The following is a 128,442-nucleotide window of genomic DNA, read 5'->3' on the forward strand; positions in this document are numbered from 1 at the left end:
CAGTAATGTACAGTTATTAATGTAGAGATTTTACATGTTTTATTATATTTATTTCTAAATACTTGATTTTCATGCAATTACAAATGTGTCTTTTTTATGGATTTATAAGGCATGATTTAATAAGTTGGTGCATGAAATAAAATAATCCAAGGTTGTAAACAGTGTTTTGACTGTTGACAAAATTTTAATATACCTGATATTAAGATCTGATTCAAGTCACAGGCATATATTATATATATACATACACATAACAAATATATTATACATATTATTATAATGTACAACATACATAAAATATATATTATATACAGTATTATATTATGTTGTACACCTGAAACTAATACAACCTTCTATGTTAATTATCCCTCTTCAAACCCCTCTTCAATTATCATCCCTCTATACAGAGGCAGGTATAACTGAAATATAATGTTATATTAGTTTCAGGTGTACAACATAGTGATTCGATATTTGTATACACTGTGAAATAATCACCACGATAAATCTAATTACCATCCATCATCATACAAAATTACAAAATTTTTTTCTTGTAATAAGAATTTTTAAGATTTATTCTCTTAATAACTTTCAAATATGCAATAAAATATTATTGACCATTGTCACCATGTTGTACATTACATCTCCATGATTTATTTATTTTATAACTGGAAGTTTGTACTTCTTGACTCCCATCACTAATTCCACCCACTCCTCAACATTCCTCCCCTCTAAAACCAATCTGTTTTTTATTTCTCTAAATTTTAGTTTGTTGAGTTTTTTAGATTCCACATACAAGTAAAATCATGGTATTTGTCTTTCTCTGTCTGACTTATTTCACCCAGTATAATGCCTTCAAGGTCCACCCATATTGTCGTAAATGTCAATATTCCATTCTTTTTTATGGCTGAGTAGTATTCCACCGTGAATTTATGCTACATCTTCTTTAGCCATTCATCCACTGATGGACATTTAGATTGTTTCTGTATCTTGGTCATTGTAAATAATGCTTCAGTGAACATAAGCGTGTGTATATCATTTCAAATCAGCGTTTTCATTTTCTTGAGGCAAGTTCCCAGAAATGGACTTGCTGGATCAGGTAGTAGCTCTATGTTTAATTTTTGGAGGAACCTCCAAACCGTTTTCCATTGTCGCTGTACAAATTTACATTCCCACCATCAGTACATGAGGGTTCATTTTTCTCCACATTCTCACCAACACTTGTTATTTCTTATCTTTTAAATAATAGCCGTTCTAACAGGTGTGATGTGATATCTCATTGTGGTTTTGATTTAAATTTCCCTGATGATGAGTGATGTTGAGCCTGTGCCTGTTCATGTGCCTGTTAGCTATATGTCTTCTTTGGAAAAATAGGTATTCAGATGCTCTGTCCATTTTTAAATTCGATTATTTGGGTTTTTGCTATTGAGTTGTATAAGTTCTTCATGTATTTTGGATATTAACCCCTTCTTGGGAAAATAATTTTCAAATGTTTTCTCCCATTCAGTAGGTTTCCTTTTCATTTTGTTGATGATTTTCTTTGCTGTGTAGAATCTTTTTAGTTTAATGTAGTCCCATTTGTTTATTTTTACTTTTGTTGGCATTGCTTTTGGGGTCAAATCCAAAGGTATGTTGCCAAGACCAATGTCAAAGAGCTAACTGCTTATGTTTTCTTCTAGGAGTTTTATGGTTTCAGGTCTTATATTTAAGCATTTAATCCATTTGAGTTAATTTTTGTGTATAATGTAACATGAAGGTCTAGTTTCATTCCTTTGCATGTAGCTGCCCAGTTTTTCCCAACACCATTTATTAAAGAGACTGTCCTTTCCTAATTATATATTCTTGGATACTTTGTCATAAATTGACCATATATGTGTGAATTTACTTCTGGGTTCTCTGTTCTGTTCTATTGATCTATGTGTCTATTTTTATGCTAATTCCACACTATTTTGATTATTATAGCTATGTAATATAGTTTGAAATCTTGGGGTGTGATGCCTCCAGCTTTGTTATTTCTCAAAATTGCTTTGGTTATTTGGAGTCTTTGGGGTTCCATACAAATTTTAGGATTATTTGTTCTATTTCTGTAAAGAATGCTATCAGAGTTTTGATAGGGATTGTCTTGAATCTATAGGTAATATGGGTAATATGGACACTTTAGTAATATTAATTCTTCCAATTCATGAGCACAGAATATCTTTCTATTTATTGGTGTCTCCTTCAATTTCTTTCATCATTGACTACAGTTTTCAGTATATAAGTCTTTCACCTTGTGGGTTAAATTTATTCCTAGGTATTTTATTCTTTTTGATGTAATTGTAAATGAGATTATTATCTTAATTTCTCTTTCTAACTATAGTTGATGTATGGAAAGGCAACTTATTTTTGTACATCGATTTTGTACCCTACCACTTTATTGGATTTGTTTATTTAAACAATTTTTTGGTGAAGTCCTTAGGGTTTTCTACATATAAAACCATATTGTCCACAAATAGTGATCGTTTTACTACTTCCTTTCCAAGTTGGATGTCTTATTTCTTTGTCTTGTCTAATTGCTATGTCTAGGATTTCCAGTACTGTGTTGAATAAAAGTGGTGAGAGTGGGCATCTTTGTCTTGTTCCTGACATTAGATGAAAAGCTTCCAGGTTTTCACCATTAAGTATAACGTTAACTGTGGGCTTGTCATATATGGTCTTTGTTATGTTGAGGTACATTCCCTCTATAACTAGTTTTGAGAATTTTTATTATAAATGGATGTTGAATTTTGTCAAATGCTTTTTCTATATCTACTGAGATAATCATATGACTTTTATCCTTCATTTTGTTGACATGGTGTATCACATTCATTGGTTGATTTGTGGATGTTGAATCATTCTTGCATTCTTGGAATAAATCTCACTTGGTCATGGCTTATGAGCCTGTTAATGTATTGTTGAATTTGGTTTGCTAATATTTTCTTGAGGATTTCTGCATCTGTGTTCATTGGAGATGTTGGCCTGTAATTATTTTCCTTCCTTTCCTTTCCTTTCCTTTCCTTTCCTTTCCTTTCCTTTCCTTTCCTCCTTTCTCTCCCTCCCTCCCTCCCTCCCTCCCTCCCTCCCTCCCTCCCTTCCTTCCTCTTTTCATCCCTCCCTCCCTCTCCACCTTCCTTCCTTCTTTCCTTTCCTTATGATCCTTTATATTTTTGTGATATCGATTGTAACTTCTCCTCATTCATGTCTGATTTTATTTATTTGGGCCCTTTCTCCCCACCTCTCTCTCTTTCTCCTTTAGTGAGTCTAGCTAAAGGTTTGCCAACTTTGTTTATCTTTTCAAGGAACCAACTCTTAGTTATGTTGATCTTTTCCATTGTCATTTTAGTTTCCATTTCATTTATTTCCGCTCTGACCTTTATTATTTCTTTCCTTCTACTAACTTTGGGTTTCATTTGTTCTTCTTTTTTTAGTTTCTTTGGGTGTAAAGTTAGATTGCTTATTTGAGATTTTCTGGTTTCTTGAGGTCTGTATCACTATGGACTTCCCTCTTAGAACTACTTTTTCTATATCATAGAATATGGTATGTTGTATTTCCATTTTCATTTGTCGCAGGTATCCTTTGATTTCTCCTTTCATTTCTTTACTGACACATTGGCTGTTCAGGAGCATGTTGTTTAATCTCCACATATTTGTGATTTTTCCAGTTTTCTTCTTGTAATTGATTTCTAGTTTCATACTATTGGGGTTGGAAAAGATGCCCGATATGATTTCAATCTTCTTTAATTTATTGAGACTTGTTTTGTGGCCTAACATATGATCTATTTTAGAGAATGTTCCATGTGCACTTGAGAATAATGTGCATCTACTGCTTTGGATAGGATGTTCTGTGTATACCTATTAAGTCCATCTTACCTAATGTGTCATTTAATGCTGTTATTTCCTTATTGATTTTCTGTCTGGATGATCTATCCATTGATGTAAGTAGTGTACTAAAGTCCCCTACTATTGTTTTGCTATCAGTTTTTCCCTGTTAATATTTCCTTTACATATTTAGGTGCTTCTGTGTTGGGTGCATTAATGTTTACAGATGTTATACCTTGTTGGGTTGAATTCTTTATGTAATGCCCATCTTTGCCTTTAATTACAGAATTTATTTTAAAGTCTATTTTACCTGATATAAGTAAGGTTTCAGCCTTTTGTTTGTTTTCATTTGCATGAAACATCTTTTTCTAGCACTTTCAGTTTCTGTGTAATTTTACATCTGAAGTGAGTCTCTTTTAGGCAGCATATTAATGGACCTGGGTTTTGTTTTTTGTTTTTTGTTTTTAAATCCATGCAGCCACTCTATGTCTTTTGATTGGAGAATTTAGTTCATTTACATTTAAAGTAATTATTAATAAGTATATACTTATTCCCATTTTATTAATTGGTTTCTGGCTGTTTTGTAGTTTCTCTTTGTTCCTTTATTCTTCTCTTGCTCTTTTCCCTTGTTGTTTGGTGACTTTCTTTAGCTTTATGATTAGATTCCTTTCTCATCTTTTGTGTATCTGCTATAGGTTTTTGTTTTGTGGTTACCATGAGTCTCACATATAATGGCCTTATATATAACAGTCTATTTTAAATTGATAGCCAGCTGAGTTTGAGCACATTCTAAAACTCTACATTTTTACTTCCACCCTTCTGTTTTATGTTTTTGATGTCACATTTTACATCTTTTTATTTTTGTGTATCCCTTAACTAATTATTGTGGGTATAGTTTTTATTGATTGATTGATTGATTGATTGATTGCAAGCATGTGCATGAGCAGCAGCACCAGGAGTGGAGGGAGAGGGAGGGAGAGAATTCCAAGCAGGCTCCACAGCCAGTGCAGAGCCCAACACAGGGCTGATCTCATGACTGTGAGATCATGACCTGGGCCAAAATCCAGAATCAGATGCTTAACAGACTGAGCACCCAGGTGCCCCTAATTTTGTCTTTTAACCTTCACACTAGCTTTGTGATTAATCCATTATCTTTACTGTATATTTATCTTTACCAGTGATATTTTTACTTTCATACACTTCTTGTTACTAATTAGTGTCCTTTCTTTTTGGCATATGTAAGTTCCTTTAACATTTCTCATAAGGCTGGTTTAGTGATGATGAACTTCTTTAGCTTCTGTTTGTCTGGAAAATTCTTTTTCTCTTTCAATTCTAAATGATAACCTTTCCAGGTAGAGTATTTTGGTTGGAAGTTTTTCATTTCAGCATTTTGAATATATTATGCTAACTTCCTTCTTCCTGCAACATGTCTGCTGAAAACTCTACTGATAGTCTTATGGGAGTTCCCTTGTATGTAATAAGTTGCTTTTCTCTCACTGCTTTTAAGATTCTCTCATTATCTTTATCTTTATCTCTTGACATTTTAGTTATATATGTGTCTTGGTGTACGGATCTCTTTGAGTTCATCTTTTTTGGAACCCTCTGGGATTCCTGGATCTGGATGTATGTTTCCTTCTTCAGTTTAGGGAATTTTTCAGCCATTATTTATTCAAATAAGTTTTCTTCTCCCTTCTCTCTCTCTCTTCTCCTTCTGAGTCTCCTATAATGTGAATGTTATCCTGCTTGATGTTGTATTTTAGGTCCCTTAAGCTATCTTTACTTTTTAAAATTCTTTTTTCCTCTTTTTGCTGCTCTGTTTGTGTGAGTTCCACTGCCCTGTCTTCCAGATCAGTGATCCTTTATTCTGTTTCATCTAGTCTGCTGTTGAACTCCTGTTGTGCATTTTCAGCTCAGTTATTGTTTCCAGTTCTGTGGCTTCTGTTTGGTACTTTCTTAGATTTTATTTATTTGTTTTTGTTGAAGTTCTCACTGTGTTCATTCATTTTTCTCCTGAGTATCGTTTTGTGACCATTACTTTGAACTTACTCTCTTGGGTAAGTTACTTATCTCCATTTTATTAATTTTTTTTTCTAAATTTTATCTTGTTCCTTCATTTGGAAAAAAAACTCCTCTGTTTCCTCAACTTGCTCAACTTTATGTGTTTGTTTCTAGATCTTAGGTGAAATAGCTACCTCTCCCAGTCTTGAAGAAATGACTTTGTGACTTTGTGTAGGAGATGAACCTTTATCATTCAACTGTGCCCTAGTTCTTGATTTTCTCTCATACCTTTTTGATTGTCCAAGCAGCCTGACTTATTCTTGCTTGGTCCCATTTGGTGAGGGTGTGCCAAGAATTTTCAGTGTTTCAAAGGGAGGAATCTCAGTCGACACCTAGTTTCAGGCTGATTGGCAGCAGCTTTTAAATTATGCCAATTTTTACAGTCCTATGAGACAACAGTTATAAACCCTGCTGGCTTCTAAACTAGTTGATCTGTAGGTGTCCCTTGTGTGACAGATGTGAAAATTAGGGCTCCAGATGAGTTTATAAGCTCCATTCTGGAAGTTAACAGTGAACTGTAGTAAGGCCAAGGGAGAACACAGAGGTGGTGCCCCATGGCCTACATTCTCTGAGAGCTCCTTCATAGCCTCTAGATGTGTGGCAAAACTCTAGGATGGGTAGATAGGCCTTTTTCACAGGAAGACTGGGATGTGTTTCAGTCTTCTGTAGAGTGCCCTAGGGATAGTAGCCTACCCGCACTGTCTCTCTAATTGTTTCAGTCCCACTGGGGCCTAGAAACACAAGCCCTACACCCCCTCCCCACAACCAACTACCAGAACCAGGCAATTAAGGGGAATCCCCTGTGTCAACTGGTTTGTTGGCATACCGGCCAGCTTTCATGAGACAGAAGGAGAGCACAGGGCCTGGGTGCATCCATTAGCTTTGGCAGGCGTGCAGGTGAGTGGAGGGCTGAAACACATGCCTGTCAACTTTGGAGGGGCAGCTAAAGAGACAAATTATATCTTCTAAGTTTCACCTTCTAATTGTTTGTTGTTGGTATATAAAAATATACTTGGTATTTGTATATGACTTTGTATCAAATTGTTTTGCTAAATTCACTTACCTCTAGTAAAATGCAGAGTGGAGAGGTTGATGGCAGACATGCTTATCGCTATTAAATATAATACTGCTCTAGGTTTTTAGTAGAAATACTATCAAATTAATAAAATTCCCTTTTATTCCTAGTTTTCCAAGAGTTTTGAGCCATGAATGAGTGTTGAATTTTATCAAATGCTTTTTCTGCATCTAATAAGGGGATAATATGGTTTTCTCCTTTGTTGTGTTATTATGGTGAATTACATTGATTGATGTTCATATGTAAACCCAAGCTTGCCTTCCTGGGATAAACCCAGTGTGGTCATGATGTTTATTCTTTTTACTTATCATTGGAAGAAATTTGCTAATATTTTGTTTAGGATATTGTGTCCTTGTTCATGAAAGAGATTGGCCTGATATTTTCCTTAGTTGTGATATCCTCATAAGGTTTTGGTGTCAAGGTGATGCAGGCCTCATAGAAGTTTGGAAGTGTTTCATCTTTTTATATTTTTGGAGCGATTTTGAAAGATTGATGCCATTTCATAATCATTAAGAAATGTTTGCAAGAATTCAGTGGTAAAGCTTTCTGGGATTAGAAGGATTTTGTGCATAGGTTTTTAATTACAAATTCAATTTCTTTCATAGAAAACAGAACAGTTCAGAATTTTTCTTGTGACAGTGTCATTAAGCTTTTCAATGAATTTATCCATTTTATCTAAATTTTTGTGTAAGTTTTGGCCAAAAGTTGTTTTTAATATCATCTGATTATCTTTTTATGCCTGAAAGTAGTAATATCTCTTTTTTCATTACTAGTATTTGTTATTTAGGCCTTCTTCCTGTTTTTTTCTTGATCAGTCTTGCTAGGGCTTTATCAATCTCATTCATCTTTTAAAGAACCAACTTTTGGTTTGTTGGTTTTGTTTTCTATCTAATTGATTTCTGGTGTTTGAGATACTTGCCTAGATCTCTAGTTTTTATCCCCCACCCCCTCAAAATATGTATTTAGGCTAGAAATTTCCCCCTAGGTATAACTTACTTGCATCTTACAAGTTTTAATGTTATATTTTTATCTTCATTCACTTAAAAATACTTTATATTTTCAATTGTGGTTTCTCTTTTGATCCATTAGTTATTTAGACATTTCACTGTACAAATTTTGAATATCTAGTGATGTTCTTGTTATCTTTTTGTCATTTGAGTCTAACTTACTTCTACTGACCAAAAATGTGATTCTGTTCCTTTAACATTTATTGAGACTTGTTTTATGATCTAAAATACGGTCGATTTTGCCAAATATTTCATGTAATTAGAAAAAATATGTGATCTGAAGTTGAGTGCAGCGTTCTACATTACATATATGATTAAGTCAAGTTTATATCATATAGCTCAAATATTCTTTATTGTTACTAAATTTTTGTTTGCATATTGCCTTGTGGATTTGTCTATTTCAACATTTAATGCTAGAAGGTTTTGCTTCATATATTTTTAGTTTCACACAAATTTAGGATCATTATAACTTCCTATCGAACTGACCATCTTATACAATGGCTCTTGTAATCTCTATTAATACTTTTGGCCTTAACGTTTACTTTCTGTTATTAGTATAGCCACTATACCAGTTTTCTGTTATTTAGTGTTTGCATGATATTTTTCCATGTCTTTACTTTCAACTTTTCTATATCTTTTTACTTAAAATGAATCTCTTAAGAAGTAGATATTTAGGGGCACCTGGGTGACTCAGTTGGTTGAGCGTCTGACTTTGGCTCGGGTATGATCTCACGGCTCATGAGTTCGAGCCTTGCATCAGGTGATGTGCTGACAGCTCAGAGACTGGAGCCTGCTTCGGATTCTGTGTCTCCCTCTCTCTCTACCCCCCACCCCCCGACAGCTTGTGCTCTGCCTCTCTCTCTCTAAAAAAAAATAAACATTAAAAAAAAGAAGTATATATTTAGATTTTTGTTTTGGTATTCAGTGTGAAAATCTTTGTCTTTTAATTGCAGTATTTAGTTCATTTACATTTAATGTAATTACTGATATAGTTGGGTTTAAGTTTACCATCTTCCTCTTTGCTTGTTACATGTTCTGTCCCTTCTTTGGCCCTTTTGTCTTGTTTTACTTTTGGATTTACCAAGTATTTTTAAAAATTTTAATTCCAATATAGTTAACATACAATGTTATATTAGTTTCAGGTGTACAATATAGTGATTCAACAGTTCTATACATCACCCAGTGCTTATCACAACAAATGCATTCCTTAATCTCCATCACCTATTTAACTCATCCCCCCACCTACCTCCCCTCTGGTAACCATCAGTTCTCTATAGTTAAGATTCTGTTTCTTGGTTTTCCTCTCTCTTTCTCTCCTTTTTTTTCCTTTACTCGTTTGTTTTGTTTCTTAAATTTCACATATGAATGAAATAATTTGTCTCTCTCTGACTTATTTCATTTAGCATTATACTGTCTAGCTCCATCCATGTTGTTGCAAATGACAAACTTTCATTCTTCTTTATGGCTGAATAACATCCCATTGTATAGATATCATATCTTCCTTATGCATTCATCTATTGGTGGACACTTGGGCTGCTTCCATAATTTGACTGTTTTAAATAATGCTGTTATAAACATATGGGTGCATATATCTTTTTGAATGAGGGTTTTTGTATTTTGAGGGTGAATACTCAATAGTGCAATTACTGGATCATAGGGAAGTTCTATTTTTAACATTTTGAGGAACCTCCATACCATTTTGCACAGTGGCTGCACCAGTTTGTATTCCTACCAACAGTGCAAGGGTGTTCATCTTCTCCATATCCTTGCCAACACTTGCTGTTTCTTGGGTTTTTTATTTTAGCCATTCTGATGGGTGTGAGGTGATATCTTATTGCAGTTGTGATTTGCATTTCCCTGATGATGAGTGATATTAGCATCTTTTCATGTGTCTGTTGGTTATCCCAATGACTTCTTTGGAGAAATGTCCATTCATGTCTTTTTGCCATTTTTAATTGGATTATTTGTTTTTGGGGTGTTGAGTTGTATCAGTTATTTATATATTTTGGATACTAACCCTTTATTGGATATGTCATTTACAAATATCTTCTTCTATTCAGTAGGTTGCCTTTCAGTTTTGTTGACTGTTTCCTTTGTTGTGTAGAAGCTTTTTGTTTTGATGTAGTCTCAATAGTTTATTATTGCTTTTATTTCCCTTGCTTTAGGAGACATATCTAGAAAAACGTTCTAAGGCCAATGTCAGAGGCACTATTGCCTGTTCTCTCTTCTCGGATTTTTATGGTTTCAGTCTTACCCTTAGGTCTTTAATCCATTTCGAGTTTATTTTTGTGTATGGTGTAAGAAAGTGGTCCAGTTTTATTCTTTTGCATGTCGCTGACCAGTTTTCCCAACACCATTTATCGAAGAGAGTGTCTTTTTCCTATTGGATTTTCTTTCCTGTTTTTTTGATGATTAAGTGATCATATAATTGTAGGGTTTTTTCTGGGTTTTCTATCCTGTTCGCCACAATCAGGTGGGATTCATTCCTTGTATACAAAGGTGGCTCAATATTTGTAAATCAATCAACATGGTACATTACATCAGTTAGAGAAATAATAAAAACCATATGATCTTTTCAATAGATGCAGAAAAAGCATTTGACAAAGTACAACATCCAATCATGATAAAAGCCCTCAACAAAGGCCACATATGAAAAACCCACAGTGAACATTATATTCAATGGGGAAAAATTGAGAGCTTTCCCCTTAAGGTCAAGAAAAAGATAAGGATGTCCATTCTTGCCACTTTTATTCAACATAGTACTGGATTCACCAAGTATTTTTTTTTTTTACCCAGTATTTTTTAATTATTCCATTTCCCCATCTATTAGCTTATTAGATATGCATTCTTTTATGATTTCGCTAGAGATTACAAAATTAATTCTCACTCATTAGAATATAATATAATATAAATTTGTACTTGTACCATTACCTCGACAATGTGGAGACCTTATAACTTTTTAGCTCCATTTATGCTTCCATCTGTTGTGCTTAGTATTTTTTTTTTTAACATTTATTTATTTTTGAGACAGAGAGAGAGCATGAACAGGGGAGGGTCAGAGAAAGAGGGAGACACAGAATCTGAAACAGGCTCCAGGCTCTGAGCTGTCAGCACAGAGCCCGACGCGGGGCTCGAACCCACAGACCGCGAGATCATGACCTGAGTCGAAGTCGGTCGCCCAACTGACTGAGCCACCCAGGCGCCCCTGTGCTTAGTATTTTTTATTTTAAATATATTTTAAACCCCATAAGACATTATTTTTAAATACTCTAAATATTAATTTAATTTTGCCCACATATTTACTCTTCTGGTAGTTTTTATTCCTGTGTTGCCTTGCTTTCATTTGGGATCAGTTTCCTGCTGCCTGGAGAATTCTCTTTGGTATTACTTTTAGTGTGCTCTGCTGTGGTAAATTCTCTCAGTTTTCATCTGAAAATATCATTATTTTTTGCCTCCATCTTTAGAAGATATTTTAATTGTGGTCTATAGAAATCTATATATAGAATTCTAGATTGGCAATCGTTTACTTTTAGTGCTTTGAAGGTGGCATTGCATTGTCTTCTAGCTTCCATCATTTCTTTTTTTTTTTTTTCCTATCATTTCTTTTTAAAAGTCAGTGTAGGGTCTTAGGATTATCACTTTCAAAGTTTGTATCTTTTTCTTCTCTGGCCATTTAAAAACATTTTTTTAATTTTTTAAAATTTATTTTTGAGAGAGAGAGAGAGAGAGAGAGCATGAGCCAGGGAGGGGCAGAGAGAGAGACAGAGACACAGAATCCGAAGCAGGATCCAGGCTCCAGGCTCCAGGCTCCAGGCTCCGGGCTGTCAGCACAGAGCCCAACGTGGGGCTCAAACTCATGAGCTGTGAGATCATGACCTGAGCCGAAATCAGACGCCCGGCCGACTGAGCCACCCAGGCGCCATTTCTCTGGCCATCTTTATTATTTCTTCTTTGCTTTTCAGCAGTGTTTTCCTATAAAGTTCCTGGGTGTGGCTCCGTTTATATTTACCCTGTATGGGATTTGAAGGCCATCTTGAATTTGTTGCTTGATGTTTATTTGTCAGTTTTGGAAAGTTTTCATTCAGTACCTTAAAATATTACTTATGTGCCTCTCACTCCTTTGCTTCTGAGTCTCCATTTACATGAATGTTAGAACTTTTCGCTATGTCTTATATATGTCTTGCACTTTTTTTTTTTTTGTATACTTCAGTATAGATATTTTTCTGTGGTCCCATCTTTCATTTCCCTGATCTTCTTTTCTGTTGTGTTTAATAGATTGCTAACCTTTCTAGAGAATCCTCAGTTTCACAAATTTCATTTTTTAGTTCTAATATTTCCATTTGATTCTTTTCTACCGGTTCAAAATCCTCTTCTTGTCCTCTCCTGAACATATTAATCATGGTTATCTTAAAATCTATAGTTGTTATTAGTAAGAGTGTTGATCTAAGCTTCTCGGTTGTAGTAGTAAGCGGAAACCCCACCCACATTATTAAAGAATCGCAGGGAATCTGGATTCTCATGCGAAATCTCTTGGCTTTTACATGTTGGCCACTGATTTAAATACCCAACCCCCTCCACCGGGGAGGCCAATTAAAACATTTATTCAGGCTGTATCCGGCCAGTCTGTTACTTCTCACCTAGACCATGCGAAAATCGGAAGTGGGCTATCTCACGGTGGCCCCATATCCCCGCTTACGTGTTTAGAAAAGATCCCCTGGGCTGAGGAGACAGAGAGGGAGAGAGCTGGAGGGGAAACAACACAAGTATGACTGTTAATGTGTCTCAGATAGAGGGATTTTAGAAGGTCCTGGGGAGCAGACAGAAACTCTGAATGGTTTTATAGATCTGAGAACAGAGGAGATGTGTGGCCCACTCCTGTGGTGAAGGTGGTGGTGAAATGGGTATAGAAGCAGCAGTTCCAGAGTCGAAGCGTACAGCTTATGCCAAACACAGCCTGTAGAGGTCTCCACATGGGACAGGGACATGACTGAGAGAGCCCCCGGTCATAAGGAGCCAGGTAGAGGAAGGCAGGATGTCTTAGCAAAGACTTGGATGAAACTTTGACCTCACCCACTCACCACTCTCCTCCTTGTCCACTGCTCCTTAGCCGCTCTGGCCTCTACACCCTTTAAATATGGCAGCCATGTCAGGGTCTAGCCATCTCTTGGGAATATTCTTCCTTCAGATATCCACATGGCCCTTTATGTCAATTTATTCAGGTGTTTGTGCACCTTCACCTCCTCGGTGAGTGTTCAGACAGGCCTGACCAACCTCCTTGAGCTCGCGCTCACGTCCATCTCCTCACTTTCTATGCCCATTTCCCTGCTTTACTCTTCACTTGATCTCAGCCAAAAGGCCGAGAAGCGATCCCCTGCTTTACTCTTATCTTTAGTGATTATTAGTCCTCATTATCTGAGGGTTCCATAATTGTGAATCCACCTGCTCGCTAAAATTTATTTGTAGCCCCAGGTCAACCCCCACAGTGGTTCCAAAGTCATTTGTGGACATGCAAAGAGGAGTGAAACAGTTGAATCACTTACTGCACATTCCCAGCTGAGGTTGAACAGGGAGACACTGCCTTCTGGTTTCAGCTATCATACTATTAACAAGTATCCTTTTCATGGTCTGCTTAGTGCCACTTTTTTTGTTGTTGCATTTTTGTACTTTTTGTTGATGATTTCACTATTTAAAATGGCTCCCAGGCAGTGCTGACATGTCAGCCAGTGTCCCTAAGCACAAGAAGGCTGTGACATGTCTTGTCAAGAAAACACGTGTGTTAGAGAAGCATTGTTCAGGCATGAGTTAATAGTGCTGTTGTGTACAAGTTCATTGTTAATTAATTAACAATATATATTAACTAAGAGGCCGTTAAACCAAAATATACATATAGCAAAGTTATATGTTGAGCAGTTGACAGAAAATGTTATGACCAAAGGCTCGTAGGACCTTGCTTAAGTCTGTATGTCTCCTACAAACAATGTTCAGTATTTGCGAATTCAGCAACTTTATAGAACATAACCGCCATGAATAAGAGAATCTACTGTATCTGGTATTGTGTATTATATATTTGTTTATTATCTGTCTGTTCCACTAGAAGGTAAGTCCAAGAGGGAAGAGGCTTTGTCTAACCTGTTTGGGGCTGTGATTAGAATAAGGCACATGGGAGGCATTCAGGAAACTTGTGAAATGAGTGAGCAATGGCATATCAAGCCTGCACGATAATTGTTTTTAATTTCAGTGCTGAGAAGGAGTTTAGGAAAGGGTTTGGAAAGGAGACCACTGAGAAAAATATTTGCTTGTTTAAGATGAGTTGAATCATGCAGATATCTGTGGCAAGAGTCTGGGACCAGCACATGCAAAGGTCCCGAGGCAGGAGCCCTTTGCTTGCCTGATGTTTTCAGAAGGTGGCAGGGAGGCCAGCATGTCTGGGGAGGAGAGGCTGGGGGAGAGGGGTAGGAAATGAGAATGGTAACCAGACAGAATTTATTCACCTCTCCACCCCCTGCACTAAGAATTGTGTACAGAACATAGTAGGTGTTCAGGAAAAATGTGTTGAACGTTCACATGTGACACGTTAATGCCAAAGCAGGGAATGGTAGAGAAAATCCTGAATAGACAAATTAAGTTTCCTCCTATCCCAGCAGAGTGGAGGGCTTGGAATAGATATTAGATAGAGTTGTTAAACTGTCACCAGTCAAATGGGGATTGTGACCTCACATAGCCATGAGGTGAGCTACGATTCAGCCTGCTGCCCAGGGCCGGCCTGGGTTTCATGGGTGACTTCACAATGGCCAGCGTGGTGCCCTGCCCACCGCCACAGTCCCAGTCCACCATGCTAACCACCCTGTGGCTGCTGCTCAGCTTTGCTGTCCCCTTGCCAGGGTTCTATGTCTCCTTCAGCTGTCCCAACGAGAAACAATGCCAAAGAGCCCTCCTCTCGGACAATGACGTCTTCTTGCCCTGCAACTCTTCTGGGTCACAGTGGTACTTCTTCCTGCAAGACGGGACCAGCTGGTCCCACACACTCTCCAGTGCTTCCAACATAGAAATCATACCTGACAGCGGCATTCTCATTCGGAGTCCGTTGCCCTCCCAGACGGGTTTCTACCACTGCCAGGACAAGGACGGCCTCCAAGTGGTACAGTATGAGATTGACTTCCAGGATGTCAGCACCCTGCACATAACACACAAGGGACTGGGTCAGAAGCCCCTGCGGAACGAGAGCCTGAGTCTGGGTGGCAAAGGGATCATCTTCACCCGCTGGGAGCCCTGGCAGGACTGTAACCGCTGTGGGGGGCTGGGCGAGCGGAAACGCCTGGGGTACTGCTACATCGAGGAGCCCCTGCAGGAACCCATGCCCTGCTGGCTGTATCTGGGAGGTAGGAAGGTGTGGTCCAGCCGCATGCGGCCCGAGATGCAGGTGGACGCCTGCCACGTCCCGTGCACGGCACTGATGTCGGATTACGTCCCCTTTGACAACTTTGAGATCACTGAGGAGTCGGGATCCGTGTGGCTCACCTGCCCCCTGGGATCTGTCTACAGGTGATGGAGACAGGCACCAGCCCTGCCCTTGGCTCCTAGCCAGGGTCCCCCAGGCTGGGAGCCTTCATGATGAATTCCTGCAGAGGGGAGGGGGCCCACATGGTCAGCTTGCTCTCTGCTGGCCTCTTCAGATGTGCCTTTGGTAAGAGCCCCCTGGCGCCCACACACAATTGAGTCACACAGGTAGAACAGGACCGCTGACCCTTCGGGAGGGCTTGGCCGATTCTGTGGCCGCTCCTGTGGTCGGCCATGCTGTGGATGTGGCACTCATCAGACACCCCTGTGGAAGCCCCCAGCCTGGGGGTGGGGGTGGGGGGTGGACAGCCTGGGGTGGTCAGGGCTGGGATGGGAGAAGCCCACGTGACTAATGAGGCTATGCCGGGGGAAGCTCAGAACACTGTGGGACCCTGAGACCTCTGCTCATTGGGGAGGATCAGAGAGCCCCGAGGAGAGGAGGCTGCCCCGGGAGGGTACCCATCAGGGTCTGCCTCGCAGAACGCACACTCATGTTCTTGTATTCCTGCCTGGAGCCCCTGGGAAATCTCCCCTTGGCCTGTCTTCCCTAAGCCGCCCGCGCTGATGACCCCAGTGAGAAGAATTACAACCACTCACAGCCCTGCACTTTGGCCATGGGCTGCATCCCAGCCCCAGAGCCAGAGCCGTGGGCCCCAGAGGGGCCATTTACAGATGAGGAAGCTGCAGCTCTCAGAAGGCACAGTCCTTGCCCGGGGGGGTATCCACGGTGGCCCTAAATCCTGCAAGCTTGGCTGTAGAGTCCCTGTGCCCTCCAGCCCCGCGTGCCAGGGATGGCCCCTCCCTTGAAAGGTGGGGGCCCCAGCAACCCCTTGGGGCCTCTGTAGCCACAGGCTCTGTCAGTGTGAACCCTGCCACCTCCATCTGGTTTGCTTTCCCTTGTTCCAGCTGTGACCTCTGACCTCTTCTCCTTCTCACCCTGTCTCCATGGTGTCCCTTCCTCCTTTTCCCCTCCTCCTTTAAGTATAAAAGTAACAGCTACTCCCTACAACCCTCTCCCGCCACCCAGTTCAGAAGTGCAGGAAAGGGCACAGGAGCCTCTCCTCTTACCTGGACTGGGCCACCCACTCCACGCCGCTTGCCAGACAAGGGGTTCCTGGCTGCCAGTCACTGGGGACCTGAGATAAGAATCAAGGGAGGTCCCCAGAGGCTTTAGGAGTTGCCGGGTCTCAAGGGAGCCGAGTAGAGTGGCATTTCCTGTGAGGTTTACATCTTGGCCTCTGGATTCATCCAGACCTGGGCTCCAATCCCAGCTCTGCCGCTTTTCCAGCTGTGTGACTTTGGGCCTGTGGTGTCGCTCTGGGCCTCAGTCTCCCTGTCTGTAGAATGCGGGTTGCATTCATTTCCTAAGGCTGTCACAACACAGTACCACACACTGGGTGGCTTACAACAATGTAAATGTATTCTCTTGCAGTTCTGGAGGCCAGAAGTCCAAAGCCAAGGCGTCACCAGGGCCACGTGCCCTATGAGATGCTGGGTGGAATCTGTCCTGCCTCTGCCTAGCTCCTGGGAGTGGCAGGCAATCCTTGGCCTTCCTTGGCTTGTTGCTGCAGCCCCCCGCACCCCCCCCCATCTGTCCCTGTCATCACTCGGCATTTTCCCTGTGTGTTTGGGTCTGTGTCTCTTCTCCCTTTCTTTTTTTAAAATTTATTTAATGTTTATTTTTGAGAGAGAGAGACAGAGCGTGAGTGGGGGAGAGACAGAGAGAGAGGGGGACGCAGAATCCGAAGCAGGCTCCAGGCTGTCAGTCGGCAGAGAGCCCAACGCAGGGCCCGAACTCATGAACTGCAAGATCATGACCTGAGCCAAAGTCGGACGCTTACCCCACTGAGCCACCCAGGCGCCCCTCTTCTCCCTTTCTCAAAAGGACACAGGTTGTATTGCATTTAGGGTCCAGGGATTTACTCCAGTCTGACCTCGTCTTCACTAATTACATCTGCAACACCCCAATTTCCAAAGAAGGTCACGTCCTGAGGTTTAGAACACGAATTTGGGGAGGACACGATCCAACTCAGTGCAGAGGTCTTGGTGGGCCCGGCCTCTCGGGCTCATTGTGATGTCTACGGGGCAACTGCCTGTCCAGACGCAAAGCCCCACCCTCTAGTGGGTGTTCGTTTTCGCTTGCATGATGACTGGCCCTGTCAATGCCGTCTGTTGGGTCTCCTTTCTGTTCCTCGGTCACGACGGGCTGAGAAGTTGCCAGCACTGAAAGGAGATGAGGGAGCCAGCCCTGTGTGCCGAGGCACAGCCCTCCAGGCAGAGGGAACAGCCAGGGCAATGGCCCTGAGGCAGGAAGGTGCATGCTGGAGGACCACCTAGGAGGCCAATGTGGCTGGGGCAGCCTAAGTGAGAGACAGAGTGGGGAAAATGAGGCCCGGCCAGGAAAGCGGGGGGGGGGGGGGGGGGGGGGGGGGGGCAGTGGGGGGTGCGTTCTTGCTGATTCCTCCAAGTAACCCTCAGAGGCAGGTATAGTCACACCCCCCGGTTTTCAGATGAGCAATGGGAGGCTTGAAGAGCTAGAGGCATTTTCCTGTCGCAGATTGAGTGGGGGTGGGGCTCTGAGCTCCCCGACACCCGTCGCCACCTTCCCCTGCTCTGTAGCACTCTTGGAGGGCATGCCCTGTGCGCTGTTCCCCAGGGAGGAGGGCGCCGCTGTCCCCATCTCCTCTCAGACACCAGTCCCCCACGTACCCCCCGGGGCCACAGCAGCTGACCTTGTCCTCCTTTGCAGGCCCATCCTCTGGGAAGCCGACAACATCCCCCTGACCTGGCAGAACCAGCTCTCCAGCCAGGACTTGGACACCATTCTGGAACCTTCCAACGGCGGCAAGCAACTGCGGGTCTTCCAGCCGGCCATTTACAAGTGCTTCGTGCAGCAGGAGCTCATGGCCCGGTTCAACCCCGTGCCCTTTCCAGGCACGGCGGAAACTCTCAGGGAAGAGGAAGGCGGGCCACACCGGGGGAAAGGGAAGACCCAGGAGGGGAAGGCCAGCTCCATCCTCAAGGGGCTCAAGTTGCTGCTGCTGCTGCTGCTGGGCATGGTCCTGGGCCTGCTGGGGGTGCTGCTCAAGATCTTCCACCCTTCCCAGGGCAAAAGCAGTGACCAGGTGCTGCTGGTGAAATGAAGCAAGCCCTCTGTGCCCAGGACACTTGGCCTCCTGTGTCTCCGTCACTTTAACTGTCCTTCCCAAGGCACTTCCGGGGCGGGGGGTGGCGGAGGCGGTGCCCGCAGGTGCAGAACAGGCCCATGGCCGCAGCGAAGGCTGATGAGCTCTTCCCTGTTCCAGGTCCTGCTCTGTTAACCCCTTAGCAATCCCCGTCCCGCAGATGAGGAAACTGAGGCAACTACTGTCCAGTAATTGGAAGGTGGGGGGTGGGGGCGCTCCAGTTTGAGCTCAGGTTGCCTGGCTCAAGTCTTGTGTTCTTCACGGGGAGGACGGGAGAGATGGAACTCACCATTTTCAGGGCGAGTCTCTGGGAGTTGGTAAACTGTAGCCACCTTAGGCAGCTTATTGCATTCCCCCGAGGACAAGGGCTGAGACAGGATGGGAGGGGGTGGCGGGGGGGGGGTCACACCCCGACCTGCAGATCCGCACTGGGCTCTGCCTTTCCTTGGTCGTCCTTGCCCCGCACTCCCTCAGATGTGCTGAGGGCTTTCAGGCTTAGCCATATCTGTCCGAGGCAGAGGGTGTTCCCAGGGTCGTAGCCCCGGGCCGCCGGACCTGTGTCACCCCTCCTGGCTCTTGCAGTGGAGAGAGAGCCCCAAGAAGGAGAGACAGACCCGTTCTACCAGGACAAGGCGCCAGGCCTGGCCCAGCTGACCCACGGGAGTCACCAAGCCTAGTTGTTCCCAGAAATTATATACACTGTTCTGCAGAGTGCAAGAGTGAGAAATAAAATATTAAGGCCTCGTAAAACTCGTTGCCCTGATATCCCACTGGACAGATCTGAAACTTCTAGAACAGAGCTTCTGCCCCTGAGCAGAGGGCAGAGCTCACTCCTCGCTTACCAGACACTGTTGCCAAAACACTTAAGGCTTCACACGGTGCCCACAGACGCAAAGGTTCCTGCAGAATCGGGAGGACATTCGTGGAGAACTAAACAGGGTCCGTTGGGAAACGGAGGCAGAGAATAATGATGACAGTAATGGCAAATATTTGTGAACTTCCTGGCATGATCAGAACTCACACCCTTCATGAACTTTATGTCCTCACAGCCACCCATGAGGCTGGGGTTCCTCCGAACCTTGTTTTGAAATAGTTTTTTAACGTTTATTTATTTTTGAGAGACAGAGAGAGACCGAGTTCGAGCAGGGGAGGGGCAGAGAGAGAGGGAGACCCAGAATCCGAGGCAGGCTCCAGGCCCCGAGCTGTCAGCACAGAGCCCCACACGGGGCTCGAACCCACGAACCGTGAGAGCATGACCTGAGCCGAAGTCGGACGCTTAACCCACGGAGCCACCCAGGCGCCTCCAAACCTCATTTTGTAGTTGAAGACATCAAGGCACAGAGGGCTCAAGCACCCTGCCTGAGGTCACACAGCAAACTTGAGATGGGGCCAGCAACGGGAGAGTGAAGGAAGACCTTGGGGCCCTCCTACCAGCTCCCCAGAACCCCCGGTTTCCTGCACCCGCGGCAGCACATAGCGCGGTAGCCGGGGGTGGAACAGCCAACGCCAAGCACAGGCTGCCCCCAGGCCTGAGGACCACAGTCCACAGCCAAGGCAGTCCGCGTCCCCCGGCGGCAGGCAGACACTAAGGTGACCCCCGTGATTTTCACCTCCTGGTGTCCACGCTTTGTGGGGTTCCCCTTCCCGTCCAGTGTGGATGGCACCGGTGACTTGCTTCTAACCACATTCATATTCATATTCTTACTGTTAAGGGGTCAGAATGTCACCCCTGGATGAGGTTACATTGTATGAGACTCTGTCTTAGCCTCCCGGATGCAGAGAGAGGCTCGCTGGCCGGATGAGGTCAGCAGCCATGGCGCGGAAGCCCGCTTGGTGCGAACCGTGAGCGGCCTCTAGGAGCCACAAGTAGTCTTTAGGACCTGAGGTGACAGCCCGGGCCTCAGTCACACGGTCCCCAGGAAATAAACTCTGCCAACAATTTGAGTAAGGCCGGAGGCAGGTTCTTCCGTCGAGCATCCTGATGAGAACACAGCCTGACCGACACTTGGACTGAGCAGAGGACCCCAGGGAGCCGCATCCAGACTCCTGACCCCTGGACACTGGGCTATCATGCACGTGTGTGGTTTTAAGCCACTTCGTGTACTGCCATTTGTTACGCAGCGGTAGGCAACAAACGCCCCCCCCCCCCATAAACCCCGGTCCCCCTGAGGTCCCCTGCAGCTTCAGCGGTGACGCAGACAGTTGCCTCCCCTCAGGAGCCAGGCCGGCAGCTGGGCAGCTGGTGCCCCCGGGAGCAATCCTTACCCAAGAGGGATGGCAGTGGGAGCCACAAGTCCGGGGCGCATCCAACACCTTCCCTCAGGCTCTTCAGTAACACCGACCTTCAGGTGGGCACAGCGGCAACCGGCCCATCTACGCCCGTTCATCAGGTGGGCCCCTCTCGGGCCTTGCTCTCCCTCACTTCCGCATCCCCAGATTAGATTTGGCAAGTATTTTCTCAGCCACATGTTCCCCTCTTGTCTCCTGGGACATGGATGTTAGACCTGCTGCTGTCCCACGGGTCCCTGAGGCTGTTGATTCCCCACCGCCCCCCCCCCCACATCGTCTCGTCTCTTCAGGTCGGAGAACGTCTGTTGATCAAGTTTGCTGTCACCTCCCTGGGTCCTCTCTGCTGGGTTCTTCCGTCCGTCCAGTGAGCCTTTTCCTTTGGCTAAAGTATTTTTTGGTTCTCAAATTTCCATCTAGTTGTTCAGACCTCCTAGCTCCTTGCTGATACTTTCTTTTTAACAAGAATTTCTTTTTTAATGTTTGCTTTTGAGAGAGAGACAGAGCATGAGCAGGGGAGGGGCAGAGAGAGAGAGGGAGACAGAGAATTGAAGCAGGCTCCGGACTCCAAGCTGTCAGTACAGAGCCCGACGTGGGGCTCGAACCCACGAACGATGAGATCATGGCAGAAGTAATCCAAGTCACTTCTAAGCTAGAGCACTTAATTCCAGAGCAAAATACTCTGGAGTCCTCTTTCGTCTGTGCAGAACCCATAGCCCTTGAGATGGAGGGTGTTCTGCCAGCCCGGGTCGAGGTATGAGCAGAGTTCCAGCTGACCCACAATACACATGGCACATAAGTTAGAAATAAACTTTTGTTATTATAAGCCGTAAGGCTTGGGGGATGTTTGTTACCACAGCATAAGCAGCCTATCCTGACTGACACACTCTCCTTCCAAAACACTTGTCACTTCTGCGATTTTTCACTTGCTTTTGTTGCCGTTGGGCTAATATTTTTCTTTACCCACTGAACTGAGAGCTCCATGAGGTCAGGGATATTTTTTGTTGTTGTTTCCCCACTGTATCTCCTACTCCTGAAACAGCTGGAACATAGCAAGAGTGTCAATTGACTGAAGGAAGAAATCAATGAGCCATAATCCTAGGAGGTCAGTATAATTATCGCTATTTTACAGGGATGAAATGGAAGCTCAGAATGGTTGCATTGGTTGCTCAATGACACATGGCAGGAAAATGGCAGCGATTGGATCAGAACCTAGGTCTCCGTTCAAAACTTGTTCTGAGTACTGTGTACTTTCCTGGACAGGAAGGCCTTGGGGTGCTAGGTGTTAAACTACCTTCTCAAGGGTTTTCAGCCCTACCTCCAATATCTCTGCATTGGTGACATTGAAGGACAAAAGGCTTGGGGCGCCTGGGTGGCTCAGTCGGTTGGGCGGCCGACTTCAGCTCAGGTCATGATCTCGCGGTCTGTGAGTTCGAGCCCCGCGTCGGGCTCTGTGCTGACCCCTCAGAGCCTGGAGCCTGTTTCAGATTCTGTGTCTCCCTCTCTCTCTGCCCCTCCCCTGTTCATGCTCTGTCTCTCTCTGTCTCAAAAATAAATAAACGTTAAAAAAAAATTAAAAAAAAAAAAAGGACAAAAGGCTTGGGAATCTATGGACCACTGGTCATCTCTGGAATGAGCCACAGCTGGCCAGACAAGGCAGGGAGATGCAAAGTGAGGGGGTGTTTGTCAGCTGTCTGCCCTTCGTTTTACCTCTTTTTAAAACAACTTCCCTTAGTTGAGTGCTTAGTCTCTGCCAGGCACTGTGCCAAAAGCTTTAGGATCATGAGCTCACAGCATCCTCACGACCATCCCAAGTGATTTTTTTCCCCACAGGAGGAAACTGAGGGCTAGAAAGGTAAATCTACTTGCCTACGGGTACACACTTAGTGTATCAATTACGGCTGCAAAATAAAAACATCCGCCCAAATCAGGGATTTAAAATAGTAAGAGTCTATGATTGCTTACAAGTCTAGCGACCAGCTGGGTAGTTCGGGTCTCAGCTGGGATTATTCGTGCTTCTCTGATCAACAGCGGCCTGGGGTTGGCCCTCCAGTCGTGGCTGAGGAGCCTTACGTGTGCAGGAGTCGGCCGTCCAGGCTGGACCAGGTGCCGACAGTGGGCTGGGGCAGCTGGGCTCTCCACGTGGTCTCATCCTCCAGCAGGCAGAGAGCCAGGCTTGTCCACAAGGCGGTGGGAAGGGTCCAAGAAAGTAGACAGAAGCTGCAGGGCCTTTTGAGGCCCAAGCTCAGAGGTAGCATTTGACCAGGGACTTGGGCAGAGTGGCCTTGGCTTGCCATCCATGTGCCTTGAAGGTTAGGCTTGGGGAAGACCCCAGGGCGAGGCTGGATTAAATAAGATCTGTTATCTACTGCTGCAGGAGAAACCATTCAAAATGCAGCGGTTTGATACGATTATTTCTTTACCTCTCCATTCTGTAGGTCGGTAACAGGCTGGGCTCAGCTGGGTAGTTCTTCTGGTCTACCGGGAGCTAGATGGCTCTGCTTCAGGGGCTGGGTGGCAGTTGGCTGGGGAGCCTTCGGTCTCCTACCCGCAGCAGGCTAGCCTGGACACGTTCACGAGGTCATGGCAAGGCTGCAGGAGAGCGAGCGGAAGCTGCACAGGCTAAGCTTAGAAGTAGCACAGCATCCCTTTCTCTGTGTTTTATTGGCCACGGCAAGTTACAAGGTCAGCCCAGATTGTAAGCGTGAGAAAATAGACTCCATCTTTTGATGGGAAGAGGAGCAAAGTCACACTGGCAGAATGCATACAGGGAGGAGTGATGGGCTGCATCCTTTCTGTAATCGCTTTACGTAGGCAGCAAGGAACACGGCTGGGCTTCTAACCCAGGAGGAGGAAACTAACTCTTCCCAGCTGTATCGCTCGTGTTCCTTTCCTTAGCTTCCGCACCACCCCATGTGTTTCCCCTCTGTGTTGTTTGAGCCTCCAATAGCCTTCTGTATCAGTCAGAACACCTTTGGCTGCAAGTACCAGAAATCCAGGCAAAGTGGTTCAAGCTCAGAAGGAGTGTGTTGGCTCTTGGAGTGGTGAAGTCCAAGAGCAGTTCTGCTTCAGGCACAGTTAGATCCAGGTGCTCAAACAGTGTCCTCCCACGTTGTCTTCACTCCACTGTTTTCTGCACTGCCTTAATCCTCAGGCAGATGCTTCCCAAGAGATGAGGGCAGCTCCAGGATTACATCGCAGTGGAAGGAGAGCATACCTCTCACAACGACAGAAACAACGGCAGAGAGCTCACTGTGTGCCAGGCACTGTTCTAAGCACTGGGCAGGTGGTAACTTATTTAGTCCTCACACCCCATGAGGTTATCATCATCTCCAGTTTACAGATGAGGGAACTGAGGCACAGAGATTAAGATCCATGTCTAAGGGTTCACAGGTAATGAGTGGCCAGGCCGGGAGCTGAACCCAACGAGGCTGCTCCAGAGTCCTTGCTCTTAACCACTTCACAGAAAAGTAGTCATAATAGCAAGCCTTATTCAGAGAAGATACTCTGTGCCTGACATTGTTGGGAGCACCAGGACATAACGGTAATAATATCCATTGAACCATTTAAACCTTCCAGCAACCCTATGGGGTAGCACTGCTATTACGTCCATTTTGCAGATGGGGAAGGTGAGGCACTGATAGGGTGAATAAGCCTGAGGTCACGGGTGGGGCAGCGAGGAACTGAATCCAGACAGTGGAGTCCAGAGGCCGTATCTGCTGTCCCCAGCGTCCCTCTTCTGAGCCAGGGGTGAGGTCAGCCTCTGAGAACTTTAGGAAGGGAGGTGGAGGGGGGCCCCAGGACAGCCCAGTCTTTCCCCTCACCGTGTCTGTGTCTCCCTGCTCTCCCCTCCACCCACAGCCTGGCACAGCCTTCCCAGAACCCGCTTGTGAACAGACTGACCTAATGCAGGCTGGGCCAGAGGGCTGAGTCCTGGCAAACGGGCAGTGGCCGGGCCTGAGTCACCGGGCAGGGCTTGCCAGGGCCCGGAGTGGCGGCGTGAGCCTGTGCCAAAGAGGGCATGGGCTGAGAGGGACGACACCTGGTGCCACCGGGCAGCCGCAGTTCCTTCTGAGCCCGTGACCTTGACACCAGCTAGATCTCTGCAAAACAGTCTTTGCCCACCGCCCCGACGGGGAGCCTGGGCAAGACGCCAAGTCATTTTTTAATGCATTTATGAGAAACCGAACGTGGCTATTTATATCCTTTTGATTTGTCAACCGAGAACTGGGTGAATATAATGACATCTCATGAGCAGAATGTGGGCGTCACCGCCCGCCCCTTAACAAAGACAGCAAGCATGCTTGGCTACATGGGCTCCTCAGGTTCCCAACCTGCTGGCACGGGGAAACTGAGGCTCAGAGAGAGAAGGTCACTTGCTCGTCGCCTCAGCTGGGACATGGCAGAGCTGGAAATGGATCCAGGAAGACTCTTAACCCGCTCAGAAAACCTGTTCGGCTGTGTGGTCGGGACCCATCTACCCCACTGAGGACAAAGCTTAGCTGTTCGTGGGAACCTTCGGGAACATTCCACCTGCTTTACGTTTCTTCTTCTGTCTCTCATCCCACCCCTCCCTCCTCACTGCCTTCTTTCCCCTTCAGTGTGAAGATGTGCTCTTCTCTCGTCTCTCTTTCCTGCCTTCTTCCCCTCCTTCCTTCTTCCTTCGCTGACCTTCTATCAAGGCAAGAATCACAGCGCTAACGCTAACTGGCCTTAGAGAGGGCCAGCTGGGCCCTGAGTTCCCCACACGAGGAGCTCGCCGGCCTCAGCGGACTCTCTGCGAAGTGCTCCTACTATTGCCATTTTACCGATGCAGGCGCGTGCCCAGTGGCTCCTCCGTGGCGGTTTGCTCTGCACTTGTGCGCAGATGTGGCTCCTGTGGCTGAGATTCAAGCCGAGGGCACTGGAAGTGAGCCACGTAACTGTCCACCTTCGGGCAAGCTGATGTTTGACTAACGTTACGCTGCAGTGACCCTTCGTGGCCGCAGGTTCCCACGGGGGATCCCCGGTGCCACGGCCTTTCATGGGATCCCGCCCTGTGCCTGCGGGTCCCCTCCCCGTCCCTGTCGCCAGGAGGATCGAGTGAGTTAATGCACGTGTAGTGCTTACGTAACAGCGCCCCAGCAGGTCTTAAGGGATAACCTGCTTCAAGTCCACGAGCCCCTGGCTTGCGGACCTAAGTCCCTTGTTCTGTAGAAGAACTAAGAACTTTCCTCGAGATTTGCAGACCGCTGGCCTTGGGAAGTGAAGGCCCACACCTCCCCAGAAGAGAAGGCATGACCACATTTGAAAACAGCCGTCCCTGATGCCGAGTCCGTTCGGGGCCGCGTGGACCTACGACGAATGGCCTGGCCGCCAGCTTCTCCCGCACGCAAGCCCCTGCCCTCTTCCTGTGCCTTCCGCGTTAAAACCCTCCGGCTCCCCCTGGACAGGGCAGGTGGTTTTGAGACATCAGTCCACCATCTTCCCGGGTTGCCCGCTTCCTGAATAAAGCAACCTTGCCTTCCCACCCTCACTTGGGTCTCGAGTACTGGCTTTAGAGCGGCGAGCAGCCGAACCCGAGTTTGGAATCAGTTCTCGGCCCTGTAACACTTAGAGCAGCGCCTGGCTAGAAATGTGCTTCCGAGTGTTGGTGGCGGCAGCTGGTGCTGCTGTCTTCACTGGCGGTTTTTGCAGAACCGGCCTGATGCTGGGAGAGGCCCCTGTGGCTGTGCCCCTGTGGGCCGCTCCTTGTCTGGTGCGTCCAGCCGGGGTCTTCCCTGCAGGCAGGCTGTCCGGCTCCACCGGCCTCGCTCATCGGTGCTGATTTTGCTGACCCCCATCCCGGATACCAACAGTGGGTGTGGATGCTGACGTGAATGAGCCGGGCAGACACTGGGGAGCCCACGAGCAGAACCTGCCCGGCTCCCAGATTCATGCCTTCGGGCCTCATTTCCTTTTTTTTTTTTTAATTTGTAAAATATTTATTTATTTACTTAATGTTTATATTTGAGAGAGAGAGAGAGAGAGAGAGAGAGAGCGCAAGCAGGGGAGGGGCAGAGAGAGAGGGAGACACAGAATCCAAAGCAGGCTCCAGGCTCCGAGCTGTCAGCACAGCGCCCGATGCGGGGCTCGAACTCACGAGCCGTGAGATCATGACCTGAGACCAAGTTGGAATGTGCAACCGACTGAGCCACCCAGGCGCCCCCCGCCCTCATTTCCTGACATAGCAGCTGTGGCCTCTGTGCCTGCCACCCCCTCCCTCACCCACCATCCACCACTTCCTCCCTCCAGACACAAGCAGTAGTCACGGCGGCCTGTCACCCTTCCATCACCATCTCCCCATCTCTTAAGATGTTTATGCCTCTGGGTTTTGATTCGTCAGTGTCACCCGCAAAGCCATTGACTTCCTGCCCCGGGGGATGAGGATTCGTTTCATGCCGCGTCCTTCCTGACAAAATGACTCGGCTCACCGTCCCTGGGCCTCAGCTTCCACATCCGGAAATGAGAACAACAGCAGGTACCTACCTCACAAGGTCGTGAGGGTCACAGGGATGAACCCCGTAACGCCCTTGGAAGAGGGCCGCGCCTCCCGTAAGGGGGTATGCTGGCTATTGTCGTTATTATAATCGTCATCCCTTAGCTTTGTAAGTCCCAACCACAGACAGATCTCCATTTCCCCTTCCTGCCTTTCCTCCCTGGACCTGGCGACTGTGAGCCACTGAGGACAACACCCTCGGCTGGCCCCCCAGCAGGAGAGAAGGGCGCCGTCACCAAGAAAGATCCAGGCTTCTGCCCGATTTGAGCCGACATTATTTTTTTAAATGTTTATTTCTTTATTTTGAGGTGGGGCAGGGGCAGAGCGAGAGGAAGAGAGAGAATCCCAAGCAGGCTCCGCACTTGTCAGCTCAGAGCCGCTGTGGGACTCGATCTCAGGAACCCTGAGATCATGATCTGAGCTGAAATCAAGAGCCTGACACAGAACGGCAGGATCACGACCTGAGCCAGTAACAGGAATGGGACTCTTGACGGACTGGGCCACCCAGATGCCCCGAGCCACCATTGATTTGAGCATCTTCCACAGCAGTGGACTCAATTTCCTGACTCTCCGTAGGCTTTCCCTGTACCCCCGCCCCCCCAACAATGAATTACGAGAATTTTCAAACCTACAGAGAAGGTGAATGAATTTTACCATGACTCCCATGCACCTATCTGGATTCTACACTTGTTAACGTTAAAAAAAATTTTTTTAATGTTATTTATTTTTGAGAGAGAGAGAGGGACAGAACACGAGTGGGGGAGAGGTAGAGAGAGAGAGAGTCCAAAGCAGGCTCCAGGCTCCGAGCTGTCAGCACAGATCCCGACGTGGGGCTCCAACCCACAAACCGCGAGATGGTGACCTGAGCCGAAATCGGACGCTTAACTGACTGAGCCACCCAGGCGCCCCTTGTTAACAATTTTCTACATGTGCTTTATCACATACCTATCTGTCCATCCTCTATTTATTCAACCACATGATTTCTTTGCTGGATTTTTAAATGCGTTAAAGTGAAGTATTTTCAAGCAGACATCTGCACTTTTAACTTCTAAATATCTTAGCATCCATATCACTAATTAGAATTCAATCCTTACGGTTTTTAAAAAAAATTTTTTTTAATGTTTATTTATATTTGGGAGAGAAAGAGAGACAGTGCATGAGCAGGGGAGGGGCAGAGAGAGGGAGACACAGAATGTAAAGTAGGCTCCAGGTTCTGAGCTGTCAGCCCAGAGCCCAACGAGGGGCTCGAACTGGCTCAGATCATGACTTGAGCTGAAGTCAGCTGCTTGGGGCCCCTGGGTGGCTCAGTCGGTTAAGCGTCCGACTTCGGCTCAGGTCATGATCTCGCGGTCCGTGAGTTCGAGCCCCGCGTCAGGCTCTGTGCTGACAGCTCAGAGCCTGGAGCCTGTTTCAGATTCTGTGTCTCCCTCTCTCTGACCCTCCCCCATTCATGCTCTGTCTCTCTCTGTCTCAAAAATAAATAAACGTTAAAAAAAAAAAATTTTGAAGTCAGCTGCTTAACCCACTGAGCCACCCCACCCAGGCTCCCCACGGTTCTTTTGTGAGGTGAAATTTGCATACAATGAAATGCGCAGATCTTCAACGCAGGTTACTGGGTTTTGATTGGCACATAGACGGGTCATACCAACCCCTATTGACACAAACGACAGTTCCATCACCCCACAAAGTTACCTGCTTGGGTCATCCCCACCCCACCCCCAAAGGCAGTCATGGCTCTGATATTTTTTTACCTTCACTGTCAAATTATCAGGGTCGATGACACGTATGTTCTGGGAGTGACCTTCACCAAACTTTATGGGTTGGTGGCTAGAGTTTAAAACATAACGACTCTTCCCCTCTGAAGACTATGGAAAGCATAATCAACACTATGATGCCAGCAGTGGCTGGGCCGGGAGGGAATGGGGGGGCTCTCACGCTGACAGCCAGGACCGTGTCTGGTGAGGGCAGTGCTCTGGGCACCGAACGGGCCATACTGTTGACGTTCCCATGCCGTCCCGTGTGCACCACGCACTCTGGGTGTATCACGTAGGCTGCTGCTGGCTGCAGGTAAGGGAACAAGAGATTCCAAATACCTTAAAAACTAAAGGCCTTTATTATTTTCCCAAACAGCTAATCTCACCAAGGTAGGGAGGTTGTACAACGGTCAGCCCACCTGTTGAACGGTGTTCTTGTGAACGGTGTTCACGTTCAACAGTGTCGAACGAAGATTCCTCGGCACGTGGGCAGTGTCTTCCCTTAAGGTGGCAACATAGCTGCCACTGTGCCAGCCCTCATTTCCTCTAGAGGCAGAACACAACAGCCTTATACTTCCTTTTGCTAAAATCCTACTCTGCCCGTCTCCCCCCTACATTTTAAGTGTTTAGCCTCTCCGGGTTTGCTCTTGGGACTTAGTGCAAATCCTGCTCTTGGCTTTGAGGATTATAGGCTCTTCAAAGTGCTGGTGAAAGAAATTGCAGAAAGAGAAGCAGAAAAATGATCTTTCTTTGCAGCTGCAGAAAATCAGACACTCCTCGGCAACGTAAAACTCCCCTTGCAAATACTTTTCGGAGGCCGTACAGACTTCAGAGATTGCTACGTCTTGTGAAAGGCAGCTCCAACCTTCCAAAATCTGTAATTCTGATTTGTCTTACTTAATAACTTATTGCCCTGGGAATAATACTTAAGTGGGCATGTAGATTTTGAAAAGGCTAAATATTTGTGAGGTGTTTTTTTGTTGTTGTTAAACCAGGGGAGTGTTATTAGCACCCCCCCCTTTTTCTCCCACGTGGTGGGAGGACAAAACCAAACACAGACTCTGTCGTGATTCTGCTTTAGACTAAGAGTTCGAGAAAACAAAATCCCACCATCAGTTGGTGTTTCCCCACGCCGCCGTACTTTCTGTGGGAGGCGGAAAAGGGAAGCGTCTTTCCCTTGCATTATTTTTTAAGAGCAAAACCATTTTCCTCCAGAAACCTCCCCTAACCACTTCCCAGCAGACTTACCCTCACGTGTTCTTGTCTAGTTGTGAGTCATGGCTCCTTCCAGAACCAGTCACTGACCGGGAGACTGGGGAACTATGACTGGCTTAGACACCTCCCCGAAACACATGGACAGAGCTAATAAACAAGCTAAGACAATCATGGCTCAGCCTACCAAGAAGCGGGGAAATGGGTTAGCACAGTAATAATGCAGATCCCCACTTCCTGCTGCTGGTCGCATGGCTGTTTCTGTAGGCACCCCACCTCTGGCCTCACACTTTGCTTCTGCTTTTTTGCCTCAGGTGGAGCGAACCCCAAACACTCAGGCCTTGTAGAAAAGGAGCCTCTAGAGGGGACGTGACTTCTGAGTGAGGGAAACACCTGCCCACATGCCTCAAGGGGAAAGTACCTAAGCTTGGCTGCCTGCATATCTTTGAGGCTTTGTTATCTTGGAGGCTACGGAAACCCAAACTAGCTTAAGCACCAAGGGAACTTACTGATTCTTACAGTGAAAAAGTCCAGCGGGAGGGAGTTTGGGTTTCAGGTATGGCTGGATCCAGGTGCTCCAACAATCTCAGGACTGTACATCTCTCCTTCTTTCACCTTTTCTTCCCCCGATATTGATTTCGTTTTCAGGCAGGCCCTCTCCTCCCCCGGCAGTGCCAGCCTGCCAGCCTACCAGGTAAGCAACCACGGCAGCACAAAACTCAGCGTTCCAGTAGCTCCAGCAAAAGTCCCGCAGCCGTCTCTCATTGGCTTTCCCTGGGTGATGTGCTCATTCGTGGAGCTGGGGAATGGGGCTGACATCAACAAATTGCACAAAGAGAAGGAAAGGATGGTTCCCAAAAGAAAACGAGAAGGGAAATGAATGCCCAGTGGGCTAATATATCTCTTACATATAGAGAGAGCCCCTGGGAGCACCAGCCTATCCTGTTTTATCATGAAGAGCAGTACAGTTGCTAACAGGGTATAACGGGCTAAATTGGCTGGGGGTAGTCAGGGAAGGCATCTTGGAAGAGGCACCATGGGAAGCAGAGCCCTGAGGAATACAAGACAATGTGCCAGGCACAGGGACCTGCAAAAGCAAAAGACCTGAGACAAATCAACACTCTATGGGTGAGTGGATAAATGAATTAATGAATGAATGCCTACAGGCAGGAACTATATACAAGAGCCCTGGCTTCCCGCTCAGAAGGAAGCCATGAGCTCTGTAGCAACGGGGGAGCTGGGGTCAGACTGTAGATACTGCAGGGGAAGTGGACAGGGCAGACAGCCTGAGTGGGGAAGGGGGAGAGGTGTATGCACTCCTCAAGAGCCAGGAGGAGAGGGTGACAGTGAACCCTACCTTGGAGACCACGTCCCACAGCCCTCCCTCCCCTTCTGAGGCTGCTGGGGCCACCCAGAAACCCTCCCCCTGTCCAAAGCTTGTTTTCCTCTCCCTGTCCCTGCCCCTCCCCTCCCCACCCTCCCACCCTTCCCTCCTGCTCTCCCTTCTCATTCTCACTTCCTTTTTTTCTGTTCCTCAAACACACCAAATTTTTGTTCCCGTCTCGAGACATTTGTTTGTGCTTGCTGTTCCCTCTGCCTGAGACACCCTTCCCCAAGAACTTTGCGAGGCTGGCTCCTTCTTAGCTCTCAGGTCTCGGCCAGGTCCCCTCCTCCAAGCAGCCCTCCCTGACCACCCCAACTGAGGGACCAGCCCCCCTGCCCCACAGCTCCTTCCCGGTCACGGGGACCTGCTTTACTTCCTTTTCCCTGAGGCTTTCATGTTGGTGGGACTGCTGCGGTCACAGCTGTCACCCCGGTGCCCAGCACACACCCTGGCACAGGCTAGGTGCTCAGAGGGCTCAAGGTTCAGCTGCACTCCCTGTCTGCTCTTTTCAAGGTGACTGTGCCTTCTCTGTGCCTCAATTTCCTCTTCGGTAAAGCGGGCGTAACAGTAGACACGTCCTCTGAAGACAACGTATCCGAGGCACTCAGAGCGCATGGAGCTTGGCTCATACAGGTGCCCCCTAAGGGTCAGCCACTATAGGACTATCATTACCACCTTAGGGCTGTCGTGAAATCTCTGGGAGAGGGCTGGCACGGCGGTCACCTGTACACGACTCCCCAGTGCTCAGATTCCAGCCGTGACAGTGGCTTCCTGGCTGTGTGACCTTGTTCTCTGAAAACTGAGGCTCACCGTAGTACCTCCACGCTTCTCCCCCCCCCCCATCACTCCTCCCCATCATGGATGCGCGTGCTGGCGCAGCTCACACAGCAGGGGTGCAGACGTAATGAACTCACGCAGATAAAAGTGTCTAGTGCAGGGCTCCAGGCAGCAGATGGAAAACTGATTCACAACGTCATTTGTTCAGCCAGCTACAATCTGGAGAGGTTTCTTGGCAGGACATGTGACTGCCAGTGGCCTGAGTCAAGCTTCACCTCCAACCCTCCTCCAACCCTTACCTTAGCTCTTAAGGGCCAGCTAAGGGCCGTCCCCTGCATGTAGGATGGATGGGAACAGCAAGCATCAGCCCTATGATGCTCCCTGCCCTGCTCATGCTGTCACCAGGTGGGGGCAGCTAGACTAAAAAGGGTCCCACAACTCTGGGATTAACACTTATAACTAGGGGCATTGGGAAAGAGTGGGAGGGGGGTAGCCTAGAACAGGAAGTTCCCTGGCCCCCAAGCCAGACACCTTCCTCCCTCTCTCTCTCTCTCTCATCTATCAACCTGTTATCTATCTACCAATTATCTCTATCATCTCTCAGAGCTCAGTGGGCTTAACCCTTTAGGTCACTGAGGGATGGGAGACAGGGTCGCGGGAAAGCTGGGTGGTTTTGTTTAGACTTTGGTGGTTTTTTGTTTTGTTTTGTTTTGTTTTTTTAGACACTGGTAAGATGTGCCACAAAAATATGAAGTCCGATATTGATATATATATCAATCTATCTATCGATAGATATAGATTGATATAGTGTTCTTGTTTTTGAAAAATTTTGCAAGTAAGGACATGGAAAATAAAATAAAACTAGTAAATTAAAAGCACTGCTCTGATAAAAAAAAAATGGGCAAAAGATCTGAACAGACACTTCTGCAAAGAAAATATACAGATGGCAAATAAGCATATAAAAACATGTGCACCATTATGTGTCATCAGGGAAATGTAAATCCAAACAAGATACCACTACATACCTTTCAGAATGGCCAAAATCCAAAACACTGACATCACTAAATACTGGCGAGGATGTGGAGCACCAGGAACTCTCACTCATTGCTGGCGGGAGTGCAAAATGGTCCAGCCACTTTGGAAGACAGTTTTTCAGTTTCTAACAAATCTAAACCTACTCTTACCATGTGACCCAGGAAGAGCACTTCTTGGTGATTAACCCAAGGAGGTCAAAACTTGGGTCCACACAAACACCCGCAGCCAATGTTCATCACAGCTCTATTTGCAATTACCGAAACTTGGGAGTGACTAAGATGTTGTTAAGCAGGCGAATGGATCAGTAAACTGTGGTATATCCATCCAGACAATGAAACATCGAGCAGCACTAAAAAGAAATGGCAGGGGCGCCTGGGTGGCTCAGTCGGTTGGGCGTCCGACTTCAGCTCAGGTCACGATCTCGCGGTCCATGGGTTCGAGCCCTGCATCGGGCCCTGGGCTGATGGCTCAGAGCCTGGAGCCTGCTTCCGATTCTGTGTCTCCCTCTCTCTCTGCCCCTCCCCCGTTCATGCTCTGTCTCTCTCTGTCTCAAAAATAAACGTTAAAAAAATTTTTTTTTTAAATAAAAAATAAAAAAATAAAAAGAAATGGCAGAGCACAGGGGATTTTTAGGGCAGTCAAACTACTCTGTACGATAAGACAATGATTGGCGTGTCATACATTTGACCAAACCCATAGGATGTACACAACCAAGAGTGAATTGTAATGTTAACTATGTACTTTGGGTGATGATGTGTCATTGTGGGTTTGATCGTAACAAATGGACCACTCTGGCGGGAGGTGTTAATAACAGGAAGGAGGCTGTGCCTGCATGGGCTGTGGGCATAGGAGTTTTATGGGAAATCTCTGTACTTTTCACCCAATTTTGCTGCAAACTTAAAATTGCTTTAAAAATAAAGTTTATCAATTTTTTTTAAAAAAGTATTGCTCTCAATCCCAGTGGCTTTCAAACTTTCTTGACTCTAAAGAGTCACTTTACATCACAAGTCAGGATGAACATATGCTCACAACGGAAGTTTCCCAAAACAATACTTCCTAATAGCCCAAGACAAATTCTGATACTTTGGAATTTCTCTTCTCTTCTACTCAATTTCATTTTAAAAATGCTTGTCATGACCTTCTAAATTGATGTCATGAACCACTAATGAGTCACTACTCACAGTCTGCAAAGCTTTAATTACGTGCAAGAAAGGATGTTTTAACATCAGGAAAAAATGGTAAGGTTGTACCCAAAGAATATTCCTTTATGCTGAATACACTTTGCTTGATAAAAACATCACAGTTTTCCTTTTTAAAAAATCTACAGTGGACAGATGAGAATGTGCCATGGATAGGTACAAATAGGGGAAGCTATTTCTGTGGGATTAAATTCATTCATTCATTCATTCATTCACTCACTCATTCTACAAACGTGTGCTGGGTGCTGGGGTTTCAGCTGCAGTGGCGTGCTGGAGCTGGTTGATACAAGTTGGCGGGAATCGTTAAAATTTTCAGGAATTTTGGTTGAAATCACACGGGTGGCTTGAGACAGGCCACACCAGTCATCAAAAGCTATCAATCAGTGTCCCCCTACACACACACCTTACCCCTTTGGAAATCAATAAAAGGAAACCTTACTAAAGTCCAGTGGGAGGCTGGAAGGGGGCCGTACTGCTCTATGTCGATTGCAGGAAGAATTGTCAATTCCTACAGACCCCAAGGAAGAATCCCCAACAGGAAAGAATGATCAACTAAAGGCCCTAAAAAATGGACCGCTCGGAAGCTCAGCCAATGAGAGACCACTATCACTCTTGCTTTTCTCCGATGGACTTCCATTCAGAACAACGGCTCCCGACTTCCTCCTTTTTCTCCATAAAATAATACTCCTCTCCTTTGTTCTCTGGACTTGCCTATGGTTCTGCCATTGTTTGCACGTTCCAAATTGCAATCTATGCCATTCCCAAAGAAATCCAATTTTGCTGGCAAAATAATTGACTTTTAAGGTGAACACCCTATATAGCTGCTCGTTAAACATTTGTGACCACACTACTGGTCAGTTCCCTGCATGGACGGAGCTTACGTTCTTTTTTTTTTTTTTTTAGAGAGTGCGCGCACGCACTAGAGAGATCATGAGCAGGGGAGGGGGTAGATGAGGGGTGGGGGGAGAGAGAGAGAGAGAGAGAGAGAGAGAGAGAATCTTAAGCAGGCTCCATGCTCAGTGCAGAGCCCAACGTGGGGCTCAATCCCACAACCCTGGGATCATGACCTGAGCTGAAATCAAGAGTCAATCAGATGCTCAACTCACTGAACCACCAGGTGCTCCGAGCTTATGTTCTCAAAGGGAGTGAACAGTTTACTGAAATAACCACACACACATATAAACATGTAAATGCTGTGAAGGAAAAGCACAGGAATTCACGAGAGCGTATCATATAGGGGCTCCCAGAAGGCTTTTCTGGGGACATGAAATTTGAGCAGAAACTTGAAGGATGTGAGGATTCAACTAGATAACGAATGCAGGGAAGAGTGTTTCAGGGAGAAGGCATAGCGTGTGCAAAAGCCTTGTGCCGAGAGAGAAGGTGAGTCCGAGCCTGAAGCTGGAGTGCAGAGCAAGTGGAAGCAGGGCGGGAGGCGCGGACACGGGGCCGCGGGTGCGGGCGCCCAGGCCAGGCAGGGCCTGCAGCAGGGCGGGGCGTTTGGGTTTTATCCTAAGCACGAGTCACACAAGGCTACCACCCCGGTGCAAGGGAGATGTTCTTGTAAATGACCTCTTTCACACTTTCTCCCATCAGATCCTGGCAACTAGGTTTAGGATACAGATTGCACACAGCTGCGGGGCACAGAAGAGGACTCCGCCCCTTCAGGAAGTGCCTTTTGTTAACGAAGACTGTTGTTTTTTTTTAATTTTTTTAGTGCTTATTTTTGAGAGAGAGAGGGAGACACAGAATCTGAAGCAGCTCCAGGCTCTGAGCTGTCAGCACAGAACCCTACATGGGGCTCGAACCCACAAACTACGAGATCATGACCTGAGCCAAGTCTGAGACTTAAATGCTTAGCCAACTGAGCCACCCAGGCACCCCATAGACTGGGTTTAAAAGTCAACTTCTGGGGGTGGCTGGGTGGCTCAGTCAGTTAAGCCTCTGACTCTCTTTTTTTTTTTTTAAGTTTATTTATTTATTTTTGAGAGAGACAGAGACAGTGCAAGTTGGGGGACGGTCAGAGAGAGCGAGAGAGTGAGGGAGAGAGAGAGAATCCCAAGCAGGCTCCGCACCATCAGCAGAGACTGACGCGGGGCTGGAACTCACGAACGCCGTGAGATCATGACCTGACCTGAAATCAAGAGTCAGACACTTAACCAACTGAGCCACTCAGGCGCCCCACGCCTCTGATTCTTGATTTCGGCTCAGGTCATGATCTCACAGTCACGAGACTGAGCCTCGAAACAAGATCTGCATTGAGCATGGAGCTTGCGTGGGATTCTCTCTCTTCCTCTCTCCCTCTGCCCGTCCCCCGCTCACGGTCTGTCTGTCTCCCTCCAAATAAACAAATAAACTTAAAAACAACAACAACAACAACCACAACCCCTGGCGGGTCAGATGCGACCACGCTAAGAAAAAACAGACCTGGAGAGCTCAGCGTTTCCCTGGACTGATGTTCCTTACAAACCATGAAGCAAGGAGTTCATCAGCCCACACACGGAATATATTTTGAGAGCAGCTGGAACAGCCCACAGGCACCGGTGGAAGAAACCAGGGGTTGATGACAGAGAAGACACAGGGCCCGGGGAGCTGCTTTAGCGCCGCTGGTCTTGGCGTGGGACAGATAGAATCAGCTTACCTGGGAGGGTCCAGGGCCGAGTGAGGCATGTCACTCATAACATTATCGTGATAACGATTAAAACAACCATACAGGGGCACTTAGAAGAGGTCAACTAGGGGCGCCTGGGTGGCTCAGTCGGTTGAGCGTCCGACTTCAGCTCAGGTCACGATCTCGCGGTCCGTGAGTTCGAGCCCCGCGTCGGGCTCTGGGCCGACGGCTCAGAGCCTGGAGCCTGCTTCCGATTCTGTGTCTCCCTCTCTCTCTGCCCCTCCCCCGCTCATGCTCTGTCTCTGTCTCAAAAATAAAAAATAAAAAATAAAAAAAAAGAAGAGGTCAACTAGCCTGGACCAGTGCAATCAGGATACAACCTTTCCCTCTCCCACTCTTGGGGAGTCCTCCCAGTCGCCGCTGTCAGGAAGGGGTTGACATTCCTTCGCCACCGATGCTTCTTGCCTGTTGCGTAACCCGGAGGTGGCTGCCTGAGCCGGCTGCGCCACATCTGAAACCTGGGGGCAATTTTGGTAGCCTCCTCATGGGGACATTGAGATACATGTGGCGTTGAAAGGGCACCTGGTGCATAATAAGCGCTCCGTGAGGTTAGCTGCCATTGTTAATGGTGTCTCCAGCCTCCTTAGTTTTCCCCCAAATCAAACACACGTTAGATGTGAGGCAAGTATGCATGAGTTCTTTCACTGAGGGGTCGGTTTATTAGTGTTGAGCCTGCTGCAAGTGTCAGAACCCCAGTTTCAAACGGACTTAAACAGAACACCAGCAAAGGAGGTGGATGTTATTGGTGCACTCAAATGTACTTAGCTTCAGGCAGATTTGGATGCAGGTGCTCTGAGGGCGACATGAGGAGTGCACCTCTGTGCCTGCAGGGAAATCTTTTCTCCTGTTCTCTTCTCAACCTCCCCCCATTGCCCTTCCTTCCAGCCATGGAATCTAGCATTCCTCCCCTGTTCCCTGTGAAATTCCATCCTGCCATCTCTTTTTGCAGGACGGGGGTGGGAGGGGGAGCTTCAGTCAGAGGCTAATAGAAACTCTCTTCTGGCCAGATCTCCTACTCCCGAGGGTCCACGCCCACGTTCCAGGCTCTGGTTCTGAAGTCACAAGAATTTGGTGGGCGTCTCAGTCAGGATTCAACCAGAGAAACAGCACCACCAGGATATATGTATAAATAGCTGGGAAGGCACTTGTTCCTGGATCTTATGCAATCTGGGGAGCTAGTGAAGCAGTCTCATACGGGAACTTGGAGTCCCCCGGGCAGGCAGTCAGGAGGGGAAGATAGATGTAAGGTCAGAGAGGGCGAGAGTTGGCAGGAGCACGCGGCACAAGCTGGAGTCCACGAGGATGGACTCAGCACATGTTGGGTCTTGTTGCCTCTGACGACCTTGGTGACGTGCGGTGTCCTGCTGGAGCCAGGGCCCTTCGTCATGGAACTAAACACACACCTGGCTCAGGAGCTAGGAAGCTGAAGAAGGGTCTAGGGGAAGGTGGAGAAGTTTCAGGACCAATGGAGTGAGTCAGCAGATAAAGGACAGCGTGTGTGAGCCTCTAAGTGGCCTCTACTTCCCCCGCCCCAAATCTCCCATAAGAATCCCTCCTTTGCTGGGCACCTGGGTGGCTCAGTCGGTTGAGCGTCTGACTTCGGCTCAGGTCATGATCTCGCTGTTCGTGGGTTCGAGCCCCGCGTCGGGCTCTGTGCTGACAGCTCAGAGCCTGCAGCCTTCGGATTCTGTGTCTCCCTCTCTCTCTCTGCCCCTAACCCACTCGCATCCTGTCTCTGTCTCTCTCAAAAATAAATAAACATCAAAAAAAAAAATTTAAGAATCCCTCCTGTGGGTTCAGCCTTATCGGAAGCACTCCAAAGACGACATTCTGGAAAATGTAGTTCAATGCAAGCAAGTTGATACATTATAAAGCCACCACAGTCTACTCCTTGTCGACTTGCACATACATATCTCCTTAAACCATACTTAATCTCCAAATAAAGAGAATAGCAGAGTCACGCTGTAACTAAAGTATACATCTACGCCAGCTAAAACTCAAAATTTGCTAACCTTTTCCTAAGGAAAAGATATAATATCTTTTTTTTTCATTGTTGGATGATGTTCATTCTTCTCGTAGCCGATTCCACACCTTTGATTTCTTACAGTTTACATATTGAGAAATAAAGCTAGCTACTATAAACATGTCTTATGCTTGCTAACAAGGGGAAAGAGGAAAAGGAAAGAAAAATACGTGATACATACACACACACACACACACACACACACCAAACATTCATTTCAAAAAACACACAAACATAGTCATTTCAAAAAAGGAAGAAATAGCTCAGTGGCTCAGTCGGTTAAGCATCCGACTCTTGATTTCAGCTCAGGTCATGATCTCACAGTTTGTGGGTTCAAGCCCCGCAATGGGCTCTGTACTGACAGGAGTCTGTCTCCTTCTCTCTTTGATCCTCCCCTGTTTGCTCTCTGTCTCTCTCTCTCAAAAGAAATAAATAAACATTTAAAAAAGAAAGAAATACTTAACAGCTACTACAGTTCTTATTTCTGCACCTGGTCATCTCTGGCATTTATAATTATACTTATAACTACCTTTCCCATTACCCGTTTGCTATGTCCTGAAAGTTTGGGTCCCCCCATTCATATGTTGAAATTCTAATGACCGATATGATGATATTAGGAGGTGGGGCCTTTGGGAGTTGACAGATAGGGATAGGGTGATAGATAGAGTCATAGGGATAGAAGCCTTATGAATGGGACTCTTACAAAAGAGACCCCAGAGAGCTCCCTAGGCCCTTCCACTACATGAGGATATAATGAGAAGTCTGGACCCAGAAAAGGACCCATTCTCAACAATGCTGGCACCCTGATCTTGGATGTCTAGCCTTTAGAAGTTTGAGAAATAAATCTCCATTGTTTATAAGCTACCCTGTCTGTGGTATTTTGTTGCAGCAGCTGAATGGACTAAGACGGCATTCCATATTCATTTGCCCTCAGCAGCCACCTTGTCTGGTCATGAATCTCTGGTGAGCTTTGAATCAATGGTTAGTGGAGGAGGGGGCCAAGATGGCGGAACAGCATGGAAGTTCTTTTGCCTCTCTGGTCCCTGAAATGCTGCTAGACCAACACCAAACCATCTAGCACACCTAGAAAACTGATCCGAGGATTGACACGGCAATGTATATAACTTGAACTACAGAACTCGGCAGGTACGTGGTGCAGAGAGGTGAAATGGGGGAGAGAGAAGCCACGGAGGGCAGGGAGCTGTTTTTGCTTGCGGAGAGAGGACAGAGACAGGGGGAGAGGGCAGGAAAAGCACCACCCCCCCTCGAAAGCAGCTGAATCAATGGTGAGGTTACCATTTTATTTTTCTTATGTATCCCCTGACCTGAACTCAACACGGTCTAAAACACAGTCTAAAACACAGAGCGTCTGTGGTACAGAGAGAAATCTTGAATTCGGATGCCTTAGATTTCTTTTTCGTGCCTAATTGTTCTGGCTAGAACTTCCAGGACTGTGTTGAACAGAAGTGGTGAAAGCCTTGCCTTGTTCCTGATCTTACAGGCAAAACTCCCAGTCTTTCACTATTGCATATGATTTCTGCTATGGGTTTTTCATGATGGCTTTTATTCTGCTGAAGTTACCCTGTGTTCCTAGTTTATTGAGTGTGTTTTTTCCTCAAATCATGAAAGAGTGTTGAAGTTTGTCAGAGCTTTTTCTGCATCAATTAAGATGATCATTCTGTTGATGTGATCTATTACATTGATTGATTTTCCATGTATTGAACCACCCTTGCATCCCAGGAATAAATCTCACTTGGTCATCGTTTATAAACCTTTTAATATAGTATTGAATTTGGTTTGCTCGTATTTTGTCGAGAATTTTTGTTCATGTTGATAGAAATATTGGTCTTTAGTTTTTTTTATAGTCTCTTTGTCTGGCTTTGGTATCAGGGTTATGCTGGCTTCACAGGATGCGTAAGGACATGCTCTTTTCTCTTCAACTTTTTTTGGAAAAGTTTGAGAAGAGTTGGTAATAGTTTTCCTATAAATGTTTGGTAGGATTAACCAGTGATGCCATCATATCTGGGACTTTTCTTTGTTGGGAGCGTCTTGATTACTGATTCAATCTCCATACTAGTTACAGATCTGTTCGGATTTTCTGTTTCTTCGTGATTTAGTTTTGTTAAGTTTTGTGTCTCAAGGAATTTGTCCATTTCATCCAGCTTATCCAATTTGTTGGCATATACTTGTCCACAGCACTTTCATAATCCTTTTTATTTATGGAGAATTAGTAACAATGTCACCACTTTCATTTCTGGTTTTTGTAATTTGGGTCTTTTCTCTTTTTTTCTTAGTCCATCGAGCCAAAGTCTTGGCAGTTTCATTCGTCTTTTCAAAGAATCAGGTTTTTTAAAAAAGTTTTTAAAAATTTTAATTCCGGTACAGTTAAATACCGCGTTATTTTGGTTTCAGGTGTACAACATAGTGATTCAACAATTCTATACATTACCCAGTGCTCTAAATGTACCTTTTTTTCCTAAATGTTTTATTTATTTTTGAGACAGAGACAGACAGAGCATGAGCAGGGGAGTGGCAGAGAGAGAGGGAGACACAGAATCTGAAGCAGGCTCCAGGCTCTGAGCTGTCAGCACAGAACCGGATGCGGGGCTTGAAGTCACAAACCTCGAGATCATGACCTGAGCTAAAGTCGGATGCTTAACTGACTGAGCCACCCAGGGGCCCCTCTAAATGTACTCTTAATCCCCTTCACCCGTTTCACCCATCCCCCCACCCACCTCCCTCTGGTAACCATCAGTTTGTTCTCTATAGTTCAAAGAATCAGCTTGTTATCTCATTGTTTTTCACTATTGTTTTTCTATTCTCTATTTTGTTAATCTCTACCCTAATCTTTATTTTTCCTTCCTTGTGCTAGCTTTGGGTTTCATTTGTTCTTCTCCTTCTAGTGCCTTGGGTTATAGGGTTAGGTTGTTGATTTGCAATTTTTCTTGTTTGTTTGTTTTTTTACTTTTTTAACATTTATTTATTTTTGAAAGAGAGAGACAGAGAGACAGAGAGTGAGCAGGGGATGGGGGAAGAGAGAGAGAGAGGGAGACACAGAATCTGAAGCAGGCTCCAGGCTGTCAACACAGAACCCGATGCAGGGCTGGAACCCATGAATTGTGAGATCATGACCTGACAGCCACACAGAGAGAAGTTTCTTTGGATCTCAAATGAGTCTCTTGTAGATGGTGTATGGTTTTTTTTATCCATTCTGTCAGTCTCTCTGTCTTTTGATTGGAGAGTTTAATTCATTTCCATTTAAAGTAATTCTTGGTAAAGAGGGACTTACCTTCTGCTGCTTTCCTATTTGATTTCCACGTTTCACAGCTTTTAGTCTCTCATTTCCTACATTACCGTCTTCTCTTATGTTCAGTTAACTGTTTTTGTATTGAAATATTTAAATTAGTCTCAAATTGTTTAGAAGACAAAGTGTGATGTTACAAACCAAAGTCACCATAATACTAGCTTTTAGAATAATAGCTTTAAAAATGTCTCTCAGATAATATAGAAAACAAAAAGTGCAGTTATAAATCATTATGAAAATAATATTAGCTTTCTAATTGCCCATGTGCATTATTGGGATTTATAATAAGAAATATATGTGTGATGTCCATCCCCATTCCTGGCACAGAACTCCTAAAACCCTTGAATCAGAGTAATCAAGATGTCTTTTGTTATGTTAATGAGGTGATTCTTGGAAATGGGAGATGATGCCAGAGGGGCCAATCATGTGACTAGAGATTTGGAACTTTCAGTCTTACCCCCCCACCTCCTTAGAAGGGAAGAGGCTTCTAGAAGGTTGAGTTTAACCACCAGCGGTCAATGATTTAATCACACTTGCCTATGTAATGAAGCCTCCATAAAGCCCCAAAAGATGAGGTTCGTAGAGCTTCTGGGTGGGTGAAGACATGGACATCTGGGGAGACTGACACACTCGGAGAGGGCACGGAAGCATCGCACCCCTACCCCATACCTTGCCCTACGCATCTCTTCTATCTGGCTGTTCCTGAGTTATATCCTTTTATAATAAACCAGTAATCTAGTAAGTAAACTGTTTCCCTGAGTTCTGCGAGCCACTCTAGCAAGCTAATTGAACCCAAGGAGGGGGTCATGGGAGCCTCTGATTTATAACCAGTCAGCCAGAAGCACAGACAACAGTCTGGGCTTACAAGTGACATCTGAAGGGAAGGCAGTCTGGTAGAACTGAGCCTTTGAGCTGTGGAATCTGATACTATCTCAGAGTAGATGGTGTCAAAATTGTGAAATTGTAAGACACCCAGCTGCCGTTGGAGAATTGCTTGGTGAGGGGGAACAACACCCACATGTCAGAATTGGGCATGGAATCTCACCGTGTGAGATCTTTATTATCACCTATTGAGATCTTCATTTCCTTATATGGCTTCCAGCCACTGTCTAGTGTCTTCATCTCACCCTGCAGGACGACCTTAAACATGTCTTGTGATGGAATAAACTCCTTCCGCTTACATTTTAATATGAGAATGTTTTAATTTTTCTGTCACTTTTGAAAGACAGTTGCTGGATATGGAATTCTTGGTTAACAGGTTTTTTTTTCTTTTATATCTTTGAATATATCAGCCAACTGCCTTCTGTCTTCCTAAGTATCTGATGAGAAATCGGCTGATAATCACATTGAGGAGGTGAAAAGTCACTTCTCTCTTGCTGCTTTCAAGATTCCATCTTTTGTTCCTTGGGGTTCTGGAAGGCAGCCATGCTCACCACTATACCACCAATGCACATTTCATTGGCTTTTGAAAGTTTGATTATAATGTATTCCAGTGTTCATTTTACTTAGAGTTGAGATTCTTAGATGTTTACATTCATGTCTTTCATCAAATTTGGGAAGTTTTCAGCCATTATTTCTTCAAATATGCTCTTTACCCCTTTCTCTCTTCTTCTGACACTCCCACAATATGTATATTGGCCCACCTGATGGTGTTCCATGGGTCACTTAGGCTCTGTTCGCCTTTCAATCTTTTTTTCTTTCTATTCCTCAGACTCAATAATTTCCATCGTCCTATCTTTGAATTCACTGATTCTTTCTTCTGTCTGCTCAAATCTGCCACTGAATCCCTCTAGTGAGTTTTTCATTTCAGCTTTTATACATTTTAGTTCCAGAAGTTTCTTTTAAGTTCCTCTTCGGGTTTTCTGTCCTTATTGATATTTCCATTTTGTTCACACATCATTTTGTTGACTTTCCCCATATATTCTTTTAGCTGTTTGAGTTTTTTTAAGGCAGTTGTTTTAAAGTGTTTATCTATCAGGTCTGTCACCAGACAATTTTCAGGGACAGTTTCGGTGACTTTATTTTTTTCCTCTGAATCGGTCATGTTTTCTTGTTTCTTTGTATGCCTTGTGATTTTTTTTTTTTTGAAAAATGGCTATATAAAACTAATAATGTGGTAACTCTAGAAATCAGATTCTCTTCTTCCCCAGGGTTTGCTGTTTTTTGTTATTGTTTTTGCTTATTGGTCTTTCTTTCTTTCTTCCTTCCTTCCTTTCTTTCTTTCTTAATAACAAGGCCTCCAATATCTTTTCTTTTTTTTTAAAGCTTATTTATTCATTTTGAGAGAGACAGAGACAGTGCAAATGGGGGAAAGGGAGAGAGAAAGGGATAGAGAGAGGGAGAGAGAGAGAATCCCAAGCAGGCTCTGCATTGCCAGTGCAGAGCCTGATGCAGGGCTCGAACCCATGAAGCCACGAGGTCATGACCTGAGCAGAAACCAAGAGTTGGATACTTAACTGACTGAGCCACCCAGGCTCTCCTTCCTTCCTTTCTTTCTTTCTTTCTTTCTTTCTTTCTTTCTTTCTTTCTTTCTTTCTTTCTTCCTAATTGTTGTAAGCCGTTTCTGTGTTGAGGATCAGCCTGGGGTGTAAACCTAAGGTCTTCTGAGGTTTTTTCTGACCTTGCACCTTCCCCTGTATATGCAGTTGTTTTAATGTCCTAGTCTTTACTATCTAGCTCCCAGAAGGGGAAAACGAAAAATGAAGGTGGGGATAAAAAGTCACCAGCTCTTTAAGTTCCTGGGAAATCACTTCAGCTGAAGAGGAAGAGGCTGGAACAATGAGGGGAGGTGCAACACTAATGGCTACCTGCCTCTTTATCTGCACCTCTGTGATCAGAAGCAGCAATCAGCAATCAGCAATCAGACCACTGATCCTCTATAATGGAGGACAAGATGCTTTTTGCCTACTTTGGTCCTACAGGGTGTATGCAAGCTGCTGCAGGAACATGTTCATGGCTGCCTGCCACAAGGCTGGGATTGGCTGATGGAGAACTGCTACTCTGCTGAGAGCTGAAACTGACTAAAATCAACCACAATCTAGTATCCAAGCCTTCCTCTGGAAGTTGTTAGCTTTCAATAGACTCCAGAGTTCCAGAATGAGTCTCCCAGTGCAGTTGTTGTCCAGGTGGGGAGACAGATCCCTCGCGGTGCCTACTCTTTCATCTTCCCAGAATTCTCCTGGGGTTTCCTTGTGGGGCGATGAAAATGTCCTAAAACTGATTGTTGGGCGTATCTATGAATATACTAAAAACCATTAGCTTATACACTATAAAGATGTGGTATGTAAATTATATTACAAGAATGTGGTTATTTTAAAAAGTGCTTGTCTTTCCATGAGGGAAGCATTTTAATGAAACCAGCCTGCCATCGTCAAGCTGACTGATCCTGTTGAGGAGTGGTGCACACGGCATACCTCGATATGTCACAGGATTCAGTGCGGGTCTTTGCTGCTGGCAGGTTGGGCACTTATTGGTGGCAGTAGCCAGATCAGCCTTTGTGAGTGGAAGTTCTTGTTGCTTCATGCACAGCTCCCATGACTACCACCCTGGCTACCTTGTCGATGAACTGGCTGGGCGACGACAGGAGTGGCTGGGGAAAGTGGTTGATTGGTGTACACAAATGGGTTATCTTATATTCCTAAAAGCTCATTTTCTAAGGTCACTCTTTGGCGAGCATTCACATGGAATCAATTATTTTCCTCCTCTGGAGAGGTCTATCTACTTATCTCTTCCCCAGACCTCTTTGTAGCAGTCTCTGACCATCTAGACAAACCATTTTCAACCAGGCTTTGACTGTCTAGCCAAACCATTAGTCACAACTGATGAATTGATATAAATCCATATTTCTGGGCATCTCTCCTTCTGGTCAAAATGGGCAACCAGCTGCCCATTAGGAAAATTTCCATTACCCTTATCCTTTGAGGGTGTCCCAGAAGGAGGCTACAGTGATTGAATGCAGCTGCCCACTTTTGGGTGGTGCCTCCATGTCCTGCAGAACTATATGTGAACCAGGGTTTTATGTAACCGGGGTTTTACAATTTGTAAAAAAATTTTTTTTCTTCCTCAGTCAACTGGTCATAGAAAACTCTCCATTAGCGATAGCTGAGGTTTGGGAGAGAGAAGGCATTGAATCAGGAAGCAGGGATCTGGACATCGGGTCAACTCCCTCACGCAAAGTACCTGTGCCTTCACCTCCTGCTAGAGCCATCTTGTATAAATCACTCCCGCAGATTGCTGCTGTGGCGCATGCCTAACTTTGTGACTCCTTGGGTCATACAACAGGTCATGATACATAGCTCAGTTTGCATAGTGTCTTAGTGGTCTGTGTTCAAGTAGATAGACTCTACTAAAGCCCAGTAGAAAGCCAAGAACCATTTCTCAAAGGTAGAATAATTATTTTCAGAGAAGGATATGACTTTGCTCCAACATCCTAGAGGTCTACACTATGATTCACCTAAAGGGGGGCTGCCAGTGGCCAAACAGCATCCCTATCTACCACTGACACTTCAAGCACCATCATAGCCTGAATCCGTTGCAGAGCTTTCCCTTATTCTGGATCCCACTCAAAAATGGCGGCTTTTCGGGTTACTCAATACGTGAGTTATAGCAGCATTCCCAAATGAGGTATACGTTGACTCCAAAATCCAGAGAGGCTCCCCAGGCATTGTGTGTCTCTTTCGGTGTCAGGAGGGGCCACGGGCAGCAACTTCTCCTTCACATAGGAAGGAATATCTCAACATCCCTCAAATCATTGGACCCTAAAAACATTCATTGAAGTTATAGGCCACAAATTTTTGTGGGTGGGATTTATTTCCCACTCTTTGGCATGCAAGTGTCTTACCAATGTGTCTAAAGTGGTTGCTACTTCTTGTTCATCGGATCCCATCCTCATAGTATCATCCATGTAATGGGCCAGCATGGTGTCTTGTGTTAAAGGAAGGTGACGAAGATCAGTCCAGACCATATTAAGATGCAGAGCTGGAGCATTGGTGTACCTCTAAGCTGGGACAATAAAGGCGTGTCTGGCTTTGCCAGCTGAAAACAAACTTCTGATGGTTTTTACAATCAGGTATAGTAGATAAAAAGGCATTTTCTAGATCAATACCTATATAACAGGTCCCGGGAGAGGTATTGATTGCTCCAGCAACAAAACCCCATTTGGGAGAGCAGCAATTGGAGCCACCGCCTGATTAAGTTTAGGATGATCCACTGTCATTCTCCCTGATCCCTCTGTCTTCTGCACAGGCCAGATAGGCAAGTTGATGGGGATGTGGTGGGAATCACCACGCTCGCATCCTTCAAGTGTTAACAAAGGCACCAATCTCTGCAGTTTCTCTGGGAATGTGGTATTGCTTGGGGCTTAGTATTTGCATAGGTAGAGAGAGCCCTAGTGGCTCCCACTTGGCTTTTCTAACCATTGTATCCCTCACTCCACGGTTCAAGGAACCAGTGTTGGAATTCTTCTAATTGCTCAATATGTCTGTTCAATTTTTGCAGCTAAGCATTGAACAAATTTACTTGGGTATCCACAGGGTAGATTCAGTGACCAGCTAGGCCTTCCCCCCAAACTCCATTGGTCACCTGACCTCCAGAGCCCCCCTCTGACTAGTGAACCACTACTTCCTGGGATTCCAGGAACTAGAGTCAGTGGCCACCCAGGGTCCAGTAATCCTTAGAAAATCTGCTTATTTCCTTTTCCCCAGTGTACCGCTGCCTGGTAAATGGCCACAGGTCTCTTTGGAGAAGTCTAGGAGAAAGACTAACAGCATACATTTTTGGCAGTGGAACAGGGTCCTTGCTCAAAGGGACCTGGCCTCTCCTTTGATCAAAGGCTCAAGTGTAGGAAGTAATTGAGACACCATGCCTAGGTTTTGGTCATTCGGGTTAGACTTCGTTCACTAGACCCAGAACTCATCCACTTATTCAAATTGAGCAAAACTTTAGTAGGCTGCCCTCCTGCTTCATTTCTAAGGAAGCCATGACAAACTGGTAAATGCCAACGGTCTCTGCAAGTCAGACTATTCCCATTACTGGTTTGGCTTCACTACCCACTGTGGAAGCCATGCTGTCTTATCTTTGGTGTGCGAGTGCCACCAGGGGTCCCTGCCACCTGTGGGTTTCATCATGCCTATTGCATTTAAAGATCCCAGTCCAACGACAGCCATTTCCACTAGAATTTTTTAAAAGAAGAGCCACCATAAAGCTCTTCCAGGATGCTAGGACTCCTTCTTATAAATTTATTTGACAGCCACGTGACAGCTAATGGTAGTGATATCACTGTGGTCCCTTAACTCCCCACTGTGCGTGTATAAGCAACTCTTAAATGACAAAGCCATTCAGTGTTCCAATCTTTCTAAGCCTGGGTGTGTTTTCCCCCAGCTTTACTGAGGTATAATTGATAAATAAAAATTATATATATTTAAGGTGTACAGTGTGTTGTTTTGATATATGTACACATCGTGAAATGATTTCCACAATCAAGCTAATTAACATTTCCATCACCTCATATAGTTGTGTGTGTGTGTGTGTGTGTGTGTGTGTGGTAAGAACACCTAAGATCTGTTCTCTTAGCAAAATCCAGTATCACTGTAATAAGAACAGTATTATTAACTATGGTCACCAAGCTGTACAATTAGATCTCTGGAATTTACTTGTATAACTGGAACTTCGTGCCCTTTGACCCACTTCTCCCCATTTCCCGCATCCCCCTGTCTCTGGCAACCCCCACTCCACTCTCTGCTTTTATTAGTTTGAGTTTTATAGATTCCACTTATAAGTGATATCATGCAATATTTATTTCTCTGTGTCTGGCTTATTTCACTTAGCACAGTGTCCTCTAGGTCTCAAGCTTTTTGGATACCTTCCTCCATAACAGAAGTCAGCAAACTCTAGCCTAGGGACCGAACCTACTGTACAGGCTGTTTTCGTATGGCCCACAGGCCACTGAAAATGGTTTGTACATTTTTAATTCAAATAAAATCAAAAGAAGAATAATATCTTGCGGTCCATGCAAACGATATGAAGTTCAGATTTCAGTGTTCCTAAGTAAACTTTTATTGGGACACGGCCATGCTTATTCATTTACAAATTGTCTTTGGCTGCGTTTCTGCCATAATGGCAGAGTTGAAGCTGACACTGACCTATAAAAGCTAAAACATACACTGTCTGGCTTTTTGCAGAAAAGGTTTGCTGATTCATGCTCTGTGGTACTCCAAAGAACCTCTGACATTTTAACCCAGTGCAGGCAACCTTTGGGTACATATGTCAGTCAAAAAACCAAGCAAACCAGCAGAGCTATTCTTAGACCCGTACGTTCAAACACGGAATCCATAATCTCTGCTCAGTCAATAAATTTGGCCTGATCCAACTTTATTTTCTGCCACCACCTTGATTCAGCACACCTATGACCCATTTCCATACCCATTCTGCGGTTTTCTGTTGATATACACTGGCAAACGGAAATTGGCAATTGTTTTGGTGACCTCCTCATGGGTCATATTTTGTACTTCACCCTTTGGGTTCTGTTGAGACTTAAGTCTAGGTATAGTTTCAGAGGCAAGAAAAGGATGTAGGAGGATAAGCGGCCCCTTGCAAGGCAGCTACCTTAGGGAAGGCCATTACCGTTTCTTCAAGCAGGAGGAGACTAACCTCCTCAGGCAGGGGTGCAGGCTCACTCTGTGGGCAAAGAAGACTTGACAGCCTTATTAGGATCTGCTCGGGCCTCCCTGGTGGCTCAGTCAGTTGAGCATCTGACTCTTGATTTCTTGACTCACCGTCCGTGAGTTTGAGCCCCGCATCAGGCTCGGCACTGACAGCACAGAGCCTGCTTGGGATTCTCTCTCTCTCTCTCTCTCTGTCCCTCCCTTGCACACTCTCTCTCTCTCTTTCAAAAAAAAAACTTTAAAAAACAAAATAAAAAATATAAAGAATCTGCTCATATATCTCAATCCCAATTTTCAGGCCCCTGTTTCTTCCCACGTGATGCTCTCACATTAACAAAAAGACCCTGTGGGGTTGGAAGTTTGATTTGAGTTGTAATTTGGCCACCCACAGGATTTCACGTTGATTTGGCGTTTAGAACTCTTGGCCCTGTGTCAGTGGGAAATAAGAGTTTCTTTCCATGCAGTCGCAGAAACTGTTAAGTCCCTTGTACAGCTCTTGAGATGGCAAAATGTAAAAGTCTGAGCTCCCCATTTTTTTTCCCAGAGTTTTCCAGCATCATTAGAGGCAACCAAGAAGCTCTCACACACCTGATTTTTACTAAAATGTTCTATGGGAGCAAATACTTGGTCACCCCGAGGCTTGCCTACAGATACAGGAAGCCACTCGTACTGATCTGAGTGACTGCTTTACCGCTTCGTACAATGGACTCTCAGTGCCCCCTGTACCACTGGAAACAGGCTCACAGATGCCTTTCAATCTAATTAGATCAGGAAAACAATTCCAGAAAAAGCCAGAACTCATCCTTAAGATTCGGCTTTTCTGGAACCACTCCTAGACCACATTCTGTATCAGCAGAGCAGAACCACTAAAACACACACACACACACACACACACACACACACACACACAATTTGTCACAGAAATTTGACCTTTCACAATGGTGGGAGCTAGTTAAGCTCTCTCTGTAAGGCTGTTGTCTCTGTGCTTGACGCTGGACTAGAAGTCCACTGGGCAGGCAGTCAGGAAGGGAAGGGAAGTGTGAGGTCAGGAAGAGCGAGAACAGTCTGGAACCCACCGACGCAAGTTGGAGTTCATGAGGGCGGACTGAACCCCACGCCGTCCTCGTTGCCTGTGATCTTGGTGATGCAATGTACTGCCAACACCGGGACACCCCATCACAGGGGGAGGCTCACATCTGGCCCAGGAGTTGGGGGAGCTGACAGAGGGGGAGACGGGACAGGCCTGGCTGCCTTCTGCCAACGAGATGAGTCGCAGATAAGCCACAGCCGGTGTAAGCCAGAAAATGGCCGCTGCCCCAACCCCGACCCAGCAGTCTCTGATGAGAACTTCTCTTGCAGGCCACCCTAAGCAGAAGCGTGCAAGGAGGGGAAGGCTAGGAAATGTCGTTTAACGTGGACACATCACAAAGCCACCTCACAAGATGTTTTAAATCCTGTCTAATCTCCCCACCGGCAGGAGCTCACCGACTCACCAACCTCAGTAGAAAAACACCTCACCGAAGCAAGCCTTGGAAGTCCCTCCCAACACCCCCCAAAAAGCACAACGTGGTCCCATGTGAAGAAAGCAGATTCCTTCCAGTTAGCATGACTCGGCCTTAATTCTTCCAGAACGAGAATCTTGTCAATGTTGTGCTCGGGAGCCTGGCCGCATGACAAGGGCAATTCCATTACCTCTTGGCAAGCCGTCTCTCCCCTGATGTAAGAGTGGAGGAGAAGGCTGCAGCTCAGATATCACACAACAGAAAAAGGGGTCTTGTGCCAGAAAGGGTTGGGGCAGCAGATGAACAGCTTTTTGAGAGCTGTCGGAGAGATTTCGGGATATGTTTTCCAAGTCAGAGATTCAGTGTTCTGTCCCCTGGAGGTCTCAACAGACTCCGGTCTTAAGAATTACCTTTTCCTGGGGCGCCTGGGTGGTGAGTAGGTTAAGTGTCCAACTTCGGCTTAGGTCATGATCTCGAGGTTCATGAGTTCAAGCCCCACCTCGGGCTCTGTGCGGAGAGCTCGGAGCCTGGAGCCTGCTTCAGATTCTGTCTCCCTCTCTCTCTCTCTGCCCCACCCCCACTTGCACTCTGTCTCTCTCTTCCTCTCAAAAATGAATAAACATTAAAAATTTAAAAAAAAGATTCACCTTTTCCTTTCATATTTGAATAAAAACAGCTTGAGTCCCCACCCTTAATTTGGGACAAGCCCAGCATCCTCCTCACTACATCGTCCAATTCCTTGGGGCTATTGTTTTCCATGATGATATTTAGGGTGTTGTGGACTCCGCTAAAAGACTACATTTCCCAACTTTTTGCAAATAGAAGGTGGCCAATGAGAAGTAAGTAGAAGTCTTTGGGAGGAGATCCTGGGAAGTCTTTTGAAAAGGCATAAACTCACTTAGTGGTGCCTTCCCCAAACCCCACCTTTTTCTTTTCTTCTTGCTTTTCCCCCGGGAATATGACATGCTTGGTGAGGTTCCTGCAGCCATTTTGTGATCTTGAGGATTAGAGCCACATGCTAAGCATTGCAGAGCATTATGTCAGGAGAAGCCTAGTCCCTTCTTCACCAAGGAACCCCTTCTTCAGCACCGGACTACACACTTCAGAGTTCCGCGATGGGAGAGAGAAATAAATCTCCGTTTCGAAGCTACTATTGTTTCTGGCTTGTGCCTCTTGACATTGAATATGGTTTCTGCTTCCAGAATTCTTGGTATGTGAGATAATAAATTTCCTTTGCGGCAATACCCAGCTTCCTTCTCTAAGAAGATTGTAGCTTCCTGCCCTCTTGAACTCAAATGTGGCTATGCGATTTGCTCTGGCCGATGGAATGCGAGGAGGAGTGATGTGTGTCCTTTCTGGCAGAGGCTACAAGAGACAGTGTGTGCCTCACCTTATTCTCTCTTCTTTCTGTCACTGATAACCAGAAATACTTCTGACGGCTTCTCCACCAGCTGAGGTCACATCATGGCTCTCAGCCGACCCACGATAGACACGAGGTGTGGGTGCAAACAAACCTTTGCTGTCGTGAACTACCCAGATTCTGAGATTGTTACCGTCAGTTTCAAGGAAAATGGGTTAGCTTGATGTGGGGAATATATGTGGGGAATGAGGAGCCTTTTTGGAAAGGCTAGTGGAGTGGGCTCTAGGCTAAGACTTTGCAAATGATTCCAAGAACCTGACGATAAGGAACAATTTGCCTTTGCTCCTGTGCATTTCTTGTGTCCTCTCACACTACCGCCACAACAAGCGATTGTCTCTGACATCAGCGAGGTGGCCTACAACTCAATTCAATTCTGACACTAACCAGAGCCAGCGCAGACCTCACAGGTTAAGGGCTCTCTCCCCACGAGACTGTCCCCCCCACAACTTCTGAGGCCAATTCCCAGCAGGTCCCAGGTTCCCCACAACTTCCGTCAAACGTGGCTACGAATTGGAGGCTCCCGTGACTCTCTCGCCTTGGATTTGGTTATTTGCTAGAACAGCTCATAGAACTCAGGGAAACACGTTTACCAGGTTATTAGGTAACAAAGGATATGTTAAAGGATGTGGATGGACAACCAGGTCAAGAGAGACATGGGGCAAGGTCTGAAGAACCCTGAGTACAGGAGCTTCTGTCCTCCATGGAGCTGGGGGTGTCACCAGCCCCCCAGCACGCGGCCGTGTTCACCAACCAGGTTGCTCGTTGAGACTCGTAATTTTGGGATTTTTATGGAGCTTCATCATGTAGGCGCGATTGCCCCATTAACTCAATGTCCAGCCCCTCTCTCTCCTCCAGGGGATGGGGTAAGACTGGAAGTTTCAAGCTTCTGATCATAACTTGGTCTTTCTGGTGACCAGACCCATCTAGGGGCCTATCACACCTTGCCCCATTAGAACAAAAGAGACTCGTATCACCCAGGAAATTCCGAGGGTTTTAGGAGCTCCGTGGCAGGAACTGGGACCAAAAGCCAATATACATATTTCCTATTATGTTACAGTAACTGAACCGACCCACCGGGGGGACTCCTCCCTCCACGTGAGTTGTGAGGTCACCACCCACGGCACCTTTCAGCATCCTGTTGCTTTGTCTCCGATCCAGGAAGTCGTCACCACCCAACACATAACTGCCTTTTTATGTTCTATTTTGTTGTGGGGTTTTTTTTAATTTTTTTTTTTACATTTATTTCTTTTTGAGACAGAGAGAGACAGAGCATGAACAGGGGAGGGGCAGAAAGAGGGGGGGACACAGAATCGGAAGCAGGCTCCAGGTTCTGAGCCATCAGCCCAGAGCCTGACACGGGGCTCGAACTCACGGACCGCGAGATCATGACCTGAGCTGAAGTCGGACACTTAACCGACTGAGCCACCCAGGCACCCCTATTTTGTTGTGTTTTGACTGTGGTATAACCTTCGCGTCACAAAGTACACAAACCTGAAGCCTGCAGTAGAGTTAACGCTGCTCTCTATGACACAAACACACTCGTGTAACTGCCATCATGGTGTGGAACACTTCAACGCTCCAGAAAGTTCCCTCATGCTTCTTCTCAGTCAACGTCCCACCCCCACAGTAGAGGCAACATGATAATAGTAAAGGCAACTACTATTCTGACCGATATCACCATCAATTAGGTTTGCTTATTCTAGAACTTTCTATTAGTATACAGTCTGTGCTCTTTTGTACCTGGTTCCTCGCACCAAGGATAATGCTTTTGAGATTCATCTACGTCATCACGTGCACCAGTAGCTTCTCCTGTTCATTGCTGAGTAGTATTCCATCACAACACGTCACAGATTGTATCCACACACATGTATGCGTGTGTGTGATATACAATATATGTATGAATGATATTCCCTCCTGATTGGTTAGGCATCTGATTAGCAGACGGTGGGTGCCAATCACAAATACTTTTAGACTCCCCCATATGTATATATTACATACTATATATATGTATCACATATGTAATACACATGTATTATATATACATATGTCTATACATATACATAATATATATCACATATGTGTATATACCCTATATCACATATAACATATGTTTGTTTTCAATGGATTTATCTTTATGGCTACTTACATGAAGCAGTACTGATTTTCCATGTATAAATGTTCCTTTTGAAATAAATGTATTTAAGTTAAAAAGGGAGGTCATCTTGGGGCACCAGGGTGACTCAGTCGATTAAGCCTCTGACTCTTAATTTTGGCTCAGGTCATGATCTCACAGTTTGTGGGATTGAGACCCATGAGGGGCTCTGTGCTAACAGCTCAAAGCCTGCTTGGGATTCTCTCTCTCTCTCTCTCTCTCTGCCTCTCCCCCACTCATGTTCATTCACTATCTCTCAAAATAAATAAATAAGCTTTAAAAAATAAAGAGAGAGGGGCGCCTGGGTGGCTCAGTCGGTAAAGCACGTCTGACTTCGGCTCAGGTCATGATCTCGCAGTTTGTGGGTTCACGCCCCGCGTCGGGCTCTGTGCCGACAGCTCAGAGCCTGGAACCTGCTTCAGATTCTGTGTCTCCCTCTCTCTCTGCCTCTCCCCCACTCACACTCTGTGTGTGTCTCTCTCTCTCAAAAATAAACATTAAAAATTTTTTAAAAATAAAAAGAGTTGATCTCCTTAAAAAGTGAATAATAATAATACAGGTGGGATGAAAATGTGGCAAACATTGAGAAGAGTTTATATAGGGTCATATTATTTATGATACACTCTGATATTTCTTTTTATTTTATTATTTTTTTTGTATGCTACTCACAGCCCACAAAAGTGATTTCATAACCCGTGAATAGGCTGTGACCTGAAGTTTGTGAAATATTGTTATGTAACCACTTGTGAACAAGGCCTTACCTCTTTGTCATTATGACCCTTAAACTGGGGTAGTGACCCTTCCTGAGCCCCATGCTTCAGAGACCCCGCTCTGGCCTGATCGGTTGAAACCCTACCAAGGGGCACAGAACCCCAGGGCCTTCAGGAAGCGCCCACCAGGGCGTGTGCCCCTTCTCGACCCTGCACTGGGGCCCTGGGTCCCGGAGGTCCCCATCCAAACGGCTTGGAGCCCTCCTCTCCACGGCCTGCATGACCTTCTTGGTGGGCATACCCCTGCACCAAGAGGTAGCCCAGAGGTGGTCATTTTTGGTGGGGGTGTGTGTACGGGGTTTAGATGTGCAGGCCGGGGTGTCCACACTCGTGTGTGAGGCCCCTCCCACCAATGTAAGGATCTGGAGTGTGAAGAAAAGTAGGCCGCTGTGGGCCCAGGGCCTCCTTTGGTGCTTAACCGGTTACCAATACTACCTGCCAACATTAGGGGTGAGCTGGCATTGGCCACCAGGCTCTGCACGTGGACCGGGGCTGGGGTCTCAAAGTGCCGTGGCCAGAATCCCCCGCTGACGCTCTCACCGGCCAGAATCCCCCGTGGGCCACCCTCCTGTCCCCCCTGCCTCACACCAGCCCACCTGCGTTCACTGTATTCTCTGCCCTGGCTTTGGAGCCTGCGACACCCTCACTTTACTCCTCAGGGGACCTCGTCCCTAGTCCCAGCCGCTTTCTTCCACTCCCCGGTCATGAATAATCAGAGACCACGGGCAAGGACCACAGTGCTTTACTTTTCGTCTGAACAGCGTGGGACACCAGAGCGAGGGGGGCCAGTGCCCAGGGGGCCGGGCAGCCCTCAGGGTGGGCAAGGGACTTGGGGCATCACCCCGGCTCTGTCTCCATCCGGGTCTTCCCTCTCGGGCTGGGCTCTACCAATTATTCTGTAGACCCATCGAGGGGAGGGAGGTGGCTGGGCACGGTGAGCCGGTGGGGACTCAGTCTCAGGGTGCCCCTCGATTCGGTTGCCGGCCCCTCCTTCCGATGGTCTCACCTGTTGTAATTCCGGCACAATTGGGGTAACCGTCTACACTTGCCACCTGTGGGCGAAGGAAAGGGTTCGGTCATGAGTTGGAACAAAGTTGATGATTGCATGTGCTCCGGGCACTGGAGGACAAGGCCCGTCAACCCTGCCCCTGGAGAAGCCCCAAGGCAGCCCTGAGCCAGTGATGAGGAGCACAGGGGAGAGGAACCAGCACAAGGGCTCCCCGGGGGAGCAGCCTCCCCCACACAGAGGGCCCCTTTGAGAACCCATCCTAGTTTGTGTGTTATGCATTCATTCGGCAAGTATTTGTTGTGTACCTACTATGTGCCAGGCTCTGATCTAGGCCCTGGGAACACCCCAGGGAACAGGAGTGAATAAAATCCCTGCCCTGGTAGAGCTGATTTAACAGCAGGGGAGACCGACTGAGAAAAATGACTAAGTCAAGTATGTGGACAAGTGAGGTCAGATGGTGATGTGTGCTCAGTAGAAAACTAAAGCCGGGAAGGAGGCAGGGAGGCCAGCGGCTGAGGGCATCTTCATGGTGATGACTAGAGGGGCTTCACTGAGGAGGGGACATTTGAGCAAAGACCTGAAGGAGGTGAGGGGGAAGCCAGGAAGGGTGTTCCAGGCAGAGGGCATGGCCAGTGCAAAGGCCCTGAGGTAGGAGGAGACAGGTGGGCTTAAGGGACAGCGTGGGAGGGGGGGGGGGGGTCAGGAGGCAGGACCAAAGTGAATGGGGAGGGATTTCAGAAGACAAGTCTCCTGGCTGTTGCTCTTATCACCTCCTTCTCTCTGCCCACCCCCCACCCCCCGGGGCTTACATAGCCCCAGCCACCCTGGCTTCTTCCCGTGGTTATTGCGACATGCTCAGTTCCTTCCTGCGTCTGGGGCTTTGCACTTGATGCCCCTTTCCACTGTTTTTTAAAATCGTCTTTCTCATTGACAGGGAATCTCTTCTGATGTTCTCTCTTTAGAGATAAAGTGTCGCTCCCCGTCCCTCTTGGCTTGTCATTCTGCTGTTTTCCTTACGGTGATGACCTTTCTCGTATCCACTCTGCTCATCGGGGCACTCACCTGCTTATTGTCATTCCCTCACTGGATGTGAGCTCCCCGAGGGCGGGGACCAGGGCACAGGTGGGCACAGAGCAGGTGCCCACAGATTATTGTCATTGGAACAACTTATGGCCCCAGAGCTAACTTTCAGTCTCTGCCCTCACACAGACCTGGGTCTAGTCCTTCCCTGATTTTTAGTGCTCTGTGACCTTGAGCAAACTCCCCAGTTCTCTGAGCCTCACTTGTCCCACGGCGGTGGAGGTGGGGCTGTGTGTGTGGACAGGACCCGGCTCAAAGTCAGTCTCGACTGAGGCACCTGTGTGCGACCCCTGGGTCCAGTACGGTTCGTGCACGTGGTAGCCAACTGTTTTTACTGTTCTTGGCCTCCTGCCTCCCACCTTAGCTGAGAAAAGATGTGGCTGTGTGCATTTCCTGATGGGGAAGTGAGGGGATAAAACCTGGTGGAGGTTATACGGCTTAACCGAGAGCTTGCAAACTGGTGGCCCGCGTGTTTTATTTAATCTGCAGCATTTAAAAAACTGCTTTAAGAATTAGTTTTTCTGGGGGCACCTGGGTGGCTCAGTCAGTTGAGCGTCCGACTTCGGCTCAGGTCATGATCTCACGGTTTGTGAGTTCGAGCCCCGCGTCGGGCTCTGTGCTGACAGCTCGGAGCCTGCAGCCCTGCTTTGGATTCTGTGTCTCCCTCTCTCTCTGTCCCTCCTCCACTCATGCTCTGACTCTCTGTCTCTCAAAAATAAACATTAAATAAGTAAGTAAGTAAATAAATAAATAAGACAACTCTGCTTGGGGGCCTTCAAGAACTGACCCCTCAGTCAAAGTGCAAGCCAAGGCCGCCTCTCTCCCAGTCGCGGTGCCCCCCCCCCCCCATTCTCACTGGTGAGGATGACAATGCCCGTGATGAACAGCACGGCTGCGACCAACAGCCCCCGCTTCCGGAGAGTGTCCTCGTCTGCAGAGAGAAAAACGGAGTATGGCAAGAGGGGTCTTCCTCCCTCCCTCTTCCCACATCCTCCCACAGGTAACTTACCGTAGGAGAAGGGGTTGTCCTCACTGGCGCCTGGGGGGACAGATGTGGAGCAAGTCAGAGTTCGGCAAACATTTGTGGAGTGAAGCCGTGAGTGGCAGAGTCGGTGGAGGGGTGACACTCGGTCTCTGCCTTGGGACACTTAGACCAAAAGCCTCACATGGCACACATGTGGCTCCCATCACCTCTCTACCTCAGCTTCTCACCCTCCTGCTCACCCAGATGCTCTAGCCCCACCGGCTGCCCTGTTGGTGGCCATGCCAGGTCCCTCTCACCTCAGGGCCTTTGCACTGGCCGCTGCCTCTGCCTGGGACGCCTTTCCCCCGACATCTGCATGACTCCCCCACAGCTCCTTCTCAGGGAGGTCTCCCTGGCCCTTTGCAGAAAACTACTCCCCAGTCACTCTCTAATCCTAATGCTACTTTATTTCTCTTGATGGCAGCTTTAAGCCACCTGATACACAATTCTTATAATTCGTATTTATTGTCTCTATTCCCCGACTAGAAGGTCTGCCCAATGAGGGAAGAGATTTTTGTCCGTCTTATTCACCGCTCTATCTCTAGCACCTAGAAGACAGTAGGTGCTCATGCATATGTTTCGAATGGATGAATGAACTCTATGTGACCTGTGGTCATATCATTTCCATCCACTCTTTGGGGCCGGCTGGGCCGGAAGTGGAAGAGAAGACCACACAAAGGGGAATCAAGGTGTCCCTGAAACAGAGCGACCCCCAAACTGATCTCGGATGCGTGAGTAAGTCCAGCTGAGACCAGAAGAACCACTCAACTGAGCCCAGACCAAAGTTCCAAATCGCAGACCCGAGAGCTAGGCAAACGGTTGTCATTTGAAGCCACTGTGTTTTAGGGTCATTTGCGTGCTGCGTTCATTTACGCGTTCATTCGTCTGTCGGGACATCTATCGGATGCCTGCTTATACCCACCCTCTTCCAGCCTTGAACTCATGTGTTCACCCAACACATGTTTACTGAGGACTATTTCATGCTGGGCAAGGGTCCAGGTGCTAGAAATACACAGTGAATAGGAAATAGCCTGTTTCCAGCCTGGGAAGGGAGTTACTGACCCGTCGGCCCGAGGGCAGCGTCCGGCCTGACGTCTTTGCCTGGAGATCGCCTCTTGGAGAGCGTGGTGCCTTTAGTGGGAGCGGCAGAGGGAGTGGCTAGAAGGTGGCAGAGGACAGAAGTGAGCGGGAGGAAATGAGGGACGTCGCTGACACCCTCCCCCATGTCTCCACCTTCAGTGGGCGGGCACAGCGGCCCCTCACTCCTACCCCGGGACGGCAAGGAATGGCAGGCGTGGAAATATTGAATGAGCCTGCACCCCTGGCTCCTCTCCTGGGAACTCCCGGGCTGCCTTATAATCCAGGAAGCAAAGGATAACATCTGAGCCAGGCCGGGGGGCCTCCAGGACTCAGGCCCAGCACCAGGAGAAGCAGAGCTTGGACATACTTGTAGAAAACACTGTGGAGGTCACGTCTGCTCCCAGACCAGAGATACCAGAGGCCTCCTCTCTTTAAAGCCAGGGCGCCTGGGTGGCTCAGTTGGGTAAGCCTCTGACTCTCGATGTCGGCTCAGGTCATTTCGTGAGATCGAGCCCCGCTTTGGGCTCTGTGCTGACAGTGCAGAGCCTGCTTGGGATTCTCTCTCTCCCTTTCTCTCTGCCTCTCCCCCGCTTGCATGTGCGTGCTCTCTCTCTCTCTCTCAAAAAAATAAAACACTTAAAAAAAAGGATACTGAACAAAAAGCAAATGCCACAAAGAAAACATCTGCCCTTCTGGCACTGAGAAGTGTCCCCGGTGAAGCGGTCAGCCCTGTCTGATGCCCCAGGACGAGGCCAACATACTGAAGGCCGAAAAGCTGCCTCACGAAGCCCGAGCTTCCAGACCGATCTCAGAGCCTCACTTCTTATGCATGACCTGAAAGCCAAGAATTACGAGATGTTGGGGAAAGCCTTGCCCAGAGGAAGGTTCGAGCAAGGCTGGCAGCAGGGACAGGCGCGCTGAGACACAGGAAGTGTGAAAGAGCCTCAGTGGCCCCTGCTGCTAGAGAGCCGGGCTCCAGTTGCCGTTCTGCCACTTTGGGCTGTGCGGCCCGGGCCGGCAGAGGAGCCCCTTGGGCCTCGGTTGCCTTCCTGTAGAATGGGGTTTTGACAGTTCCTACCCCGTCGGGTGCTCGCGAGCAGTGCATGAGTGAATCCAGGGAAGCCTAGCACTGTGCCCGGCACCAAGCGAGCTCCCAGCAAGCCTTGGCTGTGGCTGTTACCGTGGACGTGGCTGCATGCCTCCCTTCTGGGGACAGCTTCCCTTTTCCTTGGGGGGACTGCGCCCCCTGCCCCAGTCCCTCTGGGTCTATTGTGACACAGGCCACAAGAGGGAGCAGGTGACCCAGTCTCATCCTCCCCTGGGACCTTCCACATTCCCAGGAGGCATTCAGAGTGACAACAGAGGTGAAATTTGGGAGCTCCGAGCTTGCAGATGGCAGGGGTCATTTCCTCACGGGGCAGAAGACAAAATTCGGCACAAGAGAAACAAAAATGGGGCAGGGAGAGAGGCGCCGGGGGCTTTCGTGCTCAGACCCCGGGGACCCTGAGGCTCAGCGGTGCCTTTTACCATCTGGCCCCGTGACCCCCTCAGCCCAGTGGAATTTCGGTCACGGATAATCAGGAACACAGAATGACACAGAGTAACTCAGGTCAACGAGGATTCACAGCAAATGAATCCAGAGATGTGAGAATGTTTTTTACCATCGGGAAGCGTGGACACCGTCACTACCCACCCCCACCTCCACTTTTGTGGAAAATAGAAAAGTTCTCTTCTCCAACACACTTTACTTCCATCTGTTGTAACATTTTAATAGGCTCTGTCAGAATTAAATGCTTTACTGCCATCACTGGAAGACTATAACAATTATAAAAATCCCAAAGGGGGATGACATAGCCTTAGAGGCGATGCTCTTGTTCAGTGCCCGGTCTGCGCAACTGTGCATGCATCTCAGCCTGGGAACGGCCTAAGCTACAATACTTGCCAGTAGAGGCGGATCCTCAAATATGAGTCAGACAGGCATTGGAGGCCACCTGCTGCCTTCACCTTGGTTCAACCTCTTTTCCCACGCCTCTGAAATGTTAACTACTCACTGGTCCTGAGGGGAACTACCTTTTCCTTGACTCTTGGTCTATGCAGTTCAGGCAGGGCTGACCCTGTTCTCCACCCCCAGAACGGGCACAAGACTCAGGCCTAACCACTCAGAGCAATCCATTTCCCAGGCTTCCATTGGTCAGACATGGACATGTGACGCCAAATGGGCCAATGAGAGTAGATTTTATTCCTTGGGCTAGAGATGAGAAAAAGATCCGCTCTATTTGCTGGGTTTGTGACATAAATACAACTATGGGACCATCTTTGCCACCAAGAGAGGAAAAACCCCCGAGAACTTGAGAATGTAGACAGCAGGGCTGAGAGAGAGAGAGAGAGAGCCAGTCTGATGACCGTGCCTGAGCATGTCGATCCAGCTCTTCCTGAAATCGATGCCTCTGGACATTACAGAACATATGTAGCCAATAAATCTATTTTACTTTTAGTTGCGTTTACAGTATTTTGCAGCTGAAAACCTCCTGCTCTAACATGAAGAGGTACACAAAGGAAACACCCACATCCACATTGCCGAGCACCAGCTCTGTAAAGGAACCTGAACAAAAGAAAGTTCCAAATCTATCATGTCAGGTTTGGAAAAACACTGCATACTAGATGCTCCTGTAGAGGATGCCTGCTGCAAATACGCATTACTAAGACTCCAACAAGTCCCGCCACAAAGAAATGTGTTTAACTTTAACTCAGGAGTTTCCCAAACACCTTTGACCGCAAATCAAAACAGATTTTTTGAAAATGTATTAACAATTCCCCAAACGGGTGCTCCGAGCAATGTACTTGGGGAGCTACTGACCCAGATAAAGAATTAAACAAAATTTGTACGTTGCCCTTCTAGTCCCAGGCCCTACCTTCTGGGCCGCTCTGGCCGGTCCTCGGATCTGTGGCTGGGAGCACATCCGTTCTCGTCGGCTGTGGGGTGTGGGTCTCCTCCGTCTGCTCCTGCGTTGTTCCTACTCAGATCAGAGCAGGGAGGGAAGGCGGACAGCGCGTGAATCAGGGACGTGCACATCCATCAAACGGCAAGGGGCCCCCTCCCTCCTCTGGCTGGAGGAAATCAAAGACGGTTCTCGTTCCAAATGTCACGGTGTGGGTGGGACAGGGGGACTCTCTGGCACACGCTGGTGGCAGGGCAAATCCATGCAACCGTTCCCCAGGTGGCTTTTCCAACAAATTCCAGCGTTCGTGCCCTTTGCGCCATAGCGTGGTGGGTAAAAGCAAGGCCGTAGAGCCAGGTTCCGGGCCCCTGGTCTGAGCTGTGTCACTGACTTGTGACGCCCTGAGTGAGTGACTCCGAGCCTCTGTTTCCTTATTCTGTAAAGTTCGTTTGTTCTACCTCAGAAGGTTTGTGTGAGGACTGAATGAGAGAACACAGGAAGATATTTAGAACCACGAGCAGATTATAATAGGGGAGAAAAGCATTTGCTTAAGGAGGAACGGACGAGGTTGCTTACCATGGCACTGGGTGTAGCAAAGGCTAAGATGTTCATCAAGATGTGCACGGCTTCACTAACCGTACACAGGCACCCAGCCGGGTACCATGCAACAGCGCAAAAGAGTAAGATTGGTGTTTACATAGCAATGTGTGAGGAGCTTCCAAACATACTGCTGCACGGGGCAGTGGGGAGACCGGGGGCGGGGGGGGTGGTGGTGGAGCAAGTTTCAGAACGACTATCGTTTTGGAAATGATCCGCTCACACAAATACATCTCCCGGTCGTGATATTTTCTGCGGGCAGAAATGTGGCACAGCATCACTGGGGACCGCTCCCCTTCCAGTGCTAGCAGTGGGGACCTCTCAGAGATGGGGGAGAGAACAAGAACGGAGAAGGGGCCAAGGGATTTCATCTCACTATAATATTTTTATTATTCCCAAGCAGAACAGGTTTGGGTATTACTATATCATTAAATATTAATGGGAAAAATTAGGGAGCACTTTCTGAACTGTTACACTCCCAAGACAAAGTTCAAAAAGGACTCGAAAACTCAAAAAAGGAAAAAAGTCCAAGAGATTAAAGGAAGAAATGAATGGCCTTGGTGCATGGGGGCATTCCTGGGGTGGTTGCAAAGCTCTAGTCCTTGAGCTGGGTGGTGGTGACACAGGGGCTCAATTCAGAGTAATTTGTTAAGTGGTACACTTATGGGTTTTGTACTTTTCTATATGCGTATTATTTTTCACAACTGCAAAAGATGTGCTTTCACAGAAGTGGATGTGGGCGGCTGTCTGCCCCACCACAAAGTAAACCAGAGGATTCAGAGCCGGAGGACTGAAATGAGTAACAAAGGAGTCAGAATGTGGGAAGAAGAGAGGGACTAGTGTCTGTCTCAGGCCTCCGCCCCCACGCCCTCCGCATGCCCCACTCACCACCAGCCTGCAGAGATGTCTGAGGGGTGGACTGGGACTCTGGGTGGACTGTGTCTGGAGTCCGGAAACAGGGAGAGAAGAGAGAGAAGATGTGGAGAAGGTTCATGGATGGAGGAACAGGGGGTTTGCTCTACTATTCAACTTTGATATAGTTGAGATGACTTAATTAACCCAGCCATTTGCTGATTGCCCAATTGCCAGGCCAGTACCTCCCCTGCCTCAGCCCTCCCCTCCCATAGATGCACACTCCCCTATTTAGCATTCACCACCTCTGGTAAGAGCCCCTGGAACTTTCTTTATGAACCACCCTTCCCCGATTCTTGGTCCACTTCATTCAGTGGGGTTGGCACCAGGTTGGTGCTATGCCACAATCCAGCTATGCCACGTTTGCTGGACTGGGGAAAGGGAAATGCCCTTTCCTCTGGCTTCTTAGCAGGTAAGACGGAAGCCTCAGGGGCCACTTTGGCCTCATAAAAGGAGAATCTACCTGAGAATGAAGTGAACACAGGAAAAACAGAGCCAAGAGATGGAGGCAGGTTCCTGATAGCATCATTTGAGCACCTAGACTGAGCCATGCCTGACAGTCTATCCCTGGGCTTTTCAGTTGCACAACCCAAAATTCCCGATTGGCCCAAGCTTGAGATTTTTGTGGCTGCTGTCATTTGCAGTGACAGGATCTTGACAGACCCAAGCCTCTTTCCTCACCTGGGGTTTGAGTCAGGGCATGAATGCTCACAATGGTTGTGTCTGTTGAAGGAATGGATGTGGTCTCCTTCAATGTCTGTCCTGGGAGATCAAGGACGAGAAGTCAGAGAGGAGCCTCCGGTCCTCCTTCTCTCACCAAAACCCCACCTTCCCCTCCCTTCTGAAACTGTGGGCGGTAACTCAGAATATCCTGGTGGAACAGCAGACAGATGCTTGAATGGAGGTATCCACCCATAGTCCTGGAAGTGCTTTACAAAATGATGATGCCCAGCACCCTTCCTCCAGCCCCTCTTCCTGCCCGTCCTTGTGGGGTGGGAGAGGCAGTTTAGCCTAGTGAGCCCAGGTCCATCCTAAAGTCAGCCAGGGCCCCGGCCTCAAATTCTGCTCCCCCAAATTCCCTGGCCATGTGACCTGGGGCAGGTGGAGTCCCCTCTCTGAGCCTCATCTGTCTCATCTGCGAAGTGGGGATAATCACTGACTCTGTGATGGGAAAAGATAGGGTCAAATAGGCAGAGAGGGAAAGGTTAGGACCTGAGGTCCCTGCGTGGGGAAAAACACATATTTTGGAACAATGCTGGGAGGGTCTGACTCCCTTGGGCATAGGGTCCCTTTTAAGAACATAACAGACAGCACTTACTCCCCCTCAGGGTCCCCTCAGGAATTGGACAATCAAAATTCCTAATTAAAATAAGGAAAACATAAAACTTCTGTTATACAAGGGACAGTAGGACCATAGTCTGACTCCTCACACAATGGAATTGAGCCAATCAGGAAAAGAGAACCCAGAACCTAGAGTGATCAAGCCAATAAAGGTAGGACCTGAGAAGGAACAAGGGGGGAGGGAAGAGGGGTGACCAAAATCATATAGAACAAAGTCCCTATTGTCACGCGCCTCTTGTTATGGGCGTTCACTTTCGAATGTCCCCTCTCTGCAAAGAGACCTTTCATACTATTCTTACTGTAATACTATTTCATACTATTCTTTTTTTTTAATGTCTTTATTTTTGACACAGAGAGAGACAGAACGTGAGCAGGGGAGGGGCAGAGAGAAAGGGAGACACAGAATCCGAAGCAGGCTCCAGGCTCTAAGCTGTCAGCACAGAGCCTGATGCGGGGCTCAAACTCATGGACTGTGAGATCATGACCTGAGCTGAGGTCGGACGCTTACCCAACTGAGCCACCCAGGCACCCCTATTTCATACTATTCTTTTTTTTTTAATTTTTTTTAACGTTTATTTATTTTTGAGACAGAGAGAGACAGAGCATGAATGGGGGAGGGTCAGAGAGAGAGGGAGACACAGAATCCGAAACAGGCTCCAGGCTCTGAGCGGTCAGCACAGAGCCCGACGCGGGGCTCGAACTCACGGACCGCGAGATCATGACCTGAGCTGAAGCCGGACGCTCAACCGACTGAGCCACCCAGGCGCCCCCATACTATTCTTACACTCTAATAAACTTTTGCCTGCTGCTCATTTTATTCTGTGTCCACCTCTTCATTCTTTGAAGTGGCTAAACAATGAACACTGGGTATTGAGGTTTAAAAAAAAAAAATCCTGTAACATTTCTTTGGGGGCTTGTCTAGGATGTTAACGTCTTCCAACCGTAAGTAAATAACAGCTGGCATCCCCTCTTTTCTTTCTATCTTAAATAAAACCTCACACTAAATAATTGGTACCCACCCACCAGTTAAGAGCAAACAGTGTGTATGTCGTCCTCAAGTCTCGGGTGACAGGCTCCTTGGGTCTCCTCCCATCTGATCTCCCAATGTAGTTGGGAATGTTGGTGTGGTGGACTCTCAACTTCCTTTCGAGAAGAACCTCTGGATGTGTGGGACTTAGGGGAGGCCAAACAGCCATTGATGGGTCCTGACCAAGGCTACTCTTTGGTGGAGGCCCGAAGGCCATCAGCAGAACCTGATCCCTGACTGCCCACTTGGGTATCCGGTGGAATTTTCCTCTTTCTGTCTTGGCCAGCCTCTCTTTTCCTTTGGGAAGTGAGTGGAAAAGCCCAGGACTGATCTCTCTGATATCCTCGTAGGAGGGATCCAGGTGACTTCCAAGGGTCCTACTCACAGGTTTCCCAAATGCAACGGAAAGCGGCCCTGTACCTGCTTCCATTTCTGACCCTCTGACATGGTTCACCACCTCCCAGGGCCCCATTTTTTACCTTTCATTTTCAAACGCCTCTTGCAGAGCAGAGAGCAGGACTTACTTCAACCCCTTCTGGGCTCACCACCCTCCTCCTGCCCCTGATGCCCACAGGGGGATGGAGAGAAGACATTTGGCCGGCTCCCACAAGGTACAGATGATAATTAGAGCCAACTGTCTCTGGTCAGTCTACGTCAGGACAGGGACTTTAAGGAATATTCCCAAGCAGCTGCCGAACACCCTTCTGTTTCAGAGAGGTTTCCTGACTTCTCTGGCTTGACACGGACTCTCCATTTCCAGTTTTTGGTGGGAAAAAAAAATCTGCATCTGCTCATCTGTCCAAGCTGACAGGCTTTAGAACCAGGAGACCTGTTTCTCTGCCTTCCGGGCTTTTATTTGTCTCTAGGCTTCTTGGTGACACCTCACCTCTTCTGCCTTCCCCTCATTCCTCCTGTCTCTGCACCAGCTTGGGTGCAGCCTGCCTAACTGGTTCCTCTACCTTTCAGGGGCCTCCAGCAACACGGGTTCCTCCTCCTCCCCTCACTGTCAAGGAACAAAAAACACCCCCTTAGACTTACACCGCCCACTTCAGATTCCCTCACTGGTGCCCCAGGTAAAAATTGACAATGGGGAACAAATTGATTGACTTTTAAATGGATACAGATGGAACATAATTCGGTATTTAAACTAACGTAAGTTTGTTGGTTTAATTAAGGTAGACAGGTCTTTGGAGCTATGAGCATTAAATACATGAAACTTTTTCTGGTTTACTGAAGGCCGAGTAATCACATGCTATCTCTGTTACAGTTCATCAGCAAAAGGGTGACTTCAAATGATGGTTAATTTTGTCTGTCTCAAAGTGTTCATGGGTAATTGCTAAGATAGCTTTCAGGGTCTTCAATAACTTGAAACTTTAAAGTTTTGCTTGGGTACTAAACTGGATTCAATTCATTTGGACATTTAAAAAAGCATGAAATGTGTAAGAAAGATATAAGAAATGGAAATACGTACCTTTTCGTTGAAGGTTTAAAAAAAAAAAAGTAATATTGTCCTAAATGAGGCTGGTTGTTTGGAGAGAAATGGCTTGGGACAAAATCTAAAAGTTATAGAAGGTTTGTAAAGGAAAAAAATGTCACCAAAGTTTTTTTTTTCTCTTTTGTCTGTCCAAAAAGATGGAAAGAACTATGATTTTAACCAAAATGGCAGGACAGCATGCCCTTTTGAGTTGTTTTGCTCGAGCTCTGATTAAAAAATTGCCCTTCCTTTGATCTGAAGGCTGGGGAGATGATGGTGATGTCCTCACTGCTGGCCTCCAAATGCTCTACGTTTGTGTTGTTTCTGCAAGGTGGAGGAATGGGTGCCTGTGCCATACGATGGATGGAGGACTGTGATAAATGAAGGGCTTTTTTTTTAATGTTTATTTTTTATTCTTGAGAGGGGTAGCAGGAGCAGGGCAGGGACAGAGAGAGGGGGAGACAGAGGATCCAAAGCAGGCTGTGCTCTGACAGCAGCGAGTCTGATGTGGGACTCAAACTCATGAACTGAGATCACGGCCTGAGCCAAAGTCGGATGCTCAACCAACTGAGCCACCCAGGCGCCCCTATAAAGGGCTTTTACCCGGATACATGGGAGCCATTTTGCTACACTTAGCCCAGTGTATGCCGACTTGTACCAATCTAGATACTTTAAGGTGGACACCCACATGGCTGGAACATATTTATGTGGGCACTGCTGGAAAAAAAACAGGCGAATAGACCTCAACTTTGGCCCTTTTAGCCCCCCTCAACAGCCAATTTTATCCTTACGAGAAATGGCTTTCGCCAGCCTTCTGAAATATATTTGTAGCCTTCTGAAATATATTTGTTAAGAGGAACAATTTTATTATGATCAATATGTAAATTACTATTGGGCCAAGATAAAATTAGTACATCCTTCTACAACCAGGGGAGTCTTGCTTGGTCACAGTCGGTATCCCCCAAAGTCCCACAGGCAGGAAACGGAGGGGTCAGAGAAATCGGGAAGACAAGGTCAGCTCTGGGGGGTAGAGTCAAGCCTGGGTAATAGCGACTATTTCCAGCACCTCTCAAGACTGACAGGGCTTTCGGCTGCCAGTCGCATAGCCAGCCAAACTGCGGGGCCAGATGAGGTTTCTCCTGGCCAGCTATAGGAAACTGAGGTAAGAGACGCCTTTTCTTCTTTTTCCTATAGATGGGCAATTCCCCAACCGAGGCCAGTACTCTCCTTCGGGACGTATTCTAAAAAATTGGGATGATTTTGACCCACAAACCCTAAAGAAAAGCGACTCATTTTCCTTTGCACCAAGGCTGGGTCCCAATACAAATTGGAGGAGGAAACCTGGCCACCAGAGACAAGTAACAATTAGAACACTATCCTACAATTGGACTTGTTCCCAAACGTGAGGGGAGATGGGGAGACGCCCCCCATGTCCAGTGTTCTGGGGCCTTCGGAGAAAATTGAGATAGATGTCAGCAATGTAAGGTCGATCCTGGCCTACTGGCAACCCTTTCCAAGGGTTCACAACTAAGGAGGGAGAAAACTAAGGTCCCTTGCCTGTACCCAAAGGGGACCTAGGGAAGGAGGAAGGGAAGTCTTCCCCCTCAACCTCCTCGGGTCCCCCATCTGTACATCCAGACTGAAAAAACGTGCACTTCTGCTCCCCTCTGCCCACCTTACCCAGGCCCTCCCTGCAACGTAACAGGTGTGTTTCCCCTCACGGAAGCTAGAGGGCCCGGGCTGGGGGGGGGGAGAAACGGATGCAAGGAGGCACCGCTACGATAAGATTGCAAGATTTTACGTTACAAGATTTAAGACAGATAAAAGATCTAGGTAAATTTTGATGATCCGGATAAGTATACAGAGGCTTTTCAGAGAGAATTACACTATGTTTTTGAATTGACCTAAAAAGATATAATGCTTCTGTGGCATCAGACTCTCAATGAAACAGAGAAGCGTGGGGTTCTGGGAGCGGCTGAAAGCTATGGGGACGAGCAACTCATTAATTATCATGGGACTGGAGGTCCTATAGGGAGCTCCCAGTTCCCTACTGGGGCCCAGGCAGCCCCAATCCCAAGATCCTACTTGGGACTATGACCATCCCATTGAGGAATGGTATTGCCACCACTTCCAAGCTTGTGTTTTGGAGAAATTAAGGAGGTCTAAGGTTAAATCTTGAAATGACACCGAATTAGCCACTCGCTTACAGACACAGGATGAAAACTCAGTGGTCTTCCTGGAAAGGTGAAGGGAGGCTCTCATTAAATATGCGGTTATCTTCCCTAACACCCCTGAGGCTGACACAATTCTAGAGGACAAATTTGTCACTCCATCAGCTCCAGATATTCAGAGAAGGCTGCAAAAATTGGCTGTTTTCCCAGAAGGGACCCTGAAGGACTCTTATGAGCTGCCACTTGGGTATATTACAACCAAGATCAAGAGTAAAATAAAGAACAGGAAAGGAGGCTTAGGGGAAAAAAGCTGAGGCCTTAGTTGTGGCCTTATGTACTATGTCGGACCGGACCTCCTGAGGTTCTGGTACCAAGTGCCACTTACGAGAATGTCCTCAGAGGGGACAACCAAAGTTCAAACCCCATAAGCCATACCCCTTGTGTGGAAACAGTCACTGGGAAAACAGAGTGCCCTCGGGGACCTCTATCTGCAAGGGTTCAGATGACCAGTGTCCCTGAAAGGGACTGCTGGGGTCCAGGGCTCTTCACGGTGGCTCCCCCAAACCAGCTACCTATCGGAAACCCAGAGCCTCGGGTAACTCCAGACATAGAAGGAAAACTGGTCGATTTCCTTCCTGACACCGGAGCCACCTTTTCTGTCCTCCTTTCCACTCCTGGCCAATCAGCCAAACGCAGCGTAGCAACTAGAGGCGTCTCCAGAAAACTTATGACTAAATTTTTCTCTCAGCCACCGGGTGCATTACGGGGAGACTTGAATTTTTCACATTCTTTTTTGATAATGCCAAAGAGCCCTAGTCCCTTGCTAGGAAGGGCCATTATAACTAAATTAGGGACGAGAGCCCTCCTCGCTCCAGGACGGATAAACGATTGCCTAAACTCCTAGCAATCTGGGTATTGAAGATCAATCTTTCCTTGAGGTAAAATTAAATACACCTCATGGGGTTGTTCCTATGGAAGCCGGATGGCCAGAGGAAGGTTTGAGGATCAAGAACCAAGCACCAGTTCAGGTGCTTAATTATTCTAACCTACAATATCACAAGATCCAAATAAATACGGAAGAGGGAGAAAAGGCTATAGTTACACTGAGTTTAAAAAAAAAAAAAAAAGGACCAAACATGTCAGGGATTCTTGAGGATGGCTACCACGCGTCTTTTCCTGTAGGAGCCATTGCATTTGGAATATTGACGCTTGTTGGTCTAACATTCTTTGTGTATGTCATTTCGAGATGCCGTCGCATAGGCCAGAAAAATAAGACGTCCGAGAAAATTCTGCTGGCCCAGATGTTCCAAACACCCTCCCATTATATCGGCCCTCTGGATCGACCTCTAAACCTGCCCTAACTGCCGTTCCCCTATCATCGCCCCCCTTCAGCAGGAAGCAGTTAAGAAGCGTCAGCCAACGTCCCAGTTCCTAACGGTAGTTAGAAAGCACGTGTTCAGAGCGCGGACTGTGATAGGAAAGATAGGGTCAAATAGGCAGAAAGGGAAAGATTAGGACGTGAGGCCCCTGGGTGGAGAAAAACACATATTTTGGAGCAATGCCGGGAGCATCTGACCACAGCGAACCCCCACGGGCGCGTAAAGTTCCTCTTAAGAATGTAACAGACCTTGGGGCACCTGGGTGGCTCAGTCAAGCATCCGACTCTTGATTTCGCCTCAGGGTCATGATTTAATCTCACAGATCATGAGTTTGAGCCCCTCGTGACCCCCGAGTCAGGCTTTGAGCTGACAGCTTGGAGCCTGCTTGGGATTCTCTCTCTCTCTCTCTCTCTCTCTCCCTTTCTCTGTGCCCCTACCCTGCTCACACACACACACTCTCTCTCAAAATAAATAAATAGACTTAAAAAAAAAAAAAAAAAGAATGTGACAGACACCACTTACTCCCCTCAGGGTCCCCTCAGGAATCTGACAATCAAAATACCTAACTAAAATAAGTAAAACATAAAACTTATGTTATACAAGGGACAGTAGGACCACAGTCTGACTCCCCACACAAGGGAATCGAGCCAATCAGGAATGGACAGCCCAGCACCTAGAGTCAATAAGCCAATGAAGGTAGGACCTGAGAGGAAACAAGGGAGAAGGGATCGGGGGGCGACCAGAAGCCTACAAAACGAAGCCCCTTGCCTACAGTCCCGGGCATTCACTTTCGAATGTCTCCTCTCTGCGAAGAGAGCTTGCACACAACTCTACTAAACTTTCGCCTGCTGCTCATTTTATTCTATGTCCACCTTTTTTCATTCTTCGAAGTGGTTCGAGACAACGAACCCCGGTATTGAGGTTAAAAGTGAAATCCTGTAACAAATCTACTTCTCAGGGCTGGAGAGGGTGAAATGACATGGCCGAGGACAGGGTCTCCCCCACTCCCTGATAGGCAGCCATCGCTGGAGACAGCCACTGCCCTGCCCTGGCCCAGCCTCCGTCCTCTCCTGCCTGGACACCGGAGCCACTCTGCCCTGGGCTCTCTGCCCTCATCCCCACCCCCCTGCAATCTGCTCCCCACTCGCAGCCAGAGGGGCCCTGTGAATCCCTGAGTCAGGTCAAGGCCCTGCTGGCACAGAGCGCCCTCTTTTCTTCTAGTGAAAGCCAAGGTACTCATGGGGCCCTTCCCTTCCCCACTCCATGTGGTCTCCTGTCCCCGCTCTGACCTCTCCTCTTCCCAGCCTGCCCTCGTCCACCCCAACCCTGCTTCCTGGCCTGCCTGCTGTTCCTCACACCCACTAGACAGCACTCATACCCCAGGTATCTGCTTGGCTCACTCCCTCATCTCCTTTGAGTGTCTGCCCAAATGTCACCTTCTGATGAGGTCTTCCCTGGCCACCCTGTCTCAAGAATCTTCATTACCCTGTTCTGTGTTTCTCCGTAGCCCCTACAACCTTCTAGCGTGCTATATCATTTACTGATGGATTGTTTATTGCCTGTGTCTCAACTAGAACGTGAACTTCTGTTTCATGTGTTGCCGCTTCCCCAGTGCCTAGGATAAGATCTGGCACATAGTAGCTGCTCATTGAATACCTGGTGAGAGGCTGAAAGAAAAAATGAAAACCATTTTATCAAAAAGAAATGGGGCAGCTTCCGTGGAGGGCATGCCCTGGGTGCTGGGAGCGAGAATGACGGCCGTATCCCAGGCTCTCCACTCACTAGCCTCTGGCACAGGGCACTTCCCTTGCCTGAGCCTCAGTTTCTTCATCCATAAAATGGGCATGGCAGACCGTGTAACAGAGTAGAGCCGAAGTTACCCGAGGTCACACATGCAGCACCTGCCGTGTAGAAAGCACCTGCCAAGGCTCACCGTGGGTACCGCTTTCAGGAAACACTTCCCAGGTAAGGGTGACATTTCTCTAGCTCTTGGACCCACCCCAGCTCCCCCCCCCCCCTTGGCCTCACTGTGTATCACGGGGGTATCCAGGGAGCTGATTTGCTGGGACCCTGGGGTTCCTGGCCACTGACAAGAAAACTAACACCAACCTCCCTGCCAAATCAAACTCAGTGAGTTCTTCTGGGAGGTGAGATGGAAAGTGCCCAGCAGGACAGGCTCTGGCCAGACTCGTTGGAAGCGGCCACCTAGGTGTGAAGTGTCCAGACAGCGTAACCCTGGCCCCCTCATCAAGACACCCCCCCCCCCCCTTCCTGGTGCTGGCTCAGCAGGACGGTGAACCTTACCTCTGGTGGGGAGAAGCAGGCCAACGATGGTGAGGAGACACAGGCAACCAGAGGGCGACATCTATTGGGTGAGCGGGAGCCGGGGTCAGTCATGATGTCAGGGAGGCAGGCCCAGGGCAGCGCCACCCCCCACCCCCTCCCCGCCTGCCCCTCAGGTCCTGCAGCCCCCTCCTTACCCTGAGCGAGCACCTGTGGCTTCAAGGACCCCCTGCCAAGGCTGACAGCTGCTCTTCCAGGACAGGGGGAGGGTTTTAGAAGTGGGGGACCCGGCAACCACCCCCTTCTTCCATATGCAGATCCCCAAAGGAAACAAGAAGCATCAGACCCATCTGGACTTCCAGTAGCAGTCGCTGCACAGGGACACCCTTGGGGCCGAGAACTCACTCCACAGAGACTGACCCTACAGGGTGCAGGGGTAGAGCAGGGGGCCTGGTGCCTCCCTCTGGGCTGTCCCCAGAGCCGAGGAGTCAGCAAGGAGGGGAAAGAGGAAGAATGAGTAATGTGCTCCCGATCTCAGAGGAAAAAGTGAGCTGGTGTGAGGGGCCTCGTGAGGGGACAATGGAGCAGGATGCTGGGCACTTCGAGAACTGGTCCGAGAGGGATGGCGGAGAGCTGGGGAGACTGAGGCAGGAGGAAGAGGGGCCGGCGGGAGCCCGCCGTGGTGCCGAAGAGCAGGCGCAGAGACGTGAGCAGGAGTCGGGGGCAGAGAGGCGGGGAGGGGGAAAGATCAGCCCTCCAGGCACCTGAGCCCGGCCCCTGGGCAGAGGGGAGGCAGGCGCAGGCTGATCGCAGGAGAGACTTACGTCAGTGCTGGGGGTCCCAAGCCGGCAGCCTCGTGGACAGAGGGCAGCGGCGGTGGCGGCGTCCCGGCGGAGGGTGTGGCCAGGGGAGAGCTGGCGGGCGGGGACCAAGACGGGCTCAGTCATTTCCTCTCGGGTTTCCTGGCTTCAGAGCCCGCGGTGGGAGCAGGAGGGGGAGTCGCGGAGGGCGATGGGGGGCAGGGGGGAGAGGCCGGGCAGCGGCCTCCACCCACCCGCTGCGGGGGTGGGAGGGAGGGTGGAGGGAGAGCGGGAGAGCGCAGGCAGGTCTCGGTGGGTGGGGCTCCTTTGGGGAGGAAGGGGAGCGGGGGCGGGGTGTCTACTCCTGGGTCTGGGGTGGGAGAGACGGTAAAGAGCAACCGGGGAGGGGGCGTCGAGCAGGGCAGGGAAAGCTCTGGGGGCTCGGAGAGGGGGTAGGCCACTGGGGCTCTGGGGGAGGAGAGAGAGAAGAAGGGGGGGGAGTCTGGGGATGGGAGAGAGCTCCCCCACGTTCAATTTTGCCCTCTCCCCCATTTTGTCCCCACAGATGAGAACTCACAGACAGAACGGGGGAAAAAACCAAATGCACATTTATTAAGCTCAAGACATAGACACCGAGGGTGCAGGGAAACGGATCGGATCTTCGGAGGGGAGACAAGGAGGTGCAGGGGAGCAGTACATGGGGATTCTGGGGGGCTGCGGCTGGACTCCCGGACCCCAGGAGCTGGAGGCCTGAGTCCCTGGATCTGGGATGCAGACGGGCTCTTTGGGGGATCGTCATTGCCAAGACCTGGGGAGGGGCAGCGGGGTGCAGCGGCTCCAGCCTCGGGTGGGTGGGGCGGCTCATTCGGGGGAGCGCTCCCCGGCGCAAGGCTGGGGTCCCCACCGCCTCCACCCGGTCCTCAGGCTTCCGCACTCAGGCAGGGACAGCAGTGGAGGTGCCCAGGGCTGGTTTTACACACCGCCACCTCCAGGGGCTGGGGACCGGGGTCGGGAGGAGAGAAAGAGAGAGACCGAGAGAGGGTCAGAGAGCTGCGGTCAGCGACCAGAGAGGTGCACCCCGCCCCCTCCCACAGCCAGTGGGCACCCCCCCCCCCCCCCCCGCCCTGTCGTCTCCTGAAAGCCAGATCCCCAGGGACTGTCACCCTTGAGCTAGCCACTGAGGAGCTGTCTTGCCTACCAAGCCCTGCTCCATTTAGGGACACTTGTGTGGCTTTTGTCCGCCCCCACAGGACACTGTCATGGAGGGGAACACACTTGTGATGAGGCTGGAGATCCCTGGCCCAGCTTGGGCCTTTCTGGGATGTCCCCCTGCCAGAAAGAGTCTCTCTCCCCTTCCTATGTCCCCAACCTCCTCTTACACCCCATCCCATTCCCACACCCCATCTCCCCAACATTTGGACGCAGTCAGAATTCCCCGTTTCCCACCCACTTGGGACCATAGCTCAGCTGTAGTGGGTCACAGTCCCGTGCATATTCCGAGACCTTGCCCCCCCCCCCCAGTTATCCACAAAGTGCCCCGTTAGGGTTTTTAAATCTCGTGAAGAGAATATGAAACAAAACACATGAAATTCCACACCAAATCCCCCCAAGCACTGAGTACCCCCAGGCCCACTTTTTAGTTATAAGACCTTTATGAGAGGCAGAGAGGTTCCCTTCTGGTTTTTAGACGTCCCTGAAAAGGACGCAGTTCCACTAAAAGCAGGTCAAGATATTTTTACATAATTCAATTAACACCCCCAAGGAGTCACAATCTTGCATCTAAGGTTTATTCCCCCCTGCATCTTTATCTCTGTCCATCTTCCACACCCTCTCCACACCCCCACACCCCTCACCCCTTCACACCTCATCACACCCCCCCCCCGCAGTCCTCACCCCTTCACATACCCCCTCCACACTCTCACACCCCCTCCACCCCCTTCACCTCTTCACACCCCATCGTACCCCTACCCTCTCCACATCCCCAACCCCTGCACACCCCTCACCCCTTCACCCCTCCACATACCTCACCCCTCCACACCCCCACCCCCTCCCCACCCCTGACCCCTTCACATTCCCACCCCACTCCACACCCCCTCACACCCCCATGTCTCCCACCCCCTCCACACCCCTCACCCCTTCATCCCTCCACATCCCTCACCCCCCCACACTGCCACTCCCTCCACACCACTACCCCCTCCACTGCCCCATCCCCTCTAACACTTCCATCCCCTTCATCCCCAACCTCTTCACTCTTTATCTGTCTGTGCTTTCCACCCTCATACTCTTTACATCCCCATATTCTCTCTTTCCCGAGGTCAGTTTTTAAAATCCATATTCTATACATCTCTCCTTTTGTTATTTTGATACAATTATCCAGGAACCCTTCCTTCCTTCCCTCCCTCCCCCCTTTTCCCCTTCCCCCTCTCTTCCCTTTCCACATTCCCTTTTTCTTTTTTTAAGTCATCTCTACACCCAATGTGGGGCTCGAACTCACAACCCTGAGATCAAGAGTCACGTGCTCCACTCACTGAGCCAGCCAGGTGACCCTTCCCTCCTTTTTCTTGATCCTTTCATCCTCCTTCTTCCCACCTGAACAATGAAGTCTGGAAAATATTCTGTCTCCCTGCCTCCTCTGGCGCTCCGCTCCTTCCCCATCCGGACCTCACAAGTCCTTCTCCCGAGTGGGGCCCCTCTCTTCGCAGACTTGTGGCTTTCTCCTCTGGGGGATCATTTCATCCTTGCTCTCAAGGGCCTCTGTACTTGTTTCTGGGAAGCACCGGGGACTCTAAGACATTTCACATCCCACTGACTCTCCATGGCTTAACCTCTTTGGTCTGCGGGGCCTCAGCTCCTACTGAAGTTGCCACATCCGTTCTTGGTGGCATCATTCTCAGGGACCTCCAACGCAGCTCCCCTTCCCCCTCCGGCCCCCACCTCTTCTCCTCCCAGACCGTAACTCCCTCGCCCTCACCTGAGGAGGGAAGCTCCGACTTACAGGATTTGCATGTTGGGCTGTGGAAACAGAGAGAGAGAGAAAAGCATAAAGAAATCCGGTAGCCGTGGGCTTACTAGGAAGGACGGGGCAGGCTTTGGGGACTTTCTGTTCTGGAAGTGCCCCCGCACCCCAGGCCGCCCCCACCCCTCTCCCCTCTCTCCCCACTGCTGCCAGACCTCTCAGACCTGGAGTCCGCCTTCCTGCACTTCACCTTCTTGCCTGTTAGGAGACAGACACAACGAGACAGGACATTAAGGGTCTGGACAAAAGCCAGCGGGGAAATGGTGGGTGGCCAGCGACGCCCCCCCCCCCCAACCCGAGGCAGCCTCCTTTGAGGGGCTTCGGAGCCCAGGAAAGGGTCACACTTACTGATAATGATGAGGATGCCTAGCAGGAACAATATGGTGGCCAGAGTCATGCCCACCGTCTGCACCGTGTCATAATCTGGGGAAGATAATGGGGGATGTCAATGTGGGGTAGCGCCTCAGTCCTCCCTGGAGCCTCGACCGGGCTTCAAGTCTGCCCCGCCAGGGTCCAGAGTCCAGGGATGCTGCAGGCCGTGCCGGGGGCTCCCCCAGTGGGCTAGTGTGAGGATGGGGAGCGGAGCTTGGTCCCTAGACCTTCTCTAGAAGGTCTCTACCCTTCTCTACCCTCTACCCTTCTCTAGATTCTTTGTGTATACATAAAACCTTCCTCTACATCATATATACATACATGTATATATGATACATACATGATATCTACATCATATATATAATCTCACCTCCTTCTATGGCTGGTTCCTCCTGGTTCTGTCCACCACTGTCACCTGTCCGAATCATTGCAGGAAGCAGCCTGCACTGTGGTCTCCTTGCCCCCTAGCCACGGGATCCTATTAACTCCTAAGTCAGATCCCCACCCCACCCTGGCTTCCATTGCATTCCAAGGAAAAGCCAAAGTCCTCACCACAGCCCACACGGCCCTGCATCACCTGGTCCCCGTTCCTTCTCAGACCTCACCCCCTGCACATTCTCCCTCAGTCCCCTACCTCGGGCATATTGGTCTCTCTGCCATTCCTGGAGCAGATCAGACACGGTCTTACCTCAGGGCCTTTGTATTTGCTGTTTCCTCTGCTTCAAAGCTCTTCCCCCAAATATTCCTTCCTTACCAATTTCTGGGCTTTAGTCAAAGGTCAGGGAAACCTTTGGTTGTCCATTTAGAATTTCACCTCCTCTCCTCAACCCTTTATAATGTCATTCTTTCCTTTATTTTCCTTCATGAGAAGCATCCTTGTCTCATATACCACAGTAACCACAGGCCTTGAACAACATGCGGGTCCGCTCATAGGCAGATTTTTGTCAACACACTGTAAATGTATTTTCTCTTCATTATTATATATATTTTTTTATTTTTTATTTTTTTGGTAAGCTCTATGCCCATCCCGGGGCTTGACCTCATGACCCTGAGATCGAGAGTCACATGCTCTACCAACTGAGCCAGCCAGGTGCCCTTCTTCTTTATGATTTTTCTTAATGACATCTTTTCTCTCGTTTACTTTATTGTAAGAATACAGTATATAAACACATAACATACCAAGTATATGTTAATAGATGATGCTATCGGTGAGACTTCTAGTCAACAATAGGCTATTAGTAGTTAAGTTTTGGGGGAGTCAAAAGTTATATGTGGATTTTCAACTGCATGCACCCCCCAACCCCCACGTTGTTCAAGGGTCGATAGTATTTATTGAAATAAGAATTTATGGAGCACACACTCAATGTCCAGGCCTCTGCCTCAGGGAATTGACTTTCATATTGTGACAAAGCACTGAAAAATAAAATGAAACACCTGAGCCATATGACTATGGCTAGATGTGTGTGCGTCTCCTCTTGGCAGAGAGTCAGGAAGGGCCTCTCCTAGCAGAGCAGTCAATATTTGATCTGAGTCCCGAAGAAGGAAAAGGAGCCTTCGTCAGCTGAATGGAGAGCTAGAAGAGGAGTATGCCTGGCAGAGGGAACCACGTGTGCAAAGGCCCTGAGGTGGGAAAGAATTTGGCGTATTGGAGGAACGGTATGAGTGAGCAAAGGGAGAGGGCAAGGGAGTGTTTAGAGAGGGAACTGGGGCCAGCTCTGCTAGACCTGGGGGTGACTTCTTTAAGCTTCAGTGATGGTTTCATGGCATCATCCCACAATCCTCGTAGGTGGAAACTATTACTATTCCTTATTTACAGAAGAGCCCAGAGGGGAAAAGTTACTTGCTCAAGGCCACACAGCTAGTGAGTGGATAAGCCAGGATCTAAATCCAGGAAGCCTGGCCTCGGTCATATGTTTTTCTGATGGCCAAAACATACCAGCGTGGAGTTCTGGTGAAGATTGAAGAAGACCCAGAGAGGGTATCACTCCCCCCTCCCCCAAATCTGATTCTGCCCTCCATGAACCTCGCTGATAGAAACTGAATCCACATGTTCAGATGGCCTGTGGTCCAGCAGGTATCATGTTGGCATGACTGAAGCCACTTTACCAATAACCTGTGGGGACCTGCAACCACCCCTTTATCCAGCCCCAGGGTACCCTCATCAGAATCTGCCACTCACCATAGTAAAATGGGTCAGGTTCCTGAGGAACTGTGGGAAGGAAGGCAGGAAAAGAGAGAGAGGGAAAAAATATTTCAACACTGGATTTCTTAATATTTTTGAGGTTCCAGATGGGGCCATTGGCCCAATGGTTTCTGGGCAGAAATCAAATAAAGACACCCTTTGAGCTAAATAATGATATAGCCTCATAGCAGGACACAAGGTCTGAAGAGTGGAGCATAGGCTGGATTCCAGCCCGACTCACACCATTGGTGAATACTTTCCCTTGTGCAGTGCACAACCTACCAAACTGTACGTGACAGTCCTGGTCCTAGCCCACTGTGGAAGCCTGAGGCAAACTATGGACGCATTTCCAAAAAAAAAACCATACACACTCCCATTTGCACATGCTATTGGTAAACCGGTATCCCACTGGTAAACTGCTGAGTGCATCAGCTTCCCCTGAATATTCCCTAAAACTTTTCAGTCACCTGACGGCTCCAGAAGTCAGGCACTGTGGCTATTATTCTCATAATAATGCCTCCTGCCACCAAATCCAACACAGGGGAGCTGTCCTAGAATATACCTTATTATATTATCTTTAATATATCCTTTGCTGTTTATTTCTAAGACATCATCAATGTTAAGATTCAAAATTGATTTCATAATAGTTTTCTCAGTGTGTGTGTGTGTATATACATGAGTAAGTATGTAACTCTACCATATGAAACATACCCATCCATTAGAAGACTCATTCCAATTTCAGAAAAGCCAACGTGTGGATAAACTCTGTGTGTGTGTGTGTGTGTGTGTGTGTGTGTGTGTGTGTTTACTTTTCCCCATCCCCGTCCCAAACCACACTCCCCTTCAGGAGAGCTCAGACCATCCTTCCATGCAAGAAGCCCATCTTGATGGCTCCCTAATTCCTCTGACAGGTCTCAGAACATTCTGACTTGTCTAGAGCAGAATTCTGCAAAGCATGCACCACTAGCGGAGGGGAACCAGGAATGCCAGGGGCAATGCCAGGCACGGTTGTTAGTGTTCTTCCCTCTTCCAGCCTCAGGGAAGGATGGCAGCTGCCCTGAGTTTGCGGGGAGACCGTAGGACTAATTCTGGCCAGTAAACTGTCAGTGGAAGTGTCAATGTCTCTTCCAGGCTGGCGCTTTTCAAGTGCTCATGCAAGAGGTCCCTTTTGCCTTTGGCCTGGTGACATGAACGCTCGAGATGGTGGCCGTTCCCATTTTCTTTGGTGAGTAGAGAGCCCAGGTCACCCCGTGATGGACACATAGTGAGAATCCTGGTTGTCAGAAGCCCCTGAGATTTTTGTGACTATTTGTTACCAGAGCAACTCTAGCCTCAACTGACTGGTATAGGGGCACTTAGGCCAGACTCTGAATAACACTGATCCACACAACGTGTAAGTTCGTCCTTCTCAGTTCCCTGTCTGGTCTTCTAAGAGGAAGTCTTAGGTAGGCGCAGACGTGTCCTTAACACCTTCCACCTTGTTAATGTCCCTCTTTTCCCAAGAGAAAACAGTCCTTGGGCTCAGAGCCTTCAGCAGGCAACGATATCTAGGTAGAATTTCGTGACATTATTTGGTTTTCTCCTTTAGTTGTTTAACCAGCATTTGATCGCACTGCCTCCGTGCCAGGTCCTGGTCTAAGCACTTCACAGGTGCTAATGCACCTAATCTTCACAGCCACTCTCAGAATTAAGGTGCTATCTTCATTCCATTCCACAAACAAGGACACCGAGGCCCAGAAAAGTGGAATCACTTCTTGGAGATCATTTTTATACTTGCAAGGCAAAAAAAAAAAAAAAAAAAAAAAAAAAATCCTGATTTTCCATTTGTGATGGTGATACAGAATGAAGCCAATTAAATTAGTTACTTTTTTAAAGACTTTTATTTTTACAGAATCTCTACGCCCAACGTGGGGCTCAAACTCACAACCCCGGGATCAAGAGTCGCGTGTTCTATTGACTGAGCCAGCCGGGCGCCCCTAGTTTTGTTTTTTTTTTTTTTTTTTTTTTTTTTTTTAAAGTTAATCCTGGGGCACCTGGGTGGCTCAGTTGTTAAGTGTCAAACTTTGGCTCAGGTCATGATATTGCAGTTTGTGAGTTTGATCCTCACATCGGGCTCTGTGCTGAGAGCTCAGAGTCTGGAGCCTGCTTCAGATTCTGTGTCTCCTTCTCTCTCTGCCTCTCCCCCACTCACGATCTCCTTCTCTCTCTCTCTCTCTCTCTCTCTCTCTCTCTCTCTCTCAAAAATAAATAAATATTAAAAAAATTTTAAAACGAAGTTAATCCTTTAAAGGAAAAAGAATGAACATGAGTGGGGAGCATTTGGATAGGGCAAAAACTGTGAAGGTGGTCCTCGAAAGCATCAAGTTGGGGAAACATGATTTTAGAGTCATGTATGCTTAGCCCCCCCCCCCCGCCCGCCACCGGATGGGGAGTACATTGCTTTGACGCCTCTGCTGTTAATCCTGGCATTTACAAAAGTCTTCCAAAGAAGTTTTCTAAAATGAATAAATAAATGAGTGACTGACTGACTGAACGAATGTGAGCCCTGCTCAGCTGCAGAAAGCTGCATCACAGATGGAATGGTTGTACTAGCCTGCTTTGTCCCCGGGGTCTCCACACAGCCTGCCTCCCCAAACCAGCGGGAGCCCACTGGGTGAGGACCTGCTCCAGGATCCTCTTTGGTTGCACCCTGGGTGCTCCGTGCGCCGGGCAGAAGTCCCTCTTCTGGTCCCTGCCACCCCAGCAATCTGGTTCCTCGGGGCGAGGCTGGGCTGAGGGTGGAGCCAGGAGGCAGAAGAAGAAATGTGCACCACTCCTGGCCAGTTGCCAGGGAGACATCAGGAAGGAGGTGGTTGCTATGGCAACTGGGGCATCTTAAGAGGGGAAGAGAGGTAATGGGTCTGGGCACCCCAGGCTAGGTGGGGTCCTGGGGCTGAGGTTTCTAACTCCGAGGCCAATCTTGACTCCCTCTGCTCCCTTTGTACCTCCCGGTGTTGCCCCTGCAGGGCTGGCTTCCGGCCAAGCCCAGGGTTCTTCTCAAGGGTGGGACCCCAGGCCCAGTCATGCTCCTGCACCCCCTTTCTGTTTGCCCCCAACTCTCCCTCCTGCTTTCTGATGGGGTGGAAGAGCCCTCATCCCCTTGCACTGTGCCCCCCCCCCCAACAATCCATTAATCAGCATAAGTGGTGCAACACACAACATGCTCTTCCTCCGCCCCCCTCCCTGGGGTTTCCCAAGACCTGTGGTCCCCCCTTCTGCTATGACTGGGGGAAAGGTGGGGGGGGGGGATGGTGAGGCGTCTGTCCTCCCACCTCTGCCCGTCTGCTGCCATCGATCCTGTTAACCACCATCTCTGCGAAAAGAAGCCCTGGGCTCCCGCCAGGCCTGCTGGCTCAGCCCTGCCCCCCCCTCCCTAGGGTGGCTTCCAGCCTCTGCAGCCCCCCCACCCCGCCCTGCTTCAAATTCTGCAGATATGGCTCAGTGCAGCAGCCCCTGCCTGCCGGGAAAGGGGGCAGGGAAGGAGAGATCGGAGTGGAACCGGGGTTCCCTTCACCACCAGGGGCTCCTCGGCACCACTGGCCTATCCCTTCTGGCCCTGCTCTCTGTGCGGGAAACCCTCCGCCGGCCACCCCCCCCCCCCCCCCCCCCCCCGCAATTAAAGCATTCTTCCCTTTGCTCCTCTGCAGAGGTGGGCTCAAGAAAGGGGGCTCTCAGGGGGCAGTGAGTGTTTAAGTGGGTGAATAACTGGGTTAAGGGGTGTGAAATGCAAACTGCCGTGTGGCTGGATGGGGGTGAGGAGGGACATTTGTGTGCACGCTCGAGTGCACCTCCCGGACCAGACAGCACCCCTGGATGTGGGCTGGGAACGAGGGTCCTGCCACCCATTCTGGCCCAAGGGGGCTCACTGCAGTGGCATGGCCCCACCCCATGGTGCTCCTCCTTATCTCCATTTCTCTCCCGCGCTGTGGGTCCACCGCTCTCTCCTGCTCTATGTCTTTCTCTCCGCCTCTCTGTCTCTTTGTCTCTGATTTTCTCTTTCTCTGCATCTTTCTGTTGCTCTCCGCCTTCCCCTTCACTCTCTGAATATCTTTCAGTCTCATATCGGTGCTCTTCCCGGGTCTCTCTCTGTATCTCTGACTCGGGGTCTGCTCGTGCTCTCTCTCTCTCTCTCTCTCTCTCTCTCTCTCTCTTAGGCTTTCTCAATTTCCACATTCCTTTCTGCCTCCCTCTCTCTCCTGTCTCCCTCCATCTCTCTCTCACTTCCTCCAGCTCTCTCTCCCACTGTCTTTCCGTCTTTCTCCCTCCTTCCCGCTGAACCTGCCTGTCAGAGATTTCAGGAGACACCCACCATAGGCGCCAGGGCTGGAAGAAAAGAGGGATGTGGACCCCCTCCTTTTGCCCACCTCGGAGACCCTGAAATGTGCCAGAGCCTCTGTGGTCGCAGACCCACCCTTTCCCACCCTCGAAGCCCGTCCCTTCGCGTCCACTACCACCGCTGTGCAGGACCAGCCGCCTGGTTGCCATAGCTACCGGTCCGCGCATCCTTTCTCCCGGGACTGCCGCTCTCCAACCGCGGGTCCCGCACAGAAACGACACCACCGGGAGGGGGTGTCCAAGAGGCCTGGAGGGGCGCCAAGGGGTGCGCTGCAGGGGCCTCCGCCCTGGGAAGGAACGGACACCCCCTTCCCCATTCCCCTCCCTTTTCGGTGCTGGAATCTCCCTAGATCCTCTCTCCTAAGCTCTGAGATCCCGGAGCCTCCCCCACCCTCACCCGCGCGCCCTCTCCCCGGGCGGCGCTCACCCTTTGTGGGGGCCTGGGTCGGGGTCGCCATGCCGGACCGGAGCAGGGGGCGGCTGGATGCCGAGGTGGTGAAGGCGCGGCTGCGGCAGCTGGAAGCGGGACGGACTGATGTCGGGGGGAGATGGGGGAGCCCTCGTGTGGGGGGTGCCGTAGCCAATGGGGGCCCGGAGAGCCCGCCCCCGTCCCGGCCACCCCCGCCCCCGCCCCCGCCCACTGCCGACGTCCCCGCCCCTTCCCCAAGGGTGGGGGCGCCCCCTGCCGGGGCCCAGGGGGCGCCCGGGCTTTCGCGCAGAGGGACTGACAGATCCACAAAGCGCTGTCGAGAGAGAAAAGCACGTTTTATTGAAGTCTGGGCAGCAGAGAGGAGTCCGTGGGGGCAGGGCTGGGGAGGAGGGCAGTCCGGGTGGTGGTGGTGCTCAGGTGGTGGGTGGGAGGCGCCAGGTGCCAGGGGAATCCTGTGGGGGTGAAAGGGTGAGGGGCAACAGAGCCCCCCAGCCATCTCATCCCACCCTTCGTCGCCTTCTCCTGCCCCCCTCCCCCAGCCTAGCCCGAGCTGCAGGACCTGGCTGGGTTCCATCGCGCCAGGTGTCTCTACCGCCTGCGGGTGGACAGACCTGAGGGGGAACACGGAGAGTTCGGGTGTCAGGAGGGGCACCCCAGCTCCTGCGGAGGGGGGAGCGACAGGGGAACTCCCGGACCTTCGCTGTCGGATCAAGTCCCTCCCTCCGCAAGCCCAGAGAGGACCAGGAAAGGGGTTCTTGGAACCAGCCTTCACCCCCAAACACCCAGTCTCCCCCAGACTCACGGCGGATGGAGCTGCGGAAAGTTCCCTCCTCTTCATCCGGTTCCCCGGTCCTGGGAAAGGAGAGGCAGAAGGACGTGGGGATGAAAAAAGAGAGGCAGATGCTCCCAGGAACCCCCCAGTACAGCCCTCATTTCACAGACCCCGGTACTGAGGGCCAGAGACCGGCGAGGAGCAGGCTCGGGGGCCGCCAGAAACTAGAAAATCGGGCGCACCCAGGAGCAGTTTAAGCGTGTGGCAGGACGCGCTCCAAGTGCCTCCCGGAGTGCTGGGGAAGAGACTGGAGGTTGGTGGGGGAGGGATGGCCGAAGGGCTTGAGGACAGACGGCCTGGAGACAGCCTAGGTTAGAAACCCAGAACCCTCATCTTCTAGCTGAGTGATCTCGGGCAAGTGACTTCACCTCCCTGCGCCTCGGGTTTCCTCCTCGATAAAATGAGGTTGTTAATGACAGTCTCATGCAAGGGGCGTGAGGAGTAAATAACATAATACACGATAAAACAATATCTGGCACGTGGGACTAAACATTAGCTATTCTTTAAAATAACATTTAGAATTGTTTTCACACGGAGAAGGGATTCATACATTGCTTTAAATTTTTATTTAGAGATGAATCAAAGAGCTGGGAACAGGACTCTGAGCTAAACTGGGCCGCCAAGTGCGGTGATCTCATTTCGCCGTGGCTCCTTCTTTCACAGCACTTATCACGCTTTGTGATTTTATATTTGTGGGGCTGCGGGAACCCACGGCCGCCGCCCCCACTGGGCTGGGAGCTCAGCCAGGCAGGGAGGGCAGTTTAGTTATTCACCGTTTGGTCCCCAGGGCCTGGCTTGCGGCTTGGCACGTAGTAGGTGCTTAATACGTATTTGCCGAAGGGTCTCTGGCTGTGTGTGGGTCGAGTGGACGCCCTGCCTCACTCCCAGCGCCCTTCTAGAGCGGAAGGAGGAGAGTGAGAGCCCCGAGGGGCCTCTTACCTCTGCTGCTGGTTGAATTTGCACCGGCATCTTCTGCCTGTGGGTGGGGGTAGGAGGGCAGGGCTGAGATTCCGCTCCGGGCGGGCACCGAGCGGCGCTCGAGCGCCAGCGCCTGCTCGCGAGGGGCGGAGCCGTGGGGACGGAGGCGGGGTAGGGGCGGGGCGGGGGCGGGGTAGGGTAGGGGCGTAAACCGGGCGGGCCCGGGCAGGATGGGGGCGGGACAGAGGGCGGGGATGGGGGCGGGGAGAGGGCGGGGCAGGGGCGGGGCGGGGACGAAACACGGCACCTGCGGGGGCTGGAGGTAGCAGGGTGGGGGTACTCACTCAGGACGATGAGGATACCCAGGATGAAGAGGATCCCGGCGATGATGAGGCCTCCGATCCGCAGGGTTTTGTAGTCTGTGGGCGGCAGGGAGGAGAGTGAGACAGGGAGGGGAGGAGGAAGGACAGGAGAGGGGCAGAATGGGGAGGAAGGGGCAAGGAGGATCAGGGAGGAGAACAGAGAGATCAGTGAGAGGAGGAAACAGATGTGGGAGGAAGAGAAGAGGGATGGGGAGAGGAGGGGGTGGGAAGGAAAAGGAAGAGGTAGGCAGGGAGGAGGGAGGAAACAAGAAAGTAGGGGAAGATGATGGAGAGGATGAGGGGAACAGAGGGGAGAAAGGGAGATGGCCGCAGAGGATGAGCCGTAAGACATTGAGAGGTAAAAGGAGAAAGAGAATCAGAGAGACAGGGAGGGGTCAAATAGACACACGGAGACACAGAGACACAGACAAGGGGAGATAAAAACAAGGAGTCAGAGAGCCTTCTGAGAGACAAGAGAAAGAGAGAGAAGGAGACTGACAGAGATATAAATACTGAGTCAGAGATAAAGGAAGAGAGAGACGAGGAGGAGTGGGAACAGGACCGGCAAACCCAGGCCACCCACCCTCCCAACTCCCAAGCATAGATGCCCCTCCCTCCCTCACCATAGGTGAATGGATCGTGTTCCTGTGGAGCCTCTGGAAAGAGAAAGAAGTCAACGGTTGGATGCTTCCTGGGGCCCTGGACAGGAAGGGGCATAAAGAGACCTTTTGGGGGCTTTCCTGTCCTGGGCTGAGAGTCTGGGGACTATTGGACCCTGAACAGGCTGTCCACCCCTCTCTGGGTCTTAGCTGCCTCATCTGCACTGTCCTGGGGCAGGGGTCGGGGGGCAGGTGGTCACTTAACTGCTACAGCTTCCCGCCTCATCCCGTGTTGTCCTTGAGTCTGTCCTGTGCGGGAAGTGGGGCTCCATCCCACCCTCCACCTTTGTCTGCCCTGGGCATCCTCCGCTCCCCTCCCCCACGTGAAACCTCCAATTTCCTGGTACCCCACTGACTCTGTTTAAGTTGGAGTCTCCAACTTGGTTCTCTTGAAAGGCTTCCCTCCCCTCCCTCGGGGCTGAGGTGGGTAGCGTGCTACCTACCCCAGACTCACCTGCATTGGCCATGGTGAGGAAACCCACACAGAGAACCAAGATGTGGTGGAGAGATGCCATTGTCCTGGAGAACACCAAGGGTCAAGAAACGTGTTTCCTAGTACCCCCACCAGTGGGGCTTGAACCCAAGGGGTTAAATCAGACTCCCGGGGGGGTGTGATTCCAAAACCGTCCATCATCCAGCTTGGCCACTTTGAGAAACAGGGGCGCCCCCTGCTTCATGCGGACACAGTGTCACCAAAACAAGCCACAATGGGCAGGGGTGAGACACACAGTCACAGGGGTCTCCCGGAGGCCTGGGCCGCCCTACAGCAGGCGCCAGATTCCCCGCACCTACCCAATGGGAAGACTGGGATGGCTCGCCCCACCCAGACTGAGAGACAGACGCACGGGGAGAGGTGAGAGACACATGCAAGGGCCCACCTGCCCGCCCACCACGGCCCTGCTGCGTCCGTGTGATATCCCAGCTCTCCTGCCCTCGGCCGCTGGCCGGCTCTCTGCCTGACCCTGGGTATAAATATCTCCCACTTCACCCTGGAGGAATTTGCCTCACACAGGCCACCATGGCAACAGCCTTCCTTCCCCCACTGGGGGGTCACTCCCAACCCTGCCAGGGTGAGGCCGGGCTGCCACACGGCTACAGGCTGTCCCTGTGGGGAAGGCCACCCCTTCTCCCCTTCTGGAAATGATGAGAACAGGGGAAAACATCCCTGTCTGCCTGCCTCTGGGTGACTTTCATAGGCAGACACCAGGCGAGTCGCATGAGGCCCAGACCAGCCAGGCTGAGAGACAGAAGACAGATGCCAGGGGCAGGGACACACACACACACACACACACACACACACATACGCGCGCGAGCACACGCAGTGACAACGCCCACTCCCCAAACCTCTGGTTGGAGCAAGATGTGGGGTGGAGACAGTCACGAATACGATACTCCTCATCTGAGCCTCCCGTGCTCCCAAACAGTGACGCAATCTGACCCACACACGTGAGTGTCCCAAACCCACCCCAACCAGGGTGCACGCTCTGCAGCAGGGGAGGGAGGAGTTGCGCCCCGCACTCCCGCTCCCGGGGAACCCCACTGTCCCCACCACGCTCCCTTCCTCTTGGGTCAGGCCTGCCTGGAAAGCCACGGGCTTGGCCACTCCTGCTCCCAAAATAGGTGGCCCAGCCAGGCGAGGGGTGAGGCCCGGAAGGGAGGGCAGGGGACGCTCACCCCAGTCAGGCTGTCCCCTGCTGAAAGAAGGCCCCCAAACGTCCGGCTGTGCCGGGGGTGAGCACTTTGGACCCCCTGGCCCAGAGCTGGACTGCGCCGCCCTCAGCGGTCTCCCCTCCCGGCCCCACCCCACCCTCACCCTCCCCAACCAGCAGCTGTAACTGGAGCCCGGGCTGGAGGGGGGCCAGGGGGCGGCCCCCAGCCCAGACCGCCCTGGCCCGCTAGGTTAACTCTCTCGGCTCAGATGGAGGAACACTACCGGCGCTGGGGACAGCTGGGGAGAGGAGGTGTCGGCAGGGAGGCCTGGACATGCAGGCACGCACGCACGCATGCACGCTCGCCCCAGCGCCCCGGACAGCTTCTGCCCTGCGGTGGGAGGTGTCAGTGACTTTCTGTGAGGCCCCCTGGGAATCGGGCCCAGTTGGGACCTAAGGCCATTTGAGCCCTTAGGAGCCCGCTGATCCCTGACCCCAGGGTTCTGTGGAGACCTGCTCAGCGCCACAGGGCTATTTTGGGGGCATTTCAGTGTGTGTGTGTGTGTGTGTGTGTGCGTGTTTTCTGCTGCTGGCTGTGAGGTCCCCCAGGGGTGCACACCACACACATTCACACGCACACACAGAAACCTAAAGACCCCGTTTATCTGGGCACAAAAGCAAACAAATACACGTGTGTTCCCGCATACAAACACAGAGGCAGACACACAGAGAATAACACACCCGCGGGGAAACCCAAGGACCCTCCCACACAGCCCACACCACCACCAGCCACACAACCCTGACAGACACACTTGTGGACACGCGCAACGCGCACACACACACACAAATGCACAAATGCACAAACAGGACCTAGCTGGCCACTCGGGCACAGACGGACACGCTTATGCACTTGTGTTCGTGTACTTGGAGACACAACCCGCTGTGAGCTGATGGGCTGAACCCCCACTCTCCTGATCTCACGTGGCCCGGAGGAGAACAACACGCACGGTGTCCTCCTCATGGGCGGGCCAGCTTCACAGGCACTGGTGACGGAGAAACCCGGGATCAGCTCTGAGCTCTGCCACTCCTGGCTGTGTGACCTCGAGCAGCCCATGGGACCCCTCTGTGTCGTTTCTGCCCTATAAAATGGAGAAATCGCTAAGGTCGTCCGGATAAGGCCGGGCCAGGCTCGGAGGTCTCTGAAGCCCACACTGTCTTGTCATTAACTCCATTTTAGAGATGAGCAAACCGAGGTTTAGCAAGGTGGAGCTGATCCTGCTGAGGTCCCCGGTGCTTACGGACAGAAACGGCCCCCAGCCTGGAAGACTTAGACACGGGCCCAGACTCCGTAGGACACCAGAGCCAGGAGCCAGTGAACATGCTTATCCGCAGGCACAGACACAGCCCGCCTCGGAGGACCCAGGGGGCTTTGCGACACGCCCTCGCCCCTGTATGTCTGAGCCTCTGCCCCTCATGGCCTTGCACCCCGGGGTCACCAGCAGTCTCTGGTTAATGATAACCCTGATGTTTACGCAGCCCTCGGGAAGGCTGACAGAGGAGCAGAGAAGTGAAGCCGGGCTGGGAGCACCGGACCAGCCCCAGCCAGTCCTTGGCTTCCCTCCCTCTCGAGGCCAACTGCTCCAGAGAGGAGCAGCTCAGCCACTTTCTAGCTGCGTGATGTTGGGCCCATGACTTAACCTCTCTGAGGCTCAGTTTCTCCTTCTGTAAAATGGGGATAAAACAGTAGTCACCTCAGAGGGAAGTTAGGAGGACCGGCGGAAACGATCCGTGGAAAACATTTAGAACAAAGCCCAGCAGTCAGTGACACGCACCCGTTAGGTATTGTCACTGTCGCCATTGTCATTCTCCTTGTGAGCCGCAGCGAGAACCCTGGTGGCTGAGTACTCTGTGAGTATGGATTTAGGCCTGTCTGCGTCCCCTCTGTGTCCCTGGCACGAAGTTCTTTATCTGTTCAAAGACCCCGTAAAGAAGTTTATCATCCCTTACTGTACAACTGAGGCAACCGAGACCTGAAGGGCCTGGCTCAAATCACAGAGCCGTTTGGGTCTGGGACAAGCACTTGGGTCCGGAGTCCACACCCAGGCCTGCCCACCACGGCGGGGCGCCTACCCTGCGCTGACCCACGAGCGGGGGCCACGGCCTCCTTCATCTCACGGAGTGCTCTGCACACCTGGGGAGTGGGTGCCACCGACTGCCCCCCTCGACAGATGGGAAAACCGAGGGTCAGGGAGGTCAAACGACTCGCCTGAGCCCACGCAGAACCGAGCCCGTGGTCCTTCCTGAGCTGGTGCCGGTGAGCCCCCTGTCCTCCACGTCTTCCAGGCGTGTGCAGCCGTAGCCAGAGATGCCGTGTGTTTCCCTCAGGGGTGGGAGGACGGAGGTTAGGTTTAGATCTGTCCAGTGCCATGAAGCGAATCACTTAATCACTTCCTGCCTCGGTTTTCCCACCTGCAAAGTGGGGATCCCACCTCACAGGGCTGTTGTGAGAACTGAGTAAATTCACGTTAAGTCAGGCAGACGGTAAGTGCTCAATGATTATTGTTACTACTCTTTCAGGTTGGGGAACAACGTGTCATTTATTTCTGGATTTTGCTTATTTAATGCTAAAAGCAGAGTCCAAATGAAAACAACCAGTGTTCGTGAGTTCTGGTCTGCCGAGAAAGAACACAAAAATCACGAGACAGGCCCTGGAGCCGGCTGCCGGGGCTTGAGTGCTGGCTCAGCCCCAGTCAGCAACCCAAATCGCAAATTACTTGACCTCTCTCCTCAGCGTTTGTGCCTGTAAAATAGCCATATAATAGGGTCAACCTGAGAGAGCTGTTAGCACGAGCTAGTAAACTTTTAGGACAGGGCCTAGTGCAGAGCCAACGCTGAGGGAGGGGGTGGCACCATCACCATCATTGTTTGCTTGCGTTGGTTCCTTATCCACGGCGGGTGGTGGGCACTCAGGGGTTAATTTCAGGCTGGCCAGGAGGCTGTGAGTTTGGGCAGCTGCCCTGCCCTGTTTGGCCACCAGAGGGAGCAGCTGGGCCTTGGTGACCGCACACATCACACCCTCCGGGAGCCAGGGGAGGGGGCTGGCTGGGCGTGGCCAGGATGGCTCCAGCCCCCAGCTGTCTCTTCTCCAACCCCCTCCGCCTGCAGAGCCATCCGGTCCCCACCCGGTGACATCCTCCTTACACTCCCTGAGTGGGGTGGAGTGGGAAATCTGGGGAGGGGGCTGGCTGAGAGTGGTCAGCTCCAGCCCTTTGTGGCCCCTCCCCTCCCATGGGGCCATCCAGTCCCTTCCTTAGGGCTGCTCTTCCTATGGCCTCTGACCCCCTCCTCCTTCTTACGCTGCTTTGCTGGGCGCACCCGGTGCCCAGTGAGTCCCTTTCCCAAACCTCCAAGGAGAAGGGGCGTGGGAGGAGGGGAAGAACGGGGAACTGGAAAGGGGGGTGAGAAATAAAGATAACAGACAGAGAGAGAGACACACACACAGGCCAACAGGCAGACAGAGACTCGGAGAGAGAAACAGAGATAGAGAGACAGACGGAAATAAAGAGAGAAAGTGGAAAACAGGCTAACTCCCTGAGTCAGAAATACAAAAAGGGACAGAGACAGACAGACAGGGAAAAAGAAGTAAACAGAAAATCAGACACCAAAGGGATAGGGGAAGAAAGACAGGCTGAAAGAGAGACGGAGGAAGGAGAGCGAAGCCAGGACGGGGCGTGCCAGCTGGAGGAATGGACGGTCGCCTGGCATGGGATGTGTAGTGGCCCCAGCCCACAGAGCTGGGTGGGCAGAGAGGAGCCGGGGCGCAGCGGGGGTGAGGGGGGATGGGAGGGGCAGGCGTTGTGCTGCTGCTGCTGCTGCTGGCCGGAGCGGGCGCCGGGGTGGCCTGGAGACCACCAAAGGGAAAGTGCCCTCCGAGCTGCTCCTGCTCCAAGGATAGTGCCCTGTGTGAGGGCTCTCCAGACCTGCCCGAGAGCTTCTCCCCGACCCTGCTGTCACTGTGAGTGTCACCGCGAGGGTGAGGATGGGAGTCCTGGGGCCCCAGGGCTTGGGGGCAGGGGGCCGGGCCCCCGAGGACATTGGCCCTTCAGGATCTTGGGAGGTGGGCAGCAAAGGATGTTGGGATGCCTCACAGGGGGCTGCTGGGATTGGGACAGGAGCGGAAGGGCAATCCCGAAGCACAGGGGCAGCGTTTGGGGCCCCAGAAGGGGGACGGCTGGAGGGAGGACTGAATGTTGCCAGGATCCTCGCCAAGTGAGGAGGGCAAATGCCTGTGTCCCTGGGATGTAAAGGAAATACATCCAGGGTTGGGGTGGCATGCCAGCGTCCCCCAGACAGGGGACGGCTCTGGGGCAGGGCTGGAGCCTGGGGGCGGTTTTCTCCTCACCCACCATCGCCCACGTCCCCAGCTCACTCGTTAGGACTGGAATCACCCAGCTGAAGGCCGGAAGCTTCCTGAGGGTGCCCACACTGCACCTGCTGTGAGTGGGGCCCAGCTGAGTGGACAACTAGCTCGAGGGAGTGGGTGGGTGTTCACGCAGGTGCGTGGGGGGGGTGTGCACACATACGTGTATGTGCATGTCTGTGAAAGCACCGTGTGTGTGCGTATGTGCGTGTGTGTGTGTGTGTGAGACAGTGCCCACCTGGGTTGAGGGTGGAGGCAGAGGTTAAAATGTCAGAGAGGGGGCAGCAACTCTGCAAAAATTCTTTCTTGCTCCCTTGCCAGCCTCTTCACATCCAACTCCTTCTCCGTGATTGAGGACGATGCATTTGCGGGCCTGTCCCACCTGCAGTACCTGTGAGTGAGGCCAGGGGATGGGGGCAGGGACGGGGGCTTGGTAGAGTGTGGCTCCTAGAGTGGAGGGAGGTATAGAGGCTTACTGGCACGGGCGGGAGGGTCCGGACAAGGGTCCCTCCTGGAGGGGCAAGAGGCCTGGCGTCTTGGCAAGAAGCCTGCTCACCTCCCCACTCTGTGCTGCAAGGTGCACAAAGGGCCTAGGGAACCCAAGACTGTTTCTGGCCCTACCCGGCTTACGGGAGCCCGGGGAGCGGACAGAGAGGCCGGAGGCAAGGAGATGTTTCCAATTAACAGAAGACAACTCTGAGGCGGTGATGGTAGGGGTGGCGGGGAGGGCGGTACGACGACGCCGGCATTGGGCTGCTGTTGGCGATAACGGTGTTGAAGGCGATCCTGCGGCCGCTTGGCGGGGAGGTGCCGGCACGATGGGGGACCATGGAGTGGGGATGACGTTGGCAAAGATGGCGGACCCGATGGCGGTCGCGCCGGTGGCGATACTGATGATGGAGTCTGATTAGCGTTATCAGTGTCGTGGGTGTTGGCCGTCACGTATCGGTGTTGCTATTGGCGGCGGCTGTGGGTAGGATGTCAGCGTCGGCGTCGTGTGGGCGTAAGGGCGACGTGGTAGGTACTGGGCTTGGCGGGGACGACGGAGGTGCCGGTACGTGGGAAAACTGCGGCAGTAGGGGTGCTCGTGGCGGGTAGAGAAGGGGGTGCTGGGGACAGTGGGGCCGTTGGTACCGGGAGCGCCTGTCCCAGTGCCAGTGCTTCTGGAAATGGTGGCAGTGGTGGTGATGGGGTGGCAGTGTTCGCTGTCAGGCTGGCAACGAGCACAGGGTTAGGTGCCTGGCTCCTGGGATTGTAGTCTGGGACCCTGGGGAGGAGAGGTTTCCGGGGAGGCGTCGGCACATTCCAGGGGCCTAGGGGTCCCGTGGGGTGAGTTCCCCCCAAGCACGACGGGGCCACAGCAGGGAACCGAGGGCCTCCCGCTCACCATGCCTTCCCTCCGCAGCTTCATCGAGGACAATGACATTGGCTCCATCTCTAAGAACGCTCTCAGAGGACTTCGCTCACTCACACACCTGTGCGTGCCCCCGAGGCCTCGCCCCTCTGCTCACCAGCCCGCCCTGACAGGCTCCCCCAGACCCCATCACCCCGTCACGCGGGGCATCCAGGTAGCTGGTGACGGTTCCTCCTCTCTCTCTCCTTCCACCAGGAGCCTGGCCAGTAACAATCTCGAGACCCTCCCCAGATTCCTGTTCCGAGGCCTGGAGACCCTAACTCATGTGTGAGGCTCAGGGGGGCTGGGCGGGTCGGGGAGTTGGGGAATGTTTGAGAGGGAAGCGGATTGCTGTGCCCACTCTCGGTTGACATAACTAAGTACGGCTGCAACGGTCCTCACACATTTCCTCACTCACCTCTGGGGCCCCATCCCGAACCCTTGCCCGGGGAGGGGGCGGGGAGTGTGGCCTCCAGGGGGCGGTGGAAGCCAGGTCGCAGCCCCTCCCCGGCCTCTTGCCCCAGGGACCTCCGCGGGAACCCGATCCAGTGTGACTGCCGCGTCCTCTGGCTGCTGCAGTGGATGCCCACCGTGAATGCCAGCGTGGGGACTGGGGCCTGCGCCGGCCCCACTGCTCTGGCCCACATGCAGCTCCGCCACCTGGACCCCAAGACGTTCAAGTGCAGAGCCATAGGTGGGGGCTTTCCGGGCAGGGCGGGAGGGACAGCAGGGGTTCCAGAAGAAGGCGGGCGATCAGGGGAATGGCTGCCAGGGCTGAAGGGCTCACCTCACTCCCTGCTCTGCCGTTTCCCAGCTTGTGAGACCCTGGGCAAGCAGCATCACCTCCCTGAGCCTCAGTTTCCTCATCTGTAAAATGGAGGTAATAAACAGTGACGTAGTGAGAATTCGGTGATGTATCTGCACCTGCATCTGGTGCAGAACCTCGGATGGGAGGCCCTCCTGAATGTTCACTCTGCTGGTGTTATTAATATAAAAATGACCTTTTAAAAATACTTGCTACGATCCTTCTGCTTGCCCATAAATATATTTTGGTACCTTTACGGGTCCCGGGCACTGCAGAAGACTCAGCAGCGAGGAAGCGCAGAGGAAGGTGGAGCGTGAGAACCCAGAGCGGTCAGGGCTGGGATGGGGGAAGCCGACAGAGCTGTAGGCGCCCAGAGCCAGAGCGAGGGCCGGGGAGGGCTTCCCGAAGCAGTGCGTATTTGAGTTCAGATCCGAAGGCTATAGACACAATGATCTAAGTGTGAGACACGTTTTTGGTCTGTGGGACCCATAGAACCGGAGAATTTAACTTCAGTTATCCCGCAAAGATTCACTCTGTGTCCAGCCCTGGGAGAGGCAAGGGGCACCAAGATAGGGCCCCGCCCTCAGAGCCCTGGCGGGTGAGGACACAGGCATTAAATAAAACGTTGCAGAAATAAATGTATGCTACGCCTCGTGATAAACATGGGGAGTGGTGAGGGAGATTAAGTGAGGGGGGCGGTCCTACCTTCCATGGGGCATTGATTGGAGAAGGCTTTTCTGGAGAGGTGGCTTCAGATCCAGAAGAGCGCTGTAGACAGAGAGGACAGCATGTGCAATGGCCCTGAGGCAGCAGAGAGTTTGTCCTGCTTGAGGGTCACAGGCAGGCAGTGTCCCGGGGAGTGAGTGCAGGAAGGGACACAGGTGACATTGAAGGCTGCAGGGGCCTCACCGTGTACGACTTTGAAAGCCACAGAGAGCAGAGTGGACTTTATCCTGATGGCCGTGGGAAGCCGTGGAGGGCTTGGAGCAGGGGGTGATGATAGGATGGACGTTTTTAAGAGATCCACCTTTGGGTGGGCATCCTTGGTGGTTTCGTTCACTTCAACCCTGGTACCTGGAGACAGGGCCTGGCACATAGAGTGATGTATTAGAACCTGGAGTCTACCGCCGGGCCCGTCCACCACCGCGCTGGGCGACCTTGGCGCATCACGACCAAAGCTAGGCTGCTTACCATGAATTAGAGAAGAGAGGAGGGACTGAGGTGAGCAGTCCAGGGCGTGGGGCAGCCTCTGGGTGTTGTCCTGGCTTTCATGATTGAAAGTGAGTTATGGCACGTCCACGTGCCGGGTCAAGGGGAGAAGGGGAAAGGGACCGAGTCTGGGACGAGCCGTTGCCAAACAAGTGAGGCGACCGTTTTACCCCCATCGCTTGGCTCTTTTTCCCTTGGAAACCTGGTGTGGACAGGGCCACGCCTCATCTCAGGAGGGAGGTGTCGGGGGAGTGCTGAGACAAGGTGGCCTCTACCTGGGCAGTTTTGTGCTCCAGTCCGATTTCATGGAAGACGTCAAGGATGGATTGTGCCGGACGGTCCCGTGCCTGCCTCTCGGCCCGTTTCCTCATCTGTAAAACGGCTATGATGAAATGTCCCTCATAGGGATCTTGTGGAGTTAAATGAATCGATAAATACGTTGTTTCTAAGCAGTTATTTGATGATGTCATGCAGCTTAGAAAACACAGTATGACCGTGTTGCTGTGACTTAATTCGTCTATAGATCAAAAGATTCGCTATCGGTCCCTTTGAGGTGCACACCCCTCATTTCAGAGATGTGGAAACCGAGGCTCAGCGATGAGGGCCCTCGGGGTCCCCCGTGCCTCCCTGACTCTCTCCTGCCACCCCCAGAGCTGTCCTGGTTCCAGACGGTCGGGGAGGCGGCGCTGGGCGTGGAGTCCTTCTCCTACCAGGGGGAGCCCCACATCATCCTGGCACAGCCATTTGCGGGCCGTTGTCTGATCCTCACCTGGGACTACAGCCTGCAGCGTTTCCGGCCCGAGGAAGAGCTGTCCGGTGAGCGCCCCCTCGCATCCTCCCGCCTGTCCCCGTAGCCTGCCCGGTGGGGTGGGGGGAGACCCTGACCTGCCTGGCTGGCCTGACCGCCCCTCCTGCTCCCCGACCCCCCACAGCGCCCTCGGTGGTGTCCTGCAAGCCACTGGTGCTGGGCCCGAGCTTCTTCGTGCTGGCCGCCCGCCTGTGGGGTGGCTCGCAGCTCTGGGCCCGGCCCGGCCCCGGCCTGCGCCTGGCCCCCACACAGGCCCTGGCCCCACGACGGCTGCTGCGGCCCAATGACGCCGAGCTCCTGTGGCTGGACGGGCAGCCCTGCTTCGTGGTGGCCGACGCCTCCAAGGCGGGCAGCACCACGCTGCTGTGCCGGGACGGGCCCGGCTTCTACCCTCGCCAGAGCCTGCACGCCTGGCACCGGGACACGGATGCCGAGGCCCTGGAGCTGGACGGCCGGCCCCACCTGCTGCTGGCCTCTGCCTCACAGCGGCCCGTGCTCTTCCACTGGCTCGGGGGCCGCTTCGAGAGGCGCACAGACATCCCCGAAGCTGAGGACGTCTATGCCACACGTCACTTCCAGGCCGGCGGGGACGTGTTCCTGTGCCTGACACGCTACATCGGGGACTCCATGGTGAGGCTGGGCCCCTCAGGTGGGGCAGGCAGCGGAGGCCACAAGCCAGACCCGACCTGCGGCCCCCTCAGGCCTGGTCTTTCAGCACCGACCCCACCTTGCACACCGGCCTCGGCCTCGAGACTCTGACCTGACCTCTCAGGCTGACCTTCGAATTCTGACCCCACCTAGTGTTCTGATCTTTGAACTCTGGCCGCCCTGACACTGACTCCAAGACAGTGACCCCTCAGGCTGGCTCACCATAAGCCACTCCCTGTCCCCCGACATTGACACTGGCCCCACGATTCTAATTCTACCGCCAGACTCCGGCTCCGTAACTCTGACACGCTCCAAACTCCCACTTGACCACAATCACCGCACTCTGAGTCTCCGGGGCTGATGGCCCACCCCCTCCAGCATTCTCATTCTGGGGTGAGATACCGCCAGGCAGAGCCTAGAAGGCACTGATCTGACTCAGGTGTCCCCAGGACACGTGTGGGGAACAGACTGTGGGTGTAGGGATGGAGGGGGGGAGACCAGGGAAGAGCCTGGCGTCATGGTCCAGGAGGGAAGTGACTGCGGCCGGGCCGGAGTGCAGCCAGAGGAGATGGGAGAGATGTATCCCATCGTAGGTAAAGCTGACCGACTCTGTGTGGGGCGCGAGGGGGAGAGAGGGGCCAAGGATGACTTCAGGTTTGTGGCCTGAGCAGCTGGGTGGTGACACGTGTGAAGGTAAGAAAGCTGCAGGAGTTTGGGGACCTACAGGCCTGTCTCCAGGCTGTCCCAAGCGCTCGGAAGCGCAGAGCGCTACCCGCAGGCCTGGCCCTCCTGGACCCCAGGCCCTAACTAGTGGCCACACTTCACAGGTCATGCGCTGGGACGGCTCCATGTTCCGCCTGCTGCAGCGACTGCCCTCGCGTGGTGCCCACGTCTTCCAGCCGCTGCTCATCGCCAGGGACCAGCTGGCTATCCTGGGCAGCGACTTCGCCTTCAGTCAGGTCTTGCGTCTTGAGCCTGACAAAGGGCTCCTGGAGCCGCTGCAGGAGCTGGGGCCCCCAGCCTTGGTGGCCCCTCGCGCCTTTGCTCACGTCACCGTGGCCGGCAGACGCTTCCTCTTCGCCGCTTGCTTCAAGGGCCCCACACAGATCTACCAGCATCACGAGCTAGACCTCAGTGCCTGAAACGCGAGGGGACCTTGAGACCTTGGACACGGCTCGGAGGGGAGGGGGCACTGGCGCGGGGAGTCCCAGGCCTCTGGACACTCACTTGAACGGCCTCCTGGCCCTACCCGGGGTGATGGTATCTGTGAGGTACCGACCACAGGCCGAGTTCAAGACAAGGGACTTGAACTTCCAGTCTGAAGCAACATCTCGGCCCGTGGCACACGCTCCGACCAAGCATGACTTGGGGGCTCGGGCTGGGGCACCGCCAGAAGCTGGGGTACCGAAGCCATGGTGGGGGCGATGTGCAGAACTCCATGAGGTCTGGAAGCGCCCCCTCAAGCCCACTCCCCTCCTGCTCCCTCTGAAAGTACTGAGGAGGAGAGAGCTTTCCTTTCCCTCTAAACTCATTCTGGCCAATCTCTTTTAGTGCCCGCCTCCATGACGTCATCAGTCGCTGGGCCGGTTTCCCCGCCCGGGCCTGCTAACTTCCTCTGCTGCTTTGTGCGCATGCCTCCTGCCCAGGCGGAAGCCCAGCGTGTTGGCCCTCTTGCGCCTGTGCAAGAAATAGGTGGGAAAATAGGTGTTGTGGCTGGAGCCCTGGCTACCCTTTCTCTGGAGAGGACGGGAAGTGTATAAGCTCAATAAACACGCTGTGCACCTGCCTCACCCATTATGGGATCTTTGGAAGAAGGTGTCTCTTGGGTGGCTTGGGGGGGGTGGAGAGCGGGAGGAGTGGTTTCCCAGGAGCAGTGTTATGGAGGGGAGAGGTCATGGGGTGCATTTTGGCTGCCCCTGCTGCTTTTTCGCAAGCCCCATGAGTGTGGGCTCACGATTATGGGGGGCCTCGTGGGATGTTTGAAGGAAATAGGGCATTATGAAGGGACAAATCGCTGGTTTATTGTGGATCTCTTCTTTGGGTCATGTCTCAGGGCATCGTAGGAGATAGTTTTAGGTGTTTTAAAGGGTTTTAGGCGTTATATGGGGTGGCCCTTGGGGACATTTTGGAGATCTTTTTGGGTATTGGGGAGTCTCAAGGGAGTTTGAGGCTCCTTGGAGGTTCTCACGCCATGTGGCCACTATATATTATTAGTCTCATGGGGAATTATTTTGAGAACTCACAGGGACAGTTGGGTACTAGGAAGAGTTTTCTATAATCAAGTGGGGTCCCAGAGGTGAGTGGGGGGGCAGTCATGGGGTCTTTCTATTCTAATCATAATCTATGTGACTCCTCATATCGTGTAAGAAGATCCACATCCTTGTTTTCCTGGGATGGTCTCAATGCCCACTTGAATGTCCCAGCATTCCATCTGGTTAGAGCGCCCTTTCACTCCCCAGAGTGTCCACCATTTGGCTACTAGAAAATTTTAAATTGCACCCGTGGCTCCCCTAGCCTTGGGAGGCAGAGGGCAGACCTCATGCCATTCACCAGGCCTTTGGGTTTTTCCCAACAGAGAGATGATGGCCAGCTTCTGTGCCAGCTGCCAGTGAAAGCCCATCCCAATGTAGGGAGTCTTGAGGCTGCTTGGGCAGGAGTCAAGATCAACTTTTAGATTAAAAATTGAACAGAAAGACACCCCACCCCCATCCCCAGTGAGAGGTGAGATGAGACCCTGGCAAGGCGGTCTGAGGAGAGGAGGGAGACTTCCATCCTGGAGTCCAGGCTCCCATGCAGAGCCAAGACTTGGGGGGAAGAGAAGGGACGTCCATGTCCTTTTGGTTGATCCATCCTCAACAGTTATGGGCAGAGCCTGGGAGAGATGACAGGTCAGCTTGTGAATGCACGTGGAGTTTTCTCCCCAAGGCACGTGCACACACGTGCACACTCACCCACCCCTCGCATCCTGTGTTCCCCTCACCCCATGCTGGTCCTGTCTTACCTGGAGTGATGAGAGGAGGGGCGTCCCCTGGATGGTGACTAGGGAGAGAAAAGTGGTGAAATCAGTATCCACGCCCTTGCCCTCTCAAGGCTAGAAGATTCTCAGCTTGCCCTGACAGCTTCCTGGCTATTTTTCCAATGCTGGTTGTAACATTCCAGGGACCAAAGCTTTTCAGGATTTGGGGCCCTCTGAAGATGATCAGCTCTGAAGAATAAACCTGGCAAAATCTTAGTGGCGTGAATTCTCCAGGGCAGCGCCGGGAGGCCTCTCTCTGCGAGATTTAGCTCCTTCCACCAGTGAAAGGTGTCTGTTCAGCGTGAGCCGGGCACACGGGAAACCCGTCTTACCTGGGCTTCTGGCTGAACTTGCATTTGCATTTCCCACCTGTTGGGGAGAGGGGACGGTTGGGAGACAGGACCCGGGCCCACAGCCCTGCCCTGCCAGCCCGGCCACCAGCGTCCCCACTCACTCATGAGGACGATGATGCCGATGGTGCACAGAACCGCAGCGCAGATGAGTCCGCCGATCCGGAGTCTGTGCCAGTCTAGGAGAAACCCGGAGGGGGTCGTCAGTGCCTGCCCCTCCATCAAACCCCCATCTATCCAACAAGTAGGTATTGGGCACCTATGGCGGGCAGGGAGCCGGGGATACAGAGTGAACAGACGGCCCCCCAGCCCTCCTGTGCTCACATTCCCCTTTACACACAAACAAGCGATAAGAGATTCAATGGAAGGTCAGGTGAAGATAAGCTTTCTGAAGACAAAGAAGCAGGGCCAGGGGACAAAACGTCAGAGGCCCAGCGTGGTCAGGGAAGGCTTCTCCGAGCAGAGACCCGGGGAGGTGAGGCAGGGGGCCGTGGCGAAGGGATCGGAAGGTACAAAGGTCTGGAGGTCTGGAGTGTGTCTGCCGTGCCTGAGAGACGGCGGGGAGGCCACCGCATAGCTCGCCTCCTTCAGGCAGTTTTTGCAAGACAACCCTTCCCCCTGCCGTTGATTTGAACCCTAACAACGGCTTCCTGTGAACTGTCCTGGCTTCCTGTGTGTCTGTCCTGCCGGAAGAGAACCTTCGCAGGGACCAGATTGGCCTCGCTCATTCCTTTATTCCTTTATTCTATGGTGTTGACTGTTCAGTGCCCCACTCCTCGCCCCTTCCTATCCTCACCCTTGTTTCGCCCACATCAGACCCTCACCCAACCTAGGTGGGCCCCTTGGCACAAAATAGTAGGTGGGGGTGGGGAGGCTCCGAAGAGAGGGGTGCAAGCTCTCACCATAGTAGAAAGGACTGTTTTTATCTGCAAGAAAAGAAAAAAGAACGTGAATCCAGGACAACAGCCAAGAGGCAGGGGTGCGGGGGGGGGGGGGCGGAATTCGGGGGTGAGCCTGGTGGAAGGGTCCAGTCTGACTCACCTTCTGGGTCGTTGGCGTCCAGGGCAGGCAGGCCTGCTGGGAGAAGCGGGAAGGACAGGGGATGGCAGTGCCAGCCTCAGTAAACTGCCGGGCAGAGCCACAGAGCCTCAGGGGCCTCGAGATGGGGTCCCCTGGCAGACAGTTCCCCTCCTGCGGGCACAGGCGTCCGGCCCCCACTGGCTGCCCCTGCACCTCTCACCTCGGAGGTGTGGACTTGCCCCCGAGCCCCAAGCCTGTGAGCCCTGCCGGCACGTTGCCTCCTAAAATAGGTTTTAATCTGGGCGGCTTTAGGCCACTCTTTGGCCTGATGTGTTCCAGACACCGGTTAATCCACGCCTCCTGCAGAAATGGAACAAGGTTCTTTTTTTTTTTTTTTAATTTTTTTATGTTTATTTTAGAGAGAGAGAGAGAGAGAGAGAGACATGAACAGGGGAGGGACAGAGAGAGGGAGACAGATGATCAGAGGCTGGCTCCATGCTGAGAGCAGCGAGCCCGATGCAGGGCTCGAACTCATGAACTTCGAGATCCTAACCTGAGCTGAAGTCGAACGCTTAGCTGGCTGAGCTGCCCAGTGCCCCGTGGAGCGACACTCTTATCAACTTATCAAGATGCCAGATGGCATTGGTTCCGGGTCATTCTCAGAGCCTCATCCACACCCCACCTGTTCTGGTGTCTGCTCACCACTTCCTTTTAAAGCAAATCACTAATTATAAACTTAACACACTTTACTCAAAAGTGCAGCTTTCTATTACTACCCTGGATGGAATGCCAATCTTGCCCGATGTGAGGGATAAAAAAAATACCAGAAAAGCAAAGGACTAGGATTACATTCGGGCTAGAAGCAGGGGGCCACCTGAGCTCTGGGCCTAAGCTCTGTTCTTTCTTTGTGAAAAGGAGATTAACAATTTTTAATTATATTTAAAGCACAAATGCAATGTGCTTACTCTGCCCTGGGCCCTGTTCTAACTGCTTCTCTTTCTTTCTTTTAAAAAAAAATTTTTTTTTAATGTTTATTTATTTTTGACAGAGAGAGAGACAGAGCATGAGCAGGGGAGGGGCAGAGAGAGAGAGGGAGACACAGAATCGAAAGCAGGCTCCAGGCTCTGAGCTGCCAGCACAGAGCCCGATGCGGGGCTCGAACTCACGGACCGCGAGATCATGACCTGAGCTGAAGTCGGACGCTTAACTGACTGAGCCCCCCAGGCGCCCCATCTAACTGCTTTTCAAGCACTAACTTGTGAAATGACTATTAAGTGCATACCATTATTGTCTCCATTTTTACACTGGGGAAACTGAGGCACAAAGGATTTCCGTAACTGCCGCATACACGAAGCTCCCAGTCATCTCTTGTACTAGTGTTAGGGAGGTGTTAAAGACACAGTACACAGGGCTGAGCCTTCTCCTCCCTCGAGAGGGTGACTTTGTAGCTGTGTGAGCCTCTGCTTTAAGAGGTCCTCCTGTCTTTGTGTGTCCCTTGAAGTCACCAGTGTGGCACTTCTTACCCTCAAGGAGATGCTGTCCTGGTAGTCCCTACCCCACAAGGGAGGCGGAAAGCATGAGAGGGACACACGTGGAACGTGGCCACCACTCAACAGAGGGGTTTGGGGAAAAGGCAGTCCCGGGGATGGGTACTCACCTATCAAGAGGATGAGCAGGCTTAGGGTCGCCTTTCGCATGTCCGCGTCCAGCTGGCCTGGAGGGGTGGGGACGGACGGGGAGGGTCCAACTTGAGCAGGGCTGCGGGCTGCCAGACAGGTGCCTCTGGTTCCCAATCCTCTCCTACTCTGCCCCCACCCGGGGTACGCAGCTCGCCCCAGGGCAGGAAGGCTGGCATTAAAACCCACTCACTGGCTGGGAGGTAAGTGCAGGGAGGGTGGGTGACGACGCGGACCTGGCGAGGGACCACAGTAACAACTCACTGGACACAAACTTGGGGCCTGAAGCGAGTTGCCCTGGCGACCAAATGAGGGAGGTGCTGCCTGCCGTTATCCCCATCTTACGGATGGGGAAACTGAGAAACTGAAAGCTGGAAATCGGTGCGTAGGGTCAGCCCGGCGGGGAGCGGGACTTAAAGCAGCCTGGCTCTGCAGAGGCTGCTCGTCACTCAGGACTCTCAGGGCCTCGGGGTGTTTTGGGAAACGGGACGTTGGGAGCCAGGTGGCAAGAGGCCCGGTTCCCGGGTGTGTCTGCCACAGGACAGCTCGGAGCCTGCCTGCCCTGCCCAGACTCTGCAGACCTCCGGCTGGGCCAGGGCCGGGGCCCGGCCGGCTCCTCAGGCGGCTCAGGGCGAGGCGTGGGCAAGGGAGAACCGGAGGCTGGGGCGGGCGTGGGGCACAGAGCAGAGACGAGTCATCTGGCTGCAGCCCCAGGCCCATCTTCTGCCCCCCACCTCGTTTCTGCCCCAGCCCCTGCCCCGGCCCCAGGCTCTGTCAGGCCCTAACAGCATTATTTCCTCCCTCCCCAGATAGGCCTGCTCAGCAAGAAGAACCCCCCCATCCCCTTCCTGGTCTGGCATCAGCCCACCCTCCCCGCATCCTCAGTGCCCGAGATAAGCCCCCGTGCATCGCCCGGCCCCCTCCCTGCCCCTGCCCCACTGCCACAAGCACCCACTGTCAAAACGTTGATAGCAAGAGCTAACACGTCCTCTGACCCACCCTGTGCTGGGCACTGCCCGTGACCTTGCTGTGTGTTCACCCATTTCACCGCCAACCCCCCACCCCCCCGACTGCCGGAAACCCTGGAGGCGATCTCTTCTATCCTCCATTTCACCAATCGCAAAACACATGCCCTCGCTAAGCCTGGCGAAAAGCCTTTTGACCTTCCCTGCTGCGTCCCCGCGACTCCCGTCCACAGCTAAAGAGAGCGAGCCCGTCTCTCCATACCATGGAAACCCCACTCCGTGTTCCTTTCTGTTTCTTGCCCAGACTCCTCCCCGGTCCTGTGCACTCGGGTCCTGGGAATCCTCCCAGCCGTCCGTCCTTCAGGGTGGACTCATGGTTTTAGTCTGAGCGCCCATTTCTTGCAGGAAGGGGGTCTGTGGCTTTGGGAAGCATTGCTATGGCATTTAGGGCCCCACACGTTTGGGGAGAAGAGCTGGAGTGGGTGTGTGGGCAGGACGGCCCGTGGGTCCTCACCAAGCTACCTGGCGAGGCTTCGTCACCCCGAGATGATGCTAATACTAGTAATAAGAGCTAGTGCTGGCTGGGGGCCTGGGTGGCTCAGCCGGTTAAGCGTCCGACTCTTGATTCCGGCTCACGTCATGATCTCGCGGTTGGTGAGTTCAAGCCCCGCATGGGGCTCTGGGCTGACAACACAGAGCCTGCTCAGGAATTTCTCTCTCTCTCTCTGCCCCTTCCCCCCCAAATAAATAAACAAACTTGAAAAAAAAAAAAAAGAGCTAATGCTTAATTGTTTACCCCATGCCAGGCACTGTTTCCGTTCTTTGCATTTATTCACTTACATAATCTTCGCGGCTTGATGAAGCTGGCACTGTGGTTACCCTCCCGTTGCTGTCACAACCCCGTAACCCCTGCTAACTCAGCTTAATGCTCCATGCTGTCCCCCAGGACCCAGAGTCCCAGCTCTGAAGCCTCTGTCCATGGAATTCACCACGTCCCCCTGGCCGCGAGGGCTCTGTTTCTCCCCGTCTCGGGCACCTCTCAGCATCCCTGGCACAGGGGGGATGGATGAGGGATCCTAGCGGCGCCCCAGCCCCTGGGCGACATTTCCGGCCTGGCCCTCCCAGGGTGCAGGCCGCTGGGAGCTGGTGTCTGGGCACCTGCCCAGACTGTTGTTGGAAGAGGCTTGTGAGCTGCTCCCGAACTGGTTGGTGTCGGTGTGAAGGCTCGGAGAGGAGGACGGCCTGCAGGTGGAGGCTCTCCCCACCCCTCTCTGCTCCTTTCCTGCCCTGCGGGCCCAACACGGGGTCCAGAGCCATTTCTACCAGCCGCCTTGTGCTATCCTCTCTGTTCCGCCATGATGGTGGCCACTCCAGTCCACCCCGGCACCCCTCTGCAACCCTATCCACCCAGATACCCCTAATCCAGATGCTTCTGGTCAACTCAGTCACCCCCGATCTACCCAGTCACCCCGATCCCACGTGTGGGCCTTACCCTCATCCCAGCTGGCTCACCCAGCCCCCCGAAGGGAGAATGATGGGGGGCGGGGATCACGTTAACGGAAGGGGCTTTCTCTAATCTGCTGCCCCCTTGCCCCCCAGAAAAGATTCTTGAAGGGAGGTTCTAGAGTCTTTAACAGAGGTAAGTGGAGGGAGGGGCGGGGATAGTTTGGGCGCAGAGCCAAGAGGCTGTTGGAAGGAGGGGACCCCAGCCGCTCACCTGTGTGGCTCCCCAGGCTGCTTGGAAAGTTCCAGGAGAGAAGGGAGAGAATGGGGCTGCTGAGCCTGAGTCCTGCCTTTATCCGCAGCTGCCCCGCCCTAAGCAAACCTGGGCAGGTAGAGAACAAGTTGGACTCCCTAAAGCTCAGGGGCTCTCTCACCCCATTCCTGCTCTTAAAGAGACAGCTCCCACACCCTTCTCCCCCACCTCTAATGCTGGGGAGCTCCCTGCGGTCCCTAAGTTCACAGCAGCCTCAGGTGCGACAAAGGGAGAATAGGATGGGCTGGAATTCTGCCCCTCACATCAGGGGAGGGGTTTTCTTTAATCTCTTGCCCCTGTGAAAAGCACCTGGCAGGAAGAAGGTTGGGGTCTTTAAACGCAGAGCTCCCGTCCTGCAGCATGGTGGGGGAAGGCCCTGCACTGGGGTCCTAATCTAATTTCTTTTACTTAAGATTGTGTGCTGTGCTTGCGGGCAATCGCAGGAGAACTAGAGTCCCCTTCCAGACCACTTGTCGCTTTTGACAATTCGAGGGCCAGCAGAAGATGCTGATGTGACCAAGGTCGTGAGGTGGGGGTGGGGGCGGGGTGGGGGCTGTTGGGCTTTAGACCATGGCCTCTTCCCCGTCACGTCCATCATGCCCGAGAGAGCCTGGGAACTGGTTTCTGAGCACCAAGCAGACCTTCCTAGTTCAGACCTTCCCAAGGGCGCAGGGAGTCAGATGCCCGGGTCTACGCAGTGGGTGTTGGGGTGGAGGCTGCCTCCCACTCCGGATAAGGCCATTGCACTGTGCAAGGCTTCCTTCCGCTCCCTCCTCCCTCTCCTGCCCCTCCTCCTCGTGGCATTCCTTCTGGCTGGGGTCTGTGTGGGCCCCCACACCGTCCTCGTTGGGGTGCCCCCTCCCCCCAATTCTCTGCCTTTTTAGACAGAGGGACTTTTGTCCGGGGGCTGGATGGAGAACAAGGCGCCTTTGAGTGGCTGGCGGAGGATTGGGGTCACGGGGAGGGGCAGGGCCAGGAAAGGGTGGCCCTGCACTGGCCACCAGCTGGACTCCGGGCGACCCCCAACACCATCTCGGGGGTGGAGGGGAGGGCTGCGGGAGCCAGGCCAGGGAGAGTGTGGAGCACAGGACGGGGAAAGGGGGCTTCCGAGGTCAAGGCTCTGCTGGGGGTTGTCTGCCCAGGCCAGGGAGAAAGGGCCCCCCACTTCCTAACAGGGAGGCACGCCCAGACACATGCTTTCTTTATGTGGCTCCCTCAGGCCATTTTTCAACCCCAGGCCCTAGACCAGGACACGGCCTCCCCCGACTCCCGTTAAGAAGGGACCAGTCCCTTCAGGGAGTGGAGGAGGCACTCGGGGTGGATCTCGTTCAAGTGGGAAGTTCAGGGGGAGACAGAAGCAGTGTTAAGGGGGGCCTGCCGGGGAGGATCCCGGTCCAGCTAAGGGGGTCTTTGTCTGGGGGAAGATAGCGTCTCTTGCTCAGACATTTCAAATTACGGTGTCCCCGGGAAGACCCCTTTGATGGAGTTGAGTGGTGTCTCCCTCTGCTGGGAAGTCCAAGAACTGCAGGCATCCGAAGGCGAGAAGGGGCGAGCGCTCCGCGGTAGCTGGGGTGTCCTTCACCTGCGCCAGAGTCTGGACTCAGTTGCCAAAGGGACCCGGCAAGAATCGTGAACGAGTGAAGCAGGACAGGCAGGAGACCGTAAGGCACGCTGGCCACCCGGCAAATGGGAGAACTACTGTCCTGTTTAAAAGGCAGCCACATGGAGAGAGACAGAAGTGTCTCCCAGACCCCTCGCTGAGGGAAAAACAGCAGGATGTATAGAATATGCTACCATTTGTGAAGGAGGGAAGAATGCATACCCTTGTTCATGAATGAGGTATCTTTGGAGGCTGACACCCGTGGTTGCTCCTGGGGAGGAGGGGTGAGAGGCTAGGGGGTGGGGCGGAGGGAGACTCCCTCTTGTACCTTTGGGATTTTATATTCGTAAAATACCCTACTTCAAAAAAAGTCTAATTAAAAGTATTAAAGGATAGTGTCTACACAGTCCCAGCCAATTGCTGCTATATGTTCCATCAGTGTCAGAAACCTGAATCTTTATACAGAATTCCCAATATTAAAAGTTGCCTCGGGGGCACCTAGCTGGCTCAGTGGGTAGAACAAGTGATTCTTGATCTTAGGGTCGTGGGTTCGAGCCCGACGCTGGGTGTAGAGATTACTTGCTAAAAAAAGTTGGGTCGGATTTTTTAAAAATTATGCAGGTCGGTTGAGCGGCCAACTTCAGCTCGGGTCATGATCTCACGGTCCGTGAGTTCGAGCCCCGCGTCGGGCTCTGTGCTGACGGCTCAGAGCCTGGAGCCTGTTTCAGATTCTGTGTCTCCCTCTCTCTCTGACCCTCCCCCGTTCATGCTCTGTCTCTCTCTGTCTCAAAAATAAATAAACGTTAAAAAAGTAAATTTAAATAAAATAAATAAAAAATTATGCAGGTTTAAAAAATTACAGAAGTCCAACAAAACACATCGCGTCTAAGGACTGGCTTCCGCCTGGAGAATCAACTCCTGCCAGCTTTATTTCCTGAATCTTTCATCATGGTGGCCTTGCATTCAGATATACAGACGTTTATGGGGTTTTACCCAACCCAGGCCGACCACAACTTCCCCTAGGGTTGGACCAGAACGTGCCATATCCATGCGTGTGTTGGCCTGAGGCTGGGGCTTCTGACCTGAGGCCCCCATGTGGATGCGTGAAGGTGCAAACACTGACACTCGCGGGGGTGGGGGGGTCAGTAGTGGGTGCAGCTCCTTGCATCCTATTGGGGGTTGGATCTCTTTTGGGGTGTCTTCTAGGCCAACTTGACTTCAATCATATCTAAAGTCTCTCTCTCTCTCTCTCATGTATGTATGTAATACATACATATAAATGTATGTTTATATAATCTTTTATAAGTAAATATGTGTTATATTTATTTTTATAGAGAGAAAAAAGTCATCCGAAACATTTCCCCTTCGTTTTGCTTTTGACATCACTTGGCCCTACAGAGTCTGCCGAAGCTGTGATTGGCTGTGATTTCTCAGTACCCTAGGAATTCTTGCAACATGAGAAAAATCAAACCTATACATAGCTTCTGAACATCACAAGGTTTTCAGGAATGCCGAATGAAAGTAAAAAATCAAAGCCACGGGGTGGTAAGCAGCTTTATTAATTTTGGTTTTGCCATTTGCTTCTGATGTTCAGGAGGGCCCGAGCCCAACGGTTGTACATGTTTCCTTTGGTTCCCAAAGTGTTGCAAAAACTAACAGTTGCCGACATTTAAAGATCCGGATGTTTCCAACACAATAAGCTGCATTTCCAGCTTCTCGTGGGAGACATGGCCTAACTGGGCCCACATTCCCACTTGGCAGCCGGGGCTGGAGGGGCCGGTCCATCTCTCCGGGGTGACCCAGGCCCCATATCCCCCTGGTTTGAGGCTTCACGGGAAAGTATGTAGGAGAGGGACACCCACCTCCCATCTCAGACCTGCTTCCGCCTTCGGGGCCACCATTACAGCACAGACCCTGGACAGAGGCAGCCCAGGATGGATCAGGCGTGGTTGATGCAGGAAGGACCCCTGAACTGTCATCCCGAATCTGCCCAGGGCGAGGAGAAAAGGCAAAAGCAAAGAAGAGCTTGGCCGTGCTTTGTGACTTCCTCCTGGAAAGGCGTTGAGGAGTCTTTCACAAGCCGGCCTGCTCCAGGGGGGGCGGGAGAACGGGAGAAGAGGTCTGAGATGCAGGAGACGCAGAAAACAACTAGGGTACCGACATACGGAGTGAAAGCAGATGAGGCAAAATATTTATTAACACTTGGTGGATCTCCACGAAGGGTACCTGGGTTTGTCGTACTCTCTCCGTAACACTCCTGTCGTTACAAACATTCAAAATAAAAGTTGGGGGAAATGAATAAAAATTGTAAACTTAGACACGAAAATTTTCTTTAACGTTTATTTGCTTGTTTTTGAAAGAGAGAAAGAGAGAAGGAGGCGGGGAGGGACACAGAGAGAGAGGGAGACACAGAACCCGAAGCAGGCTCCAGGCTCCGAACTGTCAGCACAGAGCCCGACAAGGGGCTTAAACTCCCAAACCGGGAGATCATGACCCGAGCTGAAGTCGGCTTAACCACCTGATCCGCCCAGGCGCCCCTAAAGGAACAGAACTGAATCGGACTGAGAGGCTGTGCCTTCGTGCATATAGCACATAGTATATAGTGAATGTTATGTATAAACATTTGTTTCTTTGTGGATAAAAGCATGTGTGCTATTTGTGTCCTCCTGCAATGTCTTCCCTTTCCATAGCTTGGATGGTTTGCCTCGTCCCCGTCCCCTGCGTGCCCGGCTCTGTTCCTCCCTAGCTGTGGGTGCCTTACCCCGTCCCGGCCCCGCCCGCTGGGGTCCCCAAGGGCCCGCCTGGCCGCAGAGGCAGGGAAATGAGTCTGTGGTTCCCGGAGCTCGGATGGCTGGCACCAGTGGCCACGGGAAGGCGCTGACCCGGCAGCTGGCCACAGGGGCCCCTGACATCTCAGTATTCCCATCCCCTCCCCCCGCCCCCGCACCTCGGTGTCTACAGAGGTGCTGCCGCACCCGGCGAGGACCACCTCCGCACCCCTGCATGTCCCCGTGTCAATTACCAACTGTTGCTAACTCTCTCCCTCTGTTTTCAGAGAACGTTCCAGACTCTGTTGCGGGACTGCTAGGCAGGCATTACTCTCCCAGTGGGAGGCAAGTGTGGCAACGAGGGGCTGTCACTCAGCCTCAAGGGACACAGTTAATTAAGGGACAAAGTCGGGATTCCAGGCCAGGTCGTCTGGTTCCACACCCGTGTGTATGTGTGTGTTGTGGGATGGGGGGAGGAAGGGGGTGGCAAAAAGACAACAGGGCCCCGTGTAAATGTGAAGTTCCTAAGAGCAGACAGCAGGTTAGAAAAGAGAATTAGACCACAAAGAATATTTCCGGAACCAACCATTTCTCCCCCACCGTCCCTGCCCAGGCCCGGCCTCCATCCTCCCCGTTCTGGACACCACAGCAGCCCCTCCCTGGGTCCCCTGCTCTCTTGCCTGCCCTCAGTCTGCTCCTCGCCCACAGCCAGAGGGAGCCTGCGAACCCCTGAGTCAGGTCAGGGCCCTCCCGGCTCAGAGCCCTCCCCTGGCCGCACCTCTCTCCTGGCAAAGTCCTCACCATGACCCACGACCCATACGTCACTCCCCTGTCTGGTCCCCTGGCATCTCCGACCTCACCATCTCCTCCCCCTCAACCCCTCCCTCCCTTGCTCACTGGGCTCCGGCCACACTGGCCTCCCCGCTGGTCCTCCAGCACACCGGGCACCTTCCCAGCCTCCAGACATTTGCATCCTGGGTTCCCTCCAGCAGATTCACTGTTCCTGCCGATGTGCGCTTGGGTCCCTCCTTCATCTCCTTTCTTCAGGGCTTTGCTCAAACATCACATTCTTTTTTTTTTTTTTTTTTTTTTTAATTTTTTTTTTCAACGTTTTTTATTTATTTTTGGGACAGAGAGAGACAGAGCATGAACGGGGGAGGGGCAGAGAGAGGGAGACACACAGAATTGGAAACAGGCTCCAGGCTCCGAGCCATCAGCCCAGAGCCTGACGCGGGGCTCGAACTCACAGACCACGAGATCGTGACCTGGCTGAAGTCGGAAGCTTAACCGACTGCGCCACCCAGGCGCCCCATATCAAACATCACATTCTTGATGAGGTTTTCCTTGGTCGCCAGAGTTACAACTACGACTGCCACCTGGAAACCGCTCGCTCCACCCTATTCTCTTTCCCCTCCCCCCACCCCGAAGCATGAGCACCTATCACCTCCTGACACAGAGTATAATTACACACTTACTGGTTATATTTATTGACTCTTTCCCCTCTGGACTGTCAGACCAGGAAAGAGGGACCTTAACTGTTCCATTCCCTCTGTGTCCCCAGAAGCACAGGGCCTGGCACATAGTAGGTGCCTGAGAAATATTTGTTGAGTGACTGAATGAGAACCATTCTTGGGAGTCACTGTATCCCAGGCCTCATAGCAGATGAATCAAGTGGCCTGCCTTCCTTAAGTAGATCACACTGTGGAGGCACACAGTAGGCCCACAGGTGGAGAGGGAAGGAACTTTGGGCCAGAGAGCCTCAGTTCACATCCTAGCTCCGCCCCTTTCTCACCATGTGACATCAGGCAAGCGAGTCTCCCTCTCTGGGCCTCAGTTTCCCTCTCTGTAAATTAGGATAAGAATAGCACTCACCCTGCAGGACTGCCCTTTGGATTCAATGGGGTTGTTGTGTGGGATGCTGGCAGCGTGACTAATTCTGAAAGCCGGTTCCCTTCCTGGAAGGGGGTGGGGTGGAAGGGGCAGGGCTGTGTGTTTTCCAACAGCCAACAATGGAACTCTTGTCGGCAGGGGCCCTCAGGCGTGGAAAACACATCCACCCCTGTGGGTTCCAGATAAAATTTTCAGGTCTCTGAGGGGAGATCTTCCAGGGCATTTACATTTTTTGGAGACCCTTGCAACAAGAAATACTGGTTTGAGGACGTGGGCCCCCTGGGATTGGGCTCGCATTTAGCCCTTCTCCCAGCAATGAGCAGCTGTGAGGGCTGGGGGCGGGGGGGGGGGGGGGGGGGGGGGGTCTATCCCACCTACAGCTCCTGAGATAGGACCAGACAGGCTAAGGCAGTCTTTGGGCCACAAGGATTGTTTCAGTGGGGTCCAATCAAAGTGAAGCACAGAATTTTGTTTAGTAATTGAGGGATAAAGAGATTTGGGTTTTGCTTTGGATGGTGAGAAATGCACACTGGAAGCCTGGAAATTGCGGTCATTTTGCCACCACAAGAAAAGCCAACCTGAGGACAATGCTAGCACCGTAGAGGACCCACAAACTAGGAGAAATGCTGAGAAAACAATCTGCGCCCTGATCAAATCACGCCCGATCTCCCTCTGGAATTTTCAGTCGTGAATCTAAAAACCTGACTTGTTTGAGTTCATTTTAGCGACGTTTCCTGCTATTTGTGATTAACGACAATCAGACTAGTACACAGGGAAACTCCGTGGGCCCAGAATCACTGTGCTTCCACTGGGACATGTCACATGATTTTTACTTAGTTGGAGCCAAGCATTTCTCTTAGCTTCAATCGGTCCAAGTGTCTCTAGAAGCCATTAAGTGCTTACCTTGGCCAGGTCAAGTATTTCTCTTGTGGACAAATCTCAGCCCCTGCACCTGCATAGACATCTGGAGAAGGACCTGTTCTCCTTCTCAAGTTCCACCTTGAAAACGGGCAATGAGGGGCGCCTGGGTGGCTCAGTCGGTTAGGCGTCCGACTTCAGCTCAGGTCACGATATCGCGATCCGCGAGTTCGAGCCCCGCCTCGGGCTCTGGGCTGACGGCTCAGAGCCTGGAGCCTGCTTCCGATTCTGTGTCTCCCTCTCTCTCTGCCCCTCCCCCGTTCATGCTGTGTCTCTCTCTGTCTCAAAAATAAATAAAAACGTTAAAAAAAAAATTTAAAAAAAAAAAAGAAAAAAAGAAAAAGGGCAATGAGCCAGAGGAGCCACAGGACTTGGCAAAGACAGAAGAACAAGTGCCTGGGAGCTCACCGGTCCTCATATCGAAGGTGGCAGTGTGAGAGTGCCCACATGCCTGGCAGGTGCCAGGGAAGAGTGGGTGGCGCCCGAAGGCACCTCTCGGGGTCCCACGCTTCTGCCCAGGCCTGCAGGAGGAAGGGGAGGAGCACATGGTGTGGGTGGGCAGTGGCAGAATTGCTCACAACGCTCCCCGGCCCAGAAGTCCTCCCTGGCCGGGTGGTACCTGCCTCCCATGGAACGGCCGCCCTGGACGGGGGGCACGCAGTCAGTGCTGCTTGAGCACGAAGCCCGTATCACACTAGCAGCCCTCCTGGCATGGCATCAGGTAGCTGTCGGGCAGGGCAGGCCGAGTGCAAGAGCTGGGACACGTGAGGAACCGCAGAGCTCATAATGGATGGTGGGATGGCAGGCCAGATCTGGAAGAACACAGATGGGGGCTAATAATTAGCCAAGCATTACTGTTCTGGAATGTTTCCAACCAGAAGATGACTAAGGGAGCAGAGGGCAGGTTGAGGAGGCCAAGGACGGATCATCAGGGCAGAGTGGGGAATGTGGAGGTATCATCAGGAGGTGATGCTGTTGATGGTGATGATAACGGCAATGACGGTGATGAGGATTGTCTTATGTAACATTTCCTGAGCACTCACTGTATGGCCGGCCCTGCTCTATGCTCCTTCTAGGTATTATCTCTTCTAATCCTTAGTATTTTCTTCCTGAATTCACTGAAGAAAACTGGGTTAGCAAGAAACTGTGCAAGGCTATTATCATTCATCAATAAAAAGAACTACCTATAACCGAGCAGTTACCAGGAGCTTGTTTTTCATATACCGCCTTTTTTATCCCTCCCAACAATCTCATGAGATAGAGACTTTCATCACCCCGTTTGCAGACAAGGAAACTGAGGTCCAGAGACGTTAAGCGACTTGCCCAAAGTCACGCAACTGCTGAGTGATTTGGAATAAGCTGTTGGGCTCCACTGAGCCCACGATCCCACTTGGCGAGAATTATCTGGAAAGCAATGCCAACCCCCCCAGGCAGGACACACCCCAGCCTCCCCCAGCCCATGTCAGCCATTTGCATGCCTGGCCCCACTGGCGTGTGGGTTTCTGGGACTTGAAGGAGCGACAAGCAGCAGGAAGTTGGCTGGAGAGGGTGGGAATTACACACACTTCAGGATCCCAGAGTGTAGGTGAGGAGCCGCTGACAGGGATCGGGAGTGGGCGCCAGTCTCCGTGAGCCCTCAAGTGCTCAGCCAAGGGCTTGTGCTTCATCCTAAAGGCAGCAGGAATCAATGCAACGCACATCCTGCTGACCCTCCAGGTGACCCTACACGAGTCCCCTAGCGTTCTGGTACCTCAGTTTTCTCACCCATCGAACAAGTCCTAATAGCACTTCCCTTGGCAGGTGGTTACGGGGATTGAATGAGCTAATGCATACGGTAGAGTCACTTATAGCCACCAAATGCCCACGTGCTTCCCCGTCCCAGCCCCCTTACAGGTAGGCGGGACCATGACTAGCCGTGGCCAAAGTGCTACGAGCTGTGACTGTGACTTCCGCGGTGAAGGACGGAAGACCGGGGTGGCATCACAGGGTGGAAGTGAACTTGAACGGTGCCCTGAACACTGTGGAATCTGTAGGAGAGAGAACAATCTTTGGCCGTGTTGGGCCGTGGAGATGTCAGGTCGGTTTGTTACTGCAGCGTGACCTAGACCATCCTGGCTGACCCGATAGTGTCAGTGTCAGCGGTCATTATGACTGGAGCACTTTAAGGGGGGAGGGTCCTAAGGGGCACAGTGACCCAGAGGGCATGCAGTGACTCCACTTGGGTGGCACTGACCTAGGAAGACATCCTGGAGGTGGTATTGGGCCAGCCAGTGAGATCAGGCTCAGAAAGATCCCCGTGACGATACCACTCACCGCGGGCCACCAGGGGTCTTCAGGGAGGCACAGGGAGGCATTCCGGGGCGCAGCTCCCTAGCACGGCACATAAAGTCCCTTGCAAGCCCCCTGTGGCACAGAGGTCACGGACGCAGTTCTCCACGTGGACCAGAGGCTCCGTGTCCTCATGGCAGGCCCCGTAGGGCCCTTTGTGGGTGCCCAGTGGTCCGCAGGAGGGCCGGTGTTGGGTTGCCTTGTCCGGCGGGCACGGGGGGCCAGGCCTATGGTTGAGCTGTGGTCATCAGAGAAGCATATGCCCTTGAAGTCGCCAAAATCATCCAAGATACCCATGTGACGGTCCCCACTGAAGCCACAGACGGTGCTAGTGTAGATCTCCGGCACTGTCCCCCCGAGGACACGGGATTTGTGAAAGGCCACGGAGAGGCCACGGGTCACGTGGACCGCGGCGGCCGAGGATGTGGAGAAGGCCCGGAGCATGACCCCAGACAGAGGCAGGGGCAGGCTGGCCTGGGACCTGCTCACCTGGAAGACAGAACAGACACCGACGTGTGTCAGGCGGCCTTGCCCAGACACCAGCCCCTCGGGGTCGGGGCTTCTGCCCCCTGTGACCCACCCTCCTCATGACCTCCAACGAATCTTCTAACATCACAGATCACATCCTGTCCCTCCCTTGCTCAAGCCCTTCCATGGCTCCTTGGTCTCCTCAGATAAAATCCAAAGTCCTCACTGTGGCCCGTGTCACCTCTCTGTCCTCACCTCGGCCCACTCAGCCCCTCACTCACTCTGCTCCAGCCACACACCAGGCCTCATTCCAACCTTCACACTGACTGTTCCCTCTTCCTGGACACTCTTCCCTCCTGTGTCTACACGACTCCCCCTCTCACCTCCTTCAGGTCTCTGTCCCAGTGCTTCCCTACCTCCCTGCCTCCACGGGCCTCTTTGGCCTCTTTCCGGGCCTTATTTTTCTCCAGAACAAACTGCATGCATCGCCTCTGACATCCTCAGGGTGCTCTCAGGGGTTTGTGTCTATTTTTTTCACCAAAATAAACAAAGTCCCTGCGCTTGGAGAACTCCTATGCTGTCCAGAGGAAGGCGGACAGGAAACATAGTGACCCCCTAGCAGGTTTGCGACTGGCATCTGAAGGGGCGGGGGGGCAGTCCTGCGGGTCAGCCCTTAACCTGTGGGGTCTGATGTCATCTCCAGGTAGATGTGTCAGAGCTGAACTGAATTAGAGGACACTCGGCTGCTGCCCACAGAGAATTGGAGGATTGCTTGGTGTGGGAAACGCACACATCTGGTCACAGAAGGGCTCTGGGTGAGCAGAGAATATGCCACACGGTACTCACATTTCATAGATGGGGAAACCAAGCCACTAGGCCAAGGTCAATAGTTAACAAAGGGCACAGCGGGGCTGGAACCCAGGCCTCCAAGCCCAGCACCCCACGCTTTATTGCTTCCCCACATTGCCTGTTAGAGCATCGGCTGACACTCTTTGTGTGGGCCCAGTGACCATTTGCCCCACTCGTGGGGTCTGGAACAAGAGTGTGAATGGAGGCCCACATCTCATGTCTCCCAGCTGCCAAACTGTTAAATGAACTATGTTCTACCCTCAACACAGAGACCTTCCTAATTCCCCGGAGGCCAGGTGTGGCTTTAGAATTCTTGATTCCGCAGAGTTTCTGGACAGGACGTGGTGCCCAGGAGAGGCCGCCCAGGCGCACTTCCCGTCTTCCCAGCCCCGGCTGTGGCCCACGCGGCAGGAGGGAGGTCTTGCATAATGATACAACCCTGTAGCCTCGGCCCACCTTGGCCGCCCACCCTCCTGCAGTGGGGCTTGTTGTGTGCACCTTGCCCGCACGGTCCACCCCCTGAAGATGGACGTGGGATGAGGTCACTGAGAGCCCTGGCGTTGTGGCTCCCAGAGAAGATTCTGGAAAGGGGTCAGGAGGGGGTGCAGGATCCAAGGGCACTTCCCAGAGGTCCTTGGGCTCTGCAGCCTGTGGGGAGTGGCACAGCCGGAGCTGGCGGGACCCTGGAGTGCAAGGCTGGGGCAGGGACCCTCTGCCCAGTTCAAGGGGCGGCAAAGCCCTAGTGTCTCCTTCTCCAAAGTGGATACCCCTGGGTTATCATTTCATCAGCCTGTTGTTATTTACGCTCATTAGTCATCAGGGCTCCCCGAGACCAGGACTAGAGTTAGGTCATGCCTACCTGGATCACCCCAAACTGCCCCACCGGCAGTGACAGCTGCCTTTCTTCCATGTCCACGTCCACCTGCGGGCCCACGTAGCACCCCAGGGCTCCTGCTGCCTGACCTCCATCCAGGCGGCCAAGGGTGCGGCCGGCATGTTCTGGCCAACACCTCCCGGCCAGGCCCTTGGAAGTGGTGCCGGGTCCCATTGAAGGTGTGCAGGCGGGGGTCTCCAGAGAGCCACAGTGTCCCCTAGTGCGCTGCTCTGCCAGGCTGTGGCACGACTCTCAGGACCCACAGGCATGAGGGTGGCACCCGAACAGGTGTCCAGGCCTGTGGCACCGACACTTCTGCTCACGGGTGGCCGTGGACGGCACCTGGGTGCCCGAGATGTAGCGCCCCTGCAGGTGGCGGCCACGGCCGGTGTGCGACACTCACATGCCCGCCACCGGGGAGAACCCTTGTAGCAGAAGCAGCCGGCTGTGCGCCAGGGGGTGCAGGGCCCTGAGGAGTTAAGGCAGGCACAGGTGGCCGGGCAGGGTGGCCCACAGAAGTCGTAGTCACTGTTGGTCGGACGTGCCACACCCGGGAGAGGGGACACATGGATCGGAGGCCACCAGCCCAAACCAGAGGGAGAAAAACCTGGGATGGTTGCAGGTCAGGGAGGAAGGCAGGGATGGACCACAGGGTGTTTCCCAAACTGCCACTGTTCCTGGTTAATGCTTTCTCTCCATATGGCTTGTTAACATCATGTCCGCAGGCAACTTAAAAATTCTGGCATGTCAGGGGCACCTGGGTGGCTCAGTCCCTTAAACGTCTGACTCCTGATTTTGGCTCAGGTCATGATCTCATGGTTCGTGGGTTCCAGCCCCGCGTCCGGCTCTGTGCTGACAGCTCAAGGCCTGGAGTCCCCTTGGATTCTGTCTCCCTCTGTCTCTGCCACTCCCTAACTCGCGCTCTCTCAAAAATAAACATTGAATTTTTTTTTTTTTTTTTTAATGGTAGCATGTGATGAACAATTAGACAACTCAGGATCAAGTGCAGGAGATGTTTACAAGAGGCCTGTGAGGGACCCGGATTCTGGTTTGAGGTTTGGGTCCCCATCCCCGGGAGCAGGGCTCAGGGTCTCCCTGGGGATGAGGGGTTCCAATCGGCTGAGGAAGGTGGCATCCTAGCTGCCCAAGGCGTGAGGCCCTTCGCAGAAGGGGAAGGGGCACTGACGGCCCCCCTCAGGCTGGCTCACCACTCAGGCAGGCGGATGCCACGCAGGGCGCAGAGCTGGACAGGGGCCTCCAGCAAGGCACCCGGCGTGCGGTTGCCCAGGCCACACCGGTGGAGGTCGAAGGTGCAGCCTGCATTTAGGCCATGGGCTCATCGTGCCTGTGATGTTTGCAGAAGGGCCCGGGGCAGTTCCCCAGAACCCCGTTGAGCTGCTCTCCGGGGCCTGTCCTGCAGGGCTCGGGGTCCCCAGTGTCCCGCCGGCAGCTGAGGGGACCGCGGGGACTCAGCCGGGCCCCCCCAACCCATGTGTCCTGCCTCCCCCTCCTGGCCCACCCCACCAGCCCCCTCCTCCGGCCTCCGCCAGCCTCTCCTTTCCAGACCCTGCCAGCTCCTTGTGCAGTTTTAGAAACTTGAAAAAACCCAACCCGCAGTAACAAGTAATTTTCATACCACTGCTCCACACAAAGAAGCTGTTAGGACACGGGTTCCGGAATCGGCCTTGTTGCCTCCAAATCCCAGCTCTTCCGCTGGGATGAATTTCCAAATCTGTGCCACCCGATAAAGGAGTCACCAGCCCCCTGGGCCTGCTGAGCGCTTGAAATACGGCTAGTGTGACTGAGGAGCAAGATGGTTAAGTTAAGCTAATTTACGCTTGAATTTAAATAACCATCCAGGCTAGTGGCTGCCTCATTGAACATCTCAGGACTAAGGTTTTGGGTATTTCCTGCCTCCTTTTCGGGAGTTGGTAGAGTGGAGTATTTAAGATCCAGGACTCTGGAGCCAGGCTGCCTGGGTTCCAGTCCCCATTTCCTACCGTGGGAAGTTGGGCAAACACTCAATCCTTCTGTGCCTCAGTTTCCCCCTCCGTAAATGGGTGTAATAGTGGTTCCTGGTACCAAGGAACACCACGTGCTTACTACTAGTGGCCTTTCAGCCTGTCTGTCCTTGAGAGACTGCCGGCTTGCCTGCTGTTTGGCCCCAGCCCAGCATTTCCCCCAACCCAGGCCTCCCTGGCCCAGCGTGGCCACTCACCTAGGCTGTCTGTCCTGGGTCTGCCAGGCGTTGCTGACATTGGTATTTCTGGGGACAGGTGCCCCACTAGAGAGCGACTTGTCATCACTGTGGCCTCTGTGGAAATTGCCCCAGAGGCCATGGAGGCCGCCGTGGTATTTGGGCCCCACCCACACAAACAGTATGTTGCGGCCTTTGAACCAAACCTGTAGCCGGGTGCCCACCCACAGTAGCATCTGGTCTGCCTCCCACCACATTCAGGCCTCAGAGCACTGGGTGTCCTACCCCCAGGTCCTCCACCAGCGCACGCGGTCCGTCTCCTCCTGCCACGCCCTCCCCTGCCCGGTGCCATGCACACATCCCTTTGTAACCCCCACAATAGTCACAGGGGGACACAGAAGGCACTAAGGGACATCTCCAAGTGCACATGTCCAAGTCTGAGCTCCTCAAGCCCCGTCCCCTCACTTCCTCCATCACAGGCAGGGGCAGCTCTACCCTTCGGCCTGCAGAGGCCAGCACTCAAGTCCTCCTGGAACCCACTCTCTGTCACCCCGCATCTGATTCTTTCAAAATATTCCCAGAATCCTACCACTCCTCCCCACCTTCTACTACCCTCTCCCCGATTCCAACCGCGGCCACTTCCCGCCTGGACTGTGCATCAGCTGCCTCTCTGTCTACCTGCTCCCACCTGCCTCCAACAGTCTGTTCCCCACATGAAGCCACAGGGAACCTCACCCTATTTAAAATTATAACGCCCACCCTATACATACACGCACTCCCAATGTTCCTTTCATGTTTTATTTTTCTAGGACTGACTTATTACCATCTGATATGTATTTGCTTTTTCATGTTTGCCTTCCACTTTATAATCTGAGGGGACCTGTCTGCTTTGTTCTCTGCTGTGTCCTCAGAGCTTAGAACAGGATCTGACACAAAGTCAATGTTCAGTAAAGTCTTGTTGAAAGATGGATGGATGGATGGATGGATGGGCAGGTGGATGGATGGATGGATAGATAGATACGTGGATGGATGGATGGATTGATACATGGATGGGTGCATGGATGGATGCATGGATGCATGGATGCATGGATGGATGGATGTAGAGATGAATGAATGGACAGATAAATGGAGGAGTGAATGGAAGAACGGAAAGCTGGATGGATCAATGGCACGCTACATCATTGGAGATGGTGTGATGCAGGGGAATTTCAATGAAGGGATGGATTGATGAAGGGGTGGGTCAACCGAGGCATGGAGGGATGAAGAGGTAGAGAGTTGGAAGGATCAGTGAATGGGTGGAAAGGTGGATGGATGGATGCAGCATGGGCTTGACTGGATGAGGGCAAGAGTAGGGAGCGGCCTGGACAGAGCTGAGTGGGCTTGCCTTCTGCCCTCTCAGCTGGACTTGCAGCCCTTGGGGGTCACGTGCATCTTCGGTCCCGGGCTGCTGAGCTCCGCCTCCACGGTGTAAAGAGGAAGGACACACACGGGCTGCAGTAGCTGCTGTTGGAAGCATCCGCACTGAAGGAGAGGCCCCGGGGAAGGGACGTGGCCCACCGGGGTGGGCCAGGTGGTAGGTGCAGGTGCTTCGGAAGTGGACCGCAGCCCCACAGAAGGTGAAGTGATGAGGGTCTCCGGTGACCATACAGGTGCCTAGAGGGCTCTGGCAGCCCCACCGGTCACCCCACAGCCCGCAGACATCCCCAACAGGGCAGCAAGCTGGGCTGTTGTGAAAACACTCTGCTCTGTCCCTGCTGCAGCAGTGGGGGTACCATTCTAGCCAGCCAAGGTCTCCCACCTGGAGAGAGAGAGGCCACATGAGCATCTCCTGCCCAGGCGGCCGGACCTGACCGGGCACAGTGGAGCCCTGGAGCAGGCAGAAGTGTGGGCCTGGCAGCTGGACCCGAAAGAGCAGAGATTGAGGAGCTGGCTCAGCATGAGGATGGTCAGGAAGGGAAGGTGATGCTCAGAGGCAACCACAAGGCAGGCCTGGCACCCGTGACCGGCCCAGGCAGCAGCAAACTGTGATACCTGCTTCCCTCCGCACAAAGCACAGCCCAACGGGAGAGCTGCTGGGAGTAGGATCTTGGCATCTCTGGGCATCTCAGGTCAGGCTCTCCAAGGGGGGGAAAGGACAGCCAGTCCCCTTGACAGGGAGGCAGGGAAGAACACAAGGAGTCATAGAGTCCGCCCAGAGGTGGGATTAAAACGTATGCCAGTCAGTAGAATGCCAGCTCCAAACCCATCAGCATGCATCCAGCTGGAGCCTGGAAAGAGGATCTGGAAGCCCCTGTGACGCCAGGCTTCGGAACACGGCAGGAGGTGGGGGCAGTCAGGAGTACAGAAGCGTTTCTGTCTGCTAACAACGGGCTCGCAGATGAGTGCCCACCCGGCTCAACCATGACTCACCACAGAGGGAAGGATTCTTCCAGAGCCCAGTGGTGAGCCCGGCATGCGTCTGCGGGGCCAAGCAGAGGGTGCGGCCACCGCCCTCTGCGACACACAGATCCCTGACACAGCTGGACACTCACGGGTCCGGGGTGCGGGAACCAGTACCTCCTCCCCGCTGACGCCGTCTGCCCCCGGTCCCCTCGCGCTGGACAGGCAGCCCACAGCCATCCCCATAAGCCTTGCTTGGCAACGTGGGTCCCGGTGTCAGCATTGGGGTCACGGTTGAAGCTCCCGCAGAGCCCACAGGGGTGACCCGCATGGGGCTGTGGCAGGAGGAGGGGAAGGGGGAGGCTGTAGGTGACATCGGGGCTGAGCCACTGGCCACAGTAGGACTGCAGCACAGGGCAGAGGTCGTTCCCGTACACAAGGCTGCCTCCATTCAAGCCCACGGGGAGGCTCACCGTCTCGCTGTTAGCCTGAGGGGCGGACAGAGGAAAGGAAGGTTCAGGACAACAGGTCCAAGTTCATTTGGGCCCAGTACCGCTTGGCACATGGTAGGTGTTCAAATGTTCAAATACATGTGAACTATTCCTCAGTGAGGGGGGCAAAGACAAAAGTGTAATGGTGCCCATCTCTCGTCCGGTCCTGCTCAGCCTTCTTTGCCCTTTCTCTGGGTTTCCTCGGGGAACCACCCCACCAATCCACGCAGTGGGGAAGTTCACCCCCACCCCCCTAGCTTCCAGCACCTGACCCAGCCCCAGCAGTCAGCTAGTCCACGTGACTGGGCCGGAGATGGTCACATGACTCAAGCCGGGCCAATGAGCGACAAGCCCTGGGGCTTCAGAAAGCGGTCCTCTGTCCACCAGCACTTGCTAAACTGGCCACCCTCTTCGTGGGGCCGCATGCGCTGAAAATGAAGCCACCGCAGAGGAGAGTAGGGCCCAGAAGTGGGCCCAGATTCTGGACACATTGTTTGAGCACTTGAATCCAGCTGTGCCTGAAGCCAGAGACTTTTTGTTTTCAGTTATATAAACCAATAAATTCCTTTTTCGTTCTTAAGCTGATTTGAGGTGTGTTTCTATTATTTTATTTTACTTATTTTGATTCTTTTAATGTCTATTTCTGAGACAGAGAGAGACAGAGCATGAGCAGGGGAGGGGCAGAGAGAGAAGGAGACAGAACCTGAAGCAGGCTCCGGGCTCCGAGCTGTCAGCACAGAGCCCGCCACGGGGCTCAAACTCACAAACTGTGAGATCATGACCTGCATCGAAGTCAGACACTTAACCGACTAAGCCACCCAAGTGCCCCTGTTTCTGTTATTTTAAACTGACTGTGTTCTGATGGATATAGACAGAAGAGTAAGTATCATCAGAATAGAGGTAAAAATGAGGAAACATTGGAGGGAAAATTTTTTCCCAAGGGCCTGGGATTCCTAGAATCCACATGTCCCCAGCCAGGCCTGGGCTGTCCCTCTGGAGGTGGACCCCGTTCTCGTTAACCTGGATAGACACCTTTCAGATGAGCATGATGGGACTCTGGACCTGCTCCTGCCCGCCCCCCTCCCCCAACCCCAGTTCTACTCTGAAAAAGGGCAATGAGCCAGAGGAGCCACAGGACTCAGCAGATGGATACATGGGTGCCTGGGAACTCAATAGTCCCACCGTCGAAGATGGTGATGTGTGAGTGCCCAGATGCCAGAGGGGAGCAGGTGGCCCGTGAAGATGCCCCTCAGGGTCCCACACTTCTGCCCAGACCCACAGGAGGAGGGGGAGCCCATGGTGTGGTTGGGCAGTAGCAGAATCGCTCCCAGTGCTCCCCAGCCCAGACGGCCTCCCCGGCCACGTGGTGCCTGTCCCTGTCTCCCATGGAGCAGCCACACTGGACAGGGGACACACACTCGGTGACATTGAGCCTGAAGCTCGTGTCACGCTGGCGCAGAGTCAGGCAGCTGTCGGGCAGGGCAGGCTTGGCGTACGAGCTGGGACATGTGAGAAGCCACAGACCTCGTCGTGGCTGTTGGGAGGGCAGGCCAGCTCTGGAGGGACACAAGTCACAAGGACACCGATTCACTGCCCCAAGATCAAATTCTGTTGCCTGCTGTCTCTCCAGCACCCAGCACAAGGCAAACCTCCGTCAATATTTGTTGAGTCAATGAACGTATTGAGGCCCCTCTCTGTAGTATTTATTTGTTCAACTTCGAGTACCTACTATACGCCAGGTGCCAGCCTCTGCCCGAGCTTACCTGTACCTTCCCGGACTCTGAGCCTCCATCGTCACCTTTACCCAACCTGATCTACGGCGTCCCAGTCATACCAGCCGTGGGGCTTAGGTGCTCACTGTCCTCCCGCCCCGTAAACACCGGTGCCCCACCCACTCAACAGGTGCGGCCCAGCACATAGCAGCAGGACCCCCCGGGTTGTGAGGTTTGCGCCATCAAAGGTGCGGTGGTGGCGGTCCCCTGACACCTGCCTCTTGGGACTCCACGGTGCCAGGCCCCAGCGTGCAAGGGGCATGGAGCTCCATCTCTGCCAGCTCGGGGGCGACAGTGACGTGGTCCCCTTTCCTTGTACTCACACAGCTGGCAGCAGAGGGGGCTCAGCTCTTAAGCCCCTACGGGCAAGACGCGGCCTTGCTGGGGACAGCCACAGAGAGCCCGGTACCTGCACAGAACAGGTAGCTGGTGTCATACATGCAGCCTCCACGACACGGGCTGTGGCGGGCCAGAGGCACCTCCGTACAGGGGCAGCTTGCCTCACAGACACCGACATGTGTCTGCCAGAGGCCGTTTTCAGGGCAGGATTGTTCTGCAGTAAGGAGAGATAGAAATCAGCATCAAGCGTTGGATTCAAAGCATTCTCCTCACCCCTCACTCTGACTCAGGTCAGGGTCAAGACCCCTCAGAGTCCCAGTACTGTGTTTTCCTCAGAACCATCCCAACATATACACCCACACACACACGCACACGCACATGCACACGGAGTAGGGTTGTGTCGTCTCAGACCCCAAAGCAAGAACAGATGTTTCTGTGCAGTGCACAGCCTGTGCAACTGTACACAGTAGTTCTAGACACAGCGCCCACCTTCCTCTTCACTATCTCCCTCCAGCTCACCACCAAAGCCAGGACAACACCAGGCACCCACAGGGATGTCAGTAGTTTGACAGGCCCAGGCAAAGGCAGCCAGAGCCTGACAGCGAGGCTCCCGTTGGCTGCACACTGCTTCTCCACACAGCTGTCCACGAATGGGCCCACAGAGATCGAGGCACAGGCTGCAAAGGGGCCCGTCAGCTCTGAGAGCTGCCACAGGCCCTGGGGCCTGCATACGTAGCCTTCCTTTGGGCTGGGCGTCTGGACCATTCGGAGCTGCAGAGTCCCACCTCCTGTCAGCTGGCCTGGAAAAACCCAGGCTCCAGCTGGGGTGTTTCCAGGGGGGGTCAAGGCCTTGGGCCCACACGAACCCCCCCCCACCCCCCGCGACAGCGACCTCAGCTTCGGGTACCACAAGTTCCAGGCACACATCCTGGATCCACAGTTCAAGGCCGGTGCCCGTGGCCAGGTGGGTGACTGAGTACTGTGCGTGGACAGCATGCCCAGCCTCAGGGACAGAGGGGGCAGAGGAAGCAGACACCCTTCCAGCTGTGGGACAGGACACAGCCCGGGGTCAGGGGACCTCAGCAGGTTCACTTCTGGGGGAGGTGTGGGCGTTAACAGCAGACCATATGAAAGCCCCGCTCTGGGGAGTAGGTGCAGGTGGGCAAGGAGGAGGCCGGGCTGAGTCCCGGGCAGGCACTCAGTGGGTGTCCGGTGT

The 128,442-nt window shown here is 51.4% G+C and overlaps 6 protein-coding genes and 2 long non-coding RNA genes across 24 annotated transcripts; 2 read left to right on the forward strand and 6 right to left on the reverse strand.

Annotated features, from left to right (window-relative positions):
* Nucleotides 1-14,752: 14,752 nt before the first annotated feature.
* Nucleotides 14,753-18,693, forward strand: LOC122208228 (protein FAM187B-like). Its single transcript, XM_042919107.1, has 2 exons — nucleotides 14,753-15,513; nucleotides 18,278-18,693. Exons 1-2 carry the CDS (start codon nucleotides 14,759-14,761, stop codon nucleotides 18,669-18,671), a joined length of 1,149 nt encoding a protein of 382 aa, XP_042775041.1. The 5' UTR covers nucleotides 14,753-14,758; the 3' UTR covers nucleotides 18,672-18,693.
* A 10,333-nt stretch (nucleotides 18,694-29,026) lies between these two features.
* On the reverse strand, nucleotides 29,027-30,831 carry LOC122208288. Its single transcript, XR_006197184.1, has 3 exons — nucleotides 30,519-30,831; nucleotides 29,690-29,816; nucleotides 29,027-29,577 (listed from the first exon to the last, which is right to left on the reverse strand). It is a non-coding gene; the product is annotated as an uncharacterized LOC122208288 (long non-coding RNA).
* Nucleotides 30,832-57,103: 26,272 nt separating this feature from the next.
* FXYD5 (FXYD domain containing ion transport regulator 5) lies at nucleotides 57,104-75,673 on the reverse strand. Of its 5 annotated transcripts, XM_042919144.1 has the most exons (10): nucleotides 75,518-75,556; nucleotides 74,891-74,997; nucleotides 74,715-74,775; nucleotides 65,700-65,780; nucleotides 64,995-65,048; nucleotides 63,483-63,584; nucleotides 60,553-60,648; nucleotides 59,476-59,505; nucleotides 59,323-59,397; nucleotides 57,104-57,429 (listed from the first exon to the last, which is right to left on the reverse strand). In XM_042919144.1, exons 3-10 carry the CDS (start codon nucleotides 74,773-74,775, stop codon nucleotides 57,380-57,382), a joined length of 549 nt encoding a protein of 182 aa, XP_042775078.1. In that variant the 5' UTR covers nucleotides 74,891-74,997; nucleotides 75,518-75,556; the 3' UTR covers nucleotides 57,104-57,379. The 5 variants fall into 5 exon arrangements, with proteins under 5 accessions (XP_042775078.1, XP_042775075.1, XP_042775076.1 ...); XM_042919141.1 differs by lacking the exon at nucleotides 74,891-74,997 and having other exon boundaries at nucleotides 75,518-75,639; XM_042919142.1 differs by lacking the exons at nucleotides 64,995-65,048; nucleotides 74,891-74,997 and having other exon boundaries at nucleotides 75,518-75,668.
* A 406-nt stretch (nucleotides 75,674-76,079) lies between these two features.
* FXYD7 (FXYD domain containing ion transport regulator 7) lies at nucleotides 76,080-85,932 on the reverse strand. Of its 8 annotated transcripts, none has more exons than XR_006197164.1 (6): nucleotides 85,865-85,932; nucleotides 81,061-81,090; nucleotides 78,858-78,932; nucleotides 78,665-78,707; nucleotides 78,083-78,505; nucleotides 76,080-76,488 (listed from the first exon to the last, which is right to left on the reverse strand). XR_006197164.1 is itself a non-coding variant. In XM_042919156.1 (6 exons), exons 1-6 carry the CDS (start codon nucleotides 85,893-85,895, stop codon nucleotides 76,466-76,468), a joined length of 243 nt encoding a protein of 80 aa, XP_042775090.1. In that variant the 5' UTR covers nucleotides 85,896-85,932; the 3' UTR covers nucleotides 76,080-76,465. The 8 variants fall into 8 exon arrangements, 3 of the variants coding, with proteins under 3 accessions (XP_042775090.1, XP_042775089.1, XP_042775086.1); XR_006197163.1 differs by having other exon boundaries at nucleotides 78,083-78,259; nucleotides 78,465-78,505; nucleotides 78,674-78,932; XR_006197162.1 differs by having other exon boundaries at nucleotides 78,083-78,259; nucleotides 78,465-78,505; nucleotides 78,665-78,932.
* Nucleotides 85,933-86,183: 251 nt separating this feature from the next.
* On the reverse strand, nucleotides 86,184-90,463 carry FXYD1 (FXYD domain containing ion transport regulator 1). Of its 4 annotated transcripts, XM_042919172.1 has the most exons (8): nucleotides 90,313-90,463; nucleotides 89,093-89,157; nucleotides 88,603-88,635; nucleotides 87,962-88,036; nucleotides 87,639-87,675; nucleotides 86,670-86,719; nucleotides 86,427-86,478; nucleotides 86,184-86,319 (listed from the first exon to the last, which is right to left on the reverse strand). In XM_042919172.1, exons 2-7 carry the CDS (start codon nucleotides 89,151-89,153, stop codon nucleotides 86,456-86,458), a joined length of 279 nt encoding a protein of 92 aa, XP_042775106.1. In that variant the 5' UTR covers nucleotides 89,154-89,157; nucleotides 90,313-90,463; the 3' UTR covers nucleotides 86,184-86,319; nucleotides 86,427-86,455. The 4 variants fall into 4 exon arrangements, with proteins under 4 accessions (XP_042775106.1, XP_042775104.1, XP_042775107.1 ...); XM_042919170.1 differs by having other exon boundaries at nucleotides 86,184-86,478; XM_042919173.1 differs by lacking the exon at nucleotides 90,313-90,463 and adding an exon at nucleotides 89,983-90,046 and having other exon boundaries at nucleotides 86,184-86,478.
* Nucleotides 90,464-92,774: 2,311 nt separating this feature from the next.
* On the reverse strand, nucleotides 92,775-95,756 carry LOC122208291. Its single transcript, XR_006197187.1, has 3 exons — nucleotides 95,329-95,756; nucleotides 94,946-95,098; nucleotides 92,775-93,087 (listed from the first exon to the last, which is right to left on the reverse strand). It is a non-coding gene; the product is annotated as an uncharacterized LOC122208291 (long non-coding RNA).
* On the forward strand, nucleotides 94,117-101,360 carry LGI4 (leucine rich repeat LGI family member 4). 3 transcript variants are annotated; one of them, XR_006197157.1, is made up of 9 exons: nucleotides 94,117-94,302; nucleotides 94,712-94,783; nucleotides 95,029-95,100; nucleotides 96,113-96,184; nucleotides 96,317-96,388; nucleotides 96,625-96,794; nucleotides 98,766-98,930; nucleotides 99,047-99,963; nucleotides 100,398-100,467. XR_006197157.1 is itself a non-coding variant. In XM_042919085.1 (9 exons), the coding sequence occupies exons 1-9, from the start codon at nucleotides 94,127-94,129 to the stop codon at nucleotides 100,710-100,712; spliced, it is 1,620 nt and encodes a 539-aa protein (XP_042775019.1). In that variant the 5' UTR covers nucleotides 94,117-94,126; the 3' UTR covers nucleotides 100,713-101,360. The 3 variants fall into 3 exon arrangements, 2 of the variants coding, with proteins under 2 accessions (XP_042775019.1, XP_042775020.1); XM_042919085.1 differs by having other exon boundaries at nucleotides 99,047-99,552; nucleotides 100,398-101,360; XM_042919086.1 differs by lacking the exon at nucleotides 96,625-96,794 and having other exon boundaries at nucleotides 98,638-98,930; nucleotides 99,047-99,552; nucleotides 100,398-101,360.
* Nucleotides 101,361-102,216: 856 nt separating this feature from the next.
* Nucleotides 102,217-105,302, reverse strand: FXYD3 (FXYD domain containing ion transport regulator 3). The gene is made up of 7 exons (XM_042917906.1): nucleotides 105,239-105,302; nucleotides 103,978-104,052; nucleotides 103,839-103,862; nucleotides 103,041-103,115; nucleotides 102,919-102,955; nucleotides 102,572-102,609; nucleotides 102,217-102,442 (listed from the first exon to the last, which is right to left on the reverse strand). Exons 1-7 carry the CDS (start codon nucleotides 105,300-105,302, stop codon nucleotides 102,423-102,425), a joined length of 333 nt encoding a protein of 110 aa, XP_042773840.1. The 3' UTR covers nucleotides 102,217-102,422.
* Between the last annotated feature and the right edge of the window lie 23,140 nt (nucleotides 105,303-128,442).

Source organism: Panthera leo, chromosome E2, assembly GCF_018350215.1.
Source record: "Panthera leo isolate Ple1 chromosome E2, P.leo_Ple1_pat1.1, whole genome shotgun sequence".
Classification (NCBI taxonomy): Eukaryota; Metazoa; Chordata; class Mammalia; order Carnivora; family Felidae; genus Panthera; species Panthera leo.

Excerpts from the sequence above, each read along its gene's own strand:
- LGI4 (XM_042919085.1), top strand. The coding sequence starts at position 94,127 with ATGGGAGGGGCAGGCGTTGTGCTGCTGCTGCTGCTGCTGGCCGGAGCG. Across the intron at positions 94,784-95,028 it reads GTGCCCACACTGCACCTGCT|CCTCTTCACATCCAACTCCT; the intron begins GTGAGTGGGGCC and ends CTCCCTTGCCAG. Across the intron at positions 98,931-99,046 it reads GCCCGAGGAAGAGCTGTCCG|CGCCCTCGGTGGTGTCCTGC; the intron begins GTGAGCGCCCCC and ends GACCCCCCACAG.
- FXYD7 (XM_042919152.1), bottom strand. The coding sequence starts at position 85,895 with ATGGCGACCCCGACCCAGGCCCCCACAAAGG. Across the intron at positions 81,091-85,864 it reads GACCCAGGCCCCCACAAAGG|TTCCTCAGGAACCTGACCCA; the intron begins GTGAGCGCCGCC and ends TCCTTCCCACAG. Across the intron at positions 78,933-81,060 it reads ACCTGACCCATTTTACTATG|ATTATGACACGGTGCAGACG; the intron begins GTGAGTGGCAGA and ends TATCTTCCCCAG.
- FXYD1 (XM_042919172.1), bottom strand. The coding sequence starts at position 89,153 with ATGGCATCTCTCCACCACATCTTGGTTCTCTGTGTGGGTTTCCTCACC. Across the intron at positions 87,676-87,961 it reads GGGTATCCTCATCGTCCTGA|GCAGAAGATGCCGGTGCAAA; the intron begins GTGAGTACCCCC and ends CCCCACCCACAG. Across the intron at positions 86,479-86,669 it reads TTTCCGCAGCTCCATCCGCC|GTCTGTCCACCCGCAGGCGG; the intron begins GTGAGTCTGGGG and ends GTTCCCCCTCAG.
- FXYD5 (XM_042919142.1), bottom strand. The coding sequence starts at position 75,640 with ATGACTGAGCCCGTCTTGGTCCCCGCCCGCCAGCTCTCCCCTGGCCAC. Across the intron at positions 74,776-75,517 it reads TTGGGACCCCCAGCACTGAC|ATGTCGCCCTCTGGTTGCCT; the intron begins GTAAGTCTCTCC and ends CTCACCCAATAG. Across the intron at positions 65,781-74,714 it reads CCTGCTTCTCCCCACCAGAG|GACAGACATTGAAGGAGACC; the intron begins GTAAGGTTCACC and ends TTGATCTCCCAG.
- LOC122208228 (XM_042919107.1), top strand. The coding sequence starts at position 14,759 with ATGGCCAGCGTGGTGCCCTGCCCACCGCCACAGTCCCAGTCCACCATG. Across the intron at positions 15,514-18,277 it reads CCCCTGGGATCTGTCTACAG|GCCCATCCTCTGGGAAGCCG; the intron begins GTGATGGAGACA and ends CCTCCTTTGCAG.
- FXYD3 (XM_042917906.1), bottom strand. The coding sequence starts at position 105,302 with ATGCGGCAGTTACGGAAATCCTTTGTGCCTCAGTTTCCCCAGTGTAAA. Across the intron at positions 104,053-105,238 it reads TAAAAATGGAGACAATAATG|GCTGGCACTGCCATCCCCTG; the intron begins GTATGCACTTAA and ends CAGTTTACTGAG. Across the intron at positions 103,863-103,977 it reads GGACGCCAACGACCCAGAAG|ATAAAAACAGTCCTTTCTAC; the intron begins GTGAGTCAGACT and ends CTTTTCTTGCAG.